This window comes from Peromyscus eremicus, chromosome 8b (genome assembly GCF_949786415.1).
Source record: "Peromyscus eremicus chromosome 8b, PerEre_H2_v1, whole genome shotgun sequence".
Lineage (NCBI taxonomy): Eukaryota > Metazoa > Chordata > Mammalia > Rodentia > Cricetidae > Peromyscus > Peromyscus eremicus.
In genome coordinates, this window is record NC_081424.1 from 47,119,207 (window position 1) to 47,262,577 (window position 143,371).

Genomic DNA, 143,371 nt, shown 5'->3' on the forward strand with positions numbered 1-143,371 from the left:
GCGGCGACACACGTCGGACCCGCCATCCCGCCGCCGCGCTGGGTCACCCGGAGCTGCAGCCAGGAGCGAGTCCCACCGCGCGGGGACGCCACCCCGCCGGCCGCAGGACGGAATCGGACGCCAGCCTCAGCAAGGGGAACCCAGCAGCGTTGACTCGCCCGACCTCGACCTGGCCACGGTCACCCAGCACTGGCTGCCACCCACCGGCTACCCCCGGTCTCTCCAGGCCTCCCCCGCCTCCGGCCCCGCCCGGCCGCACCCGGGGCTGCGCGGCGTCACAGAGCGCATGCGTGCCGCGGGGGATGCCGGGAGCGCGCAGTGGCGGCAGCGGCAGCGACGGCAGTAACAGCGGCCGCTCGAGCGGGGACAGCAGCGGGGCGGTGACCGTGTGGGAGGTGGTCTCACTCTTGGGGAAATTGCTGGGGACCGTCGCCGCGCTGAAGGTGGTTCTGTACCTGCTCCGGGTGTGCTTCGCGATGGCCTGGAAATCCGGCGGCGCCAGCCACTCGGAGCTAATCCACAACCTCCGCAGTAAGTGCCACCCCCGCCCGGCGTGGGCCACGGAGAAGGGCCAGGCCTGGACGCTGTCCCCCCCGCCCGCCCGCCTGACCGTCCGGAACGTTCGGTCTGCACCCCTGCGCCTGCTGGAGGGCGTCTGTGCGCGGTTGCACCGGGAGTCCCGGGCGGCGTGCGTTTGCGGTCTCCTCCCCCGGGACCTGTCACTCGGCGCTGTGGACGGGAAGGGGAGAGAAGCCTCAAGGGGGCTGCTGGCTGCGGGTGGGACGGGGCAGTCGCCTCTTGGCGGGCTTGCGGGGACAGGGTGCGGCACAGGTGGCGGGGCTGTTGCTGGAGTCTGCCGTCCAACCGGCGAGGGGCGTGACTTCGGGATGGGGAAGTGCGGGCTTGCATTCCTGGTGACTGGGCTGGCACCGAGGGGACACCACCCTCACAGCCTGCGGGTTCTCTCACTGTCCTCCCCGGTAGATTATTCCCTGCGAGCTTTCTTCTGCCTCCCCCGCCCTCTGTTTTTTCCTTTGGAGGGAGATGCGGCTGTTTGATACCAGCAAGGGGAGGGAGAGGACGTTCTGAGTACTGCCGTTACGGGTGGGTGCTGGGAGCAGTCTCAGGCTGCTGTCCAGAGTATAGGCTCTTTGCGGGGGGCCAAGGGATTGATTGTCTGTTAAGGGCATGCTGTTCCTAAGAGACTCTGTTTGGAGCCTTTGGAGGTCCTGAATCCAGCAGACCATTGTGTCTATAAAATGTGCTAACTTTTTTTTTTTTCCAGGACCGTCCTTTGGCTTTTAAAAGCGTGTATGGAAAGTTTTAAAAAAGAATAGCATTCTCTGTAGTTATTGTATTCCTTCCTTTGATGATAGTTTTAGGGTGGAGTGAATGCTGTGTCACGTACCTTTTAAAATTGAAATGGAGCATTGTCTGGTTCAGAGACCAAGGCGAACTACAAGTTCATAGTTTCACTCTGGTCAGAATTCACAGTTCCTTCTGCCACCAATTAAAAAAAAATCATAGTTTTTCAGGTGAAGTTCTTAATTTTCTTGTACTTTTTTTTTTTTTTTTTTAAAGAAAAGCTTTTCATGTGTCTTCCTTACCTCTCAACTCTATTCATAATCACCTCAAGGGCAGGAACCATTAAAAAAAAATTGAATTTTCTCAGAGTCAGTACCTATTCTTTTCCCCAGGAATGCCAATTCGGTGTCCGTTATATGCCAAGATCTTTATAGAGAGCAAAAGGGTGAATGAGAGAAATAAGTAGGACTGTCAGGTACTTAATATATTCATCATTGCACTTTAAAAATAATACTTAAATAAAATAGATACTTAGTGTTTTGTGGTGCTTGAGTTTAAACCTGGGGTTTTAGACACACTGGACAAGTGCCCTCCCATGAGTGTCTTGCCAGCCTGTAAAACTGAGGGCATTTCATTGAGGTCTTAGAAATGTGATCATGCTGATATTGAAGTAAAGGGATCTGCAGATTGGAAGCTGGGGTTACAGTTTTAATTTTTTTTTTTTTACAAAGATGTGCTCATGATTTGCTTAGGTTTAATATTGTAATCGATTAAAAGTATTTACTTTTTCTTTTGTATTTGAAGAAAGGAATTGTTTGATTTCTAGTTGATACATCATTTGTACACTTTGAGACTGTAATGATAGATTCCTTGTCATTCATTGGCTTATGTTGTGGTAACTGTTCTTTGGTAAATTTGAGCAGTTTCTCCAAAGCTTGAGTATGTCTTCCAGTCCTGGGTCATCTGCAGAGCTGGTTCAACTGCTGGGGCTGGAGACTGTGTAGCTAACAATTTTTTTTTGTTGTTGTTGTTATTTTGTTTTGTTTGAGATAGGGTTTCTCTGTGTAGCCCTGGCTGACATGGAACTCTGCAATATAGGCCAGGCTGGTCTCGAGCTCAGAGATCCACCTACCTCTGCCTCTAGAGTGCTGGGATTCAAGGCGATAACAAATTCTGAAGTTGTATGTGTGCAGCTGTAAACCCAGGGACTACATAGAGGCAGAGAACTGAAAATTACAAAGCTAAATTCTGCCACCGTTTTAGTTTTATCAGTTATATATTTAAAAAATAAGTTTTAGAAAAAGTCTATAGTTGAGCTTTTTAGAACTGTCTTCATGGCTCACGCAGTGCTCGGTGGTTGGTGATGGCAAACTTGTTTCTCTTGCAGGCGCTCTTGCCAGGGCAATTTGGGCTCCAGCAGAGCCCTAGTAAGTTGGGTTGCTGGAAGGTAGTGATCTTTTTGTGACTGGACCCCTTTCAGCAGTGTCTCTTGGCTTGCAGAGCCTTCCCTTTGCTTTGATTTTATGAGGGACATTTGCTTCTTGCTTGGATTTCAGTGTCCCGTCCCCGTGTGTCCCCCCCCCCCCCCCACAGGGTTTCTCTGTGTAACAGCTTTGGCTGTCCTGGATCTCGCTTTGTAGGCCAGGCTGGCCTCGAACTCACAGAGATCCACCTGCCTCTGCCTCCTGAGTGCTGGGATCAAAGGTGTGCGGCTCAGTGTCATCTTTTAACATTTAAAATGCTACACTGGCCACTTAAAACAAGATGAGCAACTCCTTCTCCTCCTCTTCTCAACTTGTTTTTATTTGTAAAAAGAAAAAAAAACTTCAATGCAGTTCCTTAATGTATGGGTTATTTCTAATTTCTACTTACGTTTCCTTTGTATCCTTGACTGTTTCATTTTGCAAATATAGTGTTTGTAGGATTACCAATCACCCATTGTATACTTGAATGCTTCAAATACAATGTTTGTAGGATTATCAGTCATCAATGAATACTTGAATGCTTCCTCTTTATTGTTATTTGATTATTTTTATTTTATGTGCATTGGTGTCTGTGTGAGGATGTTGGAAGCCCTGGAACTGGAGTTACAGTCTTGAGCTGCCATGGGAGTGTTGGGAATTGAACCTGGGTCCTCTAAAAGAGCAACCAGTGCTCTCAACGCCGAGCCATTTCTTCAGCCCCATGCTTCCTCTTTGTTCTTTTATTTATAAAGATTTTCAGGACAATGTCTCCCAAGGTAGCCATGAATCTTTGGGCTCAATCATCCTTCTTGAACCTCTTGAGTAACTGGCCTACAGGCACTTGACGTTGCATGCAGTGGGGTAACTTCTGTGTGCCAATCACTAGGGATAAAGGGAAGAGCAAAACAAATACCCACTCCTTTTTGTAGTTTTCTTCTACAGCAAGCAGCTAAGTAAAGTAAATAGTACCTCACAGGATGACCACTGTCAAAGCCTGGGACAGTGGGTTTGTAGTTGCAGGAGAGAATGCCTCACCAGAATATCCTTTGAGCAAAGGTTTGGTGAAGGGGCAGACCAGCCACGAGGATAGAGCTGAGGTGTGAACAGCTCAGACAGAGGCAGTTGCAAGTGCTAGGTTTGGGTATGAGGTGTGGGAAAAAGACTGGGACAAGTCAAGTATAGGACCCCAGAGTTTTAGGCTTGGCAGCTGGGATGGTTTACTATTTCCTGAGTTGGAAGTGAGTGAGTGAGTGAGTGAGTGAACAGCAGATTTTATTTGGGGTTGGCTTTGCAGAGAGAGGAGCACATCAGGAATTTATTTGGGAGAAAGAACAGATTTGATTCATATTTAAATATATAAGATTATGATAATTTATAGTTGTTGAGTCCTAAAAACATTTACTTTTTGTTGTTGTTTCTGTTAGTTTAGTGTTTTGAAATGGTGGCTTTTGTAGCCTACATTGTCCTCAAACTTGTTGTCTAGTTGAGAATGCCATTGAACTTCTGATCCTCCTGTCTGTACTTCTGAAGTCCCAGCTTTTTCCTCCCTCATCTGGGGATTGACTCTAGGGCCTCATGCATACTAAGCAAGTGCTGTACCCCTGGGCTGTATCCCTAGCACCCTTTTTTGAGTCAGGGTCTTGTGAACACACTGCAGGCTACGATGCTCTCAGACTGAAGGTGCTTGCAAATACGCTTCCTGAGGACTGGGTTTACTGCTGTGTACCACCGTGCTGGCTCTACCGGGTTTACTTTTGCAAAGAAAATGATTTTCTTTGTCTGCCTGCCTGCCTTTCTTTCTTTCTTTCTTTCTTTCTTTCTTTCTTTCTTTCTTTCTTTCTTTCTTTCCCTTCCTTCCCCTTCTTCCCCTCCCTCTTCTTCCCCTTCCTCTTCTCCCCCTTCCCCTTGCTTCCTTCTTCTCCCTCCCTTCCTTCCTTTCTTTCTTTCTTTCTTTTGGCTTCTCAAGATAGGGTTTCTCTGTGCAATTGCCCTAGCTAGCTGTCCTGGGCTTCAATTTGTAGATCAGGCTGGCCTTGAACTCATAGAGATCCTCCTACCTCTGCCTTCTAAGTGCTGAAATCAAAGGTGTGCGACACCACACTCCACTAAAATGGTACTCTTATTCCGCTCACACCATCTGTGCTTAGTTAGTAGTGTACCTAGTGGAAATGAGCATTTTGTCTTAATAGCCCTTTACTCGTTACATGCACATTAGATAAACATGACCACCTCATAAGAGCTTAAGAAATTGGAGCGTTCTCTCTCTCTCTCTCTCTCTCTCTCTCTCTCTCTCTCTCTCTCTCTCTCTCTCCCCCTCTCTCTCCCCCTCCCCCTCTCTCCCCCTCTCTCCCCCCCCCCTCTCTGTACATGTGGAGGTCAGAGGACAACTTTACAGAGTCAGTTCTCTCCTTCCACTTTACATGGGTTCCAGGCATCAAATTCAGGTCATCAGGCATGTCAGTAAGCACGTTTACCCACTGAGCCATCTCGGGGTAGTTTTACTGACAGATAGTAACTCATGGTGTGTACATAGGACACTATTTCATTTTTATGATTTAAAATTTTGATATTAGGTGACCTGGGGATGTTGCTCAATGGTAGTTCTTATCTGGCATGCATGAGGTCAGGATTTAGTTTCCTGTACCATACCAAGGGAAAAAAAAAAAATCAATGTGTATCTACTTACATTGAATTTTCAGTTCTGCCATGTTTCAAGGCCTTGGTAACTTCATGGGGTTAGTGGCTACCCTGCTGAAAAATACAGTTATACAGTATACCCTCTGTCACAGGAAGTTCTGTTCGGTCTAGATGATTGGCTCTTTTACATGCTACTTACAGTGAAATTAAGCTGTAGGAAGAGAAAGCTACATTGTATTGTTACATGTATTTGTACTAGTATTTGTGTCTTCTGACTGAGGTGCTTTAGGGGTGACAGTGAAAACCAAGGACCATTGAACAAGTGTGATGGAGAGCAAAAGAGTTGGCATATTAGATGATACTTTGATGGGACTGAAGTGCCCAGTTTAGCATAGGGAAGGTTTTAGGGAATAATAAAACACTTGAAATATGTAGAAGAGGGTAAAGCAGGCGGCAGATGTGGACTCATTATAAGGAAGAACTCAACAGAGCCTACCCTAACAATCAAAAGTTTGCTTTGAAGTTAGGTGGTGGTGGTGTATGCTTTTAATCCCAGCACTCAGGAGGCAGAGGCAGGCAGAGTTCTGAGTTCTGGTCCAAACTGGTCTACAGAGTGAGTTCCAGGAAAGCCAGGGCTACACAGAGAAACCCTGTCTCAAAAAAGAAAAAAAAAATTGTTTTGAAAAGTGATGCTTTCTGTCACTAGGTATACTAAAGCAGAGGATGGCTGACTATTTCACTGTAAGGGACGCTACAGAGGGATTTGTTATCAGATTTGAATATATACTAGTTCTAAGAGGAACATTCCAAATCCAAGATTGTATGATTTTAAAATAGCATTAAAGATTGCATAATGCTTATGGAGTATGTATGTTTCAGGAGCCAGGCAAAGAAGCAAACATTTTAACATTAACTGCCAATGTTACCTACTTTTACATATGGATGAAAAGGCACCTAAGAAACATAGCCTTTTCCTTTGGGAAGTAACGTTGAAACAGTTTACTTTTATAGACCAACTAAAACCGACATGTGTAGAGGACAACAATGTACATTTGAATAACACCTGGTACTTAGATGACACACTTTGTCTTTGCTTGCTGTTATGTAAGCTACTTCTTTGATTATAGTGCAGTTTTAAATCTAGTCTCTTTTAGACTTTATAGCCTCAGTGTGTGTTGAGTCTACCTCATTTAATCATTCTGGATGAGAAGTAAAAGGTGAAAAATTTGTTTGTTGATACTTGAGAAGAAATGCAAGATAAATCATATTAACTCTTATAAACTAATAAAATGGGACAGTATTTCTTTTATTGAGACCCCCCCCCCCCCCCCCCGCACGTGTGGCACTTCCCCACCCCCTTCATCTTTTGGCACTGGGAATCAAACTCAAGGCTTTCACATACTAGGTAAGTACTCTACCACTGAGCTACATCCTCAGCCCTTGAGATGAATCTTTATAATGAGTTTGGGGAAAGTTTTACCAGATTTTAAATCTGTCTAATTGACACCTACACTGGTCCTCCTCATTTCTCCAAGGTTTATTTGTATCCCGTGAAAGTATTTCCATGCCACCCCACCCCCAGCAGTCCTTCCATAGCCCCCACTTTTGCTGTATTACCATTGTTAGGTTTCCAGCACTGTTATCGGTTCCTTGAGATAACCAGTTATAAAGAGGAAAGGTTCCTTGGGGATGGTTGTGGAGGTCTCAGTCTGACTGGTTGGCCCTGTTGCTTTGGGTTTGTGTTAAGGTAGCACATCATGGCCAAATAGAACCCTCAGTTCATGGCCAGGTAGTAAGAGATGGAGAGGAGACCAGGGTACCAATGACCTGAAGACTTCTCACTGATCACCACTTCTGAGGCTTCTACCACTTCCCACTGTTGCCAAGCTGGGACCAAGATTTGGGGGGATATTGCAGACTCAAACTATGACATTCTGCTCCTGGCTCCTTGAGGCCCATGTCCACCTCACAAAATAAAATACATGGGCTGCAGAGATGGCTCAGAGATTAAGAGCACTGACTGCTCTTCCAGAGGTCCTGAGTTCAATTTCCAGCAACCACATGGTGGCTCACAACCATCTGTGAGATCTGGTGCCCTCTTCTGGCCTGCAGTCATACATGCCGCATACATAATAAATAAATAAATAAATGAATGAATGAATGAATGAATGAATAAATGAATGAATAAAAATAAATACCCAAAAAAAGATTTTAAAAAATGCCGGGCAGTGGTGGCGCACGCCTTTAATCCTAGCACTCGGGAGGAAGAGGAGGCAGGCAGATCTCTGTGTGTCCGAGGCCAGCCTGGTCTACAAAGCGAGTTCTAGGAAAGGCGCAAAGCTACACAGAGAAACCCTGTCTTGAAACTCCCCCCCCAATAATAAAAAAATAATAAAATAAAATACATTTTAGTCCTCCAAGAGTTCCCGGTCTTCACTGTTCTGGTGATGCTCAGTAGTCCAAAGTCTCTGAGACTGAAGGCAGAATTAGCTGTGATTCACTGTAAGAAACTAAAAATGCATATCCCATTCTTCTAAAATAGAGTGGTGGGACAAACAAAGGCATACATTTACATCCCAAGAGGGAATAATTGGAGCATAGAAAGATGGGATCAGACAAACCCAAGGCAACGCCCCAGCAGGGCAAACATAAAATCCTTTCTGTATCTGGTATTCAGGATGTTCCCTAACAGACGTGAACACTTAGGGTTTGGGTGGCCCCACCTGCAGGTTTTTGTTTTGACACTCATTCAGCCTCTTACAGATGTGTACACTGCCTGTCGTTTTCTTTGGCAGGTGTTCCATGTTCCTAGCAATTCTGACTTTCTGGAATCTTCCTGCAGCCTACACTTTACTCACTCCCTCAGCTTTATTATTTTTGCGTAGTTCAAGACTCCTTACTGGGGCCCCCAACTCTGCCATAGGTTGTCTGGCTTTTCCTTTGTATTCTTAGGGGATATCTCTACCGTTACATAATTTTAATTAAAAAAAAAGATTTATTTATTTAATGTCTGTGAGTGTTTTGTGTGCATATATGTATGGGCACCATAGTGTGCCCGTGCTTATGTAATCTAGAAGAGGATTTCAAATCTTCTGTTACAAAAGTTACAGGCATTGTAAGATGCCACTGGGTGCTGGGAACCATACCTCCATCCTCTTCAGGAGCAGTAAATGCTAGTAACTACTGAGCTGTCCCTTCAGGCCCATAACTGAGCCTTCTCAATGCCTGGAAAACTATCATAAGGATAACGCCAAGGTCTACCTCCATGTACAGTGGAACCAACTGATGTCCATCCCTGGGTGGTCTTGCCACAGGTCCAAAAAAATAGGGCAAATCAAACATGGATTGAAGTCTTCAAAACTGTGAACCAGAATATACATGAACATAAATTACCTTAGGTACTTATTGTGACGAGAGAAAGCTGGCTAATAGAAAGTGGTATTACATTGTAGGGCCACTGACTACAGCTATACCTGAAACAGTGCAATGCAGTCCCGGGAGCTTGTTCATGGGAAGAATCTGGAAAAGGTAGAAGAAGCAAGCTAGAAAAAGCTTAAGATGCTGAAAGCACAGTTTAGCAGGTGATTCTGGTAGAGACTAGGAGGACTAGAATACAGATTAGAATGCAGACAGTAAATACTGTACAGATGAGGTTCCCATGGAAACGATCCTGTTGGCAATTGGACTAAGTGTCCCCTCACCCTGTTAACCTGTGGGAAACAGTTGGACTACATTTTATCCATGCCCTGAGACTGGGAGCCTGAGCTTAAATCAACAGACCAGTTTATCTTGTAGAGGAAATTTCAGAGCAAAAACAGCATTCAGGCTGTGGCATGAATATTACCAGCTAAATTAGCCAAATTTATAGCGAGAAGTAGGAGTAAAAAGAACAGAGCAGGATGATTGGAGAAGCTTGTAGTTTGGCCAGAAAAATACCTACAAAAAGTATACCTAAAAAAGAAATACTGATGAGCTGTTAAAAAAAAGATGAGCACCATTAAAAAATAAGCCAAATGCTTTGCATCAGAACAATATGCATCTCAGGACCTTACTCCTTACAATAGAAATTTTATTTCAAAAACTGTCCGTGCAGGCCTGGAGCAAAAAAAGAAAATATATTAATGCCCATGGATCTAGGAAGGTAGCTCAGTTGGCAAGGTGCCTGTCTTACAAGCACAAGGGACTGAGCCCAATCCCCAGAGCCCAAGTTTAAAATATAAAAATAAAAAATAAAAAAAGCCAAGCATGGTGATATATACTTGTAATCCCACAGGATGGATCCCTGTGACCAGTGGCCAACCGACCTAGCCCACTTGGTGACTTCCAGGCCAGTGATGGATCGAGAGTGACCCTGTCTCAGAAAAAAAAGGTGGACATTGTCTAAAGAAGAACACCCAAGGTGGTCCCCTGGTCTCCTTTTTTAAGTTGGCAGAACAGACTTACTCACTTTTCAGAATAAAATATATTATCAACTTTAGTAAACATAGCAACATAGCCCTAAGACCAGGCTGTCCTCAAACTCACAGAGATCAGCCTGCCTCTGCCTCCTGAGTGCTGGGATTAAAGGCATATCCCACCATGCCCAGCCTCTTGTGTAATATTTTTGTGGGTTTTTTTTCCCCTTAAATTTGATTCACCCTCTGTCTCTTTCTACATCCTAAATTGGAAGGAAAAATGTATCCATTCTTAATGTAGCCCTTAGTTTTTCTGACTTTTTAAAATTTGGCTTATAATTTAAATTCTGTTAAAACCCTAATAAGTTCTGATTTGGATCTGCTACATATTTGGACTCATAATAGCCATTTTTATAGTTAATTAATTAGGGTCCCGGTACCCTAAGGTTGCAAGCAGATTGAGTATGGGTGGCTCCACAGCTGCTCACTATTTCAGGTAGGCTAGTGGTAATTGGACGTGTAGCCTCTAATTAGGCCATACATGCAAAGCAAAGCAGCAGCACATTACCTTTTTGGCACATCTAAAGACCAGTCAGTTATATTTGAAAGAAATATTTCTTCACAGTGGTGGTTATATATGACATAGATTGCCAAAAATAAGAAAATCATTTAATGCAGCTTGGTTTAGCATCTGATGTGGGTGCTGATAATTGAACTAGGGTTCATTGGAAGAGCAGCTGGTGCTCTTAACTGCTCTCTATCTCTTCAGTCCCTTTTGCATTGTCAGAAACATTTTTTATTTGCTCCCCCTTTTTTATTTTTAATCTTCACAGTTATAGTTTAAGAAGCTAGGCTCAAGCTGGAGAGATGGTCAGCCATTAAAAGCTAGGCTCCCAACCAAAAATATAAGAAGCTAGGCTCTAGAAGGACCCACAGGAAGGATTGTGTTGTGTGCACCCCTAAATTCTTGAAACAGTGGTAACTCCTTATTGCCGTTTTTCATCTGAGCTTCTTGAAAACTGCTTCATTCTTGCTTTGCTTTGAGTGGTCTCTAAAAAAACCTCATGTTACCTCCTGCTTTTAACCTGCCTTGAGGTTCTAATTCTTTTCTTTTTTCTTTAAAATGGATCAGTTTTCCAGAATTTGTTTTAAAGTTGATTATTCCTGGATTGCTTACTTTCTGGGGAGTTTCAAATCATCTGTGTAGTCATCCATCGAAGCGCTTTGATCTTCCTTTTCTTTTTAGAGTAGCCTTGGCTGAGGCCAGCTTAGTTTTCCTTTGTCTCTCCTGTGGGGAGGGCTTCAGGAGCTCTGTGATTGACAGGGTTGTGATAGGTGATGATGTCAGTGGTGGAGGTGAAAAATGGGAGGGAGAAAGAGATGCTGCTGCGTTCATCAGATTCTTCTTGCCTTTCCATTTCCTGCGCTTTGTCACGTCTTGCCCCAAGGCACCCCCTCCTCCCTGTTGAACAGTGCCTGCTTGCTGCCTGCCCGTTCAAGTGTTCTTTTCCTTACACAGCTTTACTGTGTAAATCCCATGCAGTATAATTTATCCATTTAAATCGTGTCATTCAAAGGTTTTGCTGTGTTTACAGAGATGTCCAACCGCTGCTGTGGTCACATTAACATTTTCATTATCTAGAAAGGCACCTGTCTCACATTCCTAGTTTTCCGACATCCTCAACTTTTAGCAACTACTAATCTATTTTTAATGTATGGATTTACCGATTTTGGATATTTTATTTAAAATTCATACAATATATAGCAATTTATAACTGACCTCTTCCATAATTTTTTTCAGGTTCATCTGCATTTTATGAATTAATACTTCATCCTGTTTTGTGATTAAGTGATGTTCCATTGCACAGATACACCACATTTTACACAATTCATTCTTTGATGAACATTTGGATTGTTTCTGTCTACTTTTTGACTGACTATTCTAAATAGTGCTGTGAGCATTTGTGTGTATGTTTATAGGTAGTTAGAAGTTTTCATTTCTTTTGGAAATATACTTAGGAGTGGAATTACTCATCATTTGGTAACTTCATGTTTAGCCACTCTAAACTGGCTGTACCATTTTTTATTCCCATTAGATGTGCACAAGGATTCTAATTTCTCACATCCTTATAATACTTGTTATCATCTGACTTTTTTTTTTTGAAAGAGTCACGATCTTATTATGTTGTCCAGGCTGGCCTCAAATTCCTGAGACTACAAACTGACTTTGGCTTCTTACGTTACTTTTAGTCATCTTAGTAACAAATGGTATTTCATGGTGGTTAAAATTTGTATTTTTCTGATGACTAATGATGGTTGGCACATTTTCATGTATTAGGGATCAATTGTGTATCTTTGGAGAAATGTCTAGTTAGATTTTTGCACATTTTAAAATCAGGTCTTTTTTTTCTAACTTTTTTTAGAATTAAGTTTTTTAAAATTATGTTGTATAGAAGATGCAGGTGCTGGGAATCAAATGGGGGCCCTCTGCAATAGTAGTATTTGCTCTTAACCATGGAGCCGTCTTCCCAGTCCCCGAGCAATCTTGAAAACTTTCTGGGTTGTATTTTTGGTAGATCAGAGACTGATCCCAGGGCCTTGAGGCATGCTAGACAAGTTCCCTGCTACTGAGTGCAGTCCCCAGCTCTAGCTGACTGTTCAGTCCTAAGTCACTAGACTTCCTCTAGGGTCTCATGTCATCCTGCTGGCATGCTCAAGTTCACTGTGCGGGGGGCAGATGACCTTGAACTTCTTATCCTCCTGCCTCCACCTCCCACATGCCACCACACCTAGCCAAGACTTCTCAGGTGAATGATTCATAGTGTCAGGCCTTTGGAAACACTATTGCTTTTCAGTTTGGATGCTTTTGTTGTAATATCTAAGAATCCATTGTCAGATCTAAAATTTTGAATACTTAGCCAACATTTTCTTTTTAAACATTTTATTTTTTTAGATTTATTTTATGTGTTTGAGTATTTTACCAGCATATATGTGCACCATGTGCATGCCTGCTGCTTACAGAGGTGAGCCGAGGGCATCAGATCCTCATGGAACCCAACCATGTGAGTGCTAGGAATAGAGCTGGTTTTCTGCAAGAGCAGCCAGTGATCTGAACCACTGAGCCATCTCTCTAGCCCCTCATCAGCTTTTCTTCGATGAAGGTTTTCATGGGGCTCTTATATTTAGGTGTGAGTTTTTGTTTTTGTTTTGGTTTTGGTTTTTTGAGACAGGGTTTCTCTGTGTAACTTTGGCTGTCCTGGAACTCACTTTGTAGACCAAGCTGGCCTCTAATTCATTGAGATCTGCCTGCCTCTGCCTCTCAAGTGCTAGGATTAAAGGCGTGTCCCACCACCACCCAGCAGATATTTAGGTTTTTTTTGTTTTGTTTTGTTTTGTTTTTTAATCTGCCTTTTTTATATATGGCACAGGGAAGGGTTAAAGCTCAGCCTTTTGCCTGTGGCTCTCTAGTTGTCTCAGCATCATTTAAGTCCTCTTTTATCATTGGATGGTCTTGGAACCCTTGGCCTAATGACTTGTAAGACTGTTCTTGAGCCAGTGCTGTGATCTTCCAAACCCTGGACATGTGTTGAAGGAGCAGAGGAGGGGATAGAGTCGGGGGGGAGGGGGGGACACGGCCGCCTCTTTGGCCTTAATAGGCTGCGGAGAGATGAGCCGAGGGGAGGCAGGAATGCAGTTTGATTCAACAGGACTCTGTAGCCAGTGTTGGTTCAAACTTCAGAAGTCAGTCTAACCTTGAGTCGTTTATTTTAGGTCTATTTAAGCACTGCATAATTTGGTAAAAATTATTCTGGTGATAATGAACTCAATCCAGCATGCACAAGAAAGCATACATGAATCTCCTTGAGGAACAAAGTAAGCTAAATACAAGTCAGACATGGCTACATTAAACTCTTTGTAAAGTCCATAAAGGTAGGTTCTATAGATTGACTGAGAAAAACAAGCTTACAGTAAAGGTCTGGAGGAGGGTCAGGTGCTAGAAAAGTCTCTGGCCACAAAGATAGTGCAAAGGTCACCAGACTAGAGAAGGCACATCGGCTCCAGGCTTCTGGGTGGATAACAGGTATAACATTCCTTCCCTTGAAGGATTCTAGGTCCCCTTGGTGCTTATCTGTGAGCACAAGGCCTCTGTGCCTCCCACAGTACTTAGCACTGTACTTCCTTTTGGGGGAATGACTTTGTATTCTCTTTCTGGGAGAGTGATGCTATAGGTCATTTTGGTTTTGTTTCTGCCCTTTCTTGATCTCAGGTTTAGGGTTTTATTGTATTGTCTTTTTTGAACAGCTGTATGACCATCATTAGTTTTCCAAAATTGAAAGTTCCACAATTGATGAATAAATGACATTAGTTTGGATAAATAGTTAAGCTACTCATGTTGCTTTAACTGAAGTCTCATTTTTTTAAAGTAGCTATTTATAGACTGGGTAGTGATGGTGCATGCCTTTAATCCCAGCATAATTTCTAACTCAGGACTCTGCTGAACCTCAGCTTTGTATGTCTTGACTGCTGAATGCTCCTGCTTGTGTGACCACAGCTCTCGATTACTCCTGATTCCTTTCCAGGCTTTCTCATATCATCAAGTGACTGTCCCCTCACCTGTTACCCCACTTCCAGTCCGGTCCAGTCATTGAGTCGGTTCAGTATACGTTACTGAATGTAACTGAAACCTCCTCGTTTTCTCCACTGCTGTCATTAGAGCCAAGTGACCGCTGCCTGCATCGTGGCGGCGGCGGCGACTTCTGGTCTTACCCGTTTCAGTCTGTACTCTCTCTGCAGTGCAGCCAGAGTGATTCTGAAATACATCTGATGTCACATCTGCTTCAAATAGCTGTCTCATTCATTTCAGAGAATGGAATCATCAAGACAGATAAAGTATTTGAAGTGATGCTGGCTACAGACCGCTCCCACTATGCAAAATCAAACCCTTACATGGATTCTCCACAGTCAATAGGTAAGCTTGATATTTCTCAGAAGTTGCATTTTCTTCAGTGACTCTGTAATTTTATGAGTAGGAAAAGAGCAGTATACCGATATGACTTAGAACCCCAGTAATTGAAATTTTCTCATTCAATTTTATAATCCCAACCTACCCTTTGTAACAAAATGCATCTTCTTATATGTCTTTAAAAATATATTTTGTGAGTCAGGAAGTTTGGGGTTTTTTAAGGAAAAACAAAACTTTATAGAAAATTAAGAGTTTTAGCTGAATGCTAAGTTTGAGGATCCTTCTTTTGAATTTGCATATTGGCATTGATTTTTCAAGTCAGCATTTAAAGGGAATAAGTAAGTCATTATTGGCTTTTCTGTTTTACTGGCCCCGATGCTTTGGCTTTCCTTTGTCTTTAGAAAGTTCCATATTTAACTCCTTGTCCTGAAGCAGGTTTTGCTGAGCTGCTGAGCCTTGGCAGTGGGCGCCTTTGAGGCTTAGAAGTGCCTCAGGGTTCTGTGGGCCAGCTGCCATGTCTTCTTTTGAAGCACTGTGACAGTCAGCAAGAAGATCCTGGGGAGCTTCTGAACCCCAAGGCACCTGCTACCACCGCTCAGTGAAGACTGCTTCCGAGGCAGAAGCAGGTAAATAAGTCTTGAGATTCTAACACCAGAAGGAAGAAAGACACGGGCTGAAAACTAGCACCAGACAGTGATTGAGCACTGGACGGCAACAGAGGAGCACACTGAAGTGCTCACTCGTCTCTAGCTGGTCGTCTGACTTTTTAAAGTGTTGTCCAAAGTGTGAGACTAATTTTGTTAAGATTTTGCATGCTTATTATACTGAAGCAAGTTTTTCTTTTCGTAAATCTGAAGAAAATAAGTGAAAAATAATCTATCAATTCTCAGTGTATTGAAATCCTTCCTGGTGCAAGCCTGTAATCCCAGCTACTTGGGAGACTAAGGCAGGATGAGGCTGAGCTCAGGGCCTGCCTAGGCTCATTTGGAGATCCTTTCAAAAAGAGAGGAAGAAAGCAGCAGAAGACTGGCACATGCTTGTAAACTGAGCCCCTGGGAGGTGAAGGCAGGAGGATCAGGTGTCCAGGGCTAGTTGGACTAACCTCGGCTATGTGAGACCTTGTCTCAAACAATGGTGGTGCTGGGGGTTATCTCTCCTTTGTTAGCCAGCCATGCAGAAGGCATCTTTAGAAGTAGAGGAGTTGGTTTACAAGATGGACACATTACCCTTTGATGTGATTGTATTTTATAACTTTACCTTATGTCAATTTTCTAACAAATTTTGCTTTAAGATCATAAAAACTGAAAAAGATTGTGAAAAACAATGTGTGGCTGTTACAAAAGGAGCTATGTGCATTAAATGGTGTGTTCTTGTAGCTGAGTGTGTCAATATTCTCTTCTTGTTTTGTAGGTTTCCAAGCTACAATTAGCGCTCCTCACATGGTGAGTTAACTTTTTTTACTTGATCATACACAGGTCATGTTTTACTAGAGAGATAAACTTACTATTTTTTTTCTTTTTGAGACAGTTTCTCATTATGTAGATCAGGCTGGCCTCAAACTCACAGAGGAGTAACTACCTCTGCTTCTATCTCCCAAGTGCTGGGATTAAAGATGTGCACTATCATGCCTGGCCAAACATCTTATTTCATACTTGGTATTTAGAGGAACTCTTCTTGTTAGAAGCTGCCATTATTAAAGGTTTCAGGGTCTGTTGGTAGCACCTGTGACAGAAAAATTGAACATGGCAAAGTTTAGTAAAGGAGAGAGTATTTCCATAATTCAGAGGCTTGCCCTGTGTGATTCTTCCTGGGATGATGTGAACACCGTGTCTGTTCTCTGCAGTCAGGCACCAGCAGCAGACCAAAAAACAGTTCCAACCAGAGAGCTCATTGGGGTTCCTTAGAGACTCAGAGGGGCTCAGTGACTCAAAGGCCACTGCGTCACTGCAAGAGCCACCTAGCATGGGTCATAATGCTCAAAGGCCACATGTAGGAGCCCTGCATGGTCTTCAGGCAGTTCTGTGGGAATCTTCACCTGGAATTGTTCACAGACCATACAGCTTTGAGCAGAGGCAAGTGGTCCATTATTTTTCTGAGCTCCCAGAGCTTTCAGAGCCTTCCTGTCCCTTCCAGTGGGAGTGTTCCTGACTCAGAGGAAGTAGCTACAGCAGCATGCTGTGGGAGTCTCCAGCTTTCACAGTTGATTTGGAAAGTCTTTAGGGAAAAGTGATGGACAGCAGGTGTTAAGATACGTGACTTTAGAAAGACCTGTTTAAGATCTGGTATTTTTGATTTATTGGAAATTTTCTTGGGTTTTTAAATATCATTTTCTTGAATTGGTACTATATTGGATTTTGGTAAAGAAAATAGTAGCTTTCTGATTCTTTTTAAGTATTTGGGTAGGAAAAGCTCATGTGTAAGCTTACTCCTAAATAAATTCTGTTAATACATATGTATTTATAATGTACTGAAAATACTAGAAGAAAAAAATACTTATAAAAATTGAATATAAAACATAACAAAAATATAGAAGCCAAATAAGCAGAAAATCATGATATATCTTTTTAAAAAATGGTTTTATTATTTTGTTCTCTTGGGTGTATAGAAGGGCATGGGGGGGGGACAAGGACAAGTTTTATAGATCTTATCTCCTCCACCGTATAGGTCTTGGGGATTGAATTCAGGTTGCCAGGCTTGGGCAGTAAGCACCTTTACCTGCTGAGCCATCTTGCCTGCCCTAAATATGTCTTATAATTCAAAAACAGAACTTTTAGAGTTGGCTATGGTAGTACATACTCTTGGGTGGTTGGGGCAGGAGGATTGTGAGTTTGATGCCAGCCTTAGCTACATAGTGACAAGGTATCTTAGCGTTTCTATTGCTGTGAACACCATGACCATAGCAACTCTTTAATTGGGGTGGCTCCCTTACAGTTTCAGAAGTTCAGTCCATTATCACCATGGTGGGGAGCATGGCAGCTGGAAGTATGGCAGCGTGCAGGCAGACAAGGTACTGGAGAAGGTGCTGAGAATTCCTTTTTTTTTTTTTTCCTGGTTTTTTCGAGGCAAGGTTTCTCTGTGTAGTTTTGGTGCCTGTCCTGGATCTCTCTCTGTAGACCAGGCTGCCCTCCAACTCACAGAGATCCGCCTGGCTCTGCCTCCCGAGTGTTGGGATTAAAGGCGTGTACCACCACTGCCCAGCAGTGCTAAGAATTCTTACATCTTGATAAGTAAGCAATAGGAAGTGGTCTATCTCAGTCGGCATGGCTTGAGCATATATGAGACCTCAAAGCCTGCCTCCACAGTGACAGACTTCCTCCAACAAGACCATACCTTCTAGTAGTGCCACTGCTTTGGGGGGCTGTTTTCTTTCAAACCACCACACAAGGTCATCCTGAGCTCTGTAGTATGACTAACTCAAGAGAGGGGGCGGGTTGTAGAGAAAAATGTTAGAAGCTAAGCTAAAGGGAGAAAAACTGAGAAATATTTACAATATATATGACAAAACAGGAAAATTTTCAATAAATGTGCATAACAAATACGTTTTTATGTGTATCCTTGAAATTAATTAGTAAAAGACCAGAAAGTCCCACAGAAAAGTAAAGAACAAGACTGATAGTTTATTGAGAAAGAAATGCAGTATTATTGACTAATAAATAAAGAAAAAGTTATCATCTTCATGGAAATTTAGTATATTTCAAATTAATGTTAGTAAAGGGCCATTTTTCATCTGTCAGGTCACTAGAGATCAAAATCTTATTAATATTTCACATTGGAAAGAGGAAGTTGGTAGTTATATTCTCGTGTGTGTGTATGTGTGTGTTGTGACAGTAAAAATGCGTTTGCATTTGGAAGGCTGTATATATATATTTGTCTTAGTTACTTTTTTAAAAAATATTTTTATTTTATGTGTATGTGTAAGTGCCTGCGTGTGTGTATGCATGTGTGCCATGTATATACCTGGTGCCCATTGAGGTCAGAACTGGACTCTAGGGTGGTTGTAAACCACCATGTGGGGTACTTGGAACTGAACCCAGGTCTCCTGTAAGAGCAGCAAGTCTTCACCCTCTGAGTTATCTCTTTAGCTCCTTAGTTACTGTTCTATTGTCAGGCTGTTTATAAAAGAAAGCATTTAATTTGGGTCTCATGGTTCCAGAGGGTTAGAGTCTATGATTCCTAGTGGGGAGCTTGGCCACAGACATAGGGATGGTACTGGAGCAGTAACTGAGAGCTTACATCTGAGCAACAAGAATGGGGATGAGGAGGAGAGACTTGATGGGTTAACTGGGAATGACCTGGGCTTCTGACACACCTGCTCCAGCAAGGCCACACCTCCTAATCCTTCCCAGACAGCTCCACCAGCTGGAAGCCGTTATCATTCAAACCACCACAGTACTATAAACATAATATCATTTTATCCATTTAATTTTACTCTTAAGAATTTAACATACAGATAATTCTTTTCTTTTTCTTTTTTCTTGAGACAGGGTTTCTCTGTGTAACAATCCTGGCTGTCCTTGAACTTGCCTTGTAGACCAGACTGGCCTCGAACTCACAGAGATCTTCCCTGCCTCTGCCTCCTAAATCCTGGGATTAAAGGCATTTGACACTACTGAGGGGCCAGATAATTCTTTATAAGATTTTTTTTGGAAAGCCTATGGATAGTCTGCTGATAGTCCTGGACATGACCCGGGAACATATGTGCTACCTGCTGTCCTTGCTTTCACTATGGTAGCCACATTGCTGGCTACCTTTAGTTTCACTTTCTCAGTCATGGATAAAATAGCTATTACAAAAGGAAAACTTCCCTCTGAAGACTCCTCTGAGTGAGCCAGAGGAAGTGTTATTAAAAGTATACAGTGGACCTGATTCGGCCCCTAAACCTTTGATGTTTCAAGTGTGACTATGAATTCAGGCTTCTTAAGAACAGACTGTTGCCCCTCCAGCATACCCTGTGACTAGCCTGAAAGAGTCACAGTAGTTCATGAAATTTAATGTTACATATTTGCATAACTGTTCTGGAGAGAATGATTTTAATCACAAGAGTCTAGGAGAAATGCAAATCAATAGATGATATCAGGAGTTAATGGGAACAGTCTAGAGACAGGGGATGAAGCAGAATCATAGAAGCCCACAGTTCTCTCATAGCTGTGCCAATACCCTAAGAAGTTGAGAGGAGGGGTTGGGGATTTAGCTCAGTGGTAGAGCGCTTGCCTAGCAAGCGCAAGGCCCTGGGTTCGGTCCTTAGCTCTGGTTTAAAAAAAAAAAAAAAAAAAAAGAAGTTGAGAGGAGAACATAAGAACAAGGGATAAACAGTGCCAACCACTGTTGTTTCTAAGAGTAAGTTTCTAAGATAAGTTGCTTATAGGATATTTGGAAAAACCTGGTATATCCCCAGAGGAGATGGACTGGTACAGAGTGTAGAACGAATTGATCCAGCTTCGGCTGGTGAGTTGATTGTGAGAGCCCCGACCTTACCAGATGTAAATATTAACCACCGGAGACGAAACTGTCTCTCACCCCACGTAACGCTGTACCGCAAACACTGCCAACTGGGCACACTGTTCTACCTGTAGGTGTTCCTAGCTAGAAAACTTCCTTTGTTGCTTGCAATGCTGCTTATGCTTCTAACATTAGAGCTATGGATCAAATGGGTAATGGTTACCAGTAGAAGAGTCAGGGGATGGAAGGGGGAAGAAGCAAAGAAACAAACTGTAATCATTGTAACCATTTTGAGAAACATAAAGGAACAAATCTGATTGTAAAACTTCATGCAAACCATTGAAATTATATAAATAAAAATGGCCCAGGCTATCCTGGGCCACTTATTTGAAACATGTGGTCACAGTTTCTTCATTGCATCAACTTCACACATCCGTCCCACATCGTTGGACCCTTCTGGAAGTAGGCTTCCAGCAACAGGGTCTTCCTATGTAGCCCTGGCTCGCCTGGCCTGGAACTTACTATGTAGACCAGGTTGGCTTCTGCCTCCTGAGTGCTAGGAATAAGGCATGCAGCACCACACCCAGCACTTCATACAACTTTTAGGAAGAGTGTTATTATCTGACATCTATGTTTGATAACATTATTACATTTTTTGTTACAGGAGATTGCAGCTAATTTAAATCTCTTCAATATTGATATTTGTTATAATGCATTCATATCTGAATGTAGTCTAAGGTATAAAAAAGAACACCTGTTTATTATACCTCTTTATTGAATTTTCCTTTAAAATGAAATAAGCGAAACAGTATTTGCTTGTTCATACACAGTGAATATTTTTCTAGAAAAATTACAAGAAACTGGCAACGTTGATTGCCTTCAGGGAATAAAACTGGACGCTTGGGAAGGGGTTGAGGGCTTTTCACTGAAAATCTCCTTTTTCAATTTTTTGACTTTGACTTTAATTTATATAGTAGTTATCTAAAATTACAGGAAAACTATAATGTAGGAGGTCTAATGCACCAGAACTATCTTAGGTCATCACTGTGGTGCTAGACTGTTCCGTTGTCTGCGTAGGTGATGATAGCAGAAACTTTTGTAGAAAGTCGCCAGCTCTTCGTATGAAGTGGTGTATGGACTTCAAGAAGAAATGAGTATTTGGTTCATTTTCTTTTGGCAGCATGCATACGCACTAGAACTTCTCTTTGACCAGCTGCATGAAGGTGCTAAAGCCCTTGATGTCGGGTCTGGAAGCGGAATCCTCACCGCCTGTTTCGCACGGATGGTAAGAACGTTAATCTCTTGTGTGAGCCTAATAGACATGTAGTATGTGGTTTAGCTATGGTTTCTTCTTACTAGTAGTTTTAAGTTTGTTTATTTTTGTTCTGTTAATATAGTAATTTTAGCCAGGTGGTGGTGGCACACAGCTTTAGTCCCAGCACCCAGGAAGCAGAGGCAGGCGGATCTCTGAGTTCAGGCCAGCCTGGACTACAGAGTGAGTTCCAGGACAACCAGGACTACACAGAGAAACCTGTCTCAAAAAAACGAACAAAAAGATGATAATTTTAATATGTATCATTTAGGATTATAGTTGAAGTGACAGAACATTTAAACCCAAAACCGTAGAACGCAAAGAGAATTTATTTAGCTTGTCTAATGGAAAAGCCTACAGGCTTCCCTGGCTTGTTATGTAGCTGGATTTAGAAAGCCAAGCTTTATTTTATTTATTTTGACTTTTTGAGGGACAGGGTCTTTGCATAATTCTGGCTGTCCTGGAACTCACTAAGTAGACCAGGCTGTCCACTGCTTCTGCCTCCCTAGTGCTGGGATTAAAGGCGTGGCCACCATGCCCGGCTAGGGTGGGTTTTATTACTGATTTGCTGTGGGATGGTCTTTCTGTATCCTATGAATATGTGTTGCTACCATTGGTTGATAAATAATAAGCTACTTTGGCCCATGGCAAGGCAGCTTAGAGGCAGGTAGGAAATCCAAGCAGAGATAAAGGGAGGAGAAAGGCAGGATCGGAGGAGATGCCCAGGGAAGCAAGACATAATGCAACACAGGTAAAGCCACAAAACACGTGGCGATACATCGATTAATAGAAATGGGTTAATTTAAGATGTAAGAGCTAGGCCGGGCGTTGGTGGTGCATGCCTTTAATCCCAGCACTCGGGAAGCAGAGCCAGGTGGATCTCTGTGAGTTCGAGGCCAGCCTGGTCTACAGAGTGAGATCCAGGAAAGGTGCAAAGCTACACAGAGAAACCCTGTCTTGAAAAACCAAAACAAACAAACAAAAAAAGATGTAAGAGCTAGCTAGTAAGAAGCCTGAGCCATAGACCAAACAATTAGTAATTAATATATAAGCCTCTGATCCCGGGCGGGACGAGAAACTTCCCCTACACTGATTTGTTTCTCTCTGGGTGTTGACTGTCTTGACTTCTTTCTGCACGTCAGCTTCATGATTACACAGCCTCTCTGGGATCCCAACATGGCAGCCAATGACTCAAACTGCATTCTGCTGGAAATAGTATTTCATTAGAAAGTTGTTCTCTAGGGTTGCTGCTTACTGGTTTTAAAGGAATATTCACTTTAACAATATCCTCGGGGCTTGACAAGATGGCTCACTGGGTAAAGGCACTTGCTGCCAGTCCCGTGGTAGGAGAGAACAGCCTCCCACAAGTTCTCCTGGGACCTCTCCACATGTGCCATGGCACATGCCCCCTACACACAAAATAAGCAAGGAAATGAAAAAAAAAAAAATAGGTTTCTGAGTTATCTTTGAAAAATGATTTACCTGTGTGTATTCAGTGTTCTGTGTGCTTATCATGTGTTCTTTCCTTTCTCGTATCCTCTGTGTGGTATAGGCCCCGTTTCTTCTTATTTTGTAGCTGAGGAACCTGACTTAGAGAATGAAGGGTTTGCATGCCTAATGTCAGGCAACTGTGAGTGGGGAAGTTTAGGTGGGACCCGGGCGTTTGTTCAGGCCTGTATTCTGTTAACGCTGTTGTACTCAGTATTGATACCAACTGTGAGTGGGGAAGTTCAGGTGGGACCCGGGCGTTTGTTCAGGCCTGTATTCTGTTAACGCTGTTGTACTCAGTATTGATACCAATTGTGAGTGGGGAAGTTCAGGTGGGACCCGGGAGTTTGTTCAGGCCTGTATTCTGTTAACGCTGTTGTACTCAGTATTGATACCAACTGTGAGTGGGGAAGTTCAGGTGGGACCCGGGAGTTTGTTCAGGCCTGTATTCTGTTAACGCTGTTGTACTCAGTATTGATACCAACTGTGAGTGGGGTAGTTCAGGTGGGACCCGGGCGTTTGTTCAGGCCTGTATTCTGTTAACGCTGTTGTACTCAGTATTGATACCAACTGTGAGTGGGGAAGTTCAGGTGGGACCCGGGCGTTTGTTCAGGCCTGTATTCTGTTAACGCTGTTGTACTCAGTATTGATACCAACTGTGAGTGGGGAAGTTCAGGTGGGACCCGGGAGTTTGTTCAGGCCTGTATTCTGTTAACGCTGTTGTACTCAGTATTGATACCAACTGTGAGTGGGGAAGTTCAGGTGGGACCCGGGCGTTTGTTCAGGCCTGTATTCTGTTAACGCTGTTGTACTCAGTATTGATACCAACTGTGAGTGGGGAAGTTCAGGTGGGACCCGGGCGTTTGTTCAGGCCTGTATTCTGTTAGCGCTGTTGTACTCAGTATTGATACCAACTGTGAGTGGGGAAGTTCAGGTGGGACCCGGGCGTTTGTTCAGGCCTGTATTCTGTTAACGCTGTTGTACTCAGTATTGATACCAACTGTGAGTGGGGAAGTTCAGGTGGGACCCGGGCGTTTGTTCAGGCCTGTATTCTGTTAACGCTGTTGTACTCAGTATTGATACTTCAGTCCTTTTTATGTATTTATGCATTTCCTTTTTTTGAGACAGGGTCTCGCTGTGTAGCCCTGGCTGCCCTGGAAGTTGCTATATAGACCGGGCTGGCTTCTAATTCAGAGACTGACTTGCCTCTGCCTCCTGAGTGCTGGGATAAAAGGCATATACCACCACACTGGGCTTCTGTATTTATGTATTCATATTTTTCACTAATAGCGGTAGAGTTGGATATAAAAAATTCTACCTCACCATTTTTTTTTTTTTTAATAAGACCTCGTAATACAACCCAGGATTGCTTCAAATTCACTGTGTAGGCAGACTGGTCATCTCCTGCCTCAGGCTCCCAAATTATGGGATGATAGGTGACTATCATAGTGCCTGGCTTCTAAAAATTTTTTACATAATATCTGATTTTTTAAAATTTTTTTTATCTTTTGAAGACAAAGTCTAGCTGTGTCGCCTTCACTGGCCTCAGACACATAGAAATCTGTAAAACTTAAATCTTAAACTCATGTACCACCATGCCTGGATCAATATTTGAGTAGTTTTTAAATTATCCTTTTACTAGAGTTCATACAAAGTAAATATTGTTAGTTAAATCCTACCTCAAAGTTCTGGGAAAAAAAATATTGGTTTTGTTTGTTTGTTTTTTCAAGACAGGGTTTCACTGTGTAGTCCTGATTGTCTTGGAACTCACTATGTAGACCAGGCTGGCCTCGAATTCACAGAAATCCGCTTGCCTTTGCTTTCCAATTGCTGGGATTAAAGATGTGTGCCACCACCACCTGGCAAAAATCTATAAGTTTTTTGAGACAGGATCTCACCATATAATTGTGGCTGGAACTCACTGTGTAGAATAGGCTGGCCTTGAATTCACTGATCCACCTGCCTCTGCTGCTCAAGTGTAAGGACTAAAGGCATTTGCCATCTACCACACCTGAATAAGTTCTGGATTTAAAAATAAGAAATCTAGGCTGGGTTAATCTCAGCATATCTGAGTTTGAGGCCAGCCTGCTACAGAGTGATTTCCAGGACAGCCAGGGATGCACAGAAATTAGAAGTCTAAAAAGGATACAATTTTCTTAGTATTATAAAGTTTTGTAATTTATTATAACTTTATAATTGCTTAAATAAAATTATTCAAAAAGTTGAAAAAGCTGGATATAGTAATTATGAAAAACTGAGAGTTTAGATTAATGACTTAAACTGTTTGTTTTTATTTCTCATTGCAGAATATGGTTTTAATTAAGGAAACATTTTAAAGGCACTCCAGAAAAGCAAATTTAGCCCTGCAAGCTCTTGAACTACTTTTTATTTTCCAGGTTGGTCAAAATGGAAAAGTCATAGGAATTGATCACATTAAAGAACTAGTAGATGACTCAATAAATAATGTGAAAAAGGACGACCCAATGCTTCTGACCTCAGGGCGAGTCCGGCTGGTTGGTAAGTAGGAGAAAACTGAGTGTTTCTTTTTAAGTGGGTTTTCATTTGTAGAAGTATGCAAGCTAAGCAATGCTTACAGCTAGAGTTTACCCTTCACCTTCATTGAAATACAGAGTATAAAAAACAGCTGATTTTTATCCATTTTAACGAACACACAGCATTGCATTGCTTATGATCGCAACTCCTGCTCATTGTTGGGGTGAATTTGTTTTCATATTTGCCCATTTGGATTTCCCTCTTGTGAGGTAACTGTTCAGACATCCCGTTGTGTGCATTTATCTTTGATGTAGATGTTCTAGAGGTTAAGTCTTTTGTTACTTTCAGATATTTCCCCCCCTTGGTGGTATGCATTTTCCTTTTATTGTTACCTTACTTTTTTTTGTGCTGCTCTTGATCAAACCTTCCCACATGTTAGGTAGGTGCTGTACCACTGAGCTATATCCCAGCCCTTGTGCTAAATAGAAATTCTTAATTTTAGTGTAGTTAGGCTAACCATTCTTCCCCCAGTGCCTTCTATGTCTTAAGGATATATGAAGTCATGCAAATCTCTTCTCCCACTCCATTTTCAGCTTCCTGTGAGAATTCTTCACAAAGTTTGGTTGGACAGGTTTTCAAAGTGTAACTTCTTTTTCAGTGGGTGATGGAAGAATGGGATATGCTGAAGAAGCCCCATACGACGCTATTCATGTAGGAGCTGCAGCCCCAGTTGTGCCTCAGGCAGTGAGTTGGGATTTTATTTTTTTGTATTTGTGTGTTTTAGTCCTAAAACTTAAAATATTTATGTACCAATGTAGCGATGAGTTTCAGATGAAGTTCAGAATATACTTAGATTTTCATACATTCTTGTTAATACTAAATGTTGATAGTCTATTAGATAGAAAAGAAAATGTCTATGTGAGAGAATTTTGCAAGTAGTCAAGGAGGCATATGATGATGGAACTTGAACTGGGTGTAAGAGTCATTGGAGCCTCCAGCTCAGAACTCAGGCTGTCTTCATACAATCTTAGTTTAATGTGGATTTGTACAAATTATGATTGTTTGGCTTGGGGACAGGAGGAGTCTGCATATTAAGAGCTCAGTCCTTATTTAGATTTGAAGTCTAAAAGTGATGCTAAGAAGATGTAGGAGACAGGCTTTGGGAGTAAGCCTGGGGGTGGAGGAAGATGTCTCCTATTTTTCATTAGAACTGTTAGAACTCAGGAAAATAAGTCAAGGGCAACTCAATGATCAAGTGTTCCTTAAAAAAAATTAAAATGGAAAAAAATAAGATCTGGTGACCAAATTTTAACTGAAGGCAACCTTTTCTAGGGCAGTACTATCCTATCTAAAGTCAGGTTTCTTTCTTGCTGGTTTGAATAACATCAGGTTGTATTATTCAAAGGGTAGCATGTGATTTAACCATTTTCAGACCGGAAGGGTAGTCTGGTTCTGTATTCATCGGATTATCCTCATCATAATGCCGAAGGAGCCCAGCCCTACCTTCCCACTCTCCCGGTGCCAGGAGTCCTAAATGCAGTCATGGCATTTGGATTCCCTTACCATTGTCTCAGTGATGCCCTAGATTCCACGGTAATAGGATAGCAGCTCCTTGTTAATTTTCTGTACTTTTCCCTTCTCTGTCTGCCCTTCCACAAAGATCTGGAACACACTACACTGCCATTTAGGAGTCTCTGTTGAAGTTAGTTCTGCCCAAACATATTGAGCTCTTAGTTGTACCAGGTGTCTCGGTCAGATGCTTTAAGGACAGAGATAAGTACAGCATAGTCTGTCATCAGATAACTTGTAGCTTAGTAGGGGAGGCTGAGAGATAAATGGGTAAGTGGGAGTTGGTTACTACGTTCAACCAAGAGGGACTGAAAAATTTTTTTTTTTGGATGGGGGGAGGTCCATAAAATTGAAAGAGCAGCATTTAAGTTTGCTGAACTGAGTACTATGCTGAGTCCATGCAATGGAGGGATGCACAGGGACTCTGTTAGTAATACTAGTAACCTAGAGATGGCTCAAATGTGGGTGGGTGTGCAGAGTGTTCTATATGCAAGTACTGTGCCACTTTTGTAAGGGACTTGAGCCACTATGGGTTTTGTTATGCCGGAGGGATCCTGGAAGCAAGGCCTAAGGCCACTAAGACGTGACCACACTCCTCAGTGTGTTTCTGCTTCTGCCCGTGGACATGGAGCATTGTGTAGAGTACTGTTGAGTGACTGGCTGCTTCACCTCTGTAATTTGGTGTGTATGTGGGGGTTTCTTTTTTCTTCTAGCTAATAGACCAGTTAAAGCCTGGTGGAAGATTGATATTGCCAGTCGGTCCTGCAGGAGGAAACCAAATGTTGGAGCAGTATGATAAACTACAAGACGGCAGTGTCAAAATGAAGCCTCTGATGGGGGTGATATATGTGCCTTTAACAGATAAAGAAAAGCAGTGGTCCAGGTGGAAGTGATTTTCTCTTCTGCTCTTTCTTCTTCCACACATTCAAGGTGAAAGGGTGTGGACTTTAAGACATTAGACTGCAAGGGTTGACTTTGGTGGCTTCCTTCATGCTACTCCATTAAAGCATCAGAAACTCATCACATGAAATGTGTGACAAGTGTTGCATGGTCTGTTTTTCTTTCGGTTTGACTCGTACCTGTAGAAAAGGGAGGGTGAAAAGCTGAGTCATGGCAGCGCACGCCTTTAATCCCAGCACTCAGGAGGCAGTGGCAGGCAATCTCTGTGAGTTTGAGGCTAACCTGGTCTTCAGAGTGGTTCCAGGACAGCCAAGGCTACCAGAGAAACCCTGTCTCAAAAAACAAAAACAAACAACAACAACAAAAAAAGGCGAGGAGGCGGGGAGACACTATTTTCCTGCATATTTATAAGTCATATTTATAGTTGCTATAATAGGTATAGAAATAAATGCTTTGATCTGGAAACGAGGCCATCATTTCTTCCCTTGTTCACTCTTAATACTACTGTGACAAGGAGAAAGAAAAAATTGGAAAGGGGGAAGATGTCTGTCCCTATTTTTAAAAAACGTCATAGTCCAGGAGAGGATGGTCTGGCTTTTGGGTTGATTTCTTTGGGTCAGATCCTAGATGTGCGCCATGGTTTTAGAGCTGCTGTAAGAAGTAAATGTGTCAGCATGCTATAGATTAGGCCAGACCATTTGAGTTCTTCTGGCTAAGTCTGGGGAGGAGAGGGATTCCAGAGGCTGTCCAGTGAGCTCCCACGTCTCACAGCCTGCCTGGAGGACCTGCCGCACAGCACTGTTCACACACTGCATTGCATGGCTCCTTAGAAAGAAAGCAACTGCCTGCTTCTGCTCAGCATCGCAGTATCAGCTGAATGTTTCCTTTGAAGCTAACATTTCTTCTCCTCCCCATGGAGAGAAGGGAGGACAGCATTCAGAGCACTGTGGCTAGATGCTTGAAGCTGGTGCCCAAATAAAGATGGTCTGACAGTGTCTTTGCCTTAGATTCCTTTCTAGTTGACAACCTTCTTATTTCAAGAGAGTTTTGTTTTGTTTTTTTAAATAAGTGGCAATTGTAAGTACAACAGAACTCTTTAATTTTGCTTTCTGTAAAGAGGACAGGCACCTTTTAATGATTTTTAAAAATTTCTGTGTGTGTGTGTGTGTGTGTGTGTGTGTGTGTGTGTGTGTGTCACAGCATGGGTGTGGAGCTCCGAGAACAACTTGGAGAAGTCAATTCTCTCCTACTATGTGGGACCTAGGCATTGAGCTCAGATTCTTTTTTTTTTTTTTTTAAGATTTATTGATTTATTATGTATACAGTGTTCTGCCTACATGTATGTCTGCACACTAGAAGAGAGCACCAGATCTCATTATAGATGGTTGTAAGCCACCATGTGGTTGCTGGGAATTGAACTCGGGACCTCTGAAAGAGCAGCCAGTGCTCTTAACCTCTGAACTATCTCTCCAGCCCCGAGTCCAGATTCTTAGGTCATGTGTACACTAAGTGTCTTTAACCAGTGAGCCATCTCACTGACCCTTGAGTGAGTATTTAATTGCAAAAGTTATAATCTAATTCAATTTGCTTAAAACAGTATTGGGTTTGTGGCTATCCATGAATATGTTAGACTAATTGGGCCACACCCTTAAAAACAAAAACAAAACAAACTTTCCACCTCCCACACCTATTTAACAATATCCCGCCTTTCTTCTCCATACTGGGATTTGTCTGGCTTGAGGTGGTGCACTGCCTTGTGCATGCTGTCATTAGTCTCTGTGAGTTCCTATGTGTAACTCAGCTGCCCTGTTGTATCTGGAGAACAGTTTCTTTGTAGCCATCCACTGCCTCTGACTCTTACAGTCTTTCCAGACCATTTCTGCAATGATCCCTGAGCTTTGGGGTAGGGGTGTCATATCCCATTTAGGCCTGAGTATTCCACAGTCACTCATTCTCTGCACGTTGATTAGTTGTGGGTCTCTGTGTTAATTGTCATCTATTGCAAAAGGAGCTTCTTTGATGGATGAGGTTTGAAAGCTACACTAACCTGTGGGTGTAATGAGATGTCATTCGGCATCTATTTAATACTATGTTACATTAGCAGAGTAACAGTAGTAGATTCTCCCCTAGGCCCTATGATGTGTCTGACCACAGGTTCCTGGCCCTGATGAAGGTACCAGGTCTGGGTTCCCTCTTGTGCAGGGGTCTTCAGTTGAATCAGAAAAGGCTTGGTCACTCCCGTGACGTTCCTGCCACTGTTGGAATGTGGGCATGCCAGGCGGTCATTACTGTCAAGACAGACAATTCCTTCTCTCCTTCAAGTTCTGTAGACAACGTTTTGCAGTGCTGTGAAATCCAGCCAGTAGGGATTTCCAATTAATACCAGCTTGAGTTCCCATGGTCTACAGCTCAAGTGTGCAATGCCTTCAGGAACAGGGTCTTCCTGACAGCTTCTGGAAAGTAACCAAGAGCAATAGCCCCAGCCCTCAGCAAGGAACCCTTCCCCCACTTCTTCATAAAGAGAGTCCCTTCCTTCCAATTATACAAGCTTTAGAATCCCTGTCCCCGAAACAAAACCAAAAACCTTGCATCTTCCTGGTTCAAATTATTGTGTATTTACAACATTAGAAAGTCTATTAAACTGTTAAAACATATGTGGATTTGAGTTATTTCCTGGTAGTACATCTCATTTGTTCTTTTTTTTTTTTTAAATTTTTATTGCTTTTGTGTTTGAGTGTTTTGCTTACATGTATGTATGTACAACACATGTGTGTCTGGTGCCAAGAGGCCAGAAGAGGTCATCAGATCCTCTGGAACTGGAGTTACAAATGCTTGTGAGTGGCCACGTGTGGGCGCTGAGAACTGAACCTGGGTCCTCTGCAAGAATAGCAAATGCGGGCTGGAGAGATGGCTCAGTGGTTCAGAGCACTGACTGCTCTTCCAGAGGTCCTGAGTTCAGTTCCCAGCAACCACATGGTGGCTCACAACCACTTGCAATTAGATCTGGTGCCCTCTTCTGGCCTGCAAGGACACATGCAGGCAGAACATTGTATACATAATAAATAAATAAACCTTAAAAAAAAAAAAAGAATAGCAAATGCTCTTAATCACTGAGCCATCTCTCTGATCCTCATTCATTCTTAAATTACAATATCTATGATTCAGTATTACTAACATGGAGCTTTAAAACTTTTTTTTGTTTGTTTTTTGAGACAGGGTTTCTCTATGTAGTTTTGGAGCCTATCCTGGAACTCACTCTGTAGACTAGGCTGGCCTCAAACTCACAGAGATCCACCTGGCTCTGCCTCCGGAGTGCTGGGATTAAAGGCGTGCGCCACCACCGCCCGGCCTGGCCAAAACTCTTAAAGGAGCCGAATCCCTTTTTTGTTGTTCAGCTTTCTCAGACTCTACATGGAAACATGGCCCACATTGGAATGCCAAAATGTTGTTGGGGTTTTCTTCTACTCTTTTGGAGGGCTTGCCACCCAGCTCCCAAATAAATTCACACATGGAGTCTTATTCTTAATTATGAATGCCAGGCCTTAGCTTTGCTTAGTTTAGCTTTTCATAAATTATCCTGTCTACCTTTGGCCTCTGGGTTTTTCCCATTCTCTTACTTCTGCAAATCTTACTCGTATTCTGTGACTTGCTGTGTAGCTGGGTGGCTAGTCCCTGGAGTCCTCCTCCTTCTCTGGCTCCTAGATCTTCACTCCTACATCTCTTCTCTTTTTCCTCCCAGATTTCTCCTATATATTCTCTCTGCTTTTCTTTCTCTCTCTCTCTCCTGCCTTGCTATTGGCTGTTCAGCTCTTTATTAGACCAGTTAGGTGGTTTAGACAGGCACAGTAACACAGCTTCATAGAGTTAAACAAATGCAACATAAACAAAAGTAACACACCTTCCAATAATATTCTACAACACTTCTGCCCATCACCAATTACCGTCTCCCTGTTTGCTGCTCACACTTTCTACACATAAGTATGTTGTACTTTCCTCTGAATCACTTGTGAATTAATTGCAAAATCATACTGAGTGTTTAGTGATGTTTTTGTCACTTAAGGTACCTTCAGATGAGACTTTCGGGCTCTCTGATGCTTTTCGTCATTTTTCCACACTTAATGATTTCCTTGGGGTAGACTGAAATGGACCGTTTCCTTTAGACTGCATTTTTATTCCTCCCTCCTCCCGCTGGCAGTTGCCGGTCCAGTGCTGCACGTGGCTGAGCGAATGGCTTCTTTGGAGCTGATAAGGCTGCCTTAACGAAATCAGCTGACAGGTAGAAGATACCCTACAGACAGCTTTTCTCCAGAGGGTTCGGGCTGCAGTCCACCCAGTCTGCCAGGGCTAACAGACTCTTCATGCAGTTTTGTGACTAGAACTATTAAAAAAAGAATTTGAACTCTAAATGTTTAAACTGTCATCTTAGAAGAAATAAGTAGATCAGCAAGATGATCCTCGGCAGAAGTCATAATTTTTCTGAGTTTTTTGCCTCCAAGGAAGAAGTTTTACCTTTAGGTTTAAAATCACTTTGGACTTTGTGGTTTCCTGCTGTGCTGTGGAGTAGCATGGAAGATGCTTGGGGTGGCTGATGTCCAGTTTTGCTTTGGCTTAGAGTTACATGTGCTTTCATTTCTCTTATTGTATTGCTTGGAATCTGCATATTTTACTGACTTCAGCGTTGTGTCTAAATTGTTTGAGTGCCAGTTCACAGCATGTAACTCCTAATTGCATTTTTCTCTTTTCTCCCCAGGGATGAACTGTAAAAGCAACATGAGCTTGACCAGTCTATAACATTGCAGTGGATTGCTCATCTCGGTCCTTAAAGCATTTGAAAACCAACAGCATCACAGCTTGTTTTGGACTTCATTACACTCTTATTTTCAGCATGAAAATGTGTGGTTTTGTAGGACTTCCTAATTCAGAGAGGCGCAGAGCCAAGGTTGCAGAGAGGGCAGCAAAGTATAACTTTGTGTGTTGTTTTAACACGCCCACATTTTACTTCAAAAATATTAAAAGAAAGTTCTCCACATGGAGAGCTTAGTTTGTGAATTAGTTTTGAGGAGTGGCTTTGCTTTTCTTGAACACTTAATTCTGTTCCAATATTAATTTATCAGATTTCTTTTGTGCATCAGATAACACCACCATTCACAAGTTTAGGTTTCTTGGTAGCCAATGTCTGTTAGATGCTACTAAGAAAATAGAGATGAGCTTTCTTTTTAAAGCTTTTGATGTGGTGTCATAGGATAGCATGTTATAGATACAATCAGCTGCTGTTACCTTAAAACTAGGTGTTTGTAAATACTGAAACTTAAGACGGACGACGAGGCAGGTGGAGTCCCGTAAACTTTACTCAGCTGTTCAGATTGGACATCTCGGATGTAATTTTCCTCCCTCTAAAAGTGATAGGAGGTTGTAGCTCAATATCGTTTTCTGTTTCTAGTCTGCCGCTGATTCTGTATCTGCGCCTAACCCTGTGTGAACTGTGCTAGCCTCTGCACAGTTTGCGCAGCGCTGCTTTGCCAAATAAACTTAAAAGCAAAAGAAGCGTTGGTGGCGTTTGAATCTACAAGAACAGAGGTCTGCCAGGTCCAGATGCTGCCCACAGCCGTGAGGGAAACTGGCTCTTCTGCTGCTGTGTTTTTGTTGTGAATCCTAGGAGGTAAATATGCAGAGCATTAGTCCCCAGTACATGGCTGCATTTCTTCAGGACAGAGACTGTGCATTCATTGTTTCTCACTGCCTTCCCAGCCCAGGGCTTGCTGTATAGTAGCTCTGTATTAAATGCCCAGTGAGTGAGTGGCTGTATTTAGTATTGGGGAAGAATGTGATTGAGAATAAACATACCAAAACCTATGTTTCATCTGTAAATAGACTCATTAATAACTGTAAAGTGTGTGTCTGTGAAGGCAAAGGCACTTTGAGGATCTTATTTAAATATGGTTTTATATTTTCTAAGAAGACTTTAGTTTTTATGAAGATTCTAGAACTTGAGGGAAGATTACAGCTTCTGATGGGTGGGGCTGGCATCCCCAGCAGAGCCTTCCTCCCAAGTGAAAGGCACGTGATTCTTAGTGTGTGAGAAACCCTTCCCTGCTCTTCAAGTCTTATGTCACTGATGTAGAAGTTGTGCAGACGTCATCTCACAAGTGTCTTTGTGGCTAAGGTCGCAGTCACAGGAAGCTAGCAGTCTGTGCTCCTACAGACTGCAACATCTTAACCGGCTTCGGATTGCTGCTGGTTGTTGCTGTGGAGTCCTGGCAGTGAACTCCGGTGTCCAGGATGCATGGTCATTTGGAGTATGTGTAAGGTCAAATGTTCTTTCAGACTTGAAAGCAAATGAATTCTTAAACGTACCCACTAGTCTGGGTCCTTGATAGGGCGACTACACCTTATTACATGTAGATCTCTACACTAGGTTTTGGAATAGAAAAAGGCATTTCCACCCCAGTAGTTTTCAGATTAGTTGAGGAGATAGTTAATAAATAAGCATCATAAATTACTACCCAATTTGTATAGAAAATGCTGTGCCCAAATGTTGTTCTTGTGCTCTACACTTTTAGGAGATGAAATTTTAGGATACCGGATAAACAGCCAATTTTAATAGAGCATCATTAAGTGGGTAGAGATGAAAATAATAATTTTAATGAAGTCTGAGCCTTTAAAAATAATTGAATTTATGTATTTGTATAGGAGAGATAAGAAATGTCTGATATTTAGTATATATAATTTCTGAAGCATTTTATTTTTCCTTAATAGAAATTATGCCTGTATATAACATAAAGGGCAGTCAAGACACTTCAGGAAGTTCTAGGCTAGTATGATCTTGTGAAATAAATTTTCCTATAGATTTGATCTTACGAAAAGCCAAACCTGGCTATCAAACTTTGGTGGCAATAAGCTTATGTCAGGGTTCAGTTTCTATTAAGGGTTGCTGCTCTTTCCCAGCCAGGAACCGTACAAAACTACATCTGGGGAAAATCGTTCATCCCATTGTCCATGTGAATACTTACACCTCATTCCCCTACTAACTGCCATTGTTTTTTGCTTTTTGGTGAGGGGTGGGGGGGCTTGCTGCCAAGCCTGAGGACCTGAGTTTCAACCCCAAGACCCACATGGTAGAAGGAGAAAACTGACCCCTGCAGATTGTTCTCTGACCTTCACACACGTTGTGTCGGAGGTGGGAGGATCACAAGTCTTCCTCAGCTACACAGCAAGTTGGAGGCCAGCATGGACTCCATGAGGCCTGCCTTTGAAAAAGAGAACAGAAAGTTCCCACAGTGTGTCTCTTTACTAATACACCTTAAAATTCAGCGGAGTCTAAAAGAGTAAGTTTTTAGTAATAACTTTGTAAACTCTTCAAGGGATTCTTTGTGTGTGTTTACCACCCAGCAAGTGTAATTCCTTGGAGTTTGTAAGGCCTTTTTTTCTGTAGAAGAGGCAGGCTTTCCTAGTTTCTAGTTTAGTGTGCCACTAAAGGAGCTCATGCCAGTGTGGTAACCTAGCCCTAATAAACAGATAGCAAGCCTGGGTCATTATATAAATTGTTCTGGAGTTCAACCGGCTAATAACTTATTTTAGGTAAGTGCTAAAATTCTTGCAGCATCTAAGTCATTTCTTATAGCTTACTGTGTTCCTGATGACCTAATAGCTTACTGTGTTCCTGATGACCTAATAGCTTAGTGTGTTCCTGATGACCTAATAGCTTACTGTGTTCCTGATGACCTAATAGCTTACTGTGTTCCTGATGACCCAATAGCTTACTGTGTTCCTGATGACCTAATAGCTTACTGTGTTCCTGATGACCTAATAGCTTACTGTGTTCCTGATGACCTAATAGCTTACTGTGTTCCTGATGACCTAATAGCTTACTGTGTTCCTGATGACCTAATAGCTTACTGTGTTCCTGATGACCTAATAGCTTAGTGTGTTCCTGATGACCTAATAGCTTACTGTGTTCCTGATGACCTAATAGCTTACTGTGTTCCTGATGACCTAATAGCTTACTGTGTTCCTGATGACCTAATAGCTTACTGTGTTCCTGATGACCTAATAGCTTACTGTGTTCCTGATGACCTAATAGCTTACTGTGTTCCTGATGACCTAATAGCTTACTGTGTTCCTGATGACCTAATAGCTTACTGTGTTCCTGATGACCTAATAGCTTACTGTGTTCCTGATGACCCAATAGCTTACTGTGTTCCTGATGACCTAATAGCTTACTGTGTTCCTGATGACCTAATAGCTTAGTGTGTTCCTGATGACCTAATAGCTTACTGTGTTCCTGATGACCTAATAGCTTAGTGTGTTCCTGATGACCTAATAGCTTAGTGTGTTCCTGATGACCTAATAGCTTAGTGTGTTCCTGATGACCTAATAGCTTACTGTGTTCCTGATGACCTAATAGCTTACTGTGTTCCTGATGACCTAATAGCTTAGTGTGTTCTCTAGTGAAGAGCTCTGACTGGAGTTTGGTTGCATCTCTGGATTTCTCCTGCTCTTTTTCAGAAAGATGGCAGTATTTTGTCCTTAGTGTACTAAAGGCTGTCAGTAAAAGGATCCACTTAAAAGGGGACTGGCCCAAGGAAGCCTGTGACTGTGCATTGTAATATAATAAAATGGAAATGAAGCCTAATAATCTGTTCATCTTGAATTATTTTAATCTCCTTATTACAGGAGTTGGTGGCTCCCCATCCCCACCAGCCCCGGGTCTTCATCTTTCTAACTGGTATTGTGCTTGCATCAGTATTCTGGGAAACTCCCTTGTTGCTTGTGGGGAAGAAAACAGAATGATGGATAGATTGATAGTACTCACAGGATGGTGCTGAACGGGGTTGCTGAACCCTGGGAGCCTCTGGTATCTGTCTCGCTTTCCACTGTTCCAGTACCAACAGGATACGCATGACACACGTGACAATTGTCAAAAGGCTGGGTGACGGCAGTACGAAGGACAGTTGTGAGCGCCTTGAGGCACCCCACACATTTGGCTATGTCTTCCAAAACAAGCTTCCAGAAGCTGGGCTTTCTTTCTCTTTCCTCCTTTTTTTCCTTTTCCCCCCGTCACTATTGCTTTAGGCATTTCCCCATTCTCATTATTTTACAAGGATTTTTACCTAAAAGCTGTGTAGGGATGGAGAGAGCTCGGTTGGTAAGTGCAGCACGAAGCCACAGCTTTGCTCCACAGTACACCGCATTACGATCTTGGCTCTTGTGAACAGTTAGGGGCGGGGCAAGAGAGTTGAGGAAAGCAGCCAGGAGGTTAAGGGTGGTTTTATGGAAAGTCTGACTATGCAGCCTGGCAAAATAAAAGCTGGAGACATCATGGCCTCAGATTGGGCCATTCATCGTGCTGATTATTCTCCGCACAGACCTCTGTGTGACAGCACATTTAGAGAGAGCAGTCTAGTTTTATCAGTAGAACTATTTAAGAACACCACCCTTTACTTAGAATTTGAGGTCTTTCAGTCATATAAAATGATGACAGTGTAAATGAACACTTTAAGAAGCTTTTTATTCGTTTTTTTGTTTTTGGAGACAGGGTTTCTCTATAAAAAGCTCTAGCTGTCCTGGAACTCTTTGTAGACCAGGCTGGCCCAGAACTCAGAGATACCCCCTTCCTCTGCCTAACTGCTGGGATTACAGGCATGTGCCACCACCACCCAGCTCTTTAAGAAACTTTTATACCCAAGTTTTTCCTAAGCTGTTTCATGTATTTGTGTGGTGATATTGTGTCCCCCAATATATTGTGCACCCTAATAAACTTATCTGGGATCAGAGAACAGAACAGCCACTAGATAGACATAGAGGTCAGAAAATGGTGGCACTCACACCTTTAATCCTATCACTTGGGAGGCAGAGATCCATCTGGATCTCTCTGAGTTCAATGTCACACTGGAAACAGCCAGGCATGGTGACACACGCCTTTAATCCCAGGAAGTGATGGCAGGAAGCAGAAAGGTATAAAAGGCGTGAAAACCAGGAACTAGAGCCTGGTTAAGCTTTTAGGCTTTTGAGCAGCAGTTCAGCTGAGATTCATTCTGGATGAGGACTCAGAGGCATCCAGTCTGAGGAAACAGGATCAGCTGAGGAACTGGCGAGGTGAGGGAGCTGTGGCTTGTTCTGCTTCTCTGATCTTCCAGCATTCACCCCAATACCTGGCTCCAGGTTTGTTTTATTAATAAGACTATTTAAGATTCTTCTACATCTGACGCCCAAGGTTCATGGTACGAATTCACAAAAAAGCCGCTTGCCTGTGGCCTTGTGGGCCCCAGCTCAGGCCTGAGCTACACTCGGCCGGTTGTGGTGGCACACTGGTTGGATTTACTGAAGGAGACAGAGGCAGGAGGATCCTGAGTTCGAGGCCAGCCTAGGAGGCTTGCTAAGGAGAAGCTTTAGACAGGGCTTTTTGCCACAAACAGTGGTGGGACCATGGAGGCAGCGGCTGCTGCTCCGAGTTGCTGGCTTCTTCATCATGTTGGTGACTGTGGTGATGCTGCTACCTGGGATGAAGGGTTTACTGCTGCTTGTTCAGAGATTTGCCAGGACCATCGTGTTACAAGAAAGCATCGGCAAAGGTCAGTTTGAAAAAGACAAATGGTGGGGAGAAATTGCTGTGAAGATTTTTCTCTTCTAGGGAAGAACATTGGTGGTTCCAAGAGACAGACATTTATCAGATTTATCAGATTGCTCCAAACCACAGAGGAGGCACACACACACAAAAAAAAAATCTGCAGGAACCATGACCATGCCTAACAGCAACTTTGAATTTTTCAAAAAGATGACAGGACCCCATAATGACGATTCCACATGAACTATGGTAAAGCCATTAAGCTGATTAACACCAGGGAAAGATACATATTTGTTTTCATGTTAAAATTTGATTTGTTGTTTTATTTGTTCATACACAGGGTCTCACTGTGTCGTTCTGGGTAGCCTGGATCTTCCTGCCTCTGCTTCCTGAGTGTTGGATTAATGGAGTACACCACAACACCTGACTTAAAATTTGTTGAGAAATTTCATAAATTTAGAAATAACTGTAAAAATGTCTTTAAGCTGAGTGGTGTAATATGGAATATGATTTGAGAATTAAACAAGGCCGCAACCATGTATGGACCTTGATGTCCCGATGTCACGGGAGGCCACTCTGACTTCAGTCCATTTCTGAGACACTAGCTTTGGGTCTAACTTTATTTCTTTGCTACTTAGCCGAGGACTCTTATCAACGTTTAGCTACTAAAGCCACTGTAACTCTGCCCTCTTTAGCTACACAGTACTAACTCGCATAGGGTAAGAACTAAAACTAAACTTGGGTATAAAAGCCACGAGGCAAGAAGTTTGAAGCACTTAAAAGGCCAGCTTCATGGGGTCATTTGTGGTATATAGCTAGAGTGGTTCCTTGTTAGGAATTCTCGTTGAGGTTAAGAAACAAAACAAAAAACTGTACAAAACTTGGGGTCCAAAAAGCATGATTTGAGTAGTTATGCTAGGAAGTGGTGTAACCTAAACAGAAATGAAACCTAGTCACCAAGTGTTCGAGGGTGGTCAGTTACAGCCACCCCAAGTCACAGAAGCTCAGGGTCAATGCTTACGTTAAGAGCATCCCTGGGATGATTCTGAAGGAGTACATGAAGGACTCAATCTGTGGTGTTCAGATGAGAAATCCAGTCACAGCCACCAACAGGGTCTGCCCAGGATAGCCAACTTGAGGGGCCAAGAGAATTAGGAACCTCTGTTTGCAATGAGGGGAAATACGGAAAAGAGGAAAATCAGCAAGGGAAAGGTGTTAGTGTGACAGAGTAACGGCCCCAAACAAGTTCTCGGCCGTTACCAGGAAGAGATGGAAAAAGTTCGTACTGAAGACACCATATTTGGGACATACATCAAAGTTGCTTATGGAAGGTGGGGAGTACCTGCTGTCACCTGTCCTGACAGCCAAGTTGACAGTTTTAAGCTGCTGGGTAGGCCTAAGGAAAAGCTGTGAAAGAGCATGTTTAAGAGGTAAACTATGGCCACTGTGCCCCTTTAAATAGTTTCTGAGTCGCAGAGGAAGAATTTGAGTTAGATAGTCACTGAGAAGTTGGCTCTTCAAGGTGTCACCCAGGCTTTAGATGAGCAGTACTAGGTAGGGCTTGACCTTCTTCTCCAGCCCTTCATGTGGCTTGGGGCGACTCCCTTTTCTACAGCCCTCTGTTTCCCTCTGTGAAAACAGTTGGTATGATTAAATCCAAATAATATAGTAACAATTTGGGCAAATTTAGTAACCTGCAATTTATAATAAAGGAGTTTTTAAAAGCATAAGAATAAAATAGTTTATTAAAGGAATAGTACATACAAGACATCTTTTCTCAAGTACTTCAAAACAATAGCAATACTAGAGCGTAGTTAATTTCTTTGTATATAAAAGAAGTGCAGAAAGAAACATGCCTTATTAGTTTCTATCTTACTGGGTATGGCTGTAGGTGACGTCCTCTATAAAAATGAGCTGCACAGCATCAGAGTACAGATAAGTTCACTCACACAGTTCATCTCTCAGGCTACCAGTGTAACATTTACACCATTGCTCAGCTCTAAACTTTCAGCAAAAGGCTAGACTTGGAGTCTCAAGAGACAAAAGCAAACACTTGTTTTTCTAGAACTACCCATTTATTAATGCATTTTGATAGGTTATATTCCCTCACCAAAATCAAGCCCCCTGTTAAAGGAACCACCTACTTTACATTCAGTCTAAAACGAATGAGACTACAGTGTTTTTTTTTCAATGTTTGCCACTTACAGTAAAGAAAAGAGGAACATCATGATTATAATTGGGCACCACACAATGTAGTCCCCTCAGAATAATCTCTAGAGTATATAACCCAACATTGAATGATGAGGAAAAATCTGCCTTTATTGCCTACAAATTTAAAAGGTGCTAAGCTGGACACTAATTTCCTGTAATGGGGAGTTTGTGCAAAAGTGCTTTCCACCCTGGAAATACATCCTGACATTAGCTGATTGTACATTATAACATTTTTTGTTTGTTTGTTTTGGTTTTGAGACAGGGTTTCTCTGTGTAGTTTTGATGCCTGTCCTGGATCTCGCTCTGTAGACCAGGCTGGCCTTGAACTCTAGATTCACCTAGCTCTGCCTCACAGTGCTCGGATTAAAGGCGTGCGTCAACGTCGCCCATTCATTATAACATTTTAATAACATAAAAGAGGGTGAAGGCAAGGTATAGCTCAGTGGTAGAGCACTTGCCTGGCACAAACAGGCTCCTGGATTCCACCTCCAGCCCTGTAAAACATCACAAGGGGAAGCATCTGGCTCATTCTTTTGATGGCCTGTGATACTTAAACATGGCGACATCTTTACAAACACCGTACCCAGACATCAATGTTTTGATTGATAATTCGCACTTTTTCATCAGAAAGGCTCATGTTGAAATCCAGTGCGTATATAAACCAGTCACTGTGCTCCACACCGTGGAGCAGCATTGAGCAGATGACACATTAATGTTCTCACTCACTTACCCCACGGCTATGCCTCTATTTGCCTTCTAGGTCCTCTGCTGACACTTTGATCTCATTTCATACCCACCTAGAGTTGCTCCTAACCAAAGGTGTTCTTCCAAAGTCAGCCAAACATGGCAGCTACCACCATGGCCTGATGTCAGAAGCATGGGGTGGGGTGGGGTGGAGAACCCATATTCCTCTTCTGTAGGACTTTGCTGATCTATTCAGAATGCTTATAACATACAGACTTGCTATTCGTATCATCTCACTGAGTGTAATTCACTTAGGATCCCTTTTCAAAGGTATTGGGCTGAGAAAAAGAAAATGGAGTTCATGAGAACTCAGTGGAGAAGAGGGCTGGAAGACAAGGGGAAGCTGTGGGGGGCCAGCACTTGGCACCTCTCAAATGAAAGGTGGGCATTGCCATCTGTCACCTCATGGCATAGTGACTTTCTGTCTCAGCATACTATACACTTCAATCTCATGAATTCCTTTCTGCCTTTCAAGACGTTTACTTCCCAGGAAAAATGATTTCATGATAAAACAAGGTTTATAACCGCACTGTTGTCTTGCACAATTTAAAGCAACAGGTCTTAAGGATAGAACCCAAGGGACAAATTGTAAGTGAAGCCCATCCTGCCCGCAGCTGCTTAAAAATCTTCATTACAGATACATCCCATTGATGAGGTAGTCAGATTCCTCAGACGTAATGGGACGGGCTTTCTTCAGTTTCTGCTTCACCAGTCGGAGTCGGCAAGTCACCATGAGAAGCAACAAAGCAGTGATGGCCAGACCCAATGCCAGGGGTAACACTGCACCTATGCAAGGTTTGGGGAGGGGAGAAGCACTGGTCAGTAGTTGGCAACAGTGACAGCTACTGGTTACTATATGATGAGCACCCAGCATGCATTATTTTACCCCCTCTGAACACCTCCAGTTGGTACTGGTACTACTGCTGCTTTTCTGACAAAGGTACAGAGAGGTTAATTCCCCTGTGTAGTTATGTACTGTAGGTCTAGTCTTAAACCCAGCCCACTTAAAAACCAAATTCTCTACCAAGTTGTTGCAAAAGTTGCCTGGCATCAGGAGTAAAAACACCACAATGAGACCACCCTTATCTCCAACTATTGTAGAGACTGCAACCTCAAGAAATGTTCTCATTATAGTCTTGTGACATTTATGGATTCACACATGAGCACCTTCTGATTAGCTATCGTCTGACTCTTGATTTCTGGTTCTGGTAGGGCTTAAGATATTAATTTCCAGGACTTGAAAGACGGTACCATGGTTAAGACACTTACTGCTCTTCCAGGAGAGTACCCAGCTTCAATTCCTAGCACCCACAAGACGGCTCACAACCAACTGTAACTCTAGTTCCAGGGGATCTGATGTCCTCTTCTGGCCTCCATAGGCACCAGGCACTCACGTGGTACATAGACATACATATAGGCAAAACACCCATATACAGAAAATTAATTTTTTTTAAATCCAAGGATCCTACTATCTTCTAGTAGACCATATTGAAAACTGTTATCAAATATGCTGGTGTACTTGGTCAGCCCTAAAAACAAATGTATATGGGCAACACTGAACAAATTCAGCAGGTTGTGTGTGTGTGTGTGTGTCTGTCTGTCTGTCTGTCGTCTGTAACAATAATAAAAAGGGGCCATGTATTTTTTGGGGGGAAGGGAGCACAGGAGAAGTTAGAGAAAAGGGAGGAGGAAGTAATGTTATGTTTTAATTAAAGCTAAAATTGTAAAAATATGCTGGTGTAACTTTGGCCATTGGTTTTTCCTTTGGAGCTGGACCTGGGCAGCAGACCAGAGTAGCTTGTAGTTTTCCAGAGTCTGGAAGCGGCATGGGAGATGTGTCTCCAGTCAAACTCAGCAGACTCTATTCTTAGTCCCTCTACACTGGAGTAGGGCCAGGTCTGGGATGATCGTGAGGCTATTTTTAGCTGCACCTTCCTGCAGCTGGACAAACTAAAGGAGCCAACATCTCCATGTGTAGCTTGGTTCTGAAACATTCCATTTTGCTTATTTACTCTGTGTTGATTAATAGCTTTCCATGTGCCGGACACTGGCCTAAGAGCTAGTAATCAAAGATAAGCAATTGTTTGTTTGTTGCTCACAGAAAATACCCCACAAAGATAAGCTAATGCTAAATGCCAGCTTTATAGCTGAATAACTGAATGCTCACAACCACGTGAGCTGGTACTAACATTATAGCCGTTTTACAAACAACGGAAATGGGGATATCTAATACTGTGTCATATGTCCTGGAGCACCCCACCCATTCAGGACAGAGCCTGTGGTCTAGTCCTTACAGTGCCCATTTCTCCAAGATGGATGTGAGAACATGTCTGGATAACTTCAACCCGAGAAGATAGGCGTTTACTAGAAAGACTGCAAAGAAATGTTAATATTACAACGACAGAGTTGTATTTAAAATCTAATGATGGGAAGAAGTATCTGGCTAGTAAGATTTTGGCTAGAGTGATTTGGATCTTATGTGGGAGCTCAGTTTAGGGGAGGGCAGAAGGTAAGTTTGTTACTTATGTTTGTTCTTGAATATATGTATATACTGTGGAGCATTTTCTGGTTAACATGCCTGTAGGGCAGTGGTTCTCAACCTTCCTAATGCTGCAACTCTTTAATACAATTCTGAATATTCATCTGTGAGCATATCTGCATGCTGGAGAAGGATAGAGGAGTGATCTCTCATATTCCCAATGGTCTCAGGTGACCCTTTCATTTAATCTCAAAAGGGTCATGACCCACAGGTTGAGAACTACTGCTGTAGGGGCTCCAGGTGGAATGTCCCCCTAGGCTCTTTGATTATCTGGTCTAGATACCTCGGAGCTGTTAGCATACTGATAGTAGCTGCTACAGTGAAAGTGAGATCAATAGATAGAAAGGAAGAAGGGACAGGGGCAGGCTCCAGAAGGCAAGAGTCAGAGGGCAGAGATGTGGAAAGCCAACAGAAGGGAAAGGCATCACAGGGAGTGGTTCCTGTGAATGAGATGCCCCAAAGGGCACGGGGTGGAGCCTGGGGAGTCCACTAGATTAGCATTGGACATTTATTTACAGGACTGGGATATTTTCTTCTTTGTGCACTGAAAGAGACCTGGTTGCTTGCAGCCACAGAGGGTGTGAACCAATGGAGATTATGAGATGGTGGCAAATGCCACTGGGGAAATGGCTGCATCCAGACTCAGGAGCGGTGGCCTTGCAGAGGTAGGAAAGGAAGAGAGCGTGGGGCAAACACACAGGTCTGTTTGAGGGTGGAAGCTAAGGAAGTTCTCTCCAGACAGCCTTAACTTTAAACACTTACATCTGGCCCCAGGTGTAGCTGGCCTCACCTTGACATGACCTCAAGATGATTTCACACTAGGGGCTTCTCAAACTCTAGGTTAGTATCCGAATACCCAGGACTGTCCTGTGTCTGGAACGTGAGGAAAGGATTCGGAAGTTGCTTTAGTGTCTATGGAAATCAAATTTTAGGGTAAGGCCAGTGCTCCCTTATAGAATTGTGAAAGAAAAACGTGAGGAAATGCACAGCTGAGAAACTGGTTCTAGAGCCACCCATCCCACAGCCCTGCAGTCTGGAAGCATCCAGAACCCCTGCTTCTCCTTGCATTGAGGTTTTAGTGGCCACTACCGGCTCCTAGTGCCATCCTGATGAAAGATGTTTTCAAAGGGCTAAGTGGCCCGCAAGTGTCAAGACCGAGACAAAGGAAGGTTTTGTTGTCCTCCCACAGGAGCTCAGAGACCCCCTCAACCACTTCAGCTTGGAATACAACAGCCCCAGTTTCGCCTGCACAGGGAAGGGCTGTTAGCCTACGAGTCTGGCTTGATCAAAGATGAAAAGCAGTGTTTAGGCTAAAGGCGGGGAGCAAACTTTGGGTGGACATCTCAATCCTGTGGCTCAGGCCCACCTAGGGTGACAAAACAAAATTCATGAAAATCTCTGTTTCCCAAATCAGGTATGAGGTTGCGAATTCCTGTTTAGGGCTCTGTGTCTCTCCCTGGATCTGTCTCTGTGAAGTGTGTGGGTGTGTCACACACACACATACACACAAACATCTATAATGTAGTATTTGCCAGAATACTGAAACATATTCTTCTCTTTTTAAACTGAGTTGTGTGTATGTGCACTTGTGTGTGTGTGTGTGTGTGTGTGTGTGTGTGTGTGTGTGTGTATGTGTGTGTGTGCTCAGGGCAGAGGTTGATGCTGGGTGTCCTCTTTATTGCTCCCCATCTTAGTCTTTGAGACAGGTCTCTCACTGAATCTAGAGCTTCTAGAGCTCGCCTGGCTACACTGGCTGGCTAGTGAGCCCCTGAGATCCTCCTGTCCATCCTCAAAGTGCTGGTGTTACAGGCATGTGCCACCACATCTGGGCTTTTCCCTGGGCACTGGGGACCTGAACTCAGGTACTCATGCTTACACAGCAAATATTTTACACACTGAGCCATCTCCCTATTGCTGCCCCCCCCCCCCCTTTGAGACAGAGTCTCACTCCATAGCCCAGGGAACTCACTATGTAGCCCAGGCTGGCCTTGACTTTATGGCAATCTTCCTGTTTCAGCCTCCTGAGTTACAGAGCCACCTCACCCAGCTTGCCTTTTTATTTTTTAGATCATGTAGAGAATGTGGATGTCTGTGTGTGTGTGTGTGTGTGTGTGTGTGTGTGTGTGTGTGTGTGTACATGGGCTTGCCAGTGCATGTACATATGTATGGAGGTCAGAGGTTGACACTGAATATCTTTCACTATCACTCATCTTATCTTTTGAGACAAGGTCTCTCATTAAACCCAGAGCTCATCTATTGGCTAGTATAGCTGCCCAGTGAGCTCCAGGGACCTACCCATTCCCATTTCTCCAGGGCTGAGGTTACATATCTATGTGACCGTGCCCAGCTCCTATGTGGTTGCCACAGACCCAAAATTACGTTCATGCTCTTGTATAGCAAGCACTTTACTGGCTATGGCAGTTTGCAAGAAAATGCCTGTTAGGATCCTGCCCTCACTCCCACACATGCACAGCTCGGGGGTTTTACATCTTACATCATCAGGGGGCGCTGGTGACTATGTACGCACAGTGGGGTCACACAGTCTGCACCTTAAAAGCTGGATGCAGACTCTATCCTCTCTCTTTCTCTGCTCTCTTCCTGCTCTGCTCTGCTCTCCTCTTCCCCCATCCCACCATCTTTCTCTCTTACCAGGTCTGGTCCCCTTCCCTCCCTTTCCCTCCTAATAAAGCTCTGAAAACTAATACTGGGTTCTGTCGTGACCGTGACCTTTCCACGTGGTAACCAGCACCGCCACCAGTGATGTTTATCATCCTTTCAATGCCCCTCAAAGGAAGTGGCACTATTAGGAGTTGTGGCCTTGTTGGAGGAAGTGTCACTGTGGAGGTGGGCTTTGAGGTCTCAAATATGTTCAAGATACTGCCCAGTATCTAAGTTTACTTCCTATTGCTTACATATCAAGCCAACACCATGTCTGCCTGCCCATTGCTATGCTCCCAGCCGTGATGATAATGGACTGAACCTCTGAAACTGTAAGCCGCCATCTCAATTAAATGTTTTCCTTGTAAGAGTTGCTGTGGGGACTGAAGAGATGGCTCAGTGGTTAAGAGCACCGACTGCTCTTGCAGAGGACCTGGGATCAATTCCCAGCACACACATAGAAGCTCACAATCGTCTGTAATTCTAGTTCCAGGGGACCCAACACCCATAGCAAAACACCAATGCACATAAAATAAAAATAAATTAATTAAAAAAAAACCCTACAATTAAGAGTTTCTGTGGTCATGGTGTCTCTTCACAGCAACAGGAATCCTAACTAAGACACTAGCTGAGCCACCTTCCCAGCCCCTTGTCTCTTTGAAACAGGATTTTGCTATGTAGATCATGCTGGTCTCACACTTGTGAGCCACTCTCCTGCCTCTGCCTCCCAAGGCTGTGCCTAAGGGGTTCCAGGCATGTCCACCACATAGCACTTGTGTGTGTATGTGTGTGTGCACGTGTGCGTGTATGTGTGCGTGTGTGTGTGTGTGCACACACATTGGTGTTTTTGCCTGCATGTGAGTTTGTATGAGGTGCAGATCCCTTGGAGCCGGAGTTACAGACAATTGTAAACTGCCATGTGGGTGCTGGGAATTGAACTTGGGTCCTCTGGAAGAGCAGCCAGTGCTCTTCACTGCTGAGCCATCTCTCCAGCCCCACCACATAGCATTCACTCTTTGCTGTTTAATCCTTAGTTGACATAGTTTCCTCAATACTTTCAGTTTGGATAATTTGAAATTATTTTTTCTCCAACTCCTTCTAAAACACAGAGACAGAATTGTTAGTAACTCTCTAAAGTGAAGTCTCTCTTTTTCATACCCATGCTTAAAAATGTATTAAAATGGCTTAATACATTCCAACTCTGTACCATAAAAAAGCCTAAGAGGATGAATTATCTATTCTGCTTGTATGAGTAGGAATGATATTCAAGCTATCTTAACAACTAGAATAAGGAGCGCTCCATTAGAACTGAGCCTCCAGGGACATGTGACCATGGGCTCCAGACAGGCTGGCTTCTCTCTCCATGCTGACAGGTGACAGGGAGTCATTCTAACATTCAGAGACAAGCCACATTCAATGGGCCAGCAGACTGCAGTGGATACAGACAGCTGTTGATATCTGCGTTATGCTCAGACATCAGTTGTTTAAAAATTATATTTGGTATTACCCAGCCATGAAAAGGAAATGACCACTGTTGTACAGATACTACAAAGAATAGTCTAGGGGGGAAAGAAAGCTTTGTCCGTGTTCAGATCGATAATTTAGGGATTATGTTTTGTTCCCCTAGGTCTTTCTGCTGACTTAGTGAGAGGGATTCAGGGCGAAAGCCTTTCTACAGGACCATCAGTGTGCTCTTTCCAGTTAAAACAACCCAAATGATGAAACTGACCTTCCACATATCAGTGTCCTGCCTCCTGTACTTCCCACGTTCCTGGCATGTTCCCTCACTAAGAGCACACTCTCTCCCTCACTTTTCCACCTCACACATAACTCCATCTTAACGGCCATCATTTACAACCAAACCATGCAGTATACACGAAACACTGTGGCGTTCACCCTCCACAGCCTCCTGTGAGGTAGGATGAGTTATTGCTGTCACCTCCCGTGAAGTCACTAGAATCCAGAGATAAGGACCTGGCCGTGGTTGTGGAGTTGAGTGAAAGAGCCGGAATTTGAACTACGGGGTCTGATCTGTCCTGGATTCCGCTCTGTAGACCAGGCTGGCCTCGAAATCAGAGATCTACCTGCCTCTGCCTCCCGAGTGTGGGGACTAAAGGCGCGTGCCACCATGCCTCACTGAGCCTGTATTCTTAACCTCTGTGCCCCAAGTGTGGCTTTTCCCACAGAGTGATCCCTGGAAGGATATGGGAAAGACAAAGTGAGAGCCAAAGACAGTAGGGCTGCTGTCAAGGGCACCATTTGCACGTGACCTTGAAGATGAGAAGACAGTTCCGGTCCCCAAAGCACTGCTTCAACCTGAACTCTTACAGCCCCACCTGACACGCAGCCAGGGCTCGGGTGGTTCTGTGGACCTCACTGCTCTGAAGTGTGTTTCCAAGGCGTACACTGACCTGCTTCTGGGGCTGGGTGGTCCCCTCGTGCGTGATCACTCTTGGACTTGAAAATGTAACTTCCCTCTTCTTGGTTCTTTCCTGAGGAATTACTGTCTGTGGGAAGTGAACAGATAGATGTTAAAGGGACATTAAAGACTTCTGGAAGTAGGCATGGAATTACAAGTTTACTTTTTAATTTAGGTATATGTCTGTCTGTCTGAGTGTATGACATGTATATGGGTACCCACAGAGGCTACTTGTGAATCCCATGATGTGGGTGCTGGGGTTCAAACTCATCTTCTCTGGTTAACCACCAAGGAATCTCTCCAGTCCCTTATTTAAGGTTTTTTGTTTGTTTGTTGTTTTTCGAGACAGGATTTCTCTATGTTATAGCTCTGGCTGTCCTGGAACTACCTCTGTAGACCAGGCTAGACTTGAATTCAAAGAGATCTGCCTGCCTCTGCCTCTGCCTCTGCCTCCCAAGTGCTGGGATTAAAGGCCTGTGCCACCATGCCTGGCTCCCTTATTTACTTTTTAAAAGATAGACTTAAAGAAAGGAATGGCAGGATTTATTTTTAAATAAACATAGGCCGGTTGGGCATGGTGGCTCATGCCTTTAGTCTCAGCACTTGGGAGGCAAAGGAAGATGGATCTCTGTCAGAGACCCTGCAAACCTCATGGCTCAGAGTGAGATGATCTGCTCAAGGTGAAGAATGACTTGGCACCACATCATGCGAACTTCCAGAATCTGACCTTGTTTATTCTTCTTACACATTTAAACACAGTAAAGCTGGGAAAGGTGTCCACGTGGCACACACTGAACAGAACTCAGGGGGTGGCTAATGCTCCACCATGGAACTATGTCCTGGCACCCTTTGCTCATTTTCATACTGAGGGACCAGTACGCTTGGAAAGGGCTCTCTCCAAATGGTCTAGAAGTAATGTAAACAACCTTAAGTTGATTATCATGTTTTTTCCTACCAATGAAGGAAGGAATACTAACACTGCAGGGGCTAGGGTTACAATGAGGTCCTCAGAGCTGAGTTAACATGCACCAGGCTCTTCCTGGCTTAAGTCCCTAGAGTCCAAACCTTACTCTCCTAATCACTGCTTATGAATAGTCAAATATTTCCCCATAGGGTAGTGTTCTAAGATCACCATCTCTCCCTGTGCCCAAATGGAGGATATGTAAAGGAATCTGCTGATTGTCTTAAATGACATTTTCCACAGAAGTAAACAAGTCAAGGAAAGAGGGCCTACTCCTCTCAAAATTTCAGGGTCATAGCCCTTGATTATCCTCATTTGTGTTAGGTTTAGATGAGGGGTAGGTGAGTCAAGAGGACACTGAGATGGACTATTGAAGACTAAGGAGTTTCTTAGAGGAGGAGTTACTAATGCCAGGGACAGACAGACAGACAGAGAGACAATAGTAGAGGTTCCAAGGAGACTGCAGTCTCTAATACCAGAGATGGCAAGTCCCCGAAGAGGATCAGGGACTTTGTGGCATAAGAGCCTCTTAGGACTCTTCAAGGCCGGGAGACTTCACAGCCAGGGCCGGAAGCCAGGCTCTCTCCTTATAAGATGGAAGGCAAGGAGGTGGGTGGGGAGCAGGATGTACATTCTGCCAATGCCTTAACAGTGATACCATCTGATGGAACGCACTTCCTGGAGGAGGAGTCCTATCTGTATTGACCCAGTAGGGTGATATACTGGAGGAGGACATTCTAACATTACGTTCTTGGGGTTTGTGATAAATGAACCTCCTCACACTGGATATTTTGAGATGGATTCCCAGCACCATCTTGGAAGGACACAAGCTTTTACAGCTGTTCCATAAACCACACTTCCACAGATCCAAACTACCTTTCTGGAACTGTGATCATATAGATTCTGATCAGTTGCCCCATAACATGAAATGTGAGAATTCTAGACGAGAACATGAGGAAGGAGACCTTTAAAACAAGTCTAATTTAAGGCTTTTGTTTTATTTTGTTTTGTTTTGTTTTTTCGAGACAGGGTTTCTCTGTAGCTTTGCACCTTTCCTGGAACTCACTCTGTAGCCCAGGCTAGCCTTGAACTCACAGAGATCCATCTGGCTCTGCCTCCCACCCAAGTGCTGGGATTAAAGGCGTGCGCCACCACTGCCCGGCCTTTAAGGCTTTTTTTTTTTTTTTTTTTTTGGTGGCACCTTCTAGGAAGTTGGCCATTCAAGATGAAGCTGAATATCTCCTTTCCAGGCACCAGCTGTCATTGAAGTGGATGATAAACAAAAGCTTTGTATGTTCTGTGAGAAGCACAAGGCCACAGAAGTAGCTGCTGATGCTCTGGGTGAAAAGTGGAAGGTTATGTGGGAACCACAGACAAGGTTTTCCCATGAAGCAAGATGCCTTGACCCGTGACAGAGTCCCCCTGCTGTTGAGTATGGGGCAATCTTGTCATAGATCAATGAGAACTGGGTAGAGGAAATGCAAGTCTGTTCAAGGATGCAGTGTGGACACCCATCTCTATGTTTTCAATGTATATTTTTGATTATTATAAAAAGGGGTGAGGGGGAGAAGGATATTCCCGACTGACAGATACTACTGTGCCTCAATGGTTGGTGCCCAAAAGAGCTAGCAGTACCTGAAGGTTTTCAGTCTCTCTAAAGAAGATGACGTCCACCAATGTTTCTAGAAAGCCCTTAAACAAAGAAGGTAAGAAGCTCAGGACCAAAGTGAGGGAGACCAGCCTCCTCTTTTTCCCCCAGGGTACTCTTGAGGAGGGAGAAGTGAGAAGTATGTAGATAGAAATATAGAGGAGAGAGACAGTTAGAAACATAGGATAGCTCAGGAGGGCCTGGGTCCAAACCCATGAGCACCTTCTGTCTCTTCTAAAGGGCTTTTAAAGGAATGCCAAGGGGTGGAACAAAAGACCTCCCTCCAGCACAGCCAAGTGCAGACCATCCCAGACACCTGGTGACCATGCGTGTGGTCAAGCCATCCGCTAGTGCAGCCCTGCTGGGTAAAGCAAGCTCAGATCTCACTAGGAAGCTTCTGTGGGCCCCCACACCAAAGCACCCAAGAGTTAGCGTCTATTATTCTGCATGTCCCAAAACTCGAAATTGCTCTAAAGAAACAATGCACTAAGAAAAGCAAAGAGGAGGCTGCAGAATGTGCTAAACTTATGGCCAAGAGGATGAAGGAAGCCAAAGAAAAACACCCGGAACAGACTGCCAAGAGATGTAGGCTGTCCTCGGTGAGCGCTTCTACTTCTGAGTTCAGTCCAAAACAAGTCTTGAAGAGTAACAAGTAAATGACCAGACTTGACTCTCAAAAGAAATAATGAAGTCCCTAAAGCTGATAGAGTAGCTTACAATGAATGAGACCCTCAATTTGACTCCCAGCCATATAGAAATAAATAAGTGAATGAATGCCCTTAAAACAAAGACCTTTTATATAACTATTACCCAAAAGACAAGCTAAGTTCGAGGCTTTGGTGTATTTAGTAGAGGAAGAATACCACACTTGTATGCAGAAAAGGTTTGGGTTTCTGTTCATGTTTCAGCCCAGTTCCTTGAAGGACTTGGCTGATCTGCTACACAACCCACAAATTCCTAAGTTCCCAATAAACAGAGCCCATGTAAACGGGCACACAGCACTGCTTTATACCACTCTGCAGGCCTGGAAACCGGCTTTCCTTCCTCCCAGCTAGACTGGATGCAAGAAGACAGCCTTGTTAACGGTGACTTGGACCACACAGAGAACAGGCCCCACAGCTGCAACCATACCCCACGACAATCCAGCCATTGTGCCATGAGACGCTGAGCAAACACAGACAGCATCTGTGCTCCCAAATGCCAGGGGCGCAGGACATTCTGAGCACGCATTCACTGTGTAACCAAACATTTATACATGCCCTATACAATCTTAAAAAAGACTGTGTTTGAGGTTGAGAGTGTATTTCAATGGTTCAGTGAGTGTTTTGCATATATAAAGCACTGAGCTTATTCCTCAGCATGCACAAAAAATGGTGCCTGCACTGAATACATACAGAGACTTATCATTAGTCCCTAAAAATACAGTATAAGAACTATTTATTTAGTACTTATACTATATAAGGAATTACATGTAATTTGGGGATGGTTCGCAGCATACAGGAGGATGTGTGTATAGGTCACATGCAAATATAATGCCTTTTTTTTTTTTTACACTTAGTTATTTTGTATGTATGTGGGTGGGGCATGCATGTATGCCATGGCCCTTGTGTGGAGATCAGGGGATAACCTGCAAGATTGGGTTCTCTCCATCTGTCAGGTGAATCCTTGGGGCTGGAACTCAGGTCATTAGGTTCTGCAGTAAGGGCCTGGACTCACTGAGCTGTCTCGCTGCCCCATAGTGCTACTTTTATAGATGGTGCTTTAGCGTCTTTGAACTTTGGTGCTCACGGGCCCTGGAACGGATCTCTCAGGGATATCAAGACATCAAGGGAGGACTGTTTTTACTAGACATTCCTTTCCATAAACCAACACTTGGTTTCTTTTCAGTGCTGGAGATCAGGTTGAGGGACTCTGGATGCTAGACAAGCCTTCCACTGACCTACAGCTCCAGAGCTCCTTCGCTGTATTAGTACAAATGTCAGGGTTGCTTTCTGTTTTATTTTGTTTTGGCCAAATTCTTCATTTCAATTTGTAAATCATTCTATTTTGGAGTACATTTTCTTGATGGTCTTCAAGCATAAAATATAACTTTGTTAGCTATACTAACAACAGAAAACAAAGACTATTATTCATGGAGAACTCATTTTGAGTCCTTACCTGGCATGACAGGACTGATTTGACTCTCTGGCGCCCTCTGGCTGGAGTGAATCCTCTTCTCTGTGTGGGATACAGTAGCTGGTTGGTTGTGGGGAGTGGCTTTCTGGGGCTTCTCAAACCGGGGGTCTCCTTCACTCAGTCCTGTGGTTCTTGGCTGGGCAGAAGTAGCCGCTGTGTATGTCTCCATCTTGCGGTCAAGGCCCACTATGGAAGAACTCTGTTAATTGCTGGGTTTCTTTTCTCTCTCCTCTCTCTCTCTTTCTTTGTGTGTAAGTGTGTGTGTGTGCCACACTGCATGTGGCAGCCTGAGGACAACCCTGTTGTTCCTTAGGAGCCATCCACCTCTGTTTTTGAGACAGATTCTCTTCTTTGTGGTTTAGAACCCAGAACTTATCAAGCAGGCTAGGCTAGCTAACCAGCAGGCTTCTGGATCCTCCTGTCTCTGCTGCCTCTGTCCTGGGATCACTACCACAGACCTCCACATTTACCTTTTTTACATGGATGCTGAAGAACTCTCACCTCTTCTGCCTTGCATTTCTTTTCTGAACTTTAACCGAGACCGCTGTATCTGCAGTTGATTTAAAATCATGGCTCCTGGAGACTAATATCCCACTCAGCTAAGACATGCAGAGCCCAATAAAATCTATTGCTTACTTTTGAAATGGGCAATGTGTTCTTTCCTCTTTTAGTAGCTTTCCTAACATGGACAAAGACAAAAGAGAAATTCAACCGCGAGCGTATGTGTGTGTGTGTGTGTGTGTGTGTGTGTGTGTGTATGTGTGTGTGTATGTGTGTGTGTGTGTGTGTGTGTGTGTCTGTCTGTCTGTTTCAGTCTCTCTACTTTGATAGCAATGGGGGTTGAGCCTTGGACCTCATGCACATGAGGCAAACACTAAACCACTGAGCTACTTCTCGGCTCCTCAACTTTATGTTCTGGGACATTTTTCCCTCTTCCTTACACTAGCACTTTATTAGAACATTTTCTACAGCTCTTCTTTCTTATGGTACACTTTTAACTACACGTGCTTACAAAACTGGTTTATAGTTCTAACTTAGCCACACCCCAGTGTGTCATGAATAGTCCTTAAAAATTAGAAAAGCAGTGCCAAGCACGGTGGAAGGAAGCACACGCCTGTAATCTCTGAGCTCGGAAGGCTAAGGCTAGAGGATTGTGAGTGTGAGGTCAGCCTGGGCTACATGGCAAGTCTGTATCACCCAATAAATAAATAAAATCAATGCAAAATGTTAATGTATTTCAGGTTTTTTTAAAAAGTGTATTACACGCTGGGTGGTGGTGGTGCATGCCTTTGATCCCAGCAATCAGGAGGCAGAGGCAGAGGCAGAACTCTGTGAGTTCAAGGCCAGCCTGGTTTACAAGGCAAGTTCCAGGACAGCTAGGGCTACAGAGAGAAACCCTGTCTCAAAACAAAAAAGCCAAAACAGCAACAAAAAGGTGTATTACACCACATGGTGGAGGTCAGAGGACAACTTGTCAGTCAATTCTCCCCACCATGTGGATCCTGGGGTTAGCCTCGGGTCATGAGGCTCCTGCAAGCTCCTTTACTCAGTCAGTCATCTTGCCAGCCCTGCTTCAGGCTTTTTTTTTTTTTTTTGTATTTTTTTAAAGTGTATGTTATATAATATTCTAGATATAAGGAAAATCTTTGGAAAGTTAAAAAAAAATCATATGCAGTACCAAAAACCTGTCATCTGCAACTCAGACTATAGCCTCAGTGAGTTCTCAAGCATAGCTTTTCCGTGGAAAGTTATTCCTGGAACCAGCAATGGAAGGACACCGGGTTCCCGTTTTATCAAGAACACAGACAAGCCTCTGCCGCCCCTTCCGGATCCCCGCCCGATAAGGCCCGGCAACCGACTTACAGTTCTGACAAAAGTCTTCGTCAGACCCATCTGGACACTGCCTCACTCCGTCACAAGCCAAGGTGATGTCGATGCAGCAGCCGCTCTCACAGAAGAAATGGTAGCGCGAGCACACGCTGGAGCATCCTGTTTGCGAACAAGTCTCAGGTTGCAGGGTTGCACAGAGCGTCAACATCCCTGTCAGGATGACTGGGGAAAGGGAACTCCAAGCAGGGTAAAGTGACAGGGATGGTGAGGAAGACACACAGAGCTGGAGCAGCAGATTAGCGGGTCCCTCCATCACCCACCCACCCGCGAACTCTCAGGGCTGCCTATGTTGCTTTATTGCTCGGGCTCCTTTCCCTGCTGCTCATTTTGCATCCATTCCCTCATTTATCCATCACAGGCCCCGCGTCAGGTGGGTCACCTGATGCTATCCCAGCCCTTTGTGGACCATGTTTCAGTAGCAACACCATTTTATATAGTCTGTGTCTTGAATTCTTTTTTTAAGTAAGACATTTTTTTCTTGAGATTACCTTTCTGCTGCTGACTTTTACATGTAGATGACCAGATCGCCAGTGTTGTGGAGGATGATCTGTATGTAGCTACTGGCTGGTGTGGATATACTTTTGTGAAATAATGGCACTTTTTTTCCTCTTGGAGCTTTCAGTCTGCAGTGAAATGCGTAGGAGCTACAGATGTGGTTTTGAAAGGCGTTTTTCTCTCCTCTTGATTAAGCCAACTTTGCTAAATAAGGATCAGGTGGAGGCTGGAGAGATGGCTCAGCCATTAAGAGCACTGGCTGATCTTCCAAAGGATCTGGGTTCAATTCCCAGCACCCATATGGCAGCTCACAACAGTCTGTAACTCCAGTTCCAAGGAATCCAACACCCCCATACAGACATACATGCAGATAAAACACCAATGCACATAAAAGTTAAAAATAAATAAATTTAATAAAAAAGAGGTAACTCTCAAGTAATAGATAAGAAAGACATCCAGCTAGAATCAGGTCTTAACGGGTCCTACGATTTGATGGTGATGGGATGAACTAAAAGGTTCTTTCGGGAACATGGGTGGCAAATTATGACAGTCCACTAACAGCAAAAGCTAAGCATTGTTGATACGCACAGACGAGATCGACACTAATTTTGTTGGAAAGCAGTCAACGAAAAGACTAGAAAGTGAGTCTATTTGGGTGCGAGGAGATTAGAAGATAGTTTGATCCCAAAGAAGAAGTAAAGAAAGGACATAAAGAAGACAGAGGCCTGCAGAGTCAGCGACCGCCACCAGGGGGAGCAGACGGGACCGAGGAGGCTGTAACCAAGCAACCCTACACATGTGACAGGAAAAACCCCCCGGATTGCAGGGCTGTCCTTACTTCTGTGTAGTTTTAGAAACAGAGCTGCATTTATAACTTATATTTTTATGGAATAGTCGTCTTCAGACTTTTTAAACTGTCTTACTAAACATCTGAAATTCATTGATAAATAATATGCATGTGCTCGTGTTTTGAGATGCGGTACCCGAGAGGGACTGCAGGGCTGAGTGGGCGAAGGTGCCTGTCACCAAGCCTGAACACATGAGGTCAATCCCAGAACACCACATGCTAGAAAGAGAGAATCAACGCCCTGCAAGTTGTCCTCTGACTGTCACACATGCCTGTGTGAGTGCAGGCACACAACACACGCTGCATGTACACACATGCACACACAGAGTGTAAGACATCATACACCTTATCCCATAAACTGAAAATTCCCAGAAGATTAAAAATTAATAAAAATAAAAGTTCAAGTCCTGGTCTACAGAGTGAGATCCAGGAAAGGCGCAAAGCTACACAGAGAAACCCTGTCTCGAAAAACTAAAAAAAAATAAAAGTTCAAGTGTCTTATTTTCCTGCCCTAAAAATGCCTTCAGCATCAGGTGGGGTTTGTCCCTATTTGCAATCACTGTTCTAGCTCAGACTGAAATGCTCTCAAGCCTGCTATCTGAATATGTGGTCTCCCCCAGCATTTAAAGGTGTTAGAGATGTCAAGATACTCAAAAACTGAACCAGGTCACAGTGTGTGTGTGTGTGTGTGTGTGTGTGTGTGTGTGTGTGTGTGTACTAAAGGAGACAGAAACATCAGTCTATGTCCCCACCTCTGTTTTCCACTGTTCATACATGGTATTTCTTCATACATGACTTCATGGTTCTAATTGAACCACTAAGTGGTCAGATAGGAACAGCACCATGCTGACTGCTTTCTACTATTGTTTTTGTTCATTTGTTTATTCAAGGCAGGGTTTCTCTGTGTAGCCTTGGCTGTCCTGGAACTCACAGAAATCTGCCTGCCTCTGCCTTCTGAGTGCTGGGATTAAAGGCATGCATCACCATACCCGGCTTTTTGCGTGGGGCTTTTTAACTCACTCATGTACTTTGCATATTTTAGTCTAACTGTACTCATTAGCCACACATTTTTTTCTCCCTTACATTTTTTAAATGATTTATTATATGAACTACTGATACAGTCACGTCTCCATTCTATCCTATGATAGAATATCATATCCTTGCACCCCATATTTTATTTTTAATGGATGGACAATAGTAGTATATAGTTATATGCTATAGAACAGTATGTTTTGATATATGTACATATTGCAGAAAGACTAAATCAAGTCAGTTCATAAATCTATCACCTTACCTACTAATTTTTGTGGGAAGAACATTTAAGCTTGGTCTTTTGGCAATTTTGGAATGTACATTACTATCAGGTGTAGTCACCATGCCGTGCAGTAGACGTCCCTAAAACATACTCCTCTGTTTAACTGGAATTTTGACAAGCATTTCCTACACAAATGAGCCCAGCTTTTAGCAAGCATCCTCCTGCCCTCTGCTTCCATTGGCTGGACTGTTTAAACCATTGTCTTTAGTTGCACACTTCAAACACACATACGAGAAAGACCCTCTGTCTTTACACAAAACCCTCTCCTAGAAAAGCCGGGCACTGTCTTTGACAAGGTCAAAGGGGAAAGGTGGAAGGTCATCTCATAGGCCCCACTAGCCCATGGTCTATGCTCTGAGAATGTTCTCTATACCCTAACCGGTGGGGCCAAATTGTCCTACATATAGAGCCCATGTTTGCTAATTATATTTTTAGCAAAAACTTCAAGCACCAAAAATAAGATGAAGATCTTGTGAAATGTGTCACCAGGATGTAAAATCCCACAGACACCATCCTTCCCTGAACAGCTGGGCTTTGGCTGGCCGTGGGGAACTCAATGGAAGGACTTCCTTCTCACCTCCAGTAGAGTGGATCCTGGGAAGCACGCTCACAGACACGTTGTCAGAGCTTCTCTGGCCCACGGTGTCAGTCACAGTCAGCTGGAAGATGTATGCTCCTTCCTTCAGGTGGGACAGCTCCAGGGTTCCTGGCTGAGGCACCTGTCATACAGACATGTTTAGGGAAGAGAGCTGACTGAGCACAAGGCCCAGGAACACACATGAACATGTACACTGCTCCCCCACCCCTCGCCCCACAATAAGCCATCGGCTCCTCCTTTCACCTTAGAAATGACACATAAATAACCTTGAAACAGAAATAATAATAAATGATAGATGGCACTCAAAGTTAGAAATTACTTCTGAAGAGGGGAGGTGGTGGCGCACGCCTTTAATCCCAGCACTCAGGAGGCAGAGGCAGGCGGATCTCTGAGTTTGAAACCAGCCTGGTCTACAGAATGAGGACAGCCAGAACTATACAGAGAAACCTTGTCTGGGAAAAAGAAAAGAAAAGAAAAAAAGAAATGACTTCTGATGTACAAATTAACCAAGAAGCTGAGGTGTAAGGAAGACAAACAGGAAGGTGGTCCTGCACAGGTTCAGTCACTCACTCAAACACAGGAGAGGGATGCCATGATGGCAGTCACATGGAAAGATAAGCAGGTGGCAGGAACCCTTGCTAACAGAAGACTCAGTAAGAACCTATCGTATAACCCAGCTACTAAAACAGTTCATGCAATTGGCTTCATTAACAGGCGTTGAGACAAATGTTCAGATCACAAGAGGGAGCATCAGGTCAGAAGGAGCCATAGCACATGGGGGGAATTCTGTTAGGAGTTTCAGAGTTTATGAAGGATACACACCTAAGAAAATCCAGATCAGGCTAGAAGGGTCTGAAAACCAGTACAAGAGCTTTTTATACAGAGTAAAAGGATGTGATCAGCATTTTCCGAAGGGAAGAGCTTGTGCCAATGCATAGTGAGGTACAGACTGTTTGGGCTGACTAACAATACGCTAGGCCACTGGTTCTCAACCTGTGGGTCGATACCCCTTTGGATTTCAGATATCCTGCATATCAGTTATTTACATTAAGATTCTTAAAAGTAGCAAAATTACAGTTATGAAGTAGCAACAAAATAATTTTATGGTTGGGGTCATCACAACATGAGGAACTAAGCCAGGCAGTGACGGCATATGCCTTTAACCCCAGCACTTGGAAGGCAGACTCAGGTGGAACTCTGTGAGTTCAAGGCTAGCCTCATCTACAGAGCAAGTTCCAGGACAGCCAAGGCTATACAGAGAAACCCTGTCTCAAAAAAAAAAAAAAACAAACAAAAAACAAAACAAAACAAAACAAAAAAAAACAAAGGAGGAGGAGGAGAAGAATTATTCTTTACACGATAACAATTCTATTATTAGCTCACCTCTTTTTTTTTTTAAAGATTTTATTTATTTATGTATATGAGTGCTTTATCTGTATGTACAACTTTATGCCAGAAGAAGGCATCAGATCCTACTAGAGATGGTTGTGAGCCACCATGTGGTTGCTGGTGGCTCAGCACCTCTGGAACTCAGGACCTCTGGGAAGAGCAAGCAGGCAGTGCTCTTAACCACTGAGCCATCTCTCCAGCCCCTCACCTCTTTATATTCATTTCTGTCATACTTCCTAGCCAGATTTTTAACTGAGGGTAGCTAGGAACTTGTGATATAGTCCAGCCTGGCCTTGAACTTGTGATCTTCCTGCCTCAACCCCCTGAGCACAGGCATGTGCCATCACACTTGGATACTATCCAAATCTTATACTAAGAAAGATAACCTTTTGAAGAATAATCAGAATTATTGAAACATGGTGTAAGTCGTTCCCCTTGAGCTGAAGGAGCAGGACCCTGACAAGCTTCAAAGCAAACAATCAAGACTGTTTATTTAAGCACAAAAAGGAGTTTATAGAACAACCATTTTTAGGATAATTGATTTTATAATTTCTCCATTTTATGCAAGCTCTGCTTGTTTACAGGCATTCAGGGACTATGAAGGACATTATAGAATCCACCTCCCAAGATAGGCGGTGGTGGCGCCTTTAAAGGCGCACGCCTTTAATCCCAGCACTCAGGAGTCAGAGGCAGGCAGATCTCTGTGAGTTCGAGGCCAGCCTGGTTCTACAGAGTAAGTTCCATGACAACCAGAGCTGTTACACAGAGAAACCCTGTTTTGAAAAACAAAACAACAACAACAAAAAGAATGACATGAATCACCTTCATGTCCACTGATGGGTCACCCTGCTTCAACGTCCACTCATAATGGACGATGGCGTGGTCATCTGTGCTTTCTCGGCCATCCAGAATCACCCCGTCTGTGGGCAGATGCAAAACCACATCCTTCCCGGCCTTGCTAAGTGGAGGCTCATCCTCACCTGTGAAAGACAACAGACCTCAGAGGCATGACTCCCTGATTTCCCAGCCCACGAAGAGCAGTTATCTTGTTTGCCAAACAGATTAGTCCATCAAAAAGAATAAATATCAACTAAAATCTACCTTCCCATTAGCTTTCATCATGTTCCCTTTATACACCAAACAATAAACCAGCAATCTATTCTGACATGAAATTTTAGCAAGTGGAAGAGGAAGTATGGAGTTCCAGCTGTTCACAGTAGCTATAGAAAACTAATAATATATTTAAAATTTTTTAATGATTTATTTTTACTCTATGTGCATTGGTGTTTTGTCTGCATGTGTATGTCTGTGAGGGTGTCAGATCCCCTGGAACTGGAGTTACAGACAGTTGAGCTGCCATGTGGATGATGGGAATTGAACCCGGGTCCTCTGGATGATCAGCTGGTGCTCTTAACTGCTGAGTCATCTCTCCAGCCCCCAATAACATTTTTTAAAAACCTTCAAAAGTTTTACGTGGAAGGGTCAGGAAAGCACTGAAATATCTTGCCTGTCATGAAACAAATTAATCTTGCCTCGCCTGAAGGAAAGTCAGGATGTCACTGAATTGTGTTTAAGCAGGCCATAGATGTGATTTCTGAACCCAGGGAAACCCTCCCATCCCAACCTGACCTCTGATGACCTCTGAGATAACAATTCCTCCTCAGTTCCAATCCAGGCCAATTATACTGTAAAATGTACTTTGAAACAAACCAGAGCTCATCTACACAGAAACAGTCCCTGGAGCAACAAAGGACAGCAGTTACCAAGAGCAAGAAAAATGTAATTTTGAATTTTCATTATAAAAATGTCATCGACCATGTTAGCACTATGGAAACATTGACTTCTCTTGGAAAGTAAACACAGCAGGTAAGACAGAGGTGAATTAAGACTCACACCAATCGAGCCTGAGTGTTTCAAAGTGGGATGTAATCTAGAGGACGATGTCAGCTGACCTCATTCACAACACACTGCCGTGAATGGAACCTTCCTGGTAAGACCTTCCGAATCTCTGCCAAGTGGTGCGAAAGATACAGATTGGCTGAGAAACGAAAATAAGACTGCAGGATGAGGGACTGAGGTGGGGCCAGAGAAGGGAAGAGAGGTAAATACAGAGGAACGCTATAGTGCATTTTATTTGTTTTTCTCTCCTAGGCTGTAGAGTCGATCATTTATTTCTTAAATTGCATCATTCCAGAAAAAAAAGAAAGAAAAAGAAAAGAAAACATATCCACAATTCCAGTATGATTCTCATTCTATCTAATATGTGCAGTCCAGTTTTTCCCATAAGATACTGATGATCAAACACAATCGTATTTATGTAATTATAACTTAGGGTGAGCTCTTTGTACCACGCAGCATGCTGGGTGCTCTACAGGCACCACCTCACTTGGCACCCACTGTCAGTCTGAAGTGGGCATCATGAGTGGCAGACATGGGCTCAGAGAAGCTGAGTCAGGCGACTGACATCACACGCAAGCGGTGAACCTACATCCGATCCTAAATCACAGGCTGCTTCCACTGTATTTTTTTGTTACCTTAATAATTTATAGAGTTGGATCCATTAATGTATTGCTCTATTCCACCCATTAATATTTATTCAGACATCTTGGCAATGTCAATGAAATTACATAGACTCCATGACTTCCATTTTGACTTCTTTTGGGTTTCTAGGGATGAAAGTCAGAGCCTGTGTACACTGGGCATGTGTCCTACCACAGGGCCACACTTCCTGCATCCATTTTATTTCTCTCTCTCTCTCTCTCTCTCTCTCTCTCTCTCTTTTTTTTTTTTTCTGAGACACGGTTTCTTTGTGTAGTTTTGGTCCCTTCCTGGAACTCTCTCTGTAGACCAGGCTGGCTTTGAACTTACAGAGATCTACCTGGCTCTACCTCCCAAGTGCTGGGATTAAAGACGTGTGCCACCACTGCCTGGCCCATTTTTATTTCTTAACCCCTGAAATTGGACATTTATTTTTCACCAACTTTATCACTATAAACAATGCCACAATAAACATATTTTTGCTCATACTGTTTCTTTAGCACAGATCATTCTCCTTAACAAGAAAAATTCCAGAAGAGTGGTTCTCAACCTGTAGGTCATGACCCCTTCAACAAACATCTATCTCAAAAATATTTGCCTTACGATTCATAACAGTAGCAAAATTAAAAGTTTTGAAGTAGCAACAAAATAATTTTATGGTGGTGGTGGGGGTGTCACCACAGCATAAGGAACTGTATTAAAGGGTCACAGCCTTAGGAAGGTTGAGAACCACTGATCTAGAAGAATGGATATTTTAAATTTCCAATAAATTATTTCCTAGTTGGTTTCCAAGAGATTGGTACCAATTTACACTGTCAATGACCTTGAATATATAGTTTCCCACATGCCTGTCAAGTTTAAAAAATGTATTTTTGGTTTTTTACAATTTAGTAAGTGTAAGCTGATGTTTACATTTGATCCCCCCCTCCTTTTTAGGTGGTACTGGGAATTGAACCTAGGCCCTCTCCTATGTTAGCTAAGTGCACTGCTGAAAAGCTATACGCCAGCCTCTAACTGTCTTTAACTTTGGACACTTCCCATGTTTATCAACTCTATTTCTTCTCCAGGGAATTGTCTACTTGAATCCTTGGCTCATTTACTTTTGTTAAATCAACCCTCGGCTCTATTAATATTTTAAGATATTTCCTAGACTCTTGTTCATAATTCCTTATTTATTGACATGAAGTTTTTGTGAATTTGAATAAAATCTATCTTTCCTTTATGATCTACTTAATTGATTTGAAGACATCTTCCTTCCAGATAGGTAACAGTGAATTTAGCTTTCAGTTTTCCTGTCTAGGGAGTAGACTGTGGCTTAATTTGAGAATACATGTGTATATAGGGCCAGTGAGTGTATATCGGGCCACATCAGTAAATAAGGGTATGGTGATATTTTATTTTTATTAAAATGTTATTTGTATGTCAATAAATAAAGTTGCCCGGGGGTCAGAGCTATTAGCAAGCCATAGGAAAGCAGGGCAGTGGTGGCATATGCTTGTAATCCCAGCACTTGGTAGGCAGAGCTAGGTAAGTTTCTGTGTATTCAAGGATACAGCCAGCATTGGATATACACGCCTTTAATCTCAATACCAACCATAGAAGACCTGGAGGTCTATACAGACAGACAGTGATGAGGCAGTCATGTGGTTGGGTTTACAACCAATGAGAAGGCAGAACAGAAAGTCTATATAAAGACTTTAACTCAGGAGGTAGCTCTCTTTCGGAGAGGTAGGACCATCACAGGAGGAAGGGTAAGGTTTTAGCTCTTAGCTCTGACCTCTTGGCTTTCTTCTTTGCATTGGTTCTGTGTTTCTTATTTAATAAGATGGTTGGTTACATCTACATAAGGGCACTCAACGCCAAGTTTAATGACTTGAATTTGACCTCCAAGACTCACACAGTGTAAGGAGAGAACCAATTTCCTGTAAATTTGTTTCTGTCTTCCATATATATGCTATGGCAGGCATGACCATAAACACGCCTGGTAAATAAATGATGTGAAAATAAATAAATGTACATCTGGGATTTGTATGTGGTCAGAGTCGTCAGTCTCAATGCATTTTCCCCAACATTGCCAACAAATAATCTTAGTACTATTTATGAACTGTAAGTGTTTACTCCTAAGGCAAAAGAGAGAGGATGAAAATGTGAGCCAGATCCTTGGAGATGAGTCAGCCGCCTGCAGAGAGATCAGCCCTGAACAGGAAGGTCAGTCCTTGCTTTGTATTTGAAGACAGGCAGCCGAGGGAGGTCTGTTTGGAAGACAGAAGAATTCCACCTTACGGCTTTGGTTTTTCTAACATGGAAAAGGGTTGCCTTTCCAAGCTCTACCCAGAGAGTCTGGGTTTCAGGCTAGTCAATCCAAACAGCACAAAGGTTCTGGTCCCCGAATGCTGAAAGATTATATTCTCAGCTCCTTCAAGATCCCAAGGACTTCAGCCTCCACACCACAGCCCTCTTTTTTCGATCTTTCCAGTCAGTCACATCAACCAACCAAGTAACTAACTATACCACAGACACCTGTACCACCTTGATTACTCACAAGAAACATCCATGCTTGGTCATTATGACAATCTAAGCTAGAACACAAGCAAAGCACAAAGCAAGTCCCAAGATAATTATCTTGGGATGGGAGAAGCCTAGACTCAAACCCCGGGACTCAGGAGTTCAAGCATTCTCCTTTCATCAGATGTTCTAGCAGGTAGGTTCTGTCTCATCAAGATATCTCCCCCCTCATTCCTCTATTCTCCCACCATCCCTGACGGCTACCTCATTATCCCACCTGTGGGGGACAGACCTTCAGGGGCTGCTAGAGAAAGCACTGAGCTACTCTACTCGGTGGCTCAGGTCAGCAAACTACTCGCTGAGAGGACCTCAGGCAACTCGCTTTCCAGGTCAGCCTTCCACACAACAGGATTTGATCTTTGAGCTGTTCTGAGGACAGAGTGACTTCACGTGTGTAAAGAGCTCAAAATTGCTTTTAACATCAAACTCAATGAGCATGGCCAATATACTGGCTAGTGGGTAATGCTATAAATCTATTCTAGCCTAACCCATCCAGCCCTCCCCCATGTCTTCTTGAGCCTTTTAACTCACCCCAAATGGACCAGTCACAACTCCCTACAAGGAGCCTTGCTAAATCACTTTGACTCACTTAGCCTCTAACTCCACATGCTCACAAGAGTCACAAGAAATGGGGGGGAAGAAATAATAATAACCCAGAAAGGAAAACTGAAGTAGTCTTAGACACATAAAGAACTCAAAAGGTTCTGTAAAACACCCTTTGCCCTCCATGCAGGGGCCCACAAACGCAGCCTGTGGGCATAGGCTGCACCTTCAGCACCCCATGTTGCTGAAGACCTGAAGAAGTCTGGGCACGTCAGTGCTCCCCAGAGAGGAGGTCATGCCAGTGGTCATGGAAAGCTCCCTCTAGAGAAGGGAAGGACAAAGGGAAAGGAGAAAAACCACTGTTGTTTCTGGCCTTACTCTTAACCCTGCTGACTTTTCTTTCCCCAGCTTTACAGAAAGCTCCCGTAGCAATGCCAGTTTCTTCCAGATGAGCACAAAGAACCCGGGGCAGGGATTTTATTTCTCTGCTACTTTTTTCCTTCATTGTCTTGGCTCCTCTGGAGCATCTGCATATAAAACCACAGGATCGACAAGCTGTTTAGGTCTTTTAAAGAGACACACTTTTTAACACAGTATCCACTGTGTATCCAGTGCTGAACCCGGTAGGCCCCAGGACAGAGTTCCTAACCCCTCAGCACACGGCTGGCCCTGCTTAAACTCAGGTCAAAACCAAAAGGGTCGTTAATGTGGAAACATTTCTAGGGAAGGGGTGGGAGAGAAGAGTGCAGGCAGGGTGACAAGTTTTCCTTCATATTTTCGTCTGAAGGAAGTACGTACAGGCAGAGAGCCAAACCAGGAAGCAGTGGGCAGGTGCTAGGGACAATTTGGCATCTAATCAAATCTTGTCCTTGCTATTTCCTGCCGTAAAACACTCTTTATAAAACACACGAGACGAAATAAAACTAATCATTATTGGAGAAAGGAAGCTCTGAGATATCCTCTTCAATAGAATTTCCGCTAGTCCTCTCTAATCAGCCCTGCAGAGGCAGCCCACCACACCTGTCTCTCTGCCCCATCTACTGGACTTTCTCAGCACCCATCCCTAAGTCTGAGAAATGTGACCCACTTTTCCGATTATCCGCAGCTACAGTCCTTTGGAAGCAGAGGACATTGCATGCTTGGTAGCAAATGCCCGGACGGCGCTTACCCGGCCCGGGCGAGCCCCCGGCGGCGTCCCCGGCGCGGCTGAGAGTGTAAGTACGGTAGCCTCGGAGCGGCGCGAACTTGCAGACGCTGCGGCCCCGCGCCGTGCAGTTGAACAAGTAGCAGCGGGGCGCGGGCATGGGAGCGGGCGCGCTGGGCCCCCGGGGCAGCTGCACCACCGCCACGGTGCAGCGCGGCTCGGAGCAGCAGGCCGCCACGCACTGCCGCCAGCCCCGCACGGTCCCCGGTGCGCGCAGGAAGCTGGCTCCGGCCGCGATGGAGTCTTGGGTGCGGATGATGGTATCGGGCACGGCCCGGTAGACCGCCGTACCGCCCGCGCCCGGGCAATCCTCCCGCGGGCCGCCGAGCAGCTCCGGTTCTAGCTCCTCGCGCGGCCGTGCCCGCTGCAGCTGCCGGCGAAAGTCCTGGAGCAGCCGATCGACCCCCGACGGCGGGGCGGCGGGCTCTCCAGGCCGGCCGCTCGGCAGCCAGAGGCAAAGCAGCAGCAGCCCGAGCAGCGCGCGGTGCCGGGAGCCCGGGCCCGGTCCTCCCCGGGCGGCCATGGCACGAGCGCGGCCTCAGAGCACGGCAGCCCCGGGGCCTGGCTGCTGCACGGAGGCGGCGGGCGTGCGGGCTTCGAGAGGCATCGTGCACCGAGCCGGGCGGGGCCTGGTACGGCCCCGGCCCTTCTACCTGGTTGCGGGCTTTGGGCGCCTCTAGCTTTGCTCCGGCCGCGGAAGCGCACCGGGGCAACGAGCGGCCTCTGCGTGGATCAGCACCGGCGTGCGGACAGCGGCTGCGGCGGGGGCGGAGCCTGGCGTGCAGGGGCGGACCCGGGGACGGGACTTCCGCGGGCCGGCGTGTGACCGGCTGTGCGGAGGAGGAGAAGGAGGAGACTCCCTATACTGCCGGGCTGCTCCGTGGAGTGATCTCATCCTGTGGATGTTGGGCCTAGCAGGCCTCATTAACCAACCAGACTTGCAGAAGGCCGTAGCTCGCAGGACAGGGCTCTCGGGGATGGAGGGGAGACTCAGTCCATCAGTCTGAAGTCAGGGGCTTCTCCAGAGAGCTACAGGCACAGCCAGGGAACCACAGACAACTTTGCCAGCCTTTTACACCCAACTTCTTTGCATTATGCTTGATTAAAGAGATTTGGACTATGGTAGGTGATAAAGGAAACCAAACGTTTACCTTCAAATTCAAAATTGCCTTTCAGTTTCGTTTAGAGAGCTTAAACATCGGAAACTTAGCAATGGAAAGCTGAACGTGTAAGTGAGGAGACGAAGGCCAGGGGGCATGAAAAAAATACCGTTTTCTGTAAGGGTGAGGGTTAAGTGGATTGAGGTCGGCACATCAGTTTGCTGGGTGTTGAAATGGATGGCACTGGACTTAGTCTGGACTGATACAACACAATACTGTTTGAACACAAATAGATGCCGTTTAAGATCAAGGTAACATTGTATCCATTTCGCAAATCAATGAGTCCTCACAGGGTATCCTCACAGGGTAGAAGGCGCTTCCTAGGGTTTCCTAATCCCACTCAGAAGACCACACCGTTATATTCTAAGTCACCATCTCAATAGTAGATTGCCTGTATATATACAAGATCTGGAATTAAATCCGTAGCAACACACACACACACACACACACACACACACACACACACACACACACTCCTCCATCCCCATATACTATCCCACTGAGGATTAGGTTTCAGTATGTGAATTTTAGTCTATACTTTAAGTCTATAGTAACCCATGTTCAATGTTTCACAGACATTAAGTCAGTGCCCATGAAGTGTTTAGAAGGGTACCTGACACATGTAGAAACTGCTCATTATTACTAATTTTGGACTCACCGTTTTGTGTTTTTAAATGTTTTTATTCTTTGAGAAGCACATACAATATATTTTTATCATATTCTATCCCTTCCCCCAACTCCACCCAGATCCTCCCTAAGCTTCCTACCCACCCAACTTCTTGTTTCTCTCTTAAGAAATAAAACAAAAACAAAGACAAAATAAACCCCAGAAACATGCACTCTAATCTGTATTAGCTAGTTACTCTCAGGCCAGCTCTGGAGTCACTTCCTGTCTACAGCTCTTGCAAGGGGCGGGGAGTCACTACCTATGGTTGCTAAGCTACAGTGGCCCTGTTGTGACACTTCCCTCCACTAGGGTTATAAATATTTGTGATCATTTACAGGGGTTGGTTACAAATTATTATTGGTTAAGGTAAGAAAAACTACTGCTAGTCTTAGATGCTTCATGCTGATGTGCTGATGCAAATTTAGAGTTATTTTTGTTATGGTATATGTATATTTCATTTCTGTTTTTGTTTAAAGTATCATAGCATATTCTAGGCTACTGAAGGAAACCAAAAGAAGGACTTTGATACAAGTTTTCATTTTATCTGAAAGTGAGAGAGAAGGCAGGAGACTGAAATCATGAAGAGAAGAGAAGAGAACAGAAGAGAAGACAAGAGAAGAGAAGAGAAGAGAGGAATTTGTCTGAAGTAAAACTGTCAGGCTGAATCAGAGGAGCAGAAATAGGAAAAGCCTGACCTGAGGATATATAGAAAGTTGTAGAAGGCTAGATCGGATGTGAACTATATTTGCTTTGGTTTCTCATACCTGTGAATACTGAATTTGAAAAGAAACCATAAAATATGTTAGAAATTTGACCATATTACGATAATTCTGGTTTGTTTTCTTCATTTTTTTTTTTGTTTTTTGTTTTTTTGAGACAGGGTTTCTCTGTAGCTTTGGAGCCTGTCCTGGACTAGCTCTGTAGACCAGGCTGGCCTTGAACTCATAGAGATCCACCTGCCTCTGCCTCCCAAGTGCTAGGATTACCAGCGTGGGCCACCACCACCCGGCTGTTTTCTTCATTTTAAAAAATAGCTGGTGATTCTTCACTGCAAAATGTTTATGTTAGAAATGGAGTCATGCTCTTTAAAAGACGGAGGAGAACTGAGGTCCCATGTCAGACTTATTTAAAATATAATGTATAATTTAAAATACAGGTAAATAATTAATCATCATGTTACAGCCCTCTGGGTTACAGGATTCTATATGACTGGCTTTCTATTAAATGGCAGGACTTAAGCCTTTAGCTAGTCAGGGTTTCATAGAAAAGTTCAAACCTGTTTTCATCTATGGTCTGTAAATGAAAACTGCAGTCTAACTGCTCCTGTAATGTCTGAGGATATACATGTGTCTATGGATAGGGAAAAATGCTTATAAGACGAAAGCAAAACAAATGCAGAACTCTGGCCTGCAAAAAGCAATACTCTAAAGAAGCCATTTCAGATAAATACGGCTCTAAGTTTCTATGTGGTATCAGGAATGGCTGCCATTGGACCTCGAACAGCAGCACTGGTATGGACTGTTGTATGATGATAGGAATGTAAGGTTAGTTTTGTTACAACATACTGTACATGTGATTCACCTTGGTTTAGAATGTGCTCTATATGGTGATGATAATTTAAGGTTATAAAGGTCTATTCAGATGAACAAGAGCTAGCTTAGAGATTTACACCTAAGCACCTATGTCTTTGTCAAATGTTCAACACCAAGCTTCTAGAGAATTTAGGTAAGTGGAAACATATGCTTGATAAATAATGTATTTGATAAATTATACACTCTATAATGGAGTTTCCGGTCCCCCAAGAGGGTCCTTTTCCCAGGGTCAGGCATTTGGGCAGGTGCCCCCTTGGCTTATCAAGGGCAGTGCTGGCCTCCAGCCTCCCTCAGTTCCTGCTCACAGGCCACACCCAACTCACAGGCCACACCCCAACTCACAGGCCACACCCCAACTCACAGGCCACACCCCAACTCACAGACCACACCCAACTCACAGGCCACACCCCAACTCACAGGCCACACCCAACTCACAGGCCACACCCAACTCACAGGCCACACCCAACTCACAGGCCACATCCTAACTCACAGGCCACACCTCAACTCACAGGCCACACCCCAACTCACAGTCCACACCCCAACTCACAGGCTACACCCCAACTCACAGGCCATACCCCAACTCACAGGCCCCCATTCTTCTGTTCCCATTTGGCCCTGGGGATCTTCCCCCTGTTGCTTTTCCTTGCCTTCTCTGGAGACAGCCTTAGTTTGGTACAAACTTGTTCCATTCTCACCCACAAAACAGCTATTTTGGTTCCTTTACTGAGCCCATTATCTATGATTAAAAGTTTTATTTTGATACTAAAAGAGTATCAAAACAATTCAAAAATTGTTATTTTTAAGGCTAAACCTGACAGGAATGTAATGTAATGTCCTAGTCTTAGGAAAGCTGATAACTTATTGTAGACTGTTAAGGAACACAAGTTAATAGTCAGTCATCTTATAAATGATCAAGTTCTTTAATTGTAGTCATGCTAAGTACTAATATAATAAATTATATTATTATATATTATATATTATTATATATATAAATTATAAAAGAGATAAGCCTTACTTAGTCTCCTGTATATATTTTCAAAGTAGAGCTTAAAACAAGTAACTAGAAACAAAGTTTGTCTATTCAGACGTAACTAATAGATAGACAGTCTTCAAATGCTTCAGAGATCTGCAGAATATGGTATTTACAATGCTTAATGAAAAGCTTATTATGTCAGACAGAGACACCCAGCACCTAGCAATGACTCCCAAGGTCTCCAAAGAAGAACACAACAACTCCACCTGCATTGTTGATAACCCTGACCATTGGACGAAATGCCCCACAGCAACACCTGCTGCCGGGACCTGGTCCAGACTGTGGACAACCAGGACACTGGAGAATTGGTTGCTCCCCTTTGCCTAGACAAAGTAAGATCAGTCTTTCCCATGTTCCTCTTCTATAGGAAAAACTCTCACCTTATGGGCCTGACAGCCTAAGAAACTGATGCTGTCCTGATACCTCTGCCTTCCAATGCTATGGAGACCACGGAGCCTGGGATAGCTAACTGGGTAGTGGACTAGTCTCTGTCATTTTTAATAGATTCAGAAGCTGCTTGGTCTGCACTTCTGTTTACTCAGGTATGATTTATCATTCTCAGATCTCTGGCAGTATTGATGGCTAGGCTACCTATAACTTTGCCAGCTTGGCAGCATCTGACAACCAGATTTTTCCATAAGGCTGTAGTCAGCTTGTTAGCTCATTTTATATGTGAAAATCAAGTCTTGGTTTCAAATATGATTTGAAATGACTGTTCTTGATAATAGCTGCTTATGTCTCTGAGAAATGATTATGTCTAAGAAAATGTCCTAAGATATGAAAATTTAAATAAGTCATGAAGGTTTGAGTAAATGATTTATGGGTCTGAGAAAGTAATTTAAGATTCAAAGTTTATGTAAGGTCTTAAGATATGAGAGTCTATGTGAATTCTGAGGGTCTGAGATATATAAAGGCCTGAAGCTATGAAAGTTTAAGATATGAAAGCTTAAGTAAGTTCTGAGGGACTCAGAAAACGATTCAAGATGTAAATACAAGTTACACAGGTATAAATAGATGATTTAAGATATGGAAAATGCTTCAGATTTCTTTCTCGTTCTATGATATTGTTATATTAAGATTCCAAAAGTTCAGAGTTGAACATTAATAGAGTTCTGGTAAGCTAATAGAGCAATTACTACTTACTGTTTAGGTCACAAGCTCAAGATTTTAGATTGCTTTTGGTTGTCCTCTAACTATAAACTTAAAGGTGCTTCTCATCAGGCCAAAGCCATCTCTGTCCAATCTAAACCTAGCTCTCTGGACAGAAGGAAAATATACATGCTTTAAACCCAAATCTTTTGTTTTTGCTGGGACTCAAAGGTATGAGTCTATTCCTGCTGTTTTACAGATACCCTTTACCTACTTTTTATACAATATGGATTTCAGTAAGATTGGTAATACTAATATATCTAAAACATTTATGTCATTGTGTAAAATAAGAGTTCATATAAGCTTCAGAGGACTGAAAAAGTCATAAATCTTGGATCCACTTCACACAGGTCAAAAATACTCCAGGTAAGTACAGCCTAAGTTTTCCCCTCCTACCTGTCAATTCCTGAGGATGGCATTTTTCTCTCTCCTGGTCTTAGGACTCTTTCCCTTCCCAACTACTAAGACTATGGGCCTAAAAGTTCCAAATAAGTTCATACATTTTAACTTCTGTTTGTAGTTAAACTAATCTCAAAAGGTTTCCACTTGGCTGGCAGACACATCTAAGCATCAGTTGCTGACTACAACCTGTTCCAAACAACTAAGAGCTCTGGACTTGCTGAAAGCTAATGTGGACTAGTCCAGGCAATGTAATTGCTCCCCGTCTCTACAGCTGGATCAGATAACCACTGCTTCTGATAAATGCCCAATTGTCCAGCCTTTGACTAGCCTTTCAGCCTTCCTGGGCTGACAGCAACACCCCAATGTCAGCTCAAAGCAGTTCCAGAAGAGACTATGTCATCCTTTGCTCCCTGCTCCATCATAGGTTGAAATTCTGAGTCAAAAGGAAACTCCCTGGCATAGGGGACAAAATGGCTAACTATAATGCCCATTGACATACCAAAGAAATGAGCCCAGAGTTGTCAATTGATGGACTCATTAATTAAAATGGTTCTGCAGTATGATAAGACATTTGGCCTTTTTTATGCAGAACCAAAGAGGTATTATATGGCCTTAAGAAATTATCATTATTTATTTTTTTAAAAAATTTATTTATTATGTACACAGAAGAGGGTGCCAGATCTCATTACAGGTGGTTGTGAGCCACCATGTAAGTGCTGGGAATTGAACTCAGGACCTCTGGAAGAGCAGTCAGTGCTCTTAACCTCTGAGCTGTCTCTCCAGCCCTGAAATTATTATTTCTAAATAAATCATTCATAATCTGGCTGTACTCAAAGATCAGAACTACAGGGCTTTGTGAATGGCAATAGATGTAGATGTCACTGTCGTAGAAAAATCTATTACACATTTAGAGGAATCGCTCTCTTCTCTAGCCGAAATAATTTTCCAAAATAGAAGGAGCCTTGACCTATTGTTCCTTCAACAAGGGGGTCTTAGGAGAGCAATGCTGTTTTTATGTTAACCATTTTGGAGTTGTTAAGAACTCCATGGCCCTACTTAGAAAGAGGTTGCTAGCCAGACAACAAGATTGACAACAAAATAAAGGATGGTATGAATCCCTGTTTAACTGGTCACCATTGTTAACTACGCTCCTGTCAGCCTTAGCTGGGCTCTTAGTCCTCTTTCTGTTGGCTCTGACCTGTGGACCATATATAATTAATGCCTTAGTCAGATTTATCAAAAATATATCTCCATGGTCTAACTGATGGTGTTAAAGCAACAATACAAGCCTGTAAACTTAGAATAAGCATCTCCAGGATTTGAAATGATGCACTATTCAAGGGGGGAAATGAGAAGGCCAGGCAAATACCATAATAATAACTCAGTTAAGAACTAGGCCTCAGTTCCTACATGTGCTATGCCTGGGCCAAACCCATTCCCCTCCCCACAGGTAATAACCAAATAAGGACAAAGCCTGGGACTTGTCCAGACTTAATCAAGAATGGAAAAGCTTTATATAGCCTTAGCCCACCCCTGCTAGCTCTAACCAATTACAGATATACTAATATGATTGCTACTTGCATAAGCCAATCCTAGATACAATGATCACAAAATGCTTTTAGAATTCCTTCAACTGTGTATAAAAGGAACCTGCGAGCTTCTCTTAGGGTCACCATTTTGCCACTTTGTCAGATGGTTAGATCCCAACATGTTGGTAATAAACGTTGTTGCTGATTGCATCACGAGTGGTGGTCTTTTACAGTATTTCTTGCAGACCCTAACAATGGCTCAGCATTTAAAGGAATATTATTTTTGCAGAGGACTTGAGTTCAATTCCCAGCATCCATGTTGGCTGGCTCACAACTGCCTGTTGGTCCCTGGATGCATATTCTGTGTCAGAGTGAGATGCAGGACCATCAAGGTTGTAACCACATTGGCAGGAGAAAATATGTTTTAAGGAGAGACACTTGTGTCATCAGACGATTGAAACAATGGACCCTAAGGGACTGGGTTTTATCAGGAATCTTGTTGTGGCGGGTGTTCCCTTCACGTGGTCCATGGAAGAAACAGGTTCACTCTAGGATGATTTTTAGCCTTTGAGGCCTCAGGGGAGTCAGCCTCTGATGAAATGACTGACTGTAGTTTTGCAAAAGGCTTTTTTTTATTGCTACACAATTTACACCTTAGCAAGTCAATTTGTGAATACCAAAACCTCTTATCTGAAGCTCCCCAAAGAGACAAACGCCAAAGCAATTCCCAGTCACAGGACATCTCAGTTTCCTGAGCCCTTCTACAACCAAATTTTGCATAGGTTTTGCACCTTTTAGGAAGCACCCAGATAAGGTTTACATACTTTAGGCAGAGGTAGCAGATCAAAGCCCAGGTGCTAGCACTCTAGACTCCAACCAGCTTTGCTCAGGAACTCCTGCTACATCTCAGGTTGGTTGAAGGGTAAGGTGTATAAAAGGCAAGGTGAGCTAGGGTTAGGGTAGTTTAGGGGTAGGGTGGGTAAGGGATAAGGTAGGTAAGAAAAAAATAGATAAGGGACAAGGTAGGTATCCTGACCAGTTTTATGTCAACTTGACACAAGCTAGAGTCATGTGAAAGGAGGGAACCTCAATTGAGAAAATGCTTCCATAAGACCCAGCTATAGGGTATTTTCTTAATTAATGATATGGGGGAGGGCTCAGCCTATTGTGGGTGGTGCTATCCCTGGGCTGGTAGTCCTAGGTTCTACAAGAAAGCAGGCTGATCTAGCAAGCCATGGAGATAAGACAGTAAGCAGTACTCTGTGGTGGTATTGTGTTCCTCGAAATATTGTGTACGCTAATAAACTTACCTGAGGTCAGAGAACAGAACAGCCACAATATTAAACATAGAGGATAGGCAGTGGTAGCACATGCCTTTAATCCTAGCATTCCAGAGGCAGAGATCTACCTGGATCTCTGTGTGTTCAAGGATACAGCCAAGCCTGGTGACTCACGCCTTTAATCCCAGAAAGTGAGCCTTTAATCCCAGGGAGTGATGGCAGAAAGCAGAAAGATATATAAGGCGTGAAGACCAGAAACTAGAAGCTTTTAGCTGGTTAAGCTTTTAGGCTTTTGAGCAGCAGTTCAGCTGAGATTCATTCTGGATGAGGATTCAGAGGCTTCCAGTCTGAGGAAACAGGATCAGCTGAGGAACTGGCAAGGTGAGGTAGCTGTGGCTTGTTCTGCTTCTCTGATCTTCCAGCATTCACCCCAATACCTGGCCCAGGTTTGATTTTATTAATAAGACCTGTTAAGATTCCTGCTACAGTACTCTCTTCCATGGTCTCTGCGTCAGTCAGCCCCTTCCTCCAAGTTTGAGTTCCTGTCCTGACTTCTTCAGTGATGGGCGATGATGTGGAAGTGTAAGTCAAATAAACACTCTCTTCCTCCAAGTTGCTTTTGGTCATGTTGCTATATCACAGCAATAGTAATCCTAACGAGGACAGTGGGTAAGAGACACAGTGGGTAAAGGGCAAGGGTGTGGCCTTGTGCCCGTCAGGGAAGTAGCTTGTTTCCTAGGAAGAGAGTTCACACAGTTCTGACAAGTTTTCAGGCCATCTGGCAAGGCAGATGGTCAGTGATGGATGGGACCTCACATGGAACATGGCCACTTAGTTATGCAGACTTCTTGCCTTCTATTTAAAGCTAAACCTCAAGTCTGGACCTAGAAGGTGATCTTGGGGTTTGGGGGTGTCTTAGGGTTTCTATTGCTGTGAAGAGACATCATGACCCCAGCAACTCTTATAAATGAAACATTTCATTGGGGTGGCTTGCTTACAGAGGTTCAGTCCATTATCATCATGGCAGGGATCATGACGACCTGCAGGCAGATGTGGTGCTAGAGAAGTAGCTGAAGTCCTAGATCAAGCAGGCAGCAGGAAGTCAACTGTTACTGGGTGGTATCCTGAGCATAGGAGACTTCAAAGCCCACCCCCACAGTGACACACTTCCTCCAACAAGGTCATACCCACTCCAACAAAGCCACACCTCCTAATAGTGCTGCTCCCTATGAGATTATGGGGGCCAATTACATTCAAACTACCACAGAGGGATATAGACACATTTTCCTTTGGGCCTTCAGCTCACAAATAATCACACAATGACTTTTTATTAATTATGAAAACTCGGCCTCTAGCTTAGGCTTGTCCCACTAGTTCTTATAATTTAAATTAACCCATTTCTGTCAATCTACTTTTTGCCTTGTGGCTTTATTACCTTATCTCTGTACTGCCCATCCCGTTTGCTCCATGTCTCCTTGCATATCCTCCTTCTTCCCAGCATCCTCTCTGCCTGGAAATCCTGCCTAGCTATTGGCCATTCAGCTTTCTATTAAACCAATCAGAGTGACACATCTTCACAGTGTACAAAATGGTTATTCCCTAACAGGGGGACCTCATTATTTATCCTTTTTTTCCCTTAATTAGTGCAATGGGGGTGAGTACAGAGCTTAGATTCTTACGATGGCCAGACTCCAAGTTTTGACCCTCAAAAATCTGGCACTCAGATGAGGCATATGACTGGGTCAGACAGATGGACAAATGGGCTTCTCTCAGCAGTTAGATTGTACCACATCAAACAGTGGTGATCATCTGTGCTGAGGCCTGGGGACAGTTGGGAATTCTTTACTTGTTGGTTCCTGGATGTGCACACGGGGTAGTCAGGTGACAGGTCCATAGCCGGTGACTGAAGGGCTCTAGCAGGTCCGAGCATGGCAACTGGGGGGTTTGGCCTTTTACCCTTCCCTTCCTTGCTAAAACGTTAGATTACATTCCTAAAGCTAGCCCCCAAGGTCCATTCCCTTATTTGGCCACTGACTCATTCAAGAGACAAAACACCAAGGCCCACCAATCAAAATTCATTATTTGGCTAACATGTCCAATCAGGATTTACCAACTCACCCTTGCACAGATCGCCCCCTTCTCCCCTTAAAATCCACTCCCACCGAACATCTGCTCTTGCTCTTGCTTTTATCGATTGCTGCCAAGCTTGCAGCTGCTGCCTCTGCTTCTCCCCACCCCCCCTCCCCCGCCCCCGGACTTTGCCCCTCCGGTAATAAATCTCCTTTGTGTTAAGATTTCAGTGTCTGGGTATGTCCTGTACTGATTCTGGGGGGCCGACCTCCCCTACACTGGTGTTGTGACTCGGATAATGACTCAGATAGGTCTGCAGGACTCACCCCACCAACCCAGTTCTCTCACATTCAGGACCTTCTGGCGCCTGCTCTCCCCACCAAACAGAGGATAAATGGCACCTTTCCCCCATACTCCCTACACCCCAACGCTCCCGATTAGCACATCCCATTCAGTTCAGTGTGGCTGGCAAGCTTCCCTTCCACTTTTGTAACTATACTGCTGGAATCTAGGGTCCGTGGTTTTTGTTTTTTTTTTTTTGCCTGCTGAAAATCCTGTCACCGGGTCCCTGGATCTCTCTTTGGACACTTGTGCTCCTCCTCTCTGTGAGGGTGATTGGATGATGACCCCTCCCTCCCTGAGGCCCCTTTACGGCCATTCGAAACCAGGGGATGCCCTCAGTCCTCAGCCCTGGCTCACTGGCCTCCACTAGTGATTGAAAGTGCTCCTCTACCTAGACAACTCATACCCAATATTATTGTTGCTCTTTACACCCAAAATTGGTCCTGTCGCCTGAAGGTGACGCCACTAGTCTGCTCTCTGCTCCAAGCTCTCTGTGTCGCTCTTACCCTCGCTGAACTTTCACTCTCTCTTGTCTTTCCTCTTCTTCACGTCCTGTTTAAACCTCCGTGCGTGCGCTGCAGGAACACTAACAGCCCAGCACTCTGTACGGGCCCCCCCCCCCCCCCCGGCCTGTCACCCCAGCTGCAAAAACACACACCAAACACACACCTCTGCTATGCCTGCGCCCTGGTGCTGCTGTGAGTCACAGCGGCAAAATCCTGAATTGCTTACGCTCTGCCAGCACAGCCCCGCCCCAGCCTCACAGCCCTTGCTACCTGGTAGCCTGCCCAAGTCTGCTGCTCCACAGCGCCACAGGCCAAGCTCCTTCAGTAGTCACTGCTGGCAAGTCTCAGTGGCCAAGTGCCTCCGGCCCCACCAGTAGCCTTTAAGTCTGCTCTGAAACCTGATGGCCTCTTCAGATCCCCTCCCTCAGCCTGTTCTCCCCTTCCCCATCGCAGCCACCACTGGGTACTGTGGTCAGCCGCTTTGCCCCACCCTGCTTTGCTGAAGCCCGCCCCCGGGACAGTTGGGAATTCTTTACCTGTTGGTTTCTGGATGCCCGCACTGGGTAGTCAGATGACAGACAGGTCCATAGCCAGTCCCCATCACAACTTCAGCTGGCTTTCTTCTATGGGGCTAGCTGTCACCACGCCCAACAGACCCAAATCTTTTTCCACAATATCTTTATAGAAAATTTCTTAAGAACACAATAAGAAATTAGAATCTTGGCAGTCTTCATCACAATTTTGAGTTTTTACCCCAGATTGTATCTGGAAAAAAAAAAAAAAACCAAAACATTGATAGTGGTGAGAAAGTTGTTCACTTTACTTGCATAAAAATGGGCAATTTGCACTTGGGAGGTTGAATTTGGTCTACAAAGCAAGTTCTAGGACAGTCAGGGCTACACAGAGAAACACTGTCTCAAAAAATAAAAACAACAAAAAAAGGCAGTTTACTGGTGTGGTGGTTCATACCTTTATTAATCCTAGCACTTGGGAGACAGAGGCAGGTGGATCTCTGAGTGCCAGGCCAGCCTGGTCTATAGTACAAGTTTCAGGACAGCCAGGGCCACACAGAGAAACCCCATTTAGAAAAAACAAACAAACAAAAGGGCAATTTATTTTCCCCTTAAAATGTTATTGCATTTTAATTTATTTTGTGTGTATGTATATGTATGTGGGTGCAACAGTGCCTCAGTGTGTGTGTGTGTGTGTGTGTGTGTGTGTGTGTGTGTGTGCACTCATACATTGGAGTTGGTTCTCTCATACCATGTGGATTCTGGAAACTGAATTCTGCTTATTAGTTTTGGTGGCAGGTTCCTTTACTCTCTGAGACATCTCACCTGCCCAAGTAATTTCATTTTCAAAGGACAAATTGTTAGGATCCTGCCCTCACTCTTGCACATGCGCAGCTTGGGGTCTTGTGTCTTACATCATCAGGGGGTGCTGGTGACTACGTATGCACAGTGTGGTCATGCAGTTTGCACCTTAAAAAGCTGGACATGGACCCCCACCCTCTCTCTCTGTTCCTTGCTCTGCTCCCTCCCCTCACCACCTTTTTCTCTCTCCAGGCCTGGCCCTCTTCTTTCCTCTCCCCCCCCTTTCCCTCCTAATAAAGCTCTAAAAACTAACACTGGGTTCTGTCGTGACTGTGCAGCAACCAGCGCTGCCGCAAACATCCTTTCATTGGTGCCGTGGACTAGGATAGGAAATTCCATGAACTCTGTGTCTGGGGCTGAGTGTTGTCGGAAACCTATACCAAGGACCTGTGACTTCCCGCTATGCATTTGCCCAGCAGCCACTGCCACTGCCACCGCCACTGTGGTACTGCATTGGGACTGTGCTCATGCCACCATGACCTCTGCCACTACATGTGCTGCCAAGATTGATGAGGCCCCTTGCATTTCCCATGGCTGCAGCCTGAGGTATATTCCTTGCAATGGGGTGGGGTGGGGGTCCTTGGGCTGCACTGGCACCAACTCATTTGCTCTCTTGATGAGGAGGTCAATGCTGTAGGACCTCCAGGGGGTCCTCATGCTGCGTACACTCCCAGCCCTTACTTCTCTCTTGACAAAGTGAGGAGTAACCCATGCTGATTCATAGATCCTTCTCCTATCTCAGGGACGCCTGGCACTGGAGTCTGATCCCAGTTCATTATTTTAAATTTTCATTTTTCTATCTCGGCACTGCAGCCATGGGACATAGGGGCGGATACCAGTAAATTTGGCCACATAATGGCTTCATGGGAATTATCTAACATCTGCCAGCGAACAGGCAAATGAAAAGAGTTACCTTATCCTCAAGCTTTCTACCGAAGTTGTGAACCCTTCTCCTTCTCCATCTCTGATTCTTTTTCTGCCATGTGCAACCACTTCTGTCTATCTGACTTCCACTTTCCACTCTCCAGTATTAGACGGGCTCTCCAGAAGTGAATTGATAAGACTGGAAATTTCCTGTCTTGGAGAGCAGAGGAGACATTACAAACAGCAATCACAGGGGGGCCATCTTGTCGTGGAATCCTAAGAAAACAACTGAATCTCCAGGGATCAAAAGACAAAACAGAAAAATAATTGTGAGCAGATGATGTCACCTAGTGGCCGAATCCAGAAAATCCATCAGAATACCAGTCAATCAGAAAGAGTACAGCCCAGGTCCCCTGTCAGACAAAACAGAAACACTAGCAACAAAATCAAGAAATCAAACAACTCCCTGGGCCAAACATTCCACTCACACTCTAAAGGACTCACACAGTTGACCACACACTCATCCAAGGAAAACTGAAATCTCGTTTCTCAAATTAGACAGAAATAGAATATCAGGTCCCCACTATTCATCCCAATTCAGCATGGGAGGACTGAGGAAGAATTTCTCCTCATAATTTTCTTTCCTAATCCCAGTGAGGCTTCTTTGGCCTTTTCCTCTTTAAACAGAACCAGAACTGAATTCAGTAAAGACACTTACTTCCTAAAAGTGTCAGAAAGATTTTATCTGTTTTCATGTTTGGGAATATTGATGCCTTTCCAGAATTCTTTGGACTCAGTGAGAGGAGCACATCCCTGAAAGGTTTATCAGGGGGTAACCCCCAAACCTCTACCTGGAAGAGAAGGCAGTGAACAAGGCTGAGTACCATAGAGATGAAGCTGGGGACTTCTAATGAAATGATCCACGTGAGCTAGTCATTGTCAATGAGGCTGATTAAATCTATGAAAAGTTCTGAGTCTGTTTAAGTAATGGCCAGAATGAGAGTGGGCTTATATGTCAGGGACCAAACATGAACCATGGAAAAGTACTAGCTAGGCCAGAGAACAAGCCACAGGCCCTAAACCAGATGCCCCCAAAGATAAAGAACAGGTCAGGTAGATCAGGTATCATAGCAACAAAACAATGGGCCCTGACCAGTGACCTTACCACCTAGCACAACATCCTGCAGCCTCAAGACTTGCACGTCTGCCTTCACCTGTGTGTATGGCATGTTGTGTACCCCTTCCCTTCTTCCTGCCCCCTCCCCCTCCCATGCTATATAAGCCTTGCTGAGGAGAATAAAATTTGCAGCTTTATCAGAACCCTGTCTTGCTGTCTTCTTCTGTGTCTCCCCATCCCTTTCATTCTCTCTTGCAGGTGGGTCACCCCTGTTGACACCCCGCTGGCTGGGGCACTTATACATTGAGAAAGTCTCTAGGAGACTGAGCTGAGGTGTACAGTGGTTTAAAAAGACAAAATCACGACATCACTGCTCAAGGTGGGGGATTATACCAGTGAGGTATTTGGGGTAGCCTAGTAATATCTGTTTTCTGGAGAGGTCAGCAGTATTTTCCAGACAATCCACAATAGTTGTTTTTGATTTATATGTTTTTTAGTTCTTTTAATTTTATGTTTAATCTTGCAAAGACACCAGCTATTTTGGTTAGTACATCTGGACCATAGTTAGGGTCATGGACAGTGCCAAATGCTTTGCCCAGGTGGATGTGGCTGTTGGAGAAAGGGTGAGGAGTGTCTAGGCAGACACACAAAAAGTCAGGACAAGATGACATTACCTTAGTCATTGCAGCTGGCTTTAGACTTTGAAGATGAAGCTCTCAGTGAGGACAGCTTTACCTCTTGGAAATCTGTTACTGGAGGGTTTTGTTTTCTGTTCCTTTTCTTGGCCAAAAGTTTAGAACATTCAGGGCTGGACAGATGGCTCAGAGGTTAAGAGCACTGGCTGCTCTTCCAGAGGTCCTGAGCTCAATTCCCAACAACCACATTGTGGCTCACAACCATTTGTAATGAGATCTGGTGCCCTCTTCTGGCCAGCAGGCAGAACACTGTATACATAATAAGTCTTAGGAAAAAAAAAACAACTGTTTAGAATAGTCTGCATCCTCCTTCTTAATTTTTTCACTGTGTTGTTTTTTTCAGAGCATCAGTGTTTCACTAATGTTTGAGATGCAGGACACATGGAGTAACACATGCTTAATCTTGGGTGCTTTATTCCTGGACACCTTACTCTTTTTTGTTTAAAGGATTTCCGAAAACATTTTGGTGGATGTGATGGCTATTCTTGGTTGCCAACTTGACTACATCTGGAATTAACTAAAACTCAAATGGCTAGGCACACTGGTGTGATTTCTTTCCAATTTAAATCATTTGATGTGGGAAGATCCAATTTCTAATTCTGATCTTTGAGGTGGCAAGTTCCACTTTTAATATAGATCTCTTGAGGTAGAGGTGAAAAGATCCACCTGTAATCTGGGCCACACTTCCTGCTGGCAGCCTATATAAAGGACATGGAAGATGGAAGCTCTGCTCTTTGCCTGCTTGCCTTCCTCTCACTGCCAAGTTCATCCTTTTACTGGCATTAGATCCCAGTTCTTAGGGATTATGGAATACATTGAAGATCATCGGAGACATCCAGTCTCATGGACTAAATAACTACTGGATTCTTGGGCTTTATTTTGGTAGATAGCCATTGTTGGATTAGCTAGACCACATCCTGTAAGGCATTCTAATAAATACCATGTATATGTATATACATACATATATATTCTTTATTTGTCTGTCTATCTATCTTTCTTTCTTTCTTTCTTTCTTTCTTTCTTTCTTTCTTTCTTTCTTTCTTTCTATCTATCTATCTTTCTATCTATCTATCTTGTCAGTTTGAATGTAATTTTCCTCCATAAGTTCATAAGAATTGGCACTATAAGAGGTGTGGCCTTGTTGGAGTAGGTGTGGCATTGTTGGAGGAAGTGTGTCTCAGTTCACTTCCTGCTGCCTGCAGATCCAGATATAGAACTCTCAGCTCCTTTTCCAGCACCATGTCTGCATGCACATCATGCACACATGATGTTCCATCATGATGATAAGCTGTAAGCTAGCCCCAATTAATTTATGAGTTTCCCTAATCATGATGTATCCTCACAGCAATAGAAACCCTAACTAAGACACTATCTATCGCCTGCCGATCCAGATGTAGAACTCTCTATCTGTCTGTCTATCTATCTCTATCTATCTATCTATCTATCTATCTATCTATCTATCTATCTATCTAGTTTACTGACAGATTTTATTAGAAAGTGTGTCGAGTTTTGACATCTTTCCTGTTTCTGCGTTTGTTGATGGGACCCTGAAGTTTTTGTTCTTTATCCTCTTCATTTGATGTATCACGTTTATTGATTAGGGTATCATTCAACTTTCCTTGCTCATCATGGCCAAGTGACTTCTAAGCCCACTGATGGGCAGGGAGTACAAGGGGTAAAGAAACCAGTGTTTTTGAGTTTTTCTATTACATTGATTTTTTTTCTAGTGTATATGCATTTCCTGTTTGTTTTTTTTTTAAAGATTCTTTTCTTATTCTCATTTTCATTCTTCTGGTTTCCAGAGGTTAGTTCGCTCTTTATTTTTAGGGTGTAAATTGAGATTGTTGACTGGAAGCCTTACTTACTTTCATGTAAGCATTCATTACTTCACATTTCCCTTTAACCATCCTGTCATCATTAGATTCTTTTTAGAAAGTTATTGTTAATGTCTGTTTCAAATAAATGACATTACACACAAGAAAACAGGACCATCAGACCTTGGGATTTTGCCTAGAATAACAGTTCATATAATTTGAAAAAATATTTTATTATTTTATGTGGATTTTTTTTTTTGCCTGAATATATGTGTGCACCATATACATGCCTGGTGCCTTGGTGTCTAGAAGAAGGTGTCAGATTCCTTGGAACTGGAGTTACAGATGGTTGTGAGCACCATGTGGGTGTTGGTTATTGAACTTGGATCCTCTGGGAAAGGAGCCAGTGCCCTTACTCACTGAATTATCTTTCTAGCCTCCCATAGGTTTTTTTTTTTTGTTTGTTTGTTTTGTTGGTGTTGTTTCGAGACATGGTTTCTCGGTGTAGCTTTTGAGCCTGTCCTGGAACTTGTAGTTTTTTGTTTTTCTTTTTTTAAACCTCAGTATATATTTGTGGGGGCTTGTATAACCATGGCCCACATAGGCTCAGAGATTTGAATGGTTGGTCACCAGGGAGTGGCATTATTAGGAGGTTTGGCCTTGTTGGCGTGAGTGTGGCCTTGTTTGAGGAAGTGTGTCACTGGGGTGTGCTTTGGAGTTTCAAATGCTCAAGCCAGGCCTAGTGTCTCAGTCTCTTCCTGTTGCCTGCTGATCCAGATGTAGAACTCTCAGCTCCCTCTCCAATAACATGTCTACCTGTGTGTTGCCATGCTTCCCACCATGAGATAATGGATTAAACCTCTGAAACTATAATTCAGCCCCAATGAAATGTTTTCTTTTATAAGAGTTGCCTTGGTTGAGCTGGGTGATGGTGGTGCTTGCTTTTAATCCCAGTACTGTGGAGGCAGAAGCAGGCAGATTCCTGTGAGTTTGAGACCAACCTGATCTACAAAATCAAGTTCCAAGACAGCCAGAGCTGTTACACAGAGGAACCCTGTCTTGAATCCTCCCCGTCTTCTTAAAAAAAAAAAAAAAAAAAAAAAAAAAAAAGAGTTGCCATGGTCATGGTATCTTTTTCCAATGACAGAACAATGACTCTACAGTTGCCGTGGTCATGGTGTCTCTTCACATATTTTTTCATATTTTCTCAGGTCATCCAGTAGAATCTTACCTGGGTCAGCACATAGCACTTTTTTAAAAATAAATTTAACTTTTTCATTGATTCCTTGGGAGTTTCACATCATGCACCCCAATTTCACTCACCTCCAGGTCCCCCTATATCCCCTCACTCCTACAGTGATCCCCCAGAAAACAAAACAAAGTAAGTAAACAAACAAACAAAACAAGAGCAAAACAAACTGAAAACAAAACAAAACAAAACAAAAAACAACAACAAATCTCTTTGCTTCTCCGTCTTTCCCGCCTCTCAAACACCACTTCACTCATCCTGGTGGCATTCGATGCCTCGGTGTGTCACATAGTATGCCCTTTTGTCCCACCAACTTTACTAGCAAATGGTCATTGCAGTGAGTCACTGCTCTGGTTCAAGGCCTCTGGTTTTTGGTACACCATCATCACTGAATCCTCCCTAGAACTCCTCTGGGATATCCTGTGGCTTCCCCAAGTCTCAGAGATCCTGTGAGTGTTGTTCCACAGGGCCAGTCCCTTCATGAGCTCCAGTAGGTCTTAGATGGGGTAGATGTTAGTTTGGGACAACCCAAGACCCAGCTGTGGGCCTGTGAGGTAGCTGAGCTGGTCAGTCTGGGCCACTGAGGCCACCTACCTCAGGTGAGCAGAGCGGGGGGGGGGGGGATTTGCTCCCCTATGTCTATGCCCTTAGGGTGGATTCACCCTTGCTTGTGGTGAGGGGTGGGGCCATCTCTCTCTAGTTCAGGGGCCAGCTCTCTTGCTGTAGTACCCAGTGAGAGACAAGGCCATTTCTCCACCACATACTTGCTTTTTGTAATGAGACCCACATGCCTGGCTCTGCAAGGCACCAGATGGGCCCATGGGTGTCTTTCTGCCAGCCTGGGCCTTGACGACCCCAGTTGGCTAGTATCTGTCTGAGTGGAGCACATAGCACTTTTTGTTTTCAAACTCTAGAGGACAAAAGAGATGAATACACAGCCTCTGATGCCCATTCATCTGTGAGATTTGACAGTGAACTCCCTGCTGATTTGAAAAATTACATCAATGTAGCTACTCACATGACTGGGTGTTATGGAATATTAGTTTAAGATGTGTTACATTCCTTTATGCTGTGGAATATTTGTTTAATGATGCAGAGATGTGTTGCATTCTTTTATGTTGCATTTGTTTAACTCTGTGAAGCTGTGTTACTTTGCCTGCCCAAAATAGCTGATTTTTTTTCTAATAAAGAGCTGAACTGCCAATAGCTAGGCAGCAGAGAGGAATAGGTGGGCTGGCATGGAGAGAGATAAAAAGAAGAAGAGGAGAGAAGATTGAGGAGCAACAAAGAGAAGAGAGGAGAATTCCCAGGGCCAGCCACTCAGCCACCCAGCCGCATAGCCAGCCATGGAGTAAGAAGGAATATAAAATATACAGAATAAAGACACATAAAAATCCCAGTGTCAAAATATAGTTAAAGATAAACAGGATAACTTAAGTTAGAAAAGCTGGCTAGAAACAAGCCAAGCTAAGGCTGGACATTCATAAGTAAGACTAAGTCTCTGTGTATTTATTTGAGAGCATGGGGGCAGGCCCCCAAAGAGTTTAGAAATAAAAATAAACAACCAACTACTCCTGGGAGGTCTGGTTTTTAGGGCCTGACTCAGTACATGAAATAGGGGAACATTTAAAATGTGTTTTCTGTGCATGTGGAAAGAGCACGTCACAGCTCAATGTTCTTTCTAGAGATTGGCCAACCTGTGTGCTTGTCTGCTCTATGCAAAAACAAACAAACAAATACATAAAATGACCTCTGGCAGATGGGCAGACAGGCAGACAGCCAGACAGGAGTGCACTGAAACTGAAGAGATGACTTCAGTTTTCCTCTTTTGAGTCACGAGAAGAAAACCTGTCAATCATTGAATGTCAGGGTCTCTCATTAGAAAACTTTCAGAACACATCACGTTTCTATGAGTTGCAGAGTCTAGCAATGCTCCTAGGTCTCTGATTGAGACATTCCCATTGTAAGGAGGAGGAATGTGGGAAGAGAATGGGCCTCCTCCTTTCCAGTAGCCCAACATTTCAATCAATGCACTTCAGTCATGGCTCAAGCTCCCAGAACTGAGTTCTCAGTTTCTGTATGGTGACCACTACTGCATCTGTCCACCACTGGAGAATTCTACTTATTTGATAGTCTTTAGGTACATGTGCACATGTGTTTTTTATCATGTTCACCTTTATATGAGTGGCATAATATTTTACAGTTGAAATTTCTCATAGAAATTTTGATGAGGTGGAAAAGTGATTTTTTTCCTCTTTTCCTACAGCATAACATTCATACTTCTCCTGAGTTTCTAAAACGTTATGGTATGATATATTACAATTGTAATATATTATTATACATAATAATAATCATTATATACTAATAAATATATAAATATATTAATATTTATTACATTAGCAATACATTAGTGTTCTTAATACATCAGTATTATATTAGTATAATAATATGTAATTATATCAAGTCATATATTATGGCTGCTTCTCTATCAGAAATTTCCGTTTCACAAGGTGAGAAAATTATTTTTCCATCATTACCTCCAGCATAGTGTTCCTATGTCTCCCAAGTCTCTCAAATGGTATATGTTATAAGTGTAATACATTTTAATTTAATAATATATAGTTATATTTTATATGTTAATAAATTTGACATATACTAATATAATAACATGCATAACTATATCAAGTGGAATAATGTATTACAGCTGCTTCTCTCATACATTTCATTTTGATGAGGTGATATATAATTTTCCATCATTACCTCCAGTATAATGTTCATACTTCTCTCAAGTGTCTCAAATACATTTTGAACCTAATTCTGGACTACAGTCTCTATGTTTTCTTTAACTTTACCTTTTCCACATTTGTAACGACTGCATAAACACGGCTTTCAGATTTAGAAAATGCTCTCTGAGTTTCCACCAATGTGTCTCTGTGGTTACATTATTGTCACCCTAACCTAGAAGGCTCCTGTCACTTTGCTCCTCTGCCTTTTGACACATAGGAAGGGGTGAGTTCTCGTGACATATCAGGTGAGTTTTAGCTAGAATATCAGGCACCAAAGAATGTTCAACCTGAATGCTTTCCACCACTGCAGACATTTCATCTATTTTTTTGGAAGCCTGGGTTACCAGAACTGTTCCAAGACACCTGCTAAGTTGTTCTACCCACTTGCTACAGGATTAAGCTTTTCATTGTGATTTAAAACCTGGTGTTCATTTTTTCTCTTGTTAAAATACTTCCTAGTTTTTCTATTAATATTTTATTTAACACATAGTTATATGGGAGCATGTTCTTTAACACTTAAATGTTTGAGGGTCTCCCACATATCTTCCTGCTATTGATTTCATATTTATTGCTGTTGTGGTTAGATAGTATTTTTTATTTTATTTTTTTATAGCATGGTTTTTAAGCTGTCTACTGTAGTCGGTCTTTTTTACTCTTTGCTTTTGGGGGCCCACCACCCAGCTCTCAAATAAATACAAGGATACTAGTTTTTTCTTATGAAATCTCTGTCTTGGCTTGTTTTTTGCCAGCTTTTCTAAACTTAAATTATCCCATCTACGTTTTGCCTCTGGGATTTTACCTTCTCCATATTTCTTTCTTTACTTCTTACTCCATTGCTGGCTGTGCAGCTGGATGGCTGGTCCCTGGTGTCCTTTCCCTTCTTCTGTCTTCTCATCTCTCTTCTTTTCTCTCTCATTTATGTCTCTACCTGCCAATCCTGCCTATTTCTCTCTCCTGCCTAGCTATTGGTCATTCAGCTCTTTATTAGACCAGTTACGCAGGTGAAGTAACACAGCTTTACAGAGTTAAACAAATGCAACATAAAGGAATGCAACACATCTTTGCATCAATATACAAATATCCCACAGCACAAAAGAATGTAACACATCTCTAACTAATATTCCACAACAGTCTACCATTTAAATTTTTTGAACTCTATTTGGTGGCTCAAAAGTGATCCTTCAAAGAAGCACACCCCTTTAATACCAGCACTTGGGAGGCAGAGGCAGGTGGATCTCTGTGAGTTCAAGGCCAGCCTGGTCTACATAGTGAGTTCCAGGACAGCTAGGGTTATGTAGTGAGTCCTTGGCTCAATACAAAACAAAACAATAACAACAAGAACAAAACCTGGAAAAATAAAGACCCTTTTTGGTAGCTGTCCAATATGTATTGGAACAAAACATATATATTTTGCTCTTCTAAGGTGGATTGTTCTCGAAATGTTAGCAAAAAACCTATTGGGTCTCCTGTACCAATCCTAAGTTTGTCTTTGTTGTTGTGAACTTCTCTCAACCACTGAGAGAGGAGTACTGAGGTCCCCAGCTGTAGTGACACAATGGCATATTTAAGTTTACCTTCAGTCTATGCATCTTGAAAATTTATGGCTTCTGATTTTATGTAGGGTGGCCACCCCTTTCTTCTGGTCTCAGCAAAAAGTGAAGCAGTGCTCCTGCCCTTCCTCAGAGGAGTTTCTCATTCTCTGTAGTGCAGTTCACCTAGCTGGATGACTTGTGGTCTCAGCTCTCTTCATAGTTCAAGAAAAGGAGTTTTCTGTGGCTGGAATGAACTTTAATCATTGTTCAAGAGGATGGAATTTTCTTGTAGCTTTTGGTTAGCTTAGCAGAAGTGTAATGCCTCCAGGAAGTTATGTAGTCCTGGCTGGCCTGGGCTAGTAGTCTAGGTTAGCCTTAATCTCACAGAGATATACTTGCCAGTCTAACTGGAAATCAGAAAACCTGGGTCCTCTGCAGAGTTGACACTTTGGGCTCAATTTAATATTTAATCCATCTGTGGGACAAAGTCCTTTCCTCCTACAACAACACTCTCTTCAGAGGAGGGACCAGGACATAGGAAATAAGCACTTCCTGTGTTTGAGAAAGCCGAACTCTGAAGTTTTAGAGGACAAACCAGGCTGTAGAAGGAGGAGAGCCTGTCCAGCCCAGCTCCAGACATGTCCAGAGACCTGCAAGCTGTTCCGTGAGTCACCACCTGTGTTGAGGTGGGCTCTGCAGTGATGTAGCTGCTGTGCATTCATCCCAGCTCCTGTAAATAACTCCTCACCACACTCGCGTGAGTAAACCCAAAGAGAACCAGTGGTTCCCCAAGTTGGACCTTTGTGTTGTTGGAATTTTGATCTGGCATAGGTTCACTTTCTGGGGTGAAGTGTGTGTGTGTGTGTGTGTATGTGTGTGTGTGTGTGTGTGTGTGTGTGTCTCCCCAGGTGAAGTCTCTTATGACACCAGTTTTCATAAGACCCAGTCGGTCTGTGTGATCATGTCTTGGTTTGCTATCAGCAGACAGAGTGGAACAGGGTGACAGGCTGGGTCTGCACAGCTGTTGTCCTCCTGGGTGTGGATGCCGGCTTTGTGAAAGACACTGTAGACATGTGGGGAAGGACAAACTTTACAACCACTGATCAGGCCCCAGTCTGGAGCAGAGGTGCAGGACACAGGGAATCTGAGGAGGTGGGCTTATGTGGTGGTTTGAAGAATGATTCTCATGAATTTCAAGGCTTTGTCATCAGGGAAAGGCATTACTTAGAAGGATTAGGAGGTGTATCCATGTTGGGGTAAGTGTGGACTTGTTGGAGGAAGTGTGTCACTGGGGCTGTGCTTTGAGATTTCAAGAGCCCAAGCCAGGTCCAGTGTCTCCCTCTCTTTCTGTGCCTGTGGATCCTGATGTAGAACTCTCAGCTACATCTATGTCTGCTGCCATACTCCCTGCTATAATAACAATGGACTAAACCTCTGAAACTGTAAGCAAGCCCCAATCAAATGCTTTCCTTTATAAGAGTTGGCATGGGCCAGGTGGTGGTGGCACACACCTTTAATCCCAGCACTCGAGAGGCAGAGGCAGGTGGATCTCTGTGAGTTTGAGGCCAGCCTGGTCTGCAGAGTAAGTTCCAGGAAAGGCTCCAAAGGTACACAGGGAAACTCTGTCTTGAAAAAAACCAAAAACCAAACAAACAACCAAACAAACAGACAGACAAACAAACAAGAAGGAGTTGGCATGGTTATGTTTTCTTCACTCAGCAATACAATCATTAAGACAGCTTGCATCTCTGTTATTCCTTTGGTGGATAACTTCTGCCTTTGTATCTTAGCTTGCTCATCTAGGAATTTCCTAACCTTTCTTTTTTTCCTGCTAGCTCTTAAATTCTGCATTTTCTTAGACTTTGCTTGTAATCCGGTCTGTAGGAGTCTGGTTTCACCAGAAACCCTTGACTGAGAAGAGGCCCAGTGGTGGAGTCCCCGTGAGAACCAGAAGATTTCACCTCAAAGATGCTGGTCTCTTTGTAATCACCACTAATTTTTCAGCTCTAGCAAAGATTTCAATTTAATAGTTCTGGTATCTTGTTAATCACAGCTGATTCTTCAGCCACTGATACCCAGAACCATTGATTCTTAATTCAAAAAGCCCAGTAGAGTCTGCTTCCCTAAAGTTCACAAGCCAGGCCTTTATTGTTTGCACTGATATCAACATACTTATCTTCTAAGCTCCTAAAGAATGGCCCAGTGAGCTCCCAACACTCGATGGCTTTTCTAGTCCAAAGTTCCAAAGTCCTTCTACAATACTTCCCAAAACCCATATCCAGATCTGTCACAGCAATACCACAGTATCTTGGTACCAACTTGTCTTAGTTAGGGTTACTGTTGATGTAAGGAAACATCATGACCAAAGGAACTTGGGGAGGAAAGGGTTTATTTGGCTTCCATTTCCAAATCACTGTTCATCAGTTGAATAGTTGAAGGAAGTCAGGACAGGATTCAAACAGGGCAAGAATCTGGAGGCAGGAGCTGGTGCAGAGGCTATGGGTGGGTACTGTATACTGGCTTGTTCCTCACGAATTGCTAAGCTTGCTTTCTTATAGAAAAGGACCACCACCATGGAATGGGCCCTCTCCCATCAATCAGTACTTAAGAACATACCTTGCAAGCTTGCCTACAGCCTTATTTTATAGATTCATTTTTAAAATTGAGGTTTCCTCCTCTCAGACAACTTTAGTTTATGTAGTTGACACAAAACTACTCAGCATATACCTTACATTTACCAGTTTCATTCAATATTGCTAAAGCCTGGCATCTTTTTTAGAAGGACCTGTGAGTCCCTCTCTCCAAACTTCCATAGTACATTACAACAAATGATGTCATAACTGGCCATTACAATCCACAGTCATTAAAACAATATGTTTAGCTTTTAGATTATAAGATTTTTAAATGTTTTATGAAGTTTGTTATAAGACCTTCCCTGTGTTTAATAATAGTCAAGCATTTATATTCTTTTTAAGAGATTTATTAGAGGGCTGGAGTGATGGCTCAGCAGTTAAGAGCACTTGCTGCTTTTGGAGAGGACCTGGGTTCAGTTCCCAGTACTCACAACCATCTGTAACTCCAGTTCCAGGGGATCCAATGTCCTCTTCTGTTTCTGGAAGCACCAGGTACACATGTTACATACAGACATAGTGTTACATTATTCATACACATTATAAAAGTAAAACTTAATCTTTAAACAATGTCACAACACATTAATGACACATAATAATTGGTTTCACTATGTTTTCATAAATGTGAATAAGACATTTTGGTCATATCAACCCTTCTATTTCCTCTCATGTCCCCTTCCCACCTCCTCCAGCTTGCTTCCTCTTCCCAATTACTCTTCCTCTAGTCTCATTTGAGTTTTTTTTTAATTTGGGTTTATTTATGAAGTGAGGGTGAGGAGCTATTTATAAGAACATGGGGTCCTTCCTAGTGGCCACACCACTGAACAAAATGTCTCTCCCCATCCAGCACCATTAACTGCAGAATGGTTCTAGGGAGCTCTGGAGCCTCATGAGTCCCTCTCCCTCCGTGAAGGGAAGGTGGACAGGCCTGCTCTTGTGCAGGGATCGTGCAAGTCCTCAGAGCTGCTGAATGTTCATCAGCCATGTCCCGGCTGGAAAGCAGTGTTCACTTACATCCCTTCTCCCCCTCTGTGACGTTTCCTGACTCTTGGGTGGGGTGATGGAGATGTCTGGTTTGGTGAATGCTCTTACCTTCATGTCTTGGGCTCATCCTCCTGGGACAACATTTTGGTGGCCTGGTTGGGGAACTCTCCACTTGGCTCCACGGGCCTCTCTTTCCTCTGTGGTTTGTAGCAATTGATGGAACAGTTCATGGGCAGCTGAAGATTTCTGTCTGGAAAGGTTTTGCAGTGAGACCCAAAACTCCAGATTATGAGCCTGAAAGTCATTAGCCCTTTACCCCAGCAGAGAAGTCTGAAAGTCACCGTTTAGCTTCTACCCTGATGTACCATGACCCCTGACAAATGAAGGTGGTTTCGAGTGCAGGCCTCCCAACCACTTCTCCGACAGACCCATTTCTAGGGTCAACAGCCTCTCAATTGCACGTGGCACAGAGAGAAGTGAGACAGAAAGAGTAAATGGGTAGTCCTAGTTGATTGTGGGAAAATACATTTGCAATTGTTTTTGGAGTGAGTACATGGTAAGGATTTCTGTAAGGGCCATGGAAAGAATGCATGCAAGTGAGGTGTTCCGGAGCTTGTTTCATTTGGTTCTCATGGTCTGAGCAGAAAAGTGTATATTGAACTGGCAGCCAGACTGTCAAAATATCAGTTTGGGGGCATGGGAAGATGGCTTAGTGGGTAAGGCCCTTGCTATATAAGCCTGAAAACCGGAATTCATACCCCTGATACCAGTGGGACGCCTGTTCCAAGTCCTCAGCAGACTAACTCTACCAAGAACTGAGTGAAACCCCAGATGCTCCTTACCTACTTGGGGACAACATTTCACTAATATGCCAATAGTCAAAAGGAAGATGATGACAATGACTGCTGCCACAGGGATAAACACTTTCTCATTGTGAAATTGACTGGTAGATGGATGCTGGGCGGCAGATGGAAGCTGGTTGGTATCTGGGGCCCTTGATGTTGATCCTTAAAAAAAATCAGGAAAATTGTGGATAAAGCAAAAACACACCTTATTCAACACCTTCTCTCCCCAGGCATCCCGAGGAACTCATGTGTAATAATGATTTTACAATTCCTGAGGAGAGAGGGGAATAGAGTTGTGTGTACAATGTCCTTGCACAGTTTATTTCATTACCAAAGAAAACAAATGTCTATCAAACCATCAAGCAATGTGACATATTTACTGTGGGTAGAACTTTCTGAATGTTGGGGCAATTGGTGGTCTTCAGTTGTGCCAGAGAAAGAAAATGAAGCCTTTCAAAGTGATGTTAGTGGTGGTATAAGGGCAGCTGTAATTGAGGCAGAAAAGCCTGGAAGACTACAGGGATACATACAGACTTGAGGCCCTATTAGCAGGACATGTAGTGCCTGGACTATTGGTTAGTAGGGAATGAGAAACATTGGGAGGTGAGATGGGGAAGAGAGATCCTTGTGATCATCACTGGATCTCCAGAAAGGCACATCACCAAGAAATCCCTCTCTCAGTCTATCCAATGTGATGGATTTGCCTTCTGTTAATCTAAGTAATACCTACTTGTCCTTTCCCAGGGGAGCTTTAAGAGATCGTTGAACCAGGGCCTGAAATTTGCTATGAAGGTCTTCAGATTCATGGTTAGATCCTCATCATCCTTCCATTCATTCATGATACCTCTGGCATCCAGACTAATCGGTATCCAGCTCATATTCATTGTGTTCAGGATGAAGAAGTACTTTCCACTGATGTTAAATCGCCAGGAGGCACCAACGATTTGTCCTTGTTCAAGCTGAGAAAGCATGATGGTCTGTAAAGTGGGGTGACCTGCAAACCACATACAAAGCCATCATTCTTCACTTTTGATAGATCCATCACCTCCTCAAAGGTCAAGACTCTTCCCACTGGCTTATGAGCCAGTATCATTCCCACATGACTTGGTTACCCATTGGGTACCATTTGCTTCCCAGGTTGGGCCAATGCTCAGCTCTTTCCCACAGGTACAACCACCATCTCATTCCCACATGTGCTCTGCCCTTCCTCTCTCTTGCCACCTGTCTCTGCCTCTGAACTCCATCCCACACTTACCACGGATCTTGGTTTTCCTCAGATTGGTGTTAGCCAGCATCTTCCTGAGCTCTTGCCACAAGTATTCCAGCTCTTGTACAAAATCTGTCCACATATGAGTGGCATGTGCTGTCTTTCCCAGATCACCCAAAGGCGTGGCTTTGTTGTCATTATCATACTGAAGGAAAGATTCTCTATCCATTGAACAATGTCCTTCACACCAGGGATGTCCAGGTGTGGTATGAGTCTTAATAATGACGTTGCAACTAAGAGAGTGTGTATCTGTGAGAGAAACATGCAGGTGAGGTCCAAACAAGAAGCAGAAAGTCATAGGATTCGTGGTTCTGTGACACCCAGAATCCCTCTGAATGGCAAAAGGGCAGGAAGAGAAGCCTCCAGTCAAGATGTTCACCAGCTTCTGGATCCTTATTTCTGGGACATCTTTGACTGTCTTAGGTTGGTAGGACCCTCAGATGCATAAAGTGTCACCTCAGAAGTTCTTTTAGTGTCTTTTATCAAGTGTTAAGGAATAAAATATATCAGAATAAAATATATCAGATAGTATCTGTTCCTGGCACTGAAAAATCTACTGAACACACAGGAAAAGGAGGCATCATAGAACACGTGGTAAATTCCACATGGAGCCTGGGAGCTCAGGAAAGGCCTCCTGGAGAAATGCTGCAACTTGGCCTGGGAAGGGAGCTGTCACCTGTGAGCACAGTGCTCACCTGAGTTCCCACTGGGTCCCTTCACACAACAACATTGGGCATCAGATCTCCCCTGTTAAACCACACCCCTAACTCATTCTATAGCAGAGATCTCTGTCTGTGACCTGCATGAAGCCCGATCTCCCTCCCCTTCCTCAGGCAGTTGTTCCCAGCACACTTATGGCCCTGGTCTCCCAGACTTTCCCTAACAGCAGCAGAAGACACAATGTCCTAGAGCTGTTCTGTTCAGCAGACTGCACAAACAGGCAGGAAGTCCTAGTGAGGATGCACACATAGACTCTCCTGTGTGCGTGTGACCCTGCAATCTAAAATAAATAATACTTTTAAAGGTGCTTTTAACAGTTTTCAATATAATATCACTAAAAGATGCAAAAGAGGTGTTAAAAAAAACCCTTTTTCCCTCTGATCCCCCGTAAACATCTGCTCTGAGGTGGACTGCTGCAGGTTTGGGGACCTCCTTTCCTGTCCCCTTCAACCAGCTTCCTCTTCCCTTCTCCTCTGCCTCTTCTACCACCTGTTCTCTTCCTCTCTCACAGTTTCCCCTCCCCCCACTTTCCCCTTCCTGCCACTCCTAAGGTTTGGATTTTTCCTTGAATGGCTGGGATCTGTTCTCACTCAGTACACCTCACTGGAAGATTTGCTGGACATGAACATGAGCCCTCTGGAGCAGAGAACAGGCTTTGTAATTGTGAACTAAAGTCACAAACTCGGCACTTTGGTGGATCAGACAGAGGAGGCTTCAGTTATCCATAAGAAAATCCACTTAGAAGTTTGATGAAAGGAAACTTTAGCTAAACAGGAACAGGGAATTATGAAGGTGATTTAAAGAAAGCATCCCTGATATAATAACTTCCAAATAAGCACCAATAAATAACAACAACAACAACAATGATAAATGTCTTAGAAGTATTTACACGCAGACCTCCAGATTTTAGTAAGGAAAACATGTTTATAACCTCCTACAAGTGTGTCACAGTACTGTTGATTAGACAAAGTCTCTAAGAGGCTTGGGACTCACCAAGTAGGCTAGACAGGCTTGCCACTGACCCCAGGGTTCCCCTGTCTCTGCCTTCTTAGTACTGACAATATAAGCACTCAGCACCATGTCTGGCTCTTTTACAGGAGTTCTAGAGATCAAACTCGAGTCCTCGTGGTTGTGAAGCAGGCCCTCTACCACTCAGCTGTCTCCCCATGCTTTGACACACAGGACTTTTAGTAGTCAGCAAACAGCTGGAATTTTCTGGAGATAATGCCCATGTGCTCCAGGAATGGCTTGTAGGATCCTGGCCAGAGGCTGGTTCATACTGCCTGAAATAGAAAATCCAGAACTTCTAAAACTGGTAGTGAAGGACCATGTATGTGAAGCATGGCAAGGATACAGGGAAAAGGACACAGGCCTTGGCAGATGCCCAGGGATGAAAACTGCACAAGGCCAGGGTTGTGGTATTTGAATGAGAATGGCCCCCATAGGCTCATATATCTGAATGCTTGGTCATCAGGGAATTGTACTACCTTAGAGGGATTAGGAATGTGGCCATGTTTGAGTAGGTGTGACCTTATTGGAGGACGAGTATTATTGGGGGTGGGCTTTGAGGTTGTAAAAAGTCCATTACAAGCTCAGACTCTCCCTATTCTTGCTGCCTTTGGATCTGGATATAGAACTCTCAGCTACTTTATCTGCCTGTGTACAACCATACTCGCCCACCATGAGGAAAATGGACCAAATCTCTGAAACTGTAAGCAATCTAAAATTAAAATGCTTTCTTTTATAAGAGTTGCCATGGAGCCGGGCGGTGGTGGTGCACACCTGTAATCCCAGCACTTGGGAGGCAGAGCCTGACGGATCTCTGTGAGTTTGAGGCCAGCCTGGTCTACAGAGCGAGATCCAGGATAGGCTCTAAAGCTACAGAGAAACCCTGTCTTGAAAAAAAAAAAAAAGAGTTGCCATGGTCATGGTATCTCTTAGTAGCAATAGAACACTGAGCAAGACAATGTTTCTGCCTTAAGTTGCTTTTGGTGGAATGTTTTTATCACAGAAACAAAATGAAATCAGAACAACACATGCCTGTCATTTCTAGCTGACCCAGAAGTCATAGGCAGCGTAGATCCACTGCTGACTGGGAAACAGGCAGCTTTGACTGTACTTTTGAAAACACTTTTTGGGATTCACCAATACTGGTACATGGGAATATACCCTAATCCCCAAATGGACAGAGGACAAATCTGCTGTCCCATTCACCAGCTTGTTTTGTTCTGCATCTGTCACACTGACTGCACTTTATGGATGGGAAAGTGGGGAAGGATAGGTGGGCAGGGAAGGGAGCTAACCAGGCTGGTAAGTCACGTGGGAATTGAAGCTGAGCTTGGTGGGACAAATCTGTGTTGTAGAGTAATATTTTATGGTGTGTTACTTTTGTTTATGTTGCATATGTTTAACTCTGTGAAGCTGTGTTACTGTGCCTGTCTAAAACACTTGATGGTCTAATAAAGAGGTGAACGGCCAGTAGCAAGGCAGGAGAAAGGATAGGTGGGGCTGGCAGGGAGGGAGAATAAAAAGCAGAGAAATTTGGGAAGAAGGAAGATGAAAAAAGAAGAAAAGGAGAGTTGGAAGAGTGAGAAAAAGAAAGAGCAAGAGAACAAGGAGAGGAGAATGCCAAGGGCCAGCCACCCAGCTACACAGCCAGCCACAGAGTAAGAGTGAAAATAAGATACACAGAAGTCCGAAAAAGTAAAAGAGTCCAAAGGCATAAGGTAGACAGGACAATTTAAATAAAGAAAAGCTGGCAAAAAGAGAAGCCAAGCTAAGGCCGGGCATTTATAATTAAGAATGAACCTCCAGGTATGATTTATTTGGTAGCTGAGTGGTGGGCCTCCCCAAATGGCAAAACCAACCAGCAACAAATCTGTAATCCCAGAGTTTAGAAGACTGAAGGAGAGAAGGGACTGGTGCAGATTTTCCAGTGTGTGCTGTGGTATAAAATCCTGCCTTAAAACAAAACAATAAGGACAGAAAGAAGAATGTAAAGGAAAAAAAAGGGGGGGGGAAGAGTAGGAATGTCCGTGGTTGTGGCTGCCTTGTCCCTGGAAGTGTCTGTTGTGATCTAATGGTGGAGGGCTTGTGAGGAACCCCCAGGAACACAGTCTTCAGAGCACAGCATGCCTTAGGTCCAGGGGAGCTGTCTGAGACCTCCTCCTGGAGGGTCCGCACTGGTGACTCGGTTTAGGCTTCAGCTGATCCCAGTGGTGCTGAGGGCGTCACTAGCTACCCCCTCTGCTCCCCTGCCCTCCTCATTCACGCAGCCCCTTCCCGGCCCTCCCGCGGTGACTTTCCCCCTAACTTTGTCAATGCACTGAAGAGAATCGGGGAGAGACGCGGTGAGGACCGGGGTGTCCGGACTTAAGTCCTGGTGACAGTGCAGAGAAGCCCAGGAGCTTCCTGTGAGGAGACTGCGACCTTCCTGACTCACTAGTCCAGTGCCCTCCTCCCGCTCCCCCAGTTAAATTCCAGAAACTCACCAGTGGGCAGCGTGTACCCCAGACAGCTCAGTAGAACCAAAAGGCTCAGATTCTGGAAAAGATTGCACCTGGGGGCGCTGGCCTTTGCCATGGTTCCTTCCTGAATCCTGGCTACCAACGGGTGTGACTGGGGCTGTGAAGAGAATCAGTCCTCAGTACAGCCTGCAGAGGACCCTGTGCAGGGATTAACAAAGTTCTGGGCGCCTGGGCTGTGAATTCAGGCCTTTCCGTGCTCCAGCCTTGCCCATTTCTAGTTCCCATCTTTTCCTGCATCTCTCCTGGAATCTCTCCCGGCCATGGAGCTCTGCTCCTCTCCTCCTACACACTGTGATTTCTGTCAAGCTCAGAGGCACGCAGCCTACGACTATGGGAGAATAGTGTGGGCTTCGGCTCTGGTCGCTGGGTGGCTTCTTTCCCCTTTGCTCGCTGGCTCCCTGGCCCGCTGGGGTTGTTCCCCTACTCGCCAGCTCCATCCCTTGCCCACTGCCGCCCTACTTGCAGCGACGCCGCCTGGCTTGCCGAGCTGGCCCCGCTCGCCCTGATCGCCACTATGCTGCCTTGCTCGCTCCTCTAGAGGGCCTCGCTGTCTCCTCCTTGCTCATCAAGCAGGCTGCCGGAGAGTTGCGGCTTGGGCAGCCTGGAGGCGGTAAAGTTACGGGTTGCTCCATCCAGCTGTGCTGCTCTATCTCCCTCTACTGGCCCACATGGCCACGCTCTGGCTCTCCTGGCTTCGCACGTACCAGCTCAGCCAGGCTTGTCCCTGTGTCACCCCACTCCTCCTCACTCACCCAGCTCCCCTCAGCCGCGCTCCCCTGGGCGTCCCGCTGCTATCCCTGTTCCTCTGCCACCTGCTCCCCTTGCTCGCCTCTAGCTCACCTTGCCCCTCCTCGCTGGCCCGCTGCAGCCCCGCTGCCTCCCTCTCCCCCTGGCTCTCCCGGTAGCTGTTTTCGGCAGCATTCTGTCCTGCTCCGCGGTGCTGGCCCCGCGGCCGGCCGTCTATCTCACCTGGTGTCTGTCTGTCCTTTTCCTTGGAGATCTACTGAGCTCAGCTTCGCTTAGCCTCTAAAAAGCGGGCTGAAGAGCCTAGAGAGTGACTCATCTGTGGCTCCTAATGACTCACAGCACCGCCTTCCTTCCCTCATACTTCTCAGGCCTCTTGGGCACGATTGGCTGCCACTGCCCTTGCTACCCTCAACCTCTATTGGTGGAAGTATTAAGGCAACTCCACCTAGTTAAAAAGGGAGGTTTATTTGGGGTAACTTACAAGTGAAGGGATAGGTTACAGGGTCCGGAAAAGATGAAGTGCAGTCCAGCATGTTCTCTGGAGAACTCTGCTCCAGGATCCAAAAGAGCTGGCACATCCTGATCTCAGGTCCTAAGTGCTCCTGTCTCCTCACCGCCTGGCCTCAGCTGCTGCCCTCGCACAACTTGCTCGTCCCGCTGCCCCCCTTGCTGTCCCTTGGCTCCTGGGGTTCCACTGTGCTCAGTCCCGCTCAGCTGCGATTGCCCACCCCGATCAGCCGCTATCCCCACCCGGCTACAGCCCCGCTTGTACCGCTCCCCTCCTCTCACAGCTCTCCTCGCTCGCTCCGTGGCGGTCCTGCACAGCCACGCTCCGCTCCGCTCCGCTGCGCTTGTCTGGCTGCCACACTAGTCCCGCTGCTACCGGGAGCGCACCCGCTCCCCTCAATCGCACAGCCGCACTAGGCCGCGCTTATCCGGCAGCTATCCCTGTCCCGCTGCCACCCCTGCCGCCACGCCCCCTTGCTTGTACGGCTCCCCTTGCTGGCCAGATTCGCTCCCTCAGCTGCGCTCGGTCCGACTCGACTGCGCTCGCTTCGCTCGCCCCGGCTGCCGCCTCGCACAACTCGCTCGCTCAGTCGCCTCCCTCTGCCCCCTGGCTCTCCCCGTGGCCGCTGGTCAGCGCTCAATCCTGCTTGGCCGCCCTGGCCCCGCTGCTGGCTATCTTGCGGGGAGACTGCCCCTCTGGGCCGCGTTTAGTCACGCTGGGTCGCGATCCGACCCACTTGGTCGAGCTTCACTCCGGGGACCTATGCTGGTCCCTCTGCTATCCCCTTCTCCCAGCAAAGCAGCTGCTGCAGCGCTCCCCTTGCTGGCAAGGTTGCCCATGCTAGTCCTGCTTCCATGCCTGTCCTGCTGCCATCCCACTGCCGCCCTGCTTGCCCTGCTCCCTGCCACCCCCACCCCCCGCTTGCCCTGCTCCCCTAACACCCCCAGGTCCCCTTCCTCAGCCAAGTTCTGCCTTGCTAGACCAGGCATGTCTCACTGCCACCCCAGTCCGGCTGACCCCCGCCCCCATCGCCCTGCTCCCCTTTCTGGCACCATTCCCCTCACTGGCACAGGAGCGCGCCCCCCCCCCCCCCCCCAGCCTCATGCTTCTCTGCCCAGCCTCACTCCATGAACCACTTCGCCGTGCTCCTCCCTGTGTGGGAGGCCAGCTCCCACCTTTTAAAGGGTTCCTATGAGGAGGAGAGAGAAATAAGAGACTTTTAGATACAAAGACAGCAGAGAGGAGAAAGACAGAAACACAGGATAACTTCCGGAGTACCTGGATCAAAACCCAAGTGTCCCTCATCTCTTCAAAAGGGCTTTTTATAACAATGCCAATTGGCAGGGCAAAAAACCTCCCCCTTGCTAGAGCAAAGCACACCACACAGCCAAGTGCAGACCCTTCCAAATACCTGGTAACCCCGCCTGTGGTCAAATCATCCCCTTATGCAGCCCTGCTGGGTAAAGCAAGCTCAGATTCTGATGCGTGAGCAGTAAATGGTCTTGCCATGGGCCATCTCTTTATATATATCTTCTTTATCTTTGCCTGTGGGATGGAATCTCCTTCCCTCTATACATTGAGTGGAACTACCATGTTATTCTTCCGTGGTCCTGCTGTTATCACATCTGTATCATGAGACCCTCCTGATTAGGATCCTGCTGTGTTCCTTCCTCATTTCCCACTGGTCTGTGACATGATTCCTGTCCTGTCAAGGCTGAGCATGCACAAGCTGTTGCTAGCAGGTGACATGAACTCCAGATCTCCTGCCTCCTTTGTCAACTAGATGCTATAGATGATGGGCAGAGGGTGGAAGCAAGGGCACAGGGAGACAAGTGGGATCAGGACTCAATTTGTGAAATCCTCAAAGAATCAATAAAAGTTTTTTAAAAAGTTGAGAGCAAGGAGAGGCCTGAGGGGCGGCAGTGGCTGCTAAGGCTGTGGTGGGCAGGTGCCATTGCCAGGAGCCTCCAGGAGCCTTGCCTTGCTCCTTGCTCAGAGCCCTGTGCCCTTGGCCCTTTGCCAAGCGGGGGTGAGTGGACAGGGCTGGGCAGGGCGGGAGCTCCCAGGGGCCAGAAGCTGTGGCCTGCAGCTGCCCGCTGGGCTTGGACAGGGCGTGGGCTGCATGCTCTGCAACTGGGGAGGTGGCCACAGAGGTGGGGAAGGCGGAGGCTGGAAGGAGGCAGAATTGTCAAAATTGGGAAAGGCCCAAGTAGGGAAGCGTGGGCCCTGAAACTTGTGGCATGCCGCCAGGGACAAGAAGGTGTTCACCAAGATGCAGGACCAGTGGGTGGAGCAGGTGAAGGAGTGTAAGCAGCTGAAGGAGAACCAAGTGCGGACCTGGTAGGAGAAGGCTAAGGAAATTTTACAGAAGAATCAAATGTACAAGAGGCTAGCTGTCCTGTTACTGTCTGTGGAGATGTGTATGGCCAATTCCATGACCTTATGGAACTCTTCAGAATTGGTGGAAAATCATCAGATACAAACTATCTATTATTCATGGGCAACTACCTAGACAGAGGTTATTATTCTGTGGAGACTGTGACTCTTCTTGTAGCATTAAAGGTGCGCTATCCAGAGTGTATTACAATATTGCGAGGAAATCATGAAAGCCGAGAGATCACCCAAGTGTATGGCTTTTACGATGAATGTCTACGAAAGTACGGAAATGCCAACATCTGGAATTAAAATCTCTTTGACTATCTTCCACTGACAGATGGACAGATATTCTGCCTCCATGGTGGCCTCTCTCCATCCATAGATGCACTGGATCATATAAGAGCCCTGGATCTTTTACAAGAAGTTCCACAAGAGGGCCCAATGTGTGATCTCTTATGGTCAGATCCAGATGACCATGGCAGATGGGGTATTTCACCACATGGTGCTGGCTACACCCTTGGACAAGATATTTCTGAAACATTTAACCATGCGGACGGTCTCACACTGGTGTCTCGTGCTTTGTGCTCACCAGCTTGTAATGAAAGGTTATAATTGGTGCCATGATAGGAATGTGGTTACCATTTTTAGTGCACCCAATTACTGCAACCTCTGTGGAAACCAGGCTGCTATCATGGAATTAGATGACACTTTAAAATATTCTTTTCTTCAGTTTGACCCAGCACCTCATCGTGGAGAGCCTCATGTGACCCGGCGTACCCCAGACTACTTCCTATAACTTCCTCCCCAGGACCTTTCTTTGTTTGTGGAAGTACACCTGCTTTTTAAAATATATATTGTATATTTAAAAACAGCAGTTATCTATGTGTTTCTGTAACAAGAATATTTTAATTGTGATATGTATTTAATGGAAACATTGCCATTTTAAAACTTGATACAGATACCTAAAAAAAAGTTTTTTAAAACGTCATTAAACCTTGAAAAACAAAACAATCAAACAAACAAAAATCTCAGAGAAATGCATGTACCAAAGTGGAAATATTAGCAAACATTTCTGGGGGAAGTGTGCAGAGTTCATGTGGCTCTGTGGGATTCTAGGACACCAGCACTGAGAAGCACAGTGAGCATGACCAGGGAGAAGGACACCAGCATTGCTGGGAGCTCAGGGATGATGATGGCTGGTGTGGTGTTAGGAAACTATTTCTAACTTGGAATCCCAGCAGCACGGTACAGAAAATGCCATCAGGTGGAGTGGTCAGGAGGCAGTAACATCAAGGGCAGTGGTCCATTGATGAGGAAGGGGGACCCACCTTAAAACCTAACTGCTTAAGGGGGTCATGGCTAACAGAAAACAAAAATCCTAAATAGAGATAGATGGCTAGCCAACCCAGATGTGGCTGGATTTTAATAATTAAAGACAGAACAGATGATCAAGAAGCTGAGAGCTGCTGTCCATGAAAACCCCAGGCTCCTGTGCCCATTGTTTAAACTGAACCATTGGGGCTAGAGAGGTGGTGCAGTGGTTAAGGACACTTGTTGTTCTTGCAGAGGATCCAGGTTTGATTCTCAGTGACCACACATGGTGGCTCAGCACTGTCTGTGACTCCAGTTCCAGGGGACCAAATGTCCTCTTTTGACCTCTGAGGGCATCAGGCATATATGTGGTACACATACATGTATGCAGTCAAAACACTCATATACATAAATATAAAAAAAGTAAAACTGAGCCACCTCAAAGACAGATCAAGATTGTATGCCTAGGAGGACCGATCAAACCCCAACAAGAAGGACCATTCAGTACAGCAGCAAGTGCAATCATTCTTTTTGTATTGTTTAATTTCTGTTGTATCACTCAGACATGGACCCCTGGATGTTACTGTGAATGTCTAGAGTGGTGATTTGAATGAGCTTGTTGTCTATAGAGTAGGATGTTTGAATATTTAGTACCTAGTTGGTGGCAGCTATTTGGATAGGTTTAGGAGATAAAGACTTGCTGAAGGAAGTATGCCACTGGGCCTGTGCCTTTACAACCCATCCCCATTTCTTCATCTCTGGACCTTGCCTGAGGTTTAAGCTGTGGGCTCTCACTTGGTCATTCTATCCCAGGGCTCTCATCCCAGCACTTGAGAGCCAGAGGAAGGCAAATCTCTATGAGTTTGTGTCCAGCCTGTTCTACATAGTGAGTTCTAGGACAGCCAGAACTATATAGTGAAACCTTGTCTGAAAAACCCAAACCAAACCATACAAGACCAAAGCAAACTAAAAATACGTGGGCTCTGAGGTTGCTGCTCCAGTCACCATGTAGGCCTGCTGCCATGCTTCTCTGCGAGATGAGGGACTCTTGTCCCTCTGAAACTATAAACTTCCTCAAACCCTTCCTTCTGCATGTCAGTGTGGCCTTGGTGTTTTATCACAGTAACAGAAAAGTAACTAATACCACTACTGTATAAATACTGAAGTGTTCACAGGAGTGAGTGTCTCTGTTACAGCTGCTCAACTGTGCACCTGTAGCTAAAAGCAGACAGAAACAATACATCAATGAAGAGCATGGCTGGACCTGCCTCCAGTGCCCTATGACCCAGGACAATTTGTAAGCCTGAGGGGTCAGTTCTAGAAAATGGCCTTAGGGGAGTTCATGGCAGTTTCTAACAGGAGAACCTTGCTTGGGCAGGAGCCAGGCTGACAACCTGCAGCAGGGAAAATACACTCCATTTCATTGTGGCTCCTGGTGTGGTACTTGGCCCTGGGAGAGAGTCACCTGTGGTCCTGGGCTATCACAAGGCCCATCAGGCCTCAGGCAGACATCATGAGGTGAGCTCTTTCCCACTAAGTGATTAGGTGGACAGCTCATAGTCAGATAAGATAGTCCAGAAGTGAGACATTGCTGCAGGGACGTAACAAGTCACTTGTGTGTTGAGAGCTGTCTAGCAGGGAGAGACAAGGACTCTTGTCTGACAGAACATCTCCTGGTCCCCAGATGGTTGTGGAGATCTTACCTCATCTAGAGGAGGTGACTGAGGTTAGTTCTCAAGTAAGCTGCCACCTCTCCCTCAGGAAGCTCCTCAGACTTCAAGGAGTGTCCTCTATGGACATGGGATCCAAGGAATCCACTGGACAGCAGTGGAGAGATCAAGATGCCCTAAAGCCAGGACCTCCTCCTGTCATTTCCAGGTGACCCAGAAGTCACAGGCAGCACAGAACCCACTGCTGACTGGGAAACAGGCAGCTTTGGCTGTACTTTTGAAGTCACCTTGTGGGGATGGCCACCAAGATTGGTACATGGGATATACCCTGATCCCCCAATGGACAGAGGGAAAATCTGCTGTCCCCTTCATCAGCTTGTTGCCTTCTGCATCTGTTGTGGTGAATGCAGAACTGAGTATTTGATGCAGGACAGATATAGTGAGACTAGCCAGGTGAAGAATATTTAGTGCCTGCCATTTGCAGAAAAAACAAACCCCTTCCTTCCTAAATGAACACCAGTATCTGATGCCATCTCCCCATGAGGTAGACTCTATGGGTTTGGGAGCAAGGGCAGAAGCTCTCAAGGCCCCAACCCATGACCATCTCCAGAGTCCTCCATAGTGGACAAGATAGGCTAGCCCATGATTAGCTGAGGCATCTTCAGGCATGAGCACAGATTGCCACCTGGTGGAAGAGAAGGTAAAATTAAGGATGGAAAATTGGTAAGAGCTGAGCAGGCTGGTTGGTGGATGATGGGGATTGGAGCTGAGCTTGATGAGAAAAATCTGTGATCCTGGGTCTTGAAAGACCGCGGGAGAGAAGGAATTACTGCAGATTCTATAGTGTATGAAATCCTGCCTTAAGCCGGGCGGTGGTGGCGCACGCCTTTAATCCCAGCACTCGGGAGGCAGAGCCAGGCGGATCTCTGTGAGTTCGAGGCCAGCCTGGGCTACCAAGTGAGTTCCAGAAAAAGGCGCAAAGCTACACAGAGAAACCCTGTCTCGAAAAACCAAAAAAAAAAAAAAAAAAAAAGAAATCCTGCCTTAAAACAAAACAACAGAAAGACGGGAGGTAGGGGGTGTGGGGGTGTGGGTGGGGACGGGACACATGGACGGAGAGACAGAGGAACATGTGTGGTTGTGGCTGCCTTGTCCCTGGACTCTTCTGTTGTGATCTTCTGGAGAATACCTTGGGAATGTGGAAAAGCAAGTTCAAGGAGAAAGAGGTTGCGGGAGGGTGGAGGGCTTGTGAAGAATCCCCGGGAAGGCAGTCTTCAGAGCACAGCATGCCTTAGGTCCAGGGGAGCTGTCTGAGACCTCCTCCTGGCACACTGGTGACTCGGTTTGGACCTCAGCTGATCCCAGTGGTGCTGAGGGAGTAACTAGCTACCCCCTCTGCTCCCCTGCCCTCCTCATTCATGCAGTCCCTTTCCGGCCCTCCCGCGGTGACTTTCCCCCTAACTTTGTCATTCCACTGAAGAGAATCGGGGAGGGATGCTGTGAGGACCAGGGTGACCGGACTTAAGTCCTGGTGATAGTGAAGAGAAGCCCAGGAGCTTCTGTGAGGAGACTGCGACCTTCCTGACTCAGTAGTCCAGTGTCCCCCTCCCCCAATTAAATCCCTGAACTCACTGGCGGGCAGTGTGGACTCCAGGCGGTTCAGTAGAAGAAAAAGGCTCAGATTCTGGGAAAGATCGTGCCCGGTGGCTGTAGCCTTTGTCATGGTTCCTCCTGAGACCTGGCTACCCACAGGTGTGACGAGCTGTGGAGAGAATCGAGGAGTCCTCAGTACAGCCTCGCAGAGGACCCTGTGCAGAGATTCGCTAAGTCCTGGGCACCTGGGCTGTGAATTCAGTCCTCCTTATGCTCCACCCTTGCGGGTTCCTAGTTCCCATCTTTTCCTGCATCTCTTCCAGGGTCCTTCATGGCCCTGCGGCTCTGATCCTCCCTTCCTGTGGACCGTGGTCCCCATCGCGCTGGGGTACTTCTGGAGGGTACGATGTAAACTGAGAGGTGAAGGCACTGGGGTACCACATCCCCACTGTCTGTGCACCCCATTCACTGGCAGCTGCCCCTCAGGGTCCCTCTGTAACAATCAGGAACCATAGAGACAGAATAAAGTCAGTGTCTTCAGCAGGTGTCTTGGCAGACTGCAGCAAATATCAGCATACTTTAAAAAGGGCCATGTATGGCCTTGTGGTGGCGGCGGCGGCGGCGGCGGCGGCGGCGGCGGCGGTGGCGGCGCACGCCTTTAATCCCAGCACTCGGGAGGCAGAGCCAGGTGGATCTCTGTGAGTTCGAGGCCAGCCTGGGCTACCAAGTGAGTTCCAGGAAAGGCGCAAAGCTACACAGAGAAACCCTGTCTCGAAAAATCAAAAATAAAATAAAATAAAATAAAATAAAAAGGGCCATGTTAATGCTCTCTACTCAGTGAGGACTGGACCCTCAGGACAGGACAGACACACAGGACCATGGTGTCACCCAGGAATAGCATTAGCATTACTTCTGGGCTCCTGCCCTTCAGAGGCTGGTCAATCAGAAAGAAAGACGCTCAAAGTCTTTTTTCTTTTTCCTTTTCTTTTTCGCGTTCTAGGAGTAGTCACTAGCAGGCTCCCCAGCGCATCCTATTCCAGGCTGCAAGCCCTATTTGTCACAACTGACTTTTCATGAGTTCCACGGAGTGGGGAGAATGGCTCCCTCATTGCCGGAGCCCTAGGGCTAGCCGACCCCAGCGCTGAGGTTTGTCCCCTCCCTCCTCTTATCACTGACCTCGTCTTGGGGAAAAATTAAAACTGGCCTAACTTCTAGTACAAAAAGAAAATAATAAATTGCAACTAGGGCATAAAGACCTTTTGGTTAGGCCTTTGAACTTTTTTTTTTTTTTTTTTTTTTTTTTTCCATTTTGAGACTGGGTTTCTTTGTGTACCCCTGGCTGTCCTGGAACTCACTCTGTAGACCAGGCTGGCCTTGAACTCAGGGATTAGCCTGCCTCTGCTTTCCAAGTTCTAGGATGAAAGGTGTGCACCACCACTACACGGCTTAAGCTCTGGGTTTTTACAATTCCTAAAAGACAAAGAATAAATTTAGACTCTTACAAGATCTTAGGGGCATAAATGTGACTCCGGAAACAGTGGGGGCTCTCCAGCCAGGGCTCCAGCTCCTACTAGAATTCCTCAAGGACATTACATTATTATACATGACTCAAATGACTGCTTTTTCTCTTCCTTTACATTCCCATAAGGAACATTTTTTTTTTCTGTGTTCCTACTTTAAACAATCAACAACCAATAACCTGATAACTATGGAAAATTCTACCATAGAGGTTATAAAGTAGCCCCATTATAGGTCACTATTATGTACATAAGCACTTAAGCCTGTGCTGATTAAATTTCCTGAGATATTGGTCATTCGTTATATGGATCACATTCTCCTGTCCTGCTCAGCAATCAGTACTTAAGCAAGTGCTTAACTTTCATGGTGAATAAACTTAAAAGAGCAAAATTTAAACATAGTTCCAGATTAAATATAAAAACAATCACCTTGTAATTACTTAGAATATGTTATTACTTCACAAAAAAATTGGCCATCATCTTCTCACCTTAAAACTTAGAACTTAGTTACATATATGTTGTTTGTTTTTTAGTTTTCTGCTCACCCTTGATCTGACATAAATGATCAGAAGGGCGGAGTCAGAGGAGGCTCACCCTCTGTTGAAGACATAGTTTACACATTTGCATCCCAAGTCTCCAGTGCATGATTAGTGGGTGGTTCTCACATCAGCTTGACATTTGGTTGTCAGTATCTAAGGCCCTATTTGCTGTCAGGTGAGTAGAGATCAGTGCTCAGAGTGCACTGCAGGCTTGCATAGTGCCTCTCCCTAACTAGTCACCTGCAGAGCACAGCCCCAGGTGTGACATGGGGGCGGGGCTAGGAAAACACCTGAATGAAAAAAGAAATAAATAGGAAAGGAAAGGACAGGGCTGGCTGCTCCTAGGGATGGTGGAAGAGAAAGTTTACTGTTTTAAAAAGGAGAGCATAGGTAGAAGCAGGGACATCTGGGAGAGTCCAGAGTGGACATGACCAGACTGAGATGGGCCATTTGGGAGGGGGTGGGGTGGGAGAGAGAGAAGGGAGGGGAACCAAGTGCAGCAGTCAGGAGGCCAAAGGTCCAAAAAGGGGAGGGTAACCAAAATGTCTGACTGTACAGGGAAGAGGGAAGAACCTCTGGGGGAAGGGCAGCCCAGGTGCTGGGCTGGAGAGTTCAGGGTAGGGGCTGAGGTATACAGGTCAAACCCTGTAACAGGTAGGGACTGAGGGATGCTGGGAGAACCTGGAAGCCAGGTCCACTTTGATGTGTTCAATAGGCATCTCAGCCATTTGTCCTGGGTTTGAAACTTAAAAATAGCATTGTGTCACATGTAAAACTTGACTTTGTCAAATACCACTTTATACATTTCTTTTTTTGTGTGTGTGTGTTTGTTTCAAGACAGGATGTCTCTGTGTAGCCCTGGCTGTCCTTGATATGTAGACCAGGCTGGCAACAAACTCAGAGATCTGCCTGCCTCTGCCTCCCACGTGCTATACACCTGCTTTCTAGGACTCCCATTACAACTAAAACCAGGTAGCCAGGTTATTGTGGAACAGCACCATCAAATACTTATTAAATGATAACTTTAGAAAAAACAGGAACATACACACCCACCTAAATCCCCACACACAGTGCTATAGTTAGCCATGCTAACTTTAATCTCTTCACTTTAAAGGATAATTCTTCTCCTGCTGCCCCAAATCATTTTGCCCTAAAGGAGACACAATGTAAAGTATATGTTAAATGGAAAAATCTAGAAACTAATCAATAGTTCTAACACCAGGGTGAGGTTGTGATTGTGTCTTTCCAGAAAATGAATGAAGTCCCAGATGGCTCCCACTGTGATGCATCCAACCAGGACAGCATCCCAGAGACCACTGGACACATGAACTGTCTGAAGATAGACGACAAACCCATCAAAAGGAGAAGTCCCAAGAGGAAGAGGAAGCCAATAACTTGGGGAGACATCAAGATTTTAACTTGTCAAGCCCAGATTTTGGGGGAAACAAGGACACAATACCACTGATCCAAAAAAGGTGCTGCTATATTTACTGACTATATAACATGCTAAGTCTCAGCTTGTCCATGCAGAATCCAAATGACTTTTGTCAGGGAGGGGAAAAAGGCACACCTGTAATAGTATACAGTATAATGTTGTTTTGCCATGCTAATCCTTTTTTAAAAGCTTTTTTTATTGCCACTCCCAGGAATAATTCCTGGAATACAAAAAGAGTCTCAAAGATGGCCTGTATGATTAGTAGAACTCCTAATAATACAAGAACAATATTAGCGTCATGAATCAAGAGATGGGTGAATTGAGGAGCACAATTTTACTAAATGGAGCTACCACAGATTATCTGTTGTTCAAGCCTAATCTTGATTGTCAACAATTTCCTGGCATGTGTTGCATTAATCTGTCTTATTTTTCTCACATTATTGGTGGTCTAATTATTGATCTGCACGAATAGACAAAATCTCTCAGGCGACCTTTGAGTAGCTCTCATGGTTAAGATGGCTTTCTCCTCTCCTTGGTCCTCTGTTAGCTGTTCTTATGATGCTCTTAAACTTGGTATATAAGTTAAACTAGCCATGCAGGCAATGCAGTCAGCAAGACTGAGCTGGGCGGTGGTGGCACATGCCTTTAATCCCAGCACTCGGGAGGCAGAGGCAGGCAGGCAGATTTCTGTGAGTTTGAGGCCAGCCTGGGCTACAGAATGATTTCTAGGAAAGGCGCAAAGCTACACAGAGAAACCCTGTCTCAAAAAACCAAAACCAACCAACCAACCAAACAAACAAACAAAAGGCAAGACTGGAGCTCTGAGCTTTATGCCTATCAGGCATCTCCTTGGTCCTGAGGCTTCACCCCCACCCCACTTTCCACCCTAGACCCTTGACAGGAAAATGCATGTACCTTTAAGGAGGAGGTAAATGGTTCTGGAATTCGCCTTTAATAATCCCTCTTAACTTTGAGCTTTATTCTTCTATCTCAGGTCCCATGTCTCAGTGAACTTTTCTCAAATATTGTAATTGTACAGAAATATAAGAATATTTCTCTGTGGCCTGTAATTCTGCAAATGAGCTACATCTCAGTCACGATCATATCATTCCTCTTGATTTACGTGACTTTCTTGGCTTTTACTTTAGGCATTTGCCACTGGTTTTTATTTTAGGTATGTCCCACTAGGAAGGGACCTTTGAGCTTAATCTTGAAACTAATTTCTCCTCTCACCTTCAGGACACAGGGAATGTGGTGTTTTGGCATTTGTGGAAAGAGGAAAGAGAAAGCAGGAACCTGTGACTTCCTGCCCTTCTCTTTTGGCGTAGACCATGAAAATTCTCTCTGACCTGCTGAAGCCATAAGAGTCTCATTCCAGAGGTCTATTTTTGCTGTCTGCTAGAAAAATCTCTCCTTGAACTTTTAGGCACAGGGACAAAGAGCAGAATGTGACGGCCAGACATTGCTCCGACCCTCCAGTTTCTTACTGTCAGAACACACCTTTGTTATCCAAACCAGATTCTCTCCAACCACCCACATCACCAAATGGCATCAGAACACCCAGGTTCCAGTTTCCATAGTTTACCTTTCCTAATGAGGGTTCTTATGAGATGAATGGTAGGCAGGAAAAGGCACACTCTTCCGCCCCCGCCACACACCAAACCAACCTCTAAGTTTCTAGAGGATCTAAGAATGTGTATGCATCAACACATAGACCTGTAAGAGAGAATTACTACATTGAGTGCATGTGAACGTGTATTTCTAACATAACTTTTGACTTGAAATCAGAGGGTAATGAGAAGGTGATGTTTTGCTAGTCTATACCATGCTGAAAGCAGTTTTATCTTCGTGGACACTTGTCATGTGGGAAAAATATATTAACATGGTCCTGGCAATCCTGACTGTCATTCAAGAGAGAACAAGACAGTCTGTTGAGGGGGGTATTTATAAAGTGGAAGATTTGCTGCAGTTTTATGAATTGCAGCAGATACTGGCTGCACCTCTAGTGAGATCATTACAGGGAAATGTCAGTTCTAACCTGGGGGCTGGGAGCAGTCAGGAAATCCTGTCATAGAAAGGGATCTTCAAGTTTAATCTTGAAACTAGTTTCTCCTCTCACCTTGGGCACCTAGCAACTGCCAAATGGTGGTAGAGACGACTGGGTCTTTTTAACTGTGTGTTCCCTTTATTTGCAAAGCATGCGTACTGCTTAACATTTCAGTTTGCTACAGGTGACAGACAAGGCGCCTTCAGGGTATGCTTTCTGCTTTTGTCTCTTGCAACTCCCATATTGCCCACCAAACAAGCCCTGTCCCTCCACCTAACTTCTCCGTCATTCGTTTCAGATTGAAATACCTTCACAGTTTGGTAGAAGACTATAAAAACACATTTTCACAACCAAAATATAATGAGCTGGGTGTCGGGATGTCTAGTCATAGCTGTTCAGGAGGCTGAGATGGGAGGAGGCATGTTTGAGTCCAGAGTTCATGCTGAGCCTCAGCCTGAGCAACAAAATGTCCTCTCTCAAAATAAAACATAACGTGCATGCGTGCGTGCGTGTGTGTGTGTGTGTGTGTGTGTGTATGTGTTATGCATATGCGTTTGTGGTTTTTAGGCCAAAAAACAGAGGAGCAATTTAAATGAGACCATAGCATTAAGAAGTAACAATGAGATTGAAGAAGTCTGGAGGTCGCCCACACTGGGTTGAAAACTGAGCTGTCTATTGCTGAGAGTGAGTGGTTCTGTTCCATAGGGAATGGAAACCACTGATGGCTTACCAGTTGTCCACGAACTCATCTGCGTCCCCATGCCGACAGCCTCTGCTGTGACTGATAAGATAGAAACAGTGGACACCATTCATGACGGAAAATCCACCTTTGATGCCCCTTGACTGCTCCTTAAGTCTTGCTTGATTAAGGTAGAATTAAGATAAGCAGATACTGCATTTCCAAGACTCCCCTGTATTAGGGGTCCTGGCAAGTGACTCAGTTTCTTCATATGTACAAAACTTTTTGGGAAAAGCTGCCCGGAGCGTCTGTGCCAGCTGCCGGAAAACTGAAAAAGGCGATGGCAGATGTGTGGTTCGTAAGCCCTGCACCCTGGTACGCATGTGTGATGAGTGTAACTATGGATCTTGCTTCAGCTGCTGCGTGATCTGTGGAGATCCCATGGTCTCTGATGCACCATTCAGGAGAAGGAGAGAGTTGCTCAAAGCAGATCTGTTCTATGAATGCAGAACAAACAAACAAACAAACAAACAAACAAACAAAAACATCAAAAAACCAACCAACCAACCAACCAAACAAACAAACAAAACAACCAAACAGCTTCAAGAAGAGGTGGGTGGCTCCTCCCTCCCCCACCAGAAAAGATGCAGACTGCTCCAGCAGAAAGGGAACGAAGGATCCCAGAGTGTCACCTGGAACACCTGCTAGTGTTCTGGCCCCTTGCTATTCCTTTTTTCCTTCACCCAGGAGGGCGGGGATGAAAAAGGGTTCTTCATAAGAGCATCCAGGCAGACTATGGAAGAAATATTACTAGGTTAATTAATAATTTTTGGTTGTTTTTGTTTTTGTCTTTCGTTGTTTTAAGTTGGAGAAGGAAGATTCTGTTCCTTATCTTGATTCTTTCCTCAGTAAAAGCTTCCAAACACAAATTGCATCCTCTCAGCCCTCTGTCTGAGGCCTTGACCATGAAGCCGCCCCCAGTGAAAAGAATGGTTTCTCAGTGGCTCTGGTGACTGTCATCCTTGATGACCTTCAGTGTGGCAGGGAGCCACATGATGAGAGAGTTTGCTCTTGTGACAGTTCCCAGATAGCCCTGCCTGCATGTTATTTACCTTCTGAGAAATTAGAAACTTTCTGTAGCTATTGTTCTAATAAAATTGGTGCATGTTTCCTGGGTTTTTTGAGAGAAAGAAAGAAACAGAGAGAGAGAGAGAGAAGAGAGAAGAAAGAAAGAAAGAAAGAAAGAAAGAAAGAAAGAAAGAAAGAAAGAAAGAAAGAAAATTATAGAAGGGAGCTGGCATTGATTGCCATTCTGCTGATTAAGGATGGTGGTCCAGAACATGAAATCTCCATCATTTCTTCCTCCTTCAATAGCTTACCACTGCCTCTCTCTAGAAGTCCTCCAGGCATTAGTCCTTCACAGCCCAGCATCTCACCACCCAAAGAGTTGAACTAACAATGTAGTAGATCTTCAGCTGGAAAAGTCAGGATATTAAGGGTGGGGCTATGAAGATGTGCTACAAGGTTGGCTTTCAAGGCAAATAAGAACACTGACAGGTGCTGGAAAATTACCTGTGGCAAAGTGGTTTCTCCAATCCAGGAGTCTATCTCACCTATGCTCCTCAGTGGATGATAGCATGATGTCAGGGGCTGAAGGGATTCTGTTGTCTTTTTTGTTGCCAGGGCTGGTCAGGATTTTAAACCATCCTGCTAAGTGGCTATTGTACTGGGCAATGCTCTGGTTCTGGAGAGAAATGGGAAGACAGAGGCGTTTGAACAGACTGAAGTTTGGAGGATTGGTATCATTTGCTGTAGAGAATTCTGTAAAGGTTGGTGCTCAGTAAAATAGCAGAGCCAGCATGCAAAGCGAAAGTCACACTGAGAATAAGTCTGTGTTCAGACACACCACTCCTTGGAATGAGCTGATTACTTCATGTGGCTTTGTAGCCACCAGCACAGGAACAGACTGGAGCTACACATGGCTGGCCAGAGTCACTACACTGCCGGCTAAGGAGTTAGCCAGAGTTAGCAAGAGTTAGCTGCTTTCACACATTCCCCCTTGCAGACTGCTGGCTCTGGCTTCTTCTCTCCCCATGTGTTTTGGGCTTTCACTGGACCCCCTCCTCAGGCTGCTGACACACTAGGTAGCTTGCCTTACTTCACTAACACCTGAATTATCATTGTCAGCAGATTTGATGAGTCAATTGAGATTTCTTAAAGGGGGGAGTTAGTTAAAAAAAAAGACAGAGTTTTTTTTCTTTTTCTTTTTTACCACATTAAAACATGGGAAACACTCTTATAATGAAGGGAGTTTGGTCTCTGTTTGATAATACACTAGACAGTTTGAAAGTGGAACCATTAAATGAGAGGATAATTAACTTAGATGAGATTTATGTAATGTCAATTGCAAATATTATTTTTTGATCATTTGTTTTATTAAAAAAGTTGGTTAATATGAGTGCCAAGATAAAAGTTTCAGAAAAAACTTGTTAAAACAAGTCATAGAGATACTCAGACCCAGAAGAATTTAAAGGAGAACTAATTTCAGCATTGCATTATAAGGTTAGAGAGGAAAAGCATAAAGTTTTCAAACAGCCAACCTAAATTTATCTAGTAACCTTACAGGAACTGCCAAATGATAGATATCCCCAAGACTGTGTAAGAGCTGAATGGACTCCCATGCAAATGCTAGATTTGAGGAGATTCAAGGAAGCAATAGTCTCATATGGCATGCATTCACCTTTTGTGAAGCTGATGTTAAGCTTGTGGTCAACTTGTAATAGAATTATCCCTTAGAAGTGGAGAGATTTGGTTACAGCTGTCTTGGAGCCTGGTCCTCAGTTACAGTGGAAGACCTGGTGAAAGGATGAGGCTAAGACCATTGAACAATGAAGTAGGGCTAGAGGTATTGAAATTTCCCAAAACCAACTTCTTGGAGAGGGAGATTACGCTAATGTAGAAATGCTGCAAGTCACAAGGATATATTATAGAGATTCTGTAGCTGGGGAATTTTTTGCCAAACCCTGGCAGTCCGATAGCCCACTTATAAAATAAGCACACAGATGCTTACATTATTTAAACTGTTTGGCCTAATGGCTCAGGCTTCTAGCTATCTAGTTCTTACATCTTAAATTAATCCATTTCCATAAATCTATACCTTGCCACGTGGCTCGTGGCTTACTGGCATCTTCACGTGCTGCTTGTCATGGCGGCAGCTGGCAGTGACTCCCTCTGCCTTCCTGTTCTCTCAATTCTCCTCTCTGTTAGTCCTGCCTATACTTCCTGCCTGGCCACTGGCCAATCAGTGTTTTATTTATTGACCAATCAGAGCAATTTGACAAACAGACTATCCCACAGCAAGATTCAGCTGTATATAATAAAGCTATGCCTAGAAAAGTTAAGGAATCTTTCTAGAGGAAAGCCATTCACCAGGGAATATTTGTTGGTGTTATTTGGCTTTTAATACTCAGATGCTTCTTGCTATGAATTTCTTGTATTCATAATTTCCCAAGAATAGTGTGTATGGACATATACAGTCAAAGTACTTGGATAAGGTCATGTAGATAAGGCTTTCTGCCTTCAGGCTTCCTGTCCTTTTTTTAGCATTTGAATTGGGTATCTGCCTTTTCCAACTATCTCCTTTTGCTACATCCAAAAATAGGGCCAGCTCCAGACAAAAGGATCCAAGGACAAGTGACGAACAGAATGGCTGGCCAGACCACCTGCCAGGCACCTGAAGCCCCTGAACTAAGGTAAAACATCCTTTTGGAGACAGCCTAGCTCCTAGGTCAAACACCTGGCTCCTAGGTGCATAGCTATGCTTTTTGTGCAAATCAAGCTCAGATCTCCCCCTCCTCTTACAGCCCTAGAGCAACTTCTTAGAACGAAAGTTTTTTTTTTTTTTTTTTTTTTTTTTTTGCATAACCAGGTGCAGGGAAGGCTGGGGCAAAATTCCTGGTCTGGGTCTGGGTAGAGTCACATGATGGGAGAGGAGGGAACAAGGCAGAGTTCCTGTAGATGAGAAGGCAGACTGGCTTGGATTGAGGAGTAATGAGTAAGGAAAAGTTTTGTTGACCATAGATGGATTTGAATCAGGCCAGTAGAGGAGAAGAGGAAGGAAAAATAGAAGATGAAGGGACAGAGGATAGAGATAAGATCAAATACAAAAGAGCTTAGTTAGGGCTATGAGAGGACAGGAAAAGAGGGGACAGAGAAGAGCCAAGCATGAGGACAGAAAAGAAGCTGTGTAGAGAGAGAACTGACTTAGAAGAATAAAATGTATGGACTAAGAATTTTGTGTACTTAGATTCATTTAATATTGTCAAAGATTAGATTATCAGCTGGTTGTAGATTCTTCCCAGACGCTGGGAGCAGGCTATTGAGGGGCTGGACCTCACGTAGTCCTTGATATAGAAGGCAATCTTTATATGATGTCCATACTCTGGCTTTATTCTCTGCAGTAGCCTTGAGTGCTTGGGACAGAATTGAAGAAGTAGGAAAGAAATTAGAGTCATTTACAAAAGTTATACGGGGCCCAAAAGAAACCTTCACTGATTTCTTAGAAAGATTGACTTCAGCAGAAAATAGAATGATATCAAATTCAGAAGCTAGACAAATAATAATTGAATCTCTGGCTTTTGAAAATGCTAATGAACAATGCAAAAAGATAATTAGGCTGTTAAAGGTGAGATCAGCATCCTTAGGGGAATGGATCCAAGATACAATCAATATTGAATCTCATAATTATGATGATGCTTGGATAGGAGAGTTGATTTGCAGAGGTTTGAAGAAAAATCAAAATGTCAAATGTTTCAATTGCTGTAAACAAGGTCACCAAAAAAGGGACTGTAAACAGGAAACAATGTTTTTTTCAAGGAATAATCCCAAAAGAATGCCCCTTCCTTCTGGATTTTGCAGAAGGTGTGGCAAAGACAGACATTGGACTAACAAACTAGATCAACAAGGGACAAACAAGATAATCCTTTGCCTTTGCCATCAGGAAATTCCCTGAGAGGCCTCTTATAGGCTCCCAATATCAAGTTTGGTTCAGTCATTTCCTGTCATCATGGAGGAAACTCCTTCCCAGAGCAATTAAAGAATCTAATGCCTATTGTAAAAAACTATACTGTTCTGCATGATAAACCACCTATAGAAGGAAGAACAAAAAATTTGGGAGAAACCATAAAGAGAATATTTTAGCAAACTTCTATAAATGAACAAAGACCAAATTAAAAATACAAATAAATGAGGTTGTCATTGAAGGTCTTATAGACACAGGTGTGGATGTAATAATAATTGCACAAGAATCTTGGCATCCATATTGTTCAGTTTTTAGGGATCGGGACATTATCACAGATAAAACAGAGCATGAGATGGGTCAAATGTACAGGACCAGAAGGATGGAGGGGAAAATTAAAGCCATATGTGGCTAATACAGCCATACATTTATGGGGATGTGATTTGTTACAGCAATGGAATACCCAGATTAACATTCCTCCAATCTCAGAAACAAACCATAAACTAACATATGTTTCTGGGAAGCATATTAAAAGGTATTATAAAGAATAGTCACCAACCATTCAGTTTGTACAAGAACAGGGTACAATAGTTGCTGATCTTTCAAAGGCACCAACAGCCCTACCTTTAAAATAGTTATCAGACAAGCCTGTATGGGTTCAACAATGGACATTAACATCAGAGAAACTGCAGTTAAATGCTCAGGATTTTGAAGAATCAACCAGCCTTTGGGATTTTCCTGTATTTGTTACTAAAAAGAAATCTGGAAAATGGAGAATGGTAACCGATCTAAGAGCTGTTAACAAGGTGATTCAGCCAATAGGCTATCTACAATCTGGAATTTCTTTGCCTTCTCTGTTACCTAAAGGATGGCCTCTTATAGTTATCAATTTAACTATCAATTTAAAAGATTGTTTCTTCACTATACCTTTATAAGAAAAAGAGAAAGAAAAATTTGCCTTCACAGTGCCTATCTATAATAATTTTCAACCTGTTAAGAGGTAGCAATGAAAGGTTCTCACACAGGAAATATTAAATAGCCCCACCCTGTGCCAATATTTTGTATGACAGCCATTGGAAATGATACATATGCAATTTCCTCAATCTATAGTTTACCATTACATGGATAACATCTTACTGGCTGATTCAAATGTAAATACTTTAGAAGTAATGTTTGAAAAAATTTTGCCTTTTTGGGGATTACAAATTGCTCCTGAAAAAAATACAAAGAGGAGATTCTATTAATTATTTAGGATATAAAATAGGTATACTAAAATTAGTCTCTAAAAGGTACAAATTAGGAGAGATTGATTACAGACTCTTAATAACATTCAAATATTGATAGGAGACATTTCAAATCTATGGCCCACTATTGGGAGAGAAAATAATGAACTGAGTAATTTGTTTCAAACCATAAATGGTGACAAGTACTTAAATAGTCCAAGAGAATTATCAGCTGAGAGAGGATTGTCTTTGGTGGAAAAGAAATTACAAGACATACATGTGGATCCTATGGATTCAGAGCTTAACTGCATTCTGTTATATTACTCTCTATGCATTCCCCTCCAGGAATTTTAATGCAGAGGGAAGATAATATATTTGAATGGATATTTCTACCATATCAATAGAATAAGAAATTAAAGACATATGTGGAAAAGATTTCTGATTTGGTTTTGAAAGAAAAATTAAGACTTTGTCAATTGCAGGAATAGACCCAGCAGAAATTGTAGTACCTTTGACTCATGATGAAATTGACCAATTATGGGCAGAAAGTGAACCTTGGCAAAGAGCTTGCAGTAATTTTTTGGGAGGGATTAACAACAAATATCCCAAAAGCAAATGAATTCAATTTGTAAAGTGAACTAACTAGATTCTTTCTCATATTGTATGGGGAACATCAATTTCTGGACTCCTACATTTTATACTGCTGCAAATAAATCAGGAAAGACAGGTTAAAAATCAGGAAATTTAAGTAAAGTGGCTCAAAGCCCTTATGAATCTGTCTAAAAGTCATAATTATATGCTATTCTGATGGTATTAATGGATTTTTACAGAACCTCTTAACATAGTTACTGACTCTAAGTATGCAGAAAGAGCTGTTTTATACATTGAAACTGCTAAATTTATTCCTGATGAGACAGAATTAACTTTATTATTTATTCAGTTACAAGAAATAATCAGGAATAGGAATCATCCCTTATATACAACACACATCTGGTCCCATATATACAACACACATCTGGTCCCATATGATTCTAGCACAAGGTAATGATGAAATAGATCAACTATTGGTAGGAAGTATGCTGGAGGCCTCAGAGTTTCATAAAAACACCATTTCAATAGCAAGGGTTTAAAAAAGGATTTTTTCATCACTTGGCAACAAGCCAAGGAATTATAAGGAAATGTCTTACTTGTTCTTTACGCATTCAAACTCCACTCTACTACCTGCAGGAACTAACCCAAAGTGTACTCAAAGGAATGAAATCTGGCAAATGGCTGTGTTCCATTTTGTAAAATTTGGAAAATTAAAATGTAACAAGAGCCTCAATGGCATGCATATATATAAATTTATTAAGGGGTTCTAAGGGGTTAACTGATACATAAGGTAAATTCAGTTGCAGAGTCCTTGGGAAGCTGTGGATCAATCATACCTTTATGTCAACTGATTTGATCTTTACCACCCAAGAGACCATGACCCTCTTTCTCCTCCCAGTTAAGTGGTCATGTAGGCAGATAAGAAGCACCTCCTCTATCAGGCCAGACAGCCCAAGGTCATAGGCAATGTGAATTCCTACTGCACTAAAATATGTACACCACACTATTGATAACTATTCAGGATTTCAATGTGCAACTGATTTGAGTCCTGAAAAGGCTGTTTTTGTAACCACACATTTGCTAGAAGTTATTGCCATCATGGGAATACCTGTACAAATTAAAACTGATAATGCTCCAGCATATGTCTCTAGTAAAATGAAACAGTTTTTTGCTTATTACAATATAAAGCATATTACAGGTATATCAAAAAATCCTACAGGGCAAACAGTCATAGAAAGATCAAATTGAACTCTAAAGGATATGCTAAATAAACAGAAAGGGGTAATAAAGACTCCCAGAAACAGATTACATAATGTTTTATTAATTTTGAATTTTCTAAGTGCTAATGAGAAAGGAACAACAATTGCAGAGAGACATTGGATAACAGAAAAAAAACCCTATGGAATTAAATCAGTCTGTATACTTTAAAGATGTGCTGACCTCAGAATGGAAAGCAGGATATGTGTTATGTTGGGAAAGAGGTTTTGCTTTAATTTCCATGGGAGAAGAAAAGCTATGGATACCATCAAAATTGATAAAGGTTCAATTTGAACAAAAGAGAACTCTTAATTAGAAGAGGTGATAGTTCATCAACCAGCATGACCATTTAATTTAAACTAACTTATATGACTAACAAATGATTTTCATTTGATCAGATATGATTTGCCAAAAGGGAACTTCCCCAAAGTTAGAGTTGGGGAAGAGCTTTCTTTCTGTTTTTCAGGAGAAGAAAGGCATCCAGCTAAGGAATCTGAAGACTACTGGACAAATGAGACATCTGAAGAAAAAGGACAAATCATCCAGAGAAAATGTCCCAAGAAAAGGAATAAATTGGCCTATTAGTATATGACTTCTCCAACAGGATAACATTTCATAAATCTTCCTAAATGTCTGTTTCTGCTTTTATTTACAGACACATAATGCAAATGTTCTTCTTGTAGTCCCAGTTTGACTAAAAATTAAAACTGGGTTTGGAGTTAGAGTGTGTCTCTCTGCTTCTCTAAACCCAAGCATTCTTGTTAAATGAAAATGCAAAATCTCTGTTTCATATCAGAAGAACCACCTGATATGGGACAGAAGAAAAACCAAACTTAAGGTACTATTCTATTGAAACTAATCTCATGATCTTTTGCTTTTATTTTGACTATGTAATACTTTCCTTAAGGTATGAATTTCATAGCAAAGTTTATAAGATATATACTTTTTGTCATGATATTAATGGTCATACAGAGCACTAACTAATTCTAGAAAAAGGCTTAATTTAGCTTCCTGTACATAATTTCAGATTTGAGTCTCTATCAGTTTTCTGCAGTGAACCATGACCTAACTGTGACCTTTGAATTCTCCAAAAGGATGATGATGCTTACAAAGATTTCACATAGACTATGATAATGCCACTAAGCTGACAAACACCACCCAAAGATTGGCTTTGTACTACAAAATGCTCAGAACAACTTGAGGAGGCTAGCTGAGATGATTCAGCCTCATAGACTACTCTTACCAGAACTTGAGACAAGCCCTGCATTTTCCTATTATGCAGAGACTGGACAACAAATGATATAGCTACCTCTCCCAGGACTTGACAATTAACTCAATTTTTTTTTCAGGAATCCCTAAAGATGTCCTAACTCCCAGACAGCAGAAAGTAATTTTAAGACACAATGCCCATATTCCCAAGAGGTGGGGTGTGTTGTTTTTGGTCTTTCAATGGGTTATGGATAATTATTGTTTAGGGTGGTTGGTTACAAGTTGTTATTGATAATGGTCATGTAGAAAGCTAAACAAGGAAGATTAGATTCAGGGTTCTTGTTTTGAAAAGAAAAAAGAGGGATACAGATATGATAGGATAAAAGGGTAGATTATTGAATCTACTCTGAAAAAACAAGATACAGAAATGATAGAATAAAGGGTAGATTATGGAATCTACTCTGAAAAGAAAAAAGGGAGGATATAGATATGATAAGATAAAAGGTAGATCATTAAATATACTTTTAAAAAGCAATTACTAGTTTTAAATATTTTACATTGGATTGTATTTTTGTATATTGTATAATAAAAAATGATGTATATTGATACAAAGTTGAGATTATTTTTCTTAGAAGATACTGGGCATACATTTCTACTCTTGTTCAAGGAGTTGTACCTATATGTAATGCAAATTTCTAGTACTTGAAAGTTATTATTATGAACTAATTAGGATATAAAGAAATGCAAGTTAGTAGTTAGTCACCTATTACAATCGAACACATAATCATGTTAGGTGTTTTCACGATCAAACAGAGATATTTTTTAGATAGACAGGTTGTCTTCAAATACTTCATAGATCTACAGAATATGGCATTTAGGATGTTTTAATAAAATAAGTCCTTTTTTATGACAACTAGACATGTCTGTTCCTATCAGCACCAATCTACTTCAGAAAATATGATAGGCATTGAAGAAACTCCATATGGAATTTACTTTCTTGGTGGCAAAAGTTAGCCACTGGGCAAGAAAGTGCTCCTTCCTTGACTGCTGACAGTATGCTATCCAAATGGAGAAGCAGAACACAAAAGAAAGGACTGCTAAACTTTGCCAAGACAAGTTAGGACAGTATGGTGATATTTTATTTGTACTGAAATGTGATTTTATTTGTATGTTAATGAATAAAGTTGCCTGGGGGTCAGAGCTAATAGTAAGCCATAGCAGAGCTGGGCGTTCATGGTGCACGCCTTTAATCCCAGCACTTGGTAGGCAGAGCTAGGTAGATCTCTGTGTGGTCAAGGATACAGCCAGCATTGGAGACACAAGCCTTTATTCTCAATACCAAGCATAGAAGACCTGGAGGTCTGTACAGACAGGCAGTGACGAGGCGGTCATGTGGTTGGGTTTACAACCAATGAGAAGGCAGAACAGAAAGTCTATATAAAGACAAAAACACAGGAAGTAGGTCTCTCTTGGCTGAAGAGGATCGCTGAAGCAGGAAGGGTAAGGCTCTTAACTCTGACCTCTTGGGCTTTTATCTTTACATTGGCTCTGTGTTTCTTATTTAATAAGATGGTTACTTCTAAAGGACAGCCTGTCAGAACATCTTGCTTCACAGTCTGTCAGATATGATAGGCCTGTAGGCCAAAAATGGATGCCCCAACATTGCAGAGGAAAGTTGGGTGACTGTCCAGACAGCCAGCTATTTCTGTCATTTCTCATATTTCTCACTTGCCTGCACTTCCTGCTTACTCAGTAAATATTATTTCCTCCTTAGGTCTCTGATGGAGTTGAAGACTAGATAGTTATAGTTATAGTTTTTCTAGTTACAGATTCAGAAAAGAAACACACTAAGAGTGTAAAGTGTATTGGGCCAAGAGACATAAAAAGGTAGTTTTGGTAATACAAGTTAAATAGAAAGTGAATTAGGTACAACACTTTGGACTGACCAAAATAGGATAAATAATGTAGCATTTTCTCTGAATTTGTCAATTGTTAATGAACTAGACATTATTGATGTAATTCTTGACTATATATATTATATATAGTAATCATACTTATTGTATATAGTTTTTCTTATATTAGTTATATTTTTTATTTTAGACAAAAAAGGGGAAATGTGGTGATTTTTTGTGTATGCTCTAACAAATAAAGATGGTCTGAAGATCAGAAGGCAGAGCCAGTCACAGGGTTAGCCATAGAGGTCAAGCAGTGGTGGTATACACACCTTTAATCCTAGCACTCAGGAGGCAGAGGCAGATGGATCTCTGTGAGTTCAAGCCATCCTGAGCTTCATGGAATTAATTCAGTCTAAAAGACAAACAGACCCATGTGGTGATTGCTCACACCTTTAATCCCAGCACTTGGGATCTCATGCATTTCATATATTTGCCCCCAGTACTTGGGCAGCAGATATGTCTTTAATCCCAGCACTAGGGAGGTTGAGACAGGAAGTGATATGGCGGGGCAAAGAAAGGAATATAAGGTGGAAGGAGACAGGATTGCAGAGACATTCAATCTGAGGATTCATGGAGAGGCATTCAGTCTGAAAAGCAATCAGTCAGAGGAGCATTCAGTGTGAGAATTCCTGGAGGCAGGATTTCCCCCTTTTGACCGAAGAGTTAGAAAGGTGAGAAGCGGCTGTGGCTACTTTGCCTTTCTGATCTTTCAGCATTTACCCTGATATTGTCTGCTTTCAGGTTTTCATTATAAGACCAATTAAGATTCATGCAATAGCTAATAGATTCTGGATCTTTATTTCTGTGCCATCTTTGACTGTCTTGGTGATAGGACCCCTTAGATGCATACAATATCACCAGGGGCATTTATCTCACAAGTACTTTTAGTGACTTTTATCAAATGTTAAGAGATAAAATATATCATATAGTATCTGTTCCTGGGACTGAAAATCTACTGAACACACAGGGAAAAGGAGGCATCATAGAACATGTGTTAAATTCAACATGGAGCCTGGGAGTTCAGAAAAGGCCTCCTGGAATAATTCTACAACTTGGCCTGGGAAGGGGTGCTGTCACATATGAGCACAGTGCTCACCCGAGTTCCCACTGGGTTCCTTCACACAACAACATTGGGCATCAGATCTCAGATTCTCCCATGTTAAACCACACCCCCAACTCATTCTCAAGAAGAGATCTCTGTCTGTGATCCGCGTGAAGCCCGATCTCCCTCCCCTTCCTCAGGCAGTTGTTTCTAGCACACTTATGGCCCCTGTTCTCCCAGACTTACCCTAACAGCAGCAGAAGACACAATGTCCTAGAGCTGTTCTGTTCAGCAGACTGCACAAACGAGCAGGAAGTCCTAGTGAGGATGCACACATAGACTATCCTGTGTGGGTGTGAGCCTGAATCTAAAATAAATAATAATTTAAAAGGAACTTTTAACAAGTTTGCAATATAATTACACTAAAAATGCAAAAGAGATGTAAAAAAAAATCTTCTTCCCTTCTCCGAACTCAAAACATCTGCTCTGAGGCGGACTGCCTCAGGTTTGGGGACCTCCTTTCCTGTCCCCTTCAACCAGCTTCCTCTTCCCCTCTCCTCTGCCTCTTCTACCACCTGTTCTCTTCCTCTCTCACAGTCCCTCCCCACATTTTCTCCTTCCTGCCACTCCTAAGGCCTGGATTTTTCCTTGAATGGCTGGGATCTGTTCTCACTCAGTACACCTCACTGGAAGATTTGCTGGACAAGAACATGAGCTCTCCAGAGCAGAGAACAGGCTTTGTGGTTGTGAACTAAAGTCACATACTCGGTACTTTGGTGGATCAGATAGAACAAACATCAGTTACCTGTAAGAAAAATCCACTTAGAAATTTGAAGAAATTTACCATGGTCTCCTATTTCTTGTTCTCCCTCTCTGTTGTTGATCCAGCTGGGATCTCCCACTCACCCAAGCTCTCTTTCCCTCGACCCTCGCCCTTCACTACCCCCACTCATGTCCAGGCTGTTCATGTAGATCTCATTCCATTTCTCTGTCATTGGGCGATCCCGGTGTCTTTCTTGGGGTCCTGTTTTCCAGGTAGCCTGCCTGGTGATGTGAGTAGCAGTCCAGTCATCCTTGTTCCACATCTAGTATCCTGTTATGAGTGAGTACATACCATGTTTGTCTTTCTGAGTCTGGGATACCTCACTCAGGATGATTTTTTCTAGGTCCATCCACATGAGAATAGGAAGAAACAAAGTGCTAGAGAGGCCCACAGAAATCCACAAAGATACCCCCACAACAGACTGCTGGCAATGGTCGAGAGACAGTCCGAATTGACCTACTCTGGTGATGGGATGGCCAAACACCCCAATTGTCGTGCTAGAAACCTCATCCAACTACTGAGGGATCTGGATGCAGAGATCCATGACTGGGCCCCAGGTGGATCTCTGGGAGTCCAATTAGCGAGAATGAGGAGGGTTTATATGAGAGAGAATTGTTGAGACCAAGGTCGGATAAAGCACAGAGACAAATAGCCAAACGAACGGAAACACATGAACTATGAACCAATGGCTGAGGGGTCACCAACTGGATCAGGCCCTCTGAGTGGGTGAGACAGTTGATTGGCCTGATCTGTTTGGGAGGCATCCAGGCAGTGGCACCGGGTCCTGTGCTCATTGCATGAGTCGGCTGTTTGAAACCTGGGGCCTATGCAGGGTCCCTTGGCTCGGCCTGGGAGGAGGGGACTGGACCTACCTGGACTGAGTCCACCAGGTTGATCTCAGTCTGTGGGGAAGGCTTTGCCCTGGAGGAGATTGGAATGGGAGGCGGGCTGGGGGGAAGGTGAGGGGGGCGGGAGAGGGGAGAACAAAGGAATCTGTGCCTGTATGTAGAACTTAATTGTATTGCAAAATAAAAATTAAAAAAAAAAAAAAAAATAAATAAATAAAAAGAAAAAAAAAGAAATTTGAAGAAAGAAAACTGTTTTGCTAAATCAGGGAAAGGGAATTATGAAGGTGATTTAAAGAAAGCATTCCTGATATAATAAATTCCAAATACATGCCAATAATAATAAAACAATAAAAATAATGATAAAAGTCTTAGACATATTTACACACAGACCTCCAGATTTTAGTAAGGAAAATATTTTTATAACCTCCTACAAGTGTGTCACCATAGGATTGATTAGACAAGGTCTCTAAGAGGCTTGGGACTCACCAAGTAGGCTAGACAGGCTTGCCACTGACCCCAGGGTTCCCCTGCCTCTGCCTTCTGAGTACTGACAATAAAAGCACACAGCACCATGCCTGGCTCTATTACAGGAGTCCTAGGGATCAAACCTGAGTCCTCGTGGTTGTGAAGCAGGCCCTCTACCACTCAGCTGTCTCCTCATGCTTTGGATACACAGGACTTTTAGTAGTCAGCAAACAGTTGGAATTTTCTGGAGATAATGCCCATGTGCTCCAGAAATGGCTTGCAGGAACCTGGCCAGAGGCTGGTTCATACTTCATGAAATTGAAAATCCAGATCTTCTAAAGCTGGTAGTGAAGGACATGTGTAAAAAGGCTCAGAGATGTGTCAAAGAGGATGTAATATGAAATATGTCCATTCTGTTCCATGAAGAAGTCTGGATGACTCTTGTTTGCCACGCATGGAAAGGATGCCCAGGGAGAAGGGCACAGGCAGATGCCCAGGGATGAAAACTACAAAAGGCTAGGATTTGTGGTGGTCTGAATAAAAATGGCCACCATAGCCTCATATATTTGAATGCTAGGTCATCAGCAAGTGGCACTCTCTGAGAGGGATTAGGAATGTGGCCCTGTTGGAGTAGGTGTGGCCTCATTGGAGGAAGTGTGGGGGTGTGCTTTGAGGTTTTAAAAAGCCATTACAAGCCACAAGTCATTTTTGAGCCATCAAATAAATTAAAAATAAACATTGTAAAAGATAGACATCATTAAAACAATGCTATCTGACCATAACAGCAGGAAATGTGAAATCAAAAGCAGGAAGATAATTGGGAAATACTCAAACATTTCAGTGTTGAACAGCATGCTTCTGTATAGCTATGTGTTAAATAAATTATTGATAGGAAAACTAGAAAATATTTTAACATGAGAAAAAAACTAGTTTTTAAAAACATAATGGAAACCTTAGTCTATAGCAACTGGTAGAACATCTTAGCAGTTGTCTTGGACCAGTTCTGGTAACCCAGGCTTCCAATAAGTAGACGGGCAGGAAAGTTCTGCAATAGTGGAAATCATTCAGGTTAAATATTCTTTGGATCCTGACATTCTGGCCAAAACTCCCCTGACATGTCATGAGAACTCACCCCTTCCTATGTGTCAACAGGCAGAGGAGCAAAGTGACAGGAGCCTTCCAGGTAAGGGTGACAATAATGTGACCACAGAGACGCATTGGTGGAAACTCAGAGAGCATTTTCTAAATCTGACAGTTGTGTTTATGCAGTCGATACAAATGTGGAAAAGGTAAAGTTAAAGAAAACATAGAGAATATAGTCCAGAGACAAATGTATTTGAAACTAATGGTTTGACATGGGGAGACTCAAGGAAAAAAAAGTATGAACACGATGCTCTAGAGAAAGATGGAAAGATCATAATCTCAGCTCAATAAACTGAAATTTCTGATAGAGAAGCAAGTGTAATATATTATACCACTTGATATAATTATATATTATTATATTAATTTACAATGTATTTATATATTTATTAGTATACATAATATACCATTACATATAATAATATATTACAATTGTAATATATTTTACCATTTTAGAGATTCAGGAGAATTATGAACATTCTGCTGTAGGGAAAGAGGGGAAAATCATTTTCTCACCTCATCAAACTGAAATTTCAGATAGAGAAGCGACTGTAAAATATTATACCACTCAGATGAAGGTGAACATGAAAAAAGACACTTGTGCACATATACCAAAGACTATCAAACAAGCAGAATTCCCCAGTGGTGGACAGATGCAGTAGTGGTCCCCGTGCAGAAACTGAGAAGTCAGTTCTGGGAGCATGAGCCATAATTGATGGGCATTGATTGAAATGTTGGGCTACTGGAAAGGATGAGGCCCATTTTCTTCCCACATTCCTTCTCCTTACAAAGTGAATGTCTCAAATAGAGATCTAGGAGCATTGCTAGACAGCACAACTCATAGAAACATGTGATATGTTCTGAAAATTTTCAAATGAGAGATCCAAAAAGGAGTCAGGTTACATACAATGATTGACGGGCTTTCTTCTCATGACTCAAAAGAGGAAAGGTGACTTTATCTGGTCAGTTTTAGTACACTCCTGTCTGTCTGTCTGCTATCTGTCCAACTGTCACAGGTAAATTTTGTTTTTGTTTTTTTTCCTTAGAGCAGACAGGCACATAGGTTGGCCAGTTCTGATGGAGCAGCACCCTCTATAGATCAATGAGCTGTGACATGCTCTTTCCACATGCTCAGAATATACATTTTAGACATTTCTTTATATCATATGCTGAGTCAGGCACTAAAAATCAGACCTCTCACTCATTGGAATAGCTACATTGCTCTAATTTTCAAATTAGCAAGGAGTTCAACCTAAATCTCAAAGACGAATGGGCATCAGAGGCTGTGCATTCATCTCTTGGGTCTGCTAGAATTTGAAAACAAAAAGTGCTGTGAGCTGACCCTGGTAAGATTCTCCTGGATGACCTGAGTAATTGTGATATATTGAGATTTGTTGTGTAAACAATAAACAAACTATGGTTAGGCTGGAGAGATGGCTCAGTGGTGAAGGGCGCTGGATACTCTTCTAGAGGACCCACGTTCAATAACAAACACCCACATGGTACACACAATCATCCGTAACTCTGGTTCCAGGGTGTCTGACACCGTCTTTTGACCTCCATGGGCAACTAGCATGTACATGGTGCCCACATACATACACTTAGACAAAACACTCATACACATAAAGTAATAAAAATTTTAAAAAAGCTATGCACTTTTCTCCTGAGCTAAATCATAAGGTCTGAAGTTGTTATTTTCTTGTGTATAGTGTTATTTATTTGAAACAGACATTAAAAATAACTTTCTTGGCTGTCGCGGCCATGGCCCTGCGCTACCCCATGGCCGTGGGCCTCAACAAAGGCCACAAGGTGACAAAAACATCAGCAAGCTGAGACACAGCCGGCGCCTCAGCGCCTCACCAAGCACACCAAGTTCGTGCGGGACATGATCCGGGAGGTGTGCGGCTTCATGCCATGGCGGCGCGCCATGGAACTGCTCAAGGTGTCCAAGGACAAGCGCACGCTCAAGTTCATCAAGAAGAGGGTGGGCACGCACATCCGCGCCAAGAGGAAGTGGGAGGAGCTGAGCAACGTGCTGGCCGCCATGAGGAAGGCCGCGGCCAAGAAGGACTGATCCCCCACCCCCAATAAATGTTGCTACTGCGCGCGCGCAAAAAAAAAAAAAAAACAAAAAAAAAACTTTCTTGGAAAGATTGTACCATATATAGGTGAAAGGATGGTTAAGGGGAATCATAAAATCATAAATGCTTACATGAAAAGCAAGTAAGGCTTTCAGTCAACAATCTTAATTTACACCCGAAAAATAAATGCAGAGCAAAGTAACCTCTGAAAATCAGAAGACAGAAAATAAGAAAGATAACATAAGAATCTGCAAAAATAGAAGGCATAGACACACTAGAAGAAAGTCAATGAAGTAGAAAACAACTCAATGAGGACACTGGTTCCTTTTCCCTGGAGCTCCCTGCCCTCACTCTGACACTGATGGACAAAGAGTATTCAAGGATCCCCAAGTCAGGCAATGCAGTGCACCAAATGAAGAGAATGAGGGGAAAGGTTTCATGATCCGCCAACAAATGCAGAAAAAGGTGTCAAAGCACAACATATGGCCACTTGGCCTGGATGGGTAGAAGACAACAAGGGCCTGCCTGATACCACCAGACCCAGGCGGGTAGAGGACACTCAGAGGCCCAACAGATGCTGCTTGGTCTGGGTAGAAGACAACCACAGGCCTGCCTGGCACCATGTGACTCCAGGTGGTCCTGTGCCATAATGGTGAACAAATTTATAGTGGGGAAATGAGAGAGAGAGAGAGAGAGAGAGAGAGAGAGAGAGAGAGAGAGAGAGAACAGGGTAAAGAGGCAGATCTGAAGAGGCGAAGTGGTAATCAATAGGCAGTTATGGGTGGCCTGCTTGACATCTGGGACCGTTGTGACATCTAGGCCCAGACTGCTACCAAGGGTCATGTCTGGGTTGTGAGTCTGTGTGGATGTCTGTGAATCTGTTACCACTGAAGGCCTGAGCAGATGTTTGGGGCCTGAGCCACCACCTGGGGCCATGTTGGTATCTAAGGTTCGTGCCACCACCAATGCCATACAGATCTGAGTGGCCTTTGCTGCCATACGAGGCCATGTTGACATTCGTGTCTAAGCAGCAGCCAAAGGTCATGTCTGGATCTGTGGCCCTGCTGCATCCAGGGTCTGTGTTGAAGTCCACAGCTCCTGTTACCATCAAAGTCCATGTGAATGTCTGGGGTCTGGGCCTACACCTGGGGCTGGGGCCATTTTGGAGTCTGGAGACCACTCTGTTGCCGGTCCCATAAAGATCTGAGTGGTCTGTATTGTGACTTGGGACCATGGTGATATCCAGGTGCAAGCTGCTGCTGAGGGCCACATCTGAGTTCATGGTCCTATTGCACTGATGTCTCTGTTGATGTCCATTGCCAATCTTAAAATAGGAGCCCATGCTAACCATGTGTGTTGAAGTCTGAGGGCCAAAGCTGAGCAGGCCCTGTCTCTCCACGGCCCTGGGAGAGCTGGTCCCAATGACCTGGCACTGGAGAACTGGCCTGACTCTCATAGTAGAAGTGGCCCTTGCACTTGCAAAAGCTGGCCCTACCCCTCAATAGGGGCTTGGGAGAGCTGGCTCCACCTTTGCCTGAGGGGGGTTGGCTCAGTGGCCCAAACTGACCAACTCAGCTACCACCCAGGCACATATCCAGGACTTTGAGTTGGTCCACCCCGACACCTACCCAACCTATGACCTGATGGGGGGCATGAAGGGACTAGTCCTGATGAACCATAGCCGCAGGATCTCCATGTTGGGGCAACAGCAGGATGTCTGCAAGGAGTTTGGGTGAGAGTCCAGTACTGATGGTGTACCAGAAGCCAGAGTCCTCGAACCTGACCAACATCTCCTTATACAATGAACATTTGCAAATAAAGCTGTTTGGACAAAGGAGTTTACTCCCAATGCCACTAAGACAGATGAAGAGGTGATGGAGAGGCAGGAAAGACAGAGGAGAGAAGTGGGGGTTTGTTTGTTTGGTTTTCGTTTTTTTGTTGTTGTTTTGTTTGTTTTTATTGTATTTTTATTTCTTTTCAAATTTTCTTTGGGGGAGACGCTACAAAGGTGGAAGGCAGATGTGAAGAAACTGAGAAATGAATAGGATTGGAATGCATGATGTGAAATTCCCAAGGAATCAATAAAAAAAAAAATGCTGAAAAAATGTAAACAAAAAAGCAACACATTTTCTGATAAAATCTGTCAATAAACTAGGTATAAGACCGGGTGGTGATGGTTCACGCCTTTAATCCCAGCACTTGGGAGGCAGAGCCAGGCAGATCTCTGTGAGTTTGAGGCCAGCCTGGTCTACAGAGCAAGATCTGGGACAGGCACCAAAACTTCATGGAGAAACCCTGTCTCAAAAAACCAACCAAACAAACAAAAACTGGTATAGGAAGACTGTTCTTACATACCCACACACAAAGACTTAAACTACAACACAGCTAACAGCATAGTTAGCAGTGAGAAGTTGAACTCAGGAAGGTGCCCACGTTCACAACTTGTACTCAGTATAGCACTAGAAGTCCTAGCTAGAGAAATTGTGCAAGACGTTTTAAAAAACTTTTTTTTAAGGTTTCTGTATCAAGTTTTAAAATGGCAATGCTTCCATTAAATGCATATCACAGTTAAAATATTCTTGTTACAGAAACACATAGATAACTGCTGTTTTTAAATATATAATATATATTTTAAAAAGCAGGTGTACTTCCACATACAAAGAAAGGTCCTGGGGAAGAAGTTATAGGAAGTAGACTGGGGTACGCCAGGTCACATGAGGCTCTCCACGATGAGGTGCTGGGTCAAACTGAAGAAAAGAATATTTTTAAATGTCATCTAATTCCATGATAGCAGCCTGGTTTCCACAGCAGTTGTAGTAATTGGGTGCACTAAAAATGGTAACCACATTCCTATCATGGCACCAATTATAACCTTCCATTACAAGCTGGTGAACATGAGACACCAATGTGAGACAGTCGGCATGGTTAAATGTTTCAGAAATATCTTGTCCAAGGGTGTAGCCAGCACCATGTGGTGAAATACCCCATCTGCCATGGTCATCTGGATCTGACCATAAGAGATCACACATTGGGCCCTCTTGTGGAACTTCTTGTAGACGATCCAGGGCTCTTATATGATCCAGTGCATCTATGGATGGAGAGAGGCCACCATGGAGGCAGAATATCTGTCCATCTACTAAAGCTGTCAGTGGAAGATAGTCAAAGAGATCTTAATTCCAGATGTTGGCATTTCCGTACTTTTGTAGATATTCATCGTAAAAGCCATACACTTGGGTGATCTGTCGGCTTTCATGACTTCCTCGCAATATTGTAATGCACTCTGGATAGCGCACCTTTAATACTACAAGAAGAGTCACAGTTTCCACAGAATAATAACCTCTGTCTACATAGAAAATGTATACATGAAAAATAGATAGTTTGTATCTGGTGATTTTCCACCAATTCTGAAGAGTTCCATAAGGTCATGGAATTGGCCATACACATCTCCACAGACAGTAACAGGACAGCTAACCTCTTGTACATTTGATTCTTTTGTAAAATTTCCTTAGCCTTCTCCTACACAGTCCGCACTTGGTTCTCCTTCAGCTGCTTACACTCCTTCACCTGCTCCACCCTCTGGTCCAGCTCCGTGGTGAACACCTTGTTGTTCCTGGCTGCAGCATGCCTCATGTCCCATGCCCCCGTGCTTCCCCACTGTGGCCTTCCCCACTGCCGCTGCCTTCCACCTGGCCGCCGTCCTGACCTCTGTGGCTGCTTTCCCAGCTGAGGAGCCTGCCTTCCACCTGGCTGCCGTCCCGACCTCTGTGGCTGCCTTCCCAGCTGCGGAGCCTGCCTTCCACCCGACCGACCGACCGCTGTCCCCACCTCTGTGGCTGCCTTCCCAGCTGCGGAGCCTGTGCCCTGTCCAAGTCCAGCGGGCAGCTGCAGGCAGAGGCCTCGGGGAGCTCCCGCCCTGCCGGGCTCTGGCCACTGGCCCAGGGCGTGGTACACAGCAAAGGGCCAAGGGCACAGGGCTCTGAGCAAGGAGCACGGAGGCTCCGGGCAATGGCACCCGCCCACAGCCTTAGCAGCCACTGCAGCCCCTCAGGCCTCTCCTCACTCACAACTTTTAAAAATACTTTTATTGATTCTTTGCGGATTTCACAACACGAGTCCTGATCCCACTTGTCTCCCCGTGCCCTAGCTTCCACCCTCTGCCCACCAAAACAGAACAAAATTTAAAAGAAAAACCAACCCAAACAACAAAGGAAAAAGAAAAAGAGAAAGAGAGAGAACAATCTAGTTGGGGAAGTTGTGTGGCTATTGAGTCACACAGTTTACCCTTTAGTCCATCCATCTTTACTTGTAAGTGCTCATTGCTATGAGTCATTGGTCTGATTCAAGGCCTCTGGCTTCTACTACACTATGGATAATGGACTCTCTCTGGGCCTCCTCTTGGATGTCCTGTTGTTGTCCGGTGTCATGGAGATCCTGCGGTTCTGGATCCGCATGTTCATCCCCTTCACAAGTCCCAACAGTTCATAGATTTGGTGGATGTTGGTGGGCCAACTCATAACCCTGGTTCTGGGCCTGGGTGGTAGCTGAGTTGGGCAGCCTGCCAGCTTTCCCTCATCCTCACTACCCTGGAAAGCTCTCCAGCACTGCCTTGGCTAGCCCACCCAATGCAGTCTGCAGCAAGATGGGCCCAGTTCTCCTCTGTAGCTAGAGTTTTCCTGCCTGGCCCACAGTCAGGACAAATCTCTCTCATCCGCCAGTCCCACAGCCACTCAGACCTGACCAAGTAAACACAGAGACTTATATTGGTTACAAACTGTATGGCCGTGGCAGGCTTCTTGCTAACTGTTCTTATAGCTTAAATTAATCCATTTCCATTAATCTATACCTTGCCACATGGCTCGTGGCTTACCGGCATCTTCACATGCGGCTTGTCATGGTGGCAGCTGGCAGTGTCTCCCTCACCCAGCTTCCTGTTCTCTCAATTCTCCTCTCTGTTAGTCCCGCCTATACTTCCTGCCTGGCCACTGGCCAATCAGTGGTTTATTTATTGACCAATCAGCAACACATTTGACATACAGACCATTCCCACAGCACTTCCCCTTTTCTTTTCTTAAAAAGGAAGGTTTTAACCTTTACACATCTCCAAAGTCAGCTTGGTATATTTAGGAATTTGGGCGTAGCTTCTCTTACCACTTCCTGCTGGAGGGGGGCGCTGTATCTTATGGGGACACAAAGAATATTTTAGGATTATGGAGTAGTCCATGACGGTGTATCATCTGAGCCAGTTGCCTTGAAATGGTTCTGGATGTTGGATCATCTGGGCCATGGTGTCATCGGAGACCTTTCAGGTGGTCTTGGCTGGTCAAACCTGATGTATCTTAATCTGGAACAAATCCATAGCCTCTGGCTTTCTGTGGAAACAAAAGCAGAATCTCCTTTCCAAAGCAACACATCCTTACATCCAAATTTTGAAGTCAAGGTACCTTTAAAATATACATATTGGCATAACTCAACAGCTTTTACAATCAAATGTTTTTCTGCAGTTAAAAATCCCAAAGACAACACAATCCAGATTCTCTGTGTAATATTCATCTTCACGTGGCTTATTTTTTATATTAATTTTACTGTCTCTTTAAAGACTTTATTTTTTAAAACTATGTATTTGTTTCTATAACTCTATATATCACCTTTTTTGTCTCTTTCAAGCCTACGTATATTTTACACACATTGTAAACTATTACATCTGAATCTGTCTTATTGTGAATCTATTGCTTTAAACTGCAGCATTTGTAAGACTGAAACGGCGCTATGGCTGCTGGCTCTGCCCACCTCAGCTTCCCAACATGGTGGTGGTACGGTGGTACGTTTTCCACCAGCTCTGGGAGCTATCGTGGGTCTCTATGCTTTTATCCAAGCAGCGTGTAGCCCAAAATACTCTTTTTTTGTTTTGTACTAGCAAAGGCTAAATCCACCATGCAGCTTAATGTGCCACTTGCAGAGGCCTCATTCCCGCCATAAGGCAGGTCGAGGTAGGAACCCGCCAGTAGCTCAAACCGGCAGCTGCTGCTCATTTGAGAGATACAATTAGGAAGCTGTTTTTAGCTCCGTTTTAGAATCCTTTTTCTCAGTTTTTAGGTGGAAACTCTTGCCACCACGTTGGACGCCATTTGTAGCTAGAGTTTTCCTGCCTGGCCCACAGTCAGGACAAATCTCTCTCATCCGTTTTTTTTTTTTTTGCAAAGAAGAAAGCCAAGAGGTCAGAGCTAAGAGCTAAAACCTTACCTTTCCTCCTGCAGTGGTCCTACCTCTCCGAACTAGAACTACCCCTGTGTTAAAGTCTTTATATAGTGTTCTTGTTTTGCCTTCTCATTGGTTGTAAATCCAACCACATGACCGCCTTGTCACGGCCTGTCTGTATAGGCCTCCAGGTTTTCCATTACCACACCTATGATCACCACTGTAGCTAGAGTTTTCTCCAGTCCCACTCTGGCCTGAGGTCAGGACAAATCTCTCACCCACCAGTCCTGCAGCCACTTGGACCCAAGTAAACACACAGAGATTTATATTACTTATAAACTGTATGGCCATGGCAGGCTTCTTGCTATCTAGTTCTTATATCTTAAATTAACCCATTTCTATTCATCCATAAGTTGCCAGGTAGCTCGTGGCTTACTGGTATCTTAACATCTGCCTCTTATGTGGCGGCTGGCAGTAGTCTCTCTCACTCAGCCTTCCACTTCCCAGAATTCTCCTTTCTCTTTGTCCTGCCTATACTTCCTGCCTGGCTACTGGCCAATTGGCACTTTATTAACCAATCAGAGCAACACATTCAGAGCATACAGAACATCCCACAGCACACCTCTCTTCTACTACCAGATTTAACCAGCCTAAATTTTCTTTGTCCTGTAGTATGGACTATCCTCTGACCAGTTCCAGGAAGCCATCCCTGGAGCACTGCAGTATGTCCAGGGGATCTGGCATGTGTGGTTCTAGTTTCAATCTGTTGCTGTGAGAAAACACTCTACCAAAAGCAACTTAAGGTAGAAAGTAGTTTATTTGACTTCTATTTCTAAGCCATAGTCTGTCACTGAGGGGAAGTCAGGGCAGGTACTCAGAGGCAGACCTACTTACTATTCCACACAGCATTATCTATGACCAAGGAACTTATTCACAGCCAGAGAGGCATGGCAGGAACCATGGAGGAATCTGTTTGCTTTCTGGATCACTAGCTCATTTATAGTTAGATTTCTTTTTAAAAAAAACAAACAAACAAACACTTAAGCCGGGCGGTGGTGGCACACGCCTTTAATCCCAGCACTCGGGAGGCAGAGGCAGGTGGATCTTTGTGAGTTCGAGGCCAGCCTGGTCTACAGAGCAAGATCCAGGAAAAGGCGCAAAGCTACACAGAGAAACCCTGTCTCAAAAAAAAAAACAAAAAAACCCAAAAAAACAAAAAACAAAAAAACAACAACAAAAAAACCACTTTTTTTTAAAAAAAAGATTTATTTATTATGTATACAGCATGTATGACTGCAGGCCAGAAGAGGGCACCAGATCTCATTACAGATGGTTGTGAGCCACCATGTGGTTGCTGGGAATTGAACTCAGGACCTCTGAAAGAGCAGTCAGTGCTCTTAACCTGTGAGCCACCTCTCCAGCCCATAGTTAGATTTCATATATAGCTAGAGACCACCTTCCCTGGGAATGGTAATGCCCACAGTGGCTGGACATTCCTACATCATTAACAGTCAAATCAGTCCCTCAATAGATACTCCCTTCCTAGGTGACTCTAGGATATATCAAACTGAAAGTTAATGTTAACCAGAAAAGATGTTCAAGTCTATGATCTGAGAGTACAGATCAGTAGAAACTGTCTCCAACCTCACCCGGCTCCACTCTGTCCACCTGCCTCACACACCATCCTGTCTTCAATAGTCTACATGGGCAGCTTCTGGAGACTCTCCAGAATGAACAGATCTAGAAAAGAGTCCTAAACTTTTCCTGCCATAACTGACAGGGCCTACTCCTGCAAGATCATGTGATAACAGGTAAAAGAATTGTCCTGGTGGAGAGCAAGGGTTGGCCACACCTTGACCTGCATCTTTAAGCAAGAGAATGGCTATGCTTTACTTAGCACAGTAGAAGCTCAGGCAGGAACTTTCTGTTATTTCTTTCTTACATTCCTCATTCCTTCTTTCCTTTTTTTTTTTTTTGAAGACACCCTTCCAGAAAGACTTTCTTGGTGCCACAGGTAGAGACTGTCTCTGAGCCCTTGCTCCGCATCAATGGACACAAAATGTTGCATTTTGACTCAAACACTGGACAATAGACTGAAGTTGATACTGTATCTAGATGGATGAAAGAGATGTGGGACAAAAACAGAAGTAACTGACTTCTTAAAAAGAACCTCACTTGGGGACTGCAGGTCCAGGCTTGAGGAGTACAAGTCACACTGGGGAGAAAAGCTGGAGTCTACAGGTAACTGGGAAGACGGGGAGGAAGCTCTCTGAAGATGAGGGTGTGTGTGTGTGTGTGTGTGTGTGTGTGTGTGTGTGTGTGTGTGTGTAATAATCTAATCACCATGAGTTCTTGGGTTTATAGCCATTTTTTTCCATCATTCATTTCATTTCTCACCCTTTCCTATCTCATTAATTGTGTTTACATTGTTCTCTCACTGTGGTTCTCACAGGCTGTCACAGGCTGAGCAAACTTCTATTTCCTGTCCTTTTCCTCATTCTAGACTCTCTGCTGCTTTTCATCTCACCTGAAATTTCTTCTTCCCTGACACCATCCTCACAGGTCATTCTCAGGCCTTTTCTCCTGATATAGGGAAGATGAGGTCCCATCATTGCCCTGCTTCCCCTACCATAGCTGAGCCTTCTGTGGTCAGGGGACATACCCTCTCTCCCTTGATACTCAAGACCCACCTAAACCATTGTGACTTAGCAACAGGAGTGGAATTCTGTGTGTTACTGAATTACTGGAGCACCCAGAAGCTAAAATGAGATTTCCTCAGATTTGATGTCTGGTCAAGACTCAACCTGTGTTTCCAATTCAGCCTTACCAATTGCTACTCCAGACATAAACCAGCCTTCATCCATGGCCAGCAAGCCCAACATCTCTGTCCAGCTGATAATCCTCCCCTACTCCATTCTTCTGTGGTTTCTGAGGAGAATTCATGACAATGAAGGTACTGAAGGCAGTGTTGGGCATGGGGTAAAGGACAGATGGGTGAGGAAGAAAGAATGAATTACTGGAGTCCTACTCTTGCCCCTCATCTATAGCATCTTATTGAGAAAGGAGGCAGGAGATCTGGAGTTCATGTCACCTGCTAGCAATAGCTTCTGAATGCTCAGCCTTGACAGGACAGGAATCATGTCACAGACCAGTGGGAAATGAAGAGGTAATAGAGCATGTTCCTACTTAGGAGGGTCCCATGACGCAGATGTGGTAACAACAGGAATACAAAAGAACATGGTAGTTCTACTCACTCTATAGAGCGAAGGATATTCCACCCCACAGACAAAGATAAAGAAGTTATAAATAAAGAGATGTGTGGGAGCCCATTTTTGGGTTCCTTGTGGCTTTACCCAGCATGTCCGCATAGAGGATGATTAGGACCACCGGCCTGAGTGCAGGTGTCTGAGAGGGTCTGCACTTGACTGTGCTGGGGGGGGGGGAGGTCTTTTGCTCCACCCCTTGGTGTCTCTATAAACACCCTGGGGAAGAGACAGTCCGGGCCGGTTGGAATAGGTTCCAGGCCCTCTTGAGGCTATCCTTTATTTTCTATCTGTTTATCTCCACAATAAATCCTTCTGTCTAATATTTCCTGCTGCTCACACTCAAGAAAACTCTGGGGAGCTGTGGGGTTGGTGGGTAAACGACCCCCAGAATGGCGCCATGAACAGGGACTAAAGGAAAAAAAGAAAAAAAGGGACTAAAGAAAAAAAGGGACTAAAGAGAAATGAACAGGGACTAAAGACAAAAGTAATAGGGACTAAAGATAAAGGAAAACAATAGTTTTATTACAGAGTTTTTGGTGAAAGTGTGGGTCAGCCCTGACAGTGGAAAGTGGCATGCCAGTGTTATGGAAATATATATATATATAATATTATGTTATATTATTGAGAGGCAGGGGTTTTATCCTCCAGAGAAAAGGAAAATGAACTGGAAGGATGTCTGATGCTGCAGCGCAAAATTCTCTTCTGTCAAAATTTTCTATCTTCTATCCCTTTCTCAATTTCTATCTATGAAAAAATAAGTATAAGGTATAGGGTAGTAATATAGTGTAGGAAAAACTTAGAAGTGTAAGATCGTGTAGAAAATAAGTAAAGCAACTAGACAGAAACTCTTCAATTTTCTAACTTGGGGGCTATGAACGCAAACTGGGGGAAAAAAATCTTTCTTTGGGCTTTAAGGGTAGTAAAAAAGCTCTTCTTTGAGCTTATGGGGAAGAAAAAGTTTCCTATGGAAGCTTTTGACCTGGGGACAGCTGAAATGCTAAATCCAAGCCGTAGGAGAAAGTGATTTCTCCCTGAGGCAAAAATGTGGGTGTAAGAAGTCAAAAAGTTTGAAGTTCAGAAGTTTTGGGAAAAGTTGGTCTTTCTCTTTTGGGGGAAAAAAATCTTTCTCTTAAACTAAAAGCTTTTCTTCGAAAATTTGGGGGGAAAATCTCTCTAAAAAGCTTTAATCTTTCTCAAAAGCTCTCAAACTTAAAAACTAAAGCCTTTCAGAACTCTCTCAGAAGGACAAAAATTAGAATCACCTGAAGATATTAGTATGGGAACCACCTGTGATTCGCTCTAAGGGAAAATAACCGCTTAAGACAGCAAAACCTCTCTAAATTCTTTCAAGCTTTAAAAATCCTCCCTGCAATACAGGAGGCAGGGATGGAGTTCCTAAAAACCTCTCTTCTAAGCTCTGTCTCTTCAAGCTAGTAAA

General features: G+C 43.8%; 3 protein-coding genes and 3 pseudogenes across 10 annotated transcripts; 3 read left to right on the forward strand and 3 right to left on the reverse strand.

The window, feature by feature from the left end:
• Positions 1–287: 287 nt before the first annotated feature.
• On the forward strand, positions 288–33,015 carry Pcmt1 (protein-L-isoaspartate (D-aspartate) O-methyltransferase). 3 transcript variants are annotated; one of them, XM_059272778.1, is made up of 9 exons: positions 418–531; positions 9,679–9,804; positions 14,664–14,768; positions 16,173–16,204; positions 21,382–21,486; positions 25,398–25,518; positions 26,153–26,238; positions 27,777–27,946; positions 32,714–33,015. In XM_059272778.1, the coding sequence occupies exons 3-9, from the start codon at positions 14,702–14,704 to the stop codon at positions 32,724–32,726; spliced, it is 594 nt and encodes a 197-aa protein (XP_059128761.1). In that variant the 5' UTR covers positions 418–531; positions 9,679–9,804; positions 14,664–14,701; the 3' UTR covers positions 32,727–33,015. The 3 variants fall into 3 exon arrangements, with proteins under 3 accessions (XP_059128760.1, XP_059128759.1, XP_059128761.1); XM_059272777.1 differs by lacking the exon at positions 9,679–9,804 and having other exon boundaries at positions 288–531; positions 27,777–27,993; XM_059272776.1 differs by lacking the exon at positions 9,679–9,804 and having other exon boundaries at positions 288–531.
• An 8,607-nt stretch (positions 33,016–41,622) lies between these two features.
• Lrp11 (LDL receptor related protein 11) lies at positions 41,623–67,789 on the reverse strand. Of its 6 annotated transcripts, none has more exons than XM_059272382.1 (7): positions 67,231–67,789; positions 61,239–61,396; positions 59,007–59,148; positions 55,746–55,871; positions 53,865–54,035; positions 49,091–49,186; positions 41,623–42,268 (listed from the first exon to the last, which is right to left on the reverse strand). In XM_059272382.1, the coding sequence occupies exons 1-7, from the start codon at positions 67,787–67,789 to the stop codon at positions 42,114–42,116; spliced, it is 1,407 nt and encodes a 468-aa protein (XP_059128365.1). In that variant the 3' UTR covers positions 41,623–42,113. The 6 variants fall into 6 exon arrangements, with proteins under 6 accessions (XP_059128365.1, XP_059128364.1, XP_059128363.1 ...); XM_059272381.1 differs by having other exon boundaries at positions 53,865–54,068; XM_059272380.1 differs by having other exon boundaries at positions 53,865–54,068; positions 61,209–61,396.
• Positions 67,790–94,150: 26,361 nt separating this feature from the next.
• On the reverse strand, positions 94,151–96,578 carry Raet1e (retinoic acid early transcript 1E). Its single transcript, XM_059272387.1, has 4 exons — positions 96,141–96,578; positions 95,616–95,879; positions 94,883–95,047; positions 94,151–94,290 (listed from the first exon to the last, which is right to left on the reverse strand). Exons 1-4 carry the CDS (start codon positions 96,448–96,450, stop codon positions 94,151–94,153), a joined length of 879 nt encoding a protein of 292 aa, XP_059128370.1. The 5' UTR covers positions 96,451–96,578.
• Positions 96,579–98,562: 1,984 nt separating this feature from the next.
• Positions 98,563–104,862, forward strand: LOC131918300 (serine/threonine-protein phosphatase 2A catalytic subunit beta isoform-like; annotated as a pseudogene).
• Positions 104,863–132,152: 27,290 nt separating this feature from the next.
• Positions 132,153–132,465, forward strand: LOC131918301 (large ribosomal subunit protein eL36-like; annotated as a pseudogene).
• Positions 132,466–135,149: 2,684 nt separating this feature from the next.
• On the reverse strand, positions 135,150–136,102 carry LOC131918380 (serine/threonine-protein phosphatase 2A catalytic subunit beta isoform-like; annotated as a pseudogene).
• Between the last annotated feature and the right edge of the window lie 7,269 nt (positions 136,103–143,371).

Excerpts from the sequence above, each read along its gene's own strand:
- Lrp11 (XM_059272380.1), bottom strand. The coding sequence starts at position 67,789 with ATGGCCGCCCGGGGAGGACCGGGCCCGGGCTCCCGGCACCGCGCGCTG. Across the intron at positions 55,872-59,006 it reads CAGGATCCACTCTACTGGAG|GATGCTCCAGCGTGTGCTCG; the intron begins GTGAGAAGGAAG and ends GTTCGCAAACAG. Across the intron at positions 42,269-49,090 it reads CCACCCAGCCCCAGAAGCAG|GTGCAGTGTTACCCCTGGCA; the intron begins GTCAGTGTACGC and ends AACCTTGCATAG.
- Pcmt1 (XM_059272776.1), top strand. The coding sequence starts at position 303 with ATGCCGGGAGCGCGCAGTGGCGGCAGCGGCAGCGACGGCAGTAACAGC. Across the intron at positions 21,487-25,397 it reads CCGCCTGTTTCGCACGGATG|GTTGGTCAAAATGGAAAAGT; the intron begins GTAAGAACGTTA and ends TTTATTTTCCAG. Across the intron at positions 26,239-27,776 it reads CCCCAGTTGTGCCTCAGGCA|CTAATAGACCAGTTAAAGCC; the intron begins GTGAGTTGGGAT and ends TTTTTCTTCTAG.
- Raet1e (XM_059272387.1), bottom strand. The coding sequence starts at position 96,450 with ATGACTTTCTGCTTCTTGTTTGGACCTCACCTGCATGTTTCTCTCACA. Across the intron at positions 95,880-96,140 it reads GAGGAAAACCAAGATCCGTG|GTCACCCCACTTTACAGACC; the intron begins GTAAGTGTGGGA and ends TGTGGTTTGCAG. Across the intron at positions 94,291-94,882 it reads GAAATGTTGTCCCCAAGTAG|ACAGAAATCTTCAGCTGCCC; the intron begins GTAAGGAGCATC and ends AAACCTTTCCAG.